The 141,965-nt window shown below is 37.1% G+C and overlaps 2 protein-coding genes across 2 annotated transcripts; one reads left to right on the forward strand and one right to left on the reverse strand.

Annotated features, from left to right (window-relative positions):
* Positions 1-5,282: 5,282 nt before the first annotated feature.
* On the reverse strand, positions 5,283-111,866 carry Cdc73 (cell division cycle 73). Its single transcript, XM_021165244.3, has 17 exons — positions 111,546-111,866; positions 108,295-108,400; positions 104,262-104,331; positions 97,925-97,987; positions 97,786-97,838; positions 92,650-92,738; positions 86,400-86,616; positions 80,135-80,233; positions 78,821-78,899; positions 76,522-76,586; positions 43,469-43,526; positions 34,420-34,455; positions 34,076-34,163; positions 23,859-24,020; positions 21,856-21,956; positions 15,918-16,059; positions 5,283-15,089 (listed from the first exon to the last, which is right to left on the reverse strand). Exons 1-17 carry the CDS (start codon positions 111,674-111,676, stop codon positions 15,053-15,055), a joined length of 1,596 nt encoding a protein of 531 aa, XP_021020903.1. The 5' UTR covers positions 111,677-111,866; the 3' UTR covers positions 5,283-15,052.
* Positions 49,184-59,475, forward strand: B3galt2 (beta-1,3-galactosyltransferase 2). The gene is made up of 2 exons (XM_021165248.3): positions 49,184-49,817; positions 54,346-59,475. Exon 2 carries the CDS (start codon positions 54,469-54,471, stop codon positions 55,735-55,737), a length of 1,269 nt encoding a protein of 422 aa, XP_021020907.1. The 5' UTR covers positions 49,184-49,817; positions 54,346-54,468; the 3' UTR covers positions 55,738-59,475.
* Positions 111,867-141,965: the final 30,099 nt, after the last annotated feature.

Genomic DNA, 141,965 nt, shown 5'->3' on the forward strand with positions numbered 1-141,965 from the left:
AGATTAGAGTCTGTACTCCTGCCAACTATAAGAGAAATTAAGTGGAACATCATGCCAGATTGTATTTTCATTAATCTTTCTATTTGGTTTCAGCTAACATAGTGAGTTAGAAGCAAGTCCAACTATTATAGGGAAGCTTATATCCTTATACCGACAACATGGTTTAAAAGCACTCTTAAACACAAACAACTTTTCCTAGTTGTGAGATGTAGAACTCACCTAAACAAAAACCAGCATAGTGTAGGAACAAATCAATAGATGGTCTTCAACTCATTCAAAAGGCCAGTTAGCTCATTAGCTTGAGCATAGCTTTTGCAGTTTTATTATTCAGGAAATATGTTAGATATTTTACCAAACACAGTCTATATATTAAAACTTGTATATGAAACAAAGTCAGCTGTAAATATCTACCTTTGAGAGCTTAAGCTAATTTTAATTTCATTCCCAAGACATGGCTTAATCATAGACTTTCATGTAAGTATTTGGGTAGATTCACAGCTTTTTTTTTTCCTTTAAGAGAAATAGGTAACTCAGTGGTTCCTTTACTGACACTAAAATGCAAGGTGATGTGGAACAAGTTACTTGTCGAGTTAAGTGCTCATGTTTTTCAAGATAGAATGGCCATCCCTGTCAAACAATAGCACCTATTAGTGAAATGTAATTATTACCAGCATAACTCTCAGATATGATACTGTACATAATGTATAGGAAAACTGGCAGTTCTTAGCTATGCAAAAAGGTTCAGTGCCATATTTTCCTTATCTCCTTTCCTTTCTCTTAAGGCTACATTAATATAATTAATAAGGATGCATACATTAAGTACTTGCTGCTATGTACAAGGCATTTTGCCAAGTAGGGAGGAAAAAAAAAAAAGCACAATGATGTCTAACCTTAAGATGACCTTGTACATTTGCAGTAAAATCATTACACAAATGATTCAAATAAATGAGATGTAAAGGACCTAAATTAATTTTCAAGGCTTTTAGACTTGTGAGTTTTCTGTGAGTGCAAATCCATGAAAAGACCAGATATAAATGACTATGACCAATTAAATTCTGCCTTAAAATACATTTTGGTGGCACAGGTCTATAATCCTAGCACTTAGAAGAGTTGGAGGGTCACAAGTTCAAGTTGCAAGCCAACCTTACAATATAGAGAACTCTTGTTTCTAAAACAAAAGTATTTTTATTAACCAATGAACAATATTTTAAAATCATTTATATTTGGTCTCATTTAGTAGGTGCATATTGTAAGTATACTATATATACATATATATATATATATATATATATACCTGTTTTAGTTAACTTTAAAAGATTACTTATGATTTGTGTGTATCTTTGCATGTATATGCTACATGTGTGTGGTTGCCATTGGAAATCAGAGAAGGGGGGCCAGATATTCTGCAGGTGAAATTGTAGGTAGTTGTGAACTCCTGAAGTAGGTGTTGGAGATCAAACCTGGGTCCTATGAAAGAGCATTATGTCCTCTTAACCACAGAATTTTCTCATGTTATGATGGCCTCCATCCACAAAATTATTTCATTGCTACTTCATAACTGTAATGTTTCTACTGCTATGACTCATAATTTAAATATCCGCATCTTAGGCAATCTCTGTGAAAGGATCATTAAAGCTCCAAAAAGACTGAGAACCACTGGCTTAAGGTGTCTTCTTTCTTATACAGTCTAGCTTCTATGGACACACACACTCACACATGCACAGAGAAAAAGAAGGGGGGGAGGGAGGGAGGGAGGGAGGAGAGAGAGGAGAGAGAGAGAGCTCTAAACAGAATACAGTTTATGAAGTAGCAATGAAATAATTTTATGATGCGAGGGGTAGACAGCACCATAACATGAGGCGCTCTATTAAAGGGCCACAGCATTAAGAAGGTTGAGAATCACCGCCATAAGATAACAAAGGCATATATAGAATCAATCAATATACCTGCTTGCCTATATATTCTCTATATCTATCTATCTATCTATCTATCTATCTATCTATCTATCTATCTATCTATCTAATCATCTATGCATGCACCTACCTACCCATCCATCCTTCCATCCATCACGGAAGCAGAGAAGGAACTACTTGGGAGGAAGGAGAGAACCTGATTATTAGAAGAGTGAGAGTGAGCAAAGTACGATGACATCCATGAATGAAAATGCCACAAGTGAATCCCATTGTTTCACCTGGAGACATTAAAATAACTTAAAAATAGCAGCAATACAAAGAGACAAGCCGTGTAGCATTGGTGACAAAAGATGCCCGTGTAGAAAACGTTAGCAATCCTTGATCCTCACAGCAGTTAAGGGACCATAAAATAAACATGCAAGATCAAACCACACAAAGAAACCTAAGGGACAATGGAAACTTTTATAGTTGTTGACCTAAATCATCTTTGTAAAAGCTTCCTGTTATATTTACTATACTATACTTTAAAATATTAGAAATTTTGAGCACAATGCCTTATGAGGACATAATTTACAATACAGAGATCGTGTTTTTCCCAAATGGTCACACTGAGTGTTCATACTGGTTGTCTAAGCTGGTCAGCACCTAACATTTTATGTTGCATCTTAATACTGTGAGATGTCCATAGGTTCCCGTAGTGAAGACTTTTACCACTTTTTGTGGAATATGCTGTCAAGTTTACCACCACCAAATTCTACTGGCTGCATAGCTACTCTCCTAAATGCACTGCTCTTAACATTTTTATCAACTATTTACTACAGAATCCTATTTTGAGAGGTCCAAACCACTGGGAATACAATTTTCACATCCCCAGGAAGCAAACTGAGCTCACTCACGGCAGAAGAGCCACTGACGATGGATCTTTCATCAGTGATGGCCCTAACTTAGGGAGGATGAGTCTAGAGCTGAGTCAATTCCTGGGACACCTAGCTGGAGGAAATGACAAGGCCAGAATGGACCTGGTTTCCAAAATTCTTCAAGATCTCACCAAATATAATAGAACTAATATAGCAGCCAAGCAAAATTATGTTGTTACTGCTTTGCCCCTACCAATCATATTAGAAGTTATTAGAGGATACCTAATCCTTCTGGAAAATTCCCCTAGCCCTGCATAAAAGGAGGCCTGGGAGTGCCTCAGGTTACCACCATTTTGATGAATGGTTGACCCTGCGTGTTGGTAATTTCTGCAGAATAATCGCTCTCTGCCTTTGCATACCATTTGAGTCTGGGGTCTTCATTCAGCAGTTCTTTGTGCCTCATTAGAATTTTATTTCCTCTTATAAATTGTATTGCTTCATTTTCATCTTTGTTAGACAATTCCATTTTAAGTGATTTGTTTGTATAAAGTGGCATGGGAATTTATCACCAAGAGACTATGAGGCCACAAAAACAGGCACTCTGATTTCTACCTGAATAGATCTGTAATGTTTACCAAAGGTTTTGAAAGAAGCAACTACTCAATGACCATGACACCCAGCTGTTGCTTATGTTAAAGTCTATGAACTGGAGAGCTAGCAACAAGATCTGTACTTTATGCAACCACAACTAATATGCCACACTGACTGAAATTTGAGCTACGTGGATTACCTAAACCATGATGGGGGAGCGAAAGGCATGCAAAGCCAGGATCATTTATACAAAGAATTCTCTGAACTCTTTGGCTGAAAAAAAAAAAAAATCTAAGTAAAAATGGAAAGACTTGAGCAGACATGTTGACAAAAGGAATGTACAGACAGAAAATTTGTTCCTAAAGATATGTTTCACAACAGTCATTTGTAGCTATTAAAACATCCAAATATTTGTATTCAAGACCATACCAAAGGCTGGCAAGAACTGGAAATACTTCACCTCTCAAGAAGAAAGAACATTTAGAGGTACAGTCACTTTGCAAATAGTTTCACAGTTTTAAAAATACTTATACACAGCAACTGTATCATCCAACCACCACACGCTAGGGCCTGCCTACCAGAGCAAAGATTATAACCACACATTCATATGCAGATGATTGCTCTATGAGCTCTACTGCTCCCAGAAACAAACAACCCATATTTGTTATACTCAACTCAGTAGGTATTTGAACAGACTGTGGCACATTCATAACATGAAAAACTACTCAAAAATTAAAGAAAAACATTGATATGAAATTGTTGAGTTTCCAGATTATAAATAGAAAAGAACCATCTAACAGACATAGAATCTAACTGATGCAGGCTGTCATATAAGTTTCAAAATGAGAAAACTATAAAGAAGTCAAACAGATCAGCTGAGTGCCAGAGTTGGGATGGAGGTATTAGTAGTAGAAACACCACCAAGAACTTCTGTGCTGACGTAATGTTTCTATGTCCCAACTGTGATGAAACTTACAGAAATCTACTCATGATGAAATGATAAAACCCCAAGGAACTCCACACACTCAAAATGAGGGCCCACACCAAAAAAATAAGCAAAAAGGTGTGGGGAACATTTGTAATCTCTGTACTCAAAGGGAGGATGTGTGGCACCAAAAATTAGATCTGAAAGTACATGGATATTTACCTACACATAAATTGCCCTTTTTCCTCTTTTAAGACAGTGTCATATCCCATAGCCAAAGCAAACCATAATTTCCTGGTGATCCTTCAACCTCAGCCTCCTGAGTTCTGAGATTATAGGTTTTAGCCAACACAGCTGTCTTTCAAAGTAAATCATTTTTTAAAAATTGCCTCTGGCCCAGTGGTGTATCTTTCAGGCATTTCTCCATGATATACTCGTACATACAGCTGTGCATATTTCATACACAGATATGTGTGGATATAGGGATGTCATTGTAGCAGTGACATGTAACAGCAAACAGTTGTACCCATCTAAACTGTTTTATATGGTATTCACATAGCTACAGTGGAAAAAGAGTAGTCAGTTAAAAATTTAGGACAAAACCCCAAGAATATGAATGTTAACTACCAAACAGCCACCCTATCACTACAAGTTAATGTTTCCAACAAAGTTTTGGTTTTTTGTTTTTGTTTTTTTATCTAGTGGGTGATAGGTACTCTTCATTACCAACTTTACTAAGAATCGTCAACTAAGAATTAAAGAGCAATTCCAGGAAGGTCTACTGAAAAGGAAGAGCCACCCTGAATGTGGGTGGCACCAAGCCCACTGGCTGGGAGCATGGAGTACAAGATAACAGGACGAAAGGGGAGAGCCATTCCAGTGTCAATGGCCTCTGCTGTGCATCTTGCTCCCCAGACATGAAGAACGGGTTCCACTAATTGCTCCTTCAGTCACATGAGACAAGCATCATGGAATGAGCCCTCTGCAACAGTGAACTCAAATAATTCCTTTTTTATTTCATGTCATATTTTGTCACATTGACAAGGAAGGAAATAACCAATACAGTGTTACAGGTCTCCAAATCTAAGCAACATACTTTAGGGAGCATGCAAGATGATTCACTGAAGAGCTGGGGGAAAAGGACAATAAGATGAATATTTGTATTTAAATTAGGCTTTATTAATAGATAACAGATATATTGATACAGACGCTGTTACTTGATCTGGATACAAGGTGAATTAAGAACAAGCCTGACAGTGGTGCCCTGACTCCCTCATTCACCAACAATTTACATACTTCTCACAAAACAGTAAAATAGCACAAAAGGCTCTGTAGGGGAAATGACAGTCAGCCATAATAATTCAAAACTATGACACAACTGAGCTTTCTCCTAAAGTTGCTCTTTGCTAAATTACAAGGTTAAAAGTTATGGAAACATAACCAAAAAGTCCAAGGTTATTTTTCTAGGGAAAAAAAAAGTGCTACTAGGAGAATATTTTGAAAAAGCTTACTTAAAATACTTTGGTTTGTGCTTTTGTGGCTGAAAACCTAGCTTACTACCTAGCAAAGATTTCAAGCTTTGCAATTTAATAACTTGGAAATAACATCTAGACCTATTTTTAAAATCTCCAAAATATCAGTAAAAAAAAAATTTAAGTAGTCCAAAGTGCTTCTGTAAACATTAGAAAGCCTTTTTCTAAAGAACCAGTGGTTCTTGGACTCGGTGCTAAAACAAATGTTCTTAATCGTCCAAGAAGCCACACCTTTGTTCTCAGGGGCTACAAAACCTCAGAATATTTACTCTTCATTCATGCTTCTGGGTTTTGCTAAAAAAACAGCTCAGTACTGACAGAGTGCCATTTCCCATAGAAAGGGGCTGACTGACTTGAGATGTCACATTTCTACTACAAATACTCAGTTACTCTACCACAGGATATTCATTTTGATTATTTTAAAAGTTTTAGGGGAATGTTCCTCAGATAGCTATAGGCATTGCCTATGCATCCACAAATAACCTTGACAAAAAAGCGCTTTTCTTTTTCTCTGAACATTGCTCTTTAGCCTAAAACCCAAAGACCTACACCTCTTCTTGCACAGTTAATGGGCATTTCAAATATTTCAGAAGTAAACTGATCCTCTCAGCTACCATTCCCAAATATCATACTTTCATAATCATGACCACTTTACTTAGGAGGAATATTTTTTCAGCCCCCAAACAAAAATGTTGGGAATGTTGCTGATCGTACTAGCTTATACACTACATCTCGGTACTTTCAAAACCTAACAGCTTCTGTATTAAAGCCACAGCCAACAGCTCCTCCTCGACCCATTAAGCCAGCCCAGAACCTTGTTCCCTGTTGCATCTGCTCTCCCATTTCCATTCCTGCTGCCTCACTAAGCCCAGTGGCCTCCTTGTCAGTCCTTAAAATAGTAAGTATGATCCTAGCAGAAGGCTTCAGACTCTTCACCGTCCGGAGTGCTTTCTTCTCATATATTCACAAGGATAATTTCTTCACCTATTGAACAAGTATCAACTTATTTGCCTCTGGCTACCCATATAAAATGGTTAACTTTGGGTCAAGGATGTAGCTCCATGGCAAACCCCTTGCCTTGAGTGTACAAGGCCCTGGATCCTTAGTGCTGTAAAATGGTTATCTCTGCTATTTTATCCCAAAATAATATTTTGTCTGCTTCATTTTTTTAATGCATCATTTGTGTCAATAGAGAACAGTTGTTTAATGTCTACCTTGTCCCTCCTTAGTGGGCGTGTGGCTAGTTTTTATTCATTGGCACAGCACTTGTCATTGGCACAAATTAAACAAGAAATGTTCAAATGAAGCACTTGCCTAGACCTATTATCTTTTCCTTCAATGTTTTCTGGAAAAAGTTTTTCAACTATTAGAAATTTCCTCTAATAGTTACATGTTGTGTCCAATACATCTGCTCACATTTACCAGTAGGTTCTTCTTAGCCTCACTCAACATTGTCTCCTAGAGGTTGTGACTTCTATGTATCTTTCAAGTTTTGCCTTCTTAGTAAGTTATTAATCTGGTACCAACTTTGGTCAACATTTTAGTACTTTTGTTTTGCTCTATCGAAAGCGTAACCTATAAATTTCTGAGATAACATATGAAAATTCAAACTGTCCTCCATCTCAACCAACAAGTCCTTCTTGTTTCTCCCTTTTGGTATACTTTCCTTTGTCTACTGGTTCCAACTTTGGCACAAATCATACCATGAAATATTCTAATCAGTAATAATCATGAACAAGGAGCGAGTTACCTCCATTATGTGAGCTGATTGACTGTTAAGCAGCAGGCTGCCAATTAAAACACAGCACAATCTCCAGTTTTCCCACTATTTAAAGATTTGCCTTCTCCAAGCATAATGAAACTGAGCTCCCCATGAGACCCTGGAAGGTGGTGTACTTCCAGGACACCTTGGCAGCACAGTGTGGACACCAGCAGCTTTCCTCTAAGTCCACGATCTTGGAAAGACTCAAGAGTTTAGAGGCCCAGCTCCATATAGACCAAACAGACTATAAACTTTTTCTTAGTGCCACCGCGACTTCTCTATCGATTAAGAAAGATCACTGGCAGAAAGAGAAAAGTGGGTGAAAGTGAGTAAGCCTTTTCCCAGAACACCACTGGTGTTTATACAAAAGACCCAAACAAATGTGTGCTACAGGGTGTAACTACAGGGTAACAAAATGAACATACAAGAGACAAAAGTGTAACTACAGGGTGACAAAATGAATATACAAGAAACAAAAGATGGCAAATCCTGCAAACATGAATAAGTTGTAGAGAAATACAAGTCCCTAATGAGTTGGACACTAGGCCAACAGGAAGAAAAGATGCTCGCAGGTGTATTCAAGGCTTAAGCAATACAGTATCGAGAAGTCCATGGCTTGTTTCCTCTATCAAGAAAAGGTAAGGTCACTTCTGGGAAGAAAATGGAATATTGCTGGGTAGCAGCTGCATAATCAAGGAATTGGTAGGAAAGTGAGGAAGGATTAGATGGGAAAAAAACCTAGCCACCAAAAACATAAGGCAGACCAACCACTTCATGCTAACAATGAAAGAGAAACAGGAAGATTTAGATAAGAATCAGAATAGCAGTTAACTAACCTCACAGTCAGAAGACGGTTGGTGTCATCTTAAGTTCTCTTTCCAAGTCTAAAACAAACTCAGTAAACAAGCAGCTCAGAGCAGTCAAAGAAAAGTTCTCCAGAATATCAAATCTTTTCCTAACATCAGTATATTCAAGGATGCCTTTTTTCTAGCACCCAGCAGTCAACTCTCAGTTCTTCAAGTTAGTCATTGTAAAAGAGATGCATTTTAAAAAATGATTTTGGTACTGGCCTCCCACTCAATCTCCCCTTCTCTTCTCTCAAGGTCAACTTTATAGAAGCTTTCAGTGTACAGAAGTGCCATCTTCTCCCTTCCACTGCCTCTTCTCCAGGATTTATTTTTTGTACAAGTTGGATTCTACCTGTTGTCAACTCATATCATCCTAGCAAAGGAATCCAACTCCCTGGCCTGCATCTAATTCCACCAAAAACATCTAAATCAATCAATCAATCAATCCATTAATGAAAGAAGCAATCTAACTTTGATTCTCTACACATTTGCAATTAGCAGCTAAATGTTGGAGAAAAATCACATCAGAGGTTTGCCTAGCTCCCAAATTCATTCTACTATATTTCTCTTTTAAGTAAAAATTCTTAAATAACTTCTCAAAGCCCAACATCAACTTCCTTTATCTTTAAACTACTTTAAAGCTCAATTTATTTTATCTTTGATTCTACGTTTGTTTCTGTAATGGGTTATTCATTATAAAATAAAAATACAGTACCTAAAAACATTTCAAACTGTTTTACTGTCAAAACTACCAGAAATATGATGATGCTGAAAACAACGAGTTCAGTGATCAGTCCTGAGTAAACTTTCAAACTGCTCCATTTCAAGAACATGTATATTATCCGACAACTTAAATAAAAACAGATATTAAAGAAGGCAGTTCTCTAAGAACACATAACCGTGTTTTACCACAGTGAATGAACTACTGTGTTCTCTCCTAGGAATTCACTGGCAAAGGAAACAGAGTCCAACAAAATATCAAGACATAGGAACATCATCTCTCAGATGTTTTCAGCTTCTGTGTGTAACCTCAGCTCTATTTACATTAGTTCAGTATTCTTTAAACAAGGATGAGATACAAATTATAAATTCTGGGACAAGGGTTGTACAGGTAACTATTAGACTGACTTCAGAGGTTGTATGGTCATTTAAAAAAATGCGTTCAGCTTTCCAATTTACCCTAAAGGCTGACCATTATACGCTTCAGTAAAAAAACAAAACAAAACAAAACAAAACAAAAAAAAACCAAACTTATTCTGAAAAATGTTAAAGAAAAAAAGCTTACCTAGCAATATGGTATTTATTATTAATATGCATACCTCTGAGCCTTTAAAAAAAAAATAACCCAACAGTACATTCACTTTCTGTTTCAGTTACAAAGGCATGGATCTAAGAGCAGATGACCAAAGGAATCAGAAGTTCATATTTATTGAGCATTTATGAAAAACACAAAAATTAAATTTAAATATGGCCCAGTAAGTCCTTCACTAGAAAACTGTCACATCAGATTCACATATTATGTCTGGCATTGCCAATATGACAATGTTAATTATTTCATTATATGGGAATGTGATTTTGAAATTTATGTTAAAATCAGGATATTTATATGTAAAATACTGGGATATAGTTTTAATACTATTATAATAACAAGAAATTTGACATACTTCAATTATAAGTTCAGTAGGCCATAAAACCTGCTGCCTTTATGAAGACTTCTAGAAATTAACTTATTAACTGAAAAAAGGATTTAACTCATTGGTTCCAAAAAGTAAACATCTTTATTTCCTGAACAGAAATACGATGCCTGACAAATCCCATTGAATCACTTTACAGAAAGACAACAACATCCCAAACTCACAGTACTTCTGCCTTCTTGGTAGGTATACATAAGGTATGTGTACACACACACACACACACACACACACACACACACACACACACTGTAGTTGTTTTGTTTGGAGTCTTTTAGGGGGAATTAAGGGGCGGTAGGTATATTCCCAAGATTTTTAACTGCAAACTGTTGTATGTAAAATAAAGCCCACAATTTCAAAAGCTCCCAAAATGAAATGAGTATGGGAACATTTCATCAGAAAACAGAGACTTCAAAGTAAGCTCTATTCAGGAACTGCTCTGCTTCACAAACATCACTCATTAATGATTAAGCAAGCAGTTACAGTGGATACTACCACGGAAGGAAATAAGGTTACCTATTCAGAAGTCTGACCCAAGTTGGAGGCTAAGTAGCTTTACTTACATTTAAAATAGAAACAAAATGTAACAGAATACAAAATACTTGGAAAGTTTCCTTAATTTTGACATATTATAATCCCATCTTTTTAATTTTGGCACAAAACTAGTCCACAAACTTTACTGCATTTCAGTATATGGCAATTTGTAACTTCCAAGATGCTCTTATGAACAGTTCCTAACACACAATCCCCAAAACATCAATGATCTGAAATCATAATTAACCTACTGTACTTATTAAAAAGAATTATCTATACAACTGTTGTACATTTTCAATCTTTCTTTAGTTTTTCTGCCAACATGTTAGTGCAAAACCTATGTTAGGGCCAACACACACTTCGAGACATGGCATGAATACACCAGAAAATGCAGGACCTAATTTAAATACCCAATCCAATTCTCTAAGTCGGGGTTAGTCAATTCTCCATTTTACTATACAATTAAAGAGAATCATCATATGAAAATAAAACATAAGTGGATAATGAACGCAGTTCAGTAATTTCAAGGGGAATAATTTAAATTTCATTCATTTGAAAACCACCACCAGCTTTTCAGTTACAAACAAATTTCTATAGATTTTATCTTTTTTTTTTTCTCTCAACATTCTACATGAATTTGAACTCAACAGAATGGCAATTCTTTTGACTTGTATGTGTGTACGTATACGATCACTCACACTCATTCTTTAAGAACTTTCCCTGGGGTAGGGGACTAAAATCAAAAATAAACTGCTCTAGTTTCACTATGATTCTGTACTTTAATAATTTCACAACTCATGGTTCAGAGTCTAAGTCAGTGGCCCAAGTGCTTGCCCTAGGATGCAGGTGGCTCTGGGTTTATTTTCAAGCCAACAAATAACAGTAAGACAAACAAAATCCAACGTAATTTAAAGCCACGTTCTATATGACTAATTTTGACCAGCTTCAGTAACTGTAAAATGTCAAAAAATCTTGCATAGCTCATCAGTGTAATGAATAATCCCTGCCCACTTTCCAAAAAAAGAGCACTGTCATCACTTTGGGTTAAGAGTCACAGAAATTTTTATTTAGGTAAAAGTCTCTTCAATACTTATTAGTGAATCTTCCTTAGGTGAAAACTTTTTTGTGTAAACTAATTCATACTATGCTTTTCTTTTAATAATTAAATTGTATCCTACTCTGCACAGCAAAGAAAATAATAGTTCCTTGAACTTAAAAGACTTGAGGTTTTTGTCACCATGAATTACTTATTCCTGTATAAGCTGCCATTCTGCCTCTGCTAAAAAATACTTAGTAAAGCAATAAGCAAACAGGAAACAAACCGTAAGCTATAATACTAATAATGAAATATATTAAATGTTGTTTAAATATTAAACAGCAAAAAACTCCTTAAATAAATAAGATTTGATTTTGTCATTTGGGGATATAGGCCAATATCACCAATGTAAGAGATGGTCTAGTGCAAAGAGTGGCCTCAAAAAATACATACATACACACAGAAAACATACATAGATGAAAAGAGGAGAAAACCAGATCTTTAATGCTGGTACTACTTCCAGTAACAATGTAAATAGGTGGATCTTACCCCTTTCTCAAAAAACTTTTTTTCTGAAATACTTTTGAAAATTATTAATATTTTCAAATGTCTCCAAATGGTGAGCTTCTGTTTAAAAACTATATAATTTTTCTTACCGTAACTTAGGAGATTATAAATAACAGAGAAGCCTCCTTTAAGTAAAGCCGGCAGGAGTACCTCCACTAATAACTTATAGGAAGCTGAACTTAGTAACATGTACTTCATTTTCATTAAATTATCTATTTCTTCACATGCCCTGTAATCCTGTACTCTCAGTTTGTAAGATCAAATAAAGTTAAAACTGTGTTAATGGACTTAAGCTGAAAACATATCATCCATTCACACAAATAAGTAGCTACTGAATGCCTGGATGTGCAGAGCACTGGGTTAGGTGCTGCTGTAGAGCTGAGTCACAAAAGAATAATGACTGACTGGTAGAGCAGAGTGGATGGTTTGGTTTTTTTTTTAATCATTTCCTTTTTTGTTATTTTCATAATTATTCATTAAAAATTTCATAAACCTACTTAAGGGCTCACAATGTTGAGATTAAATTTTTTTAAATTTATGTCCATGTCTATGTATAGGTAATGAAACAAAGACTATGATACAGAAGGGAGAAGAGCTACTAAGAAGAGTTGAGGTAGAAAAAGAGAAAGAAATAGATACATGTGAAAGCAAAGAAGAAGAAAACCGTATGCGAGAGAGCCAGGGCTAGGAAAAGAACAATGAAAGATGACATGGATCCTCAAAATGCTACCATGAAACTCATTACCTTGCTACCTTGAAAAAACTGTTTTTAAATCTTAAAACTAAAACAAGAAATCCTAGTACACACAAAGGGTCTGACTTCAAGACCCACATAAAGCACAGCCCTGGCTTTACTGGAGTTAAAGCCTGTGTCATCCAGAAGCCTCTGAAGATACACAACGCAAATTTAAAATACAAAATAAACCATGCACAAAGTAGATACTAATTTTAACCAAACTCTGCTATAAATTAAACTTCAGTTATTAAGAACAAACACCAAACATCTTTATGGAAAGGTGGTAGGTAGTTCATGTCCTTTGCAGTAGTCCTAACAAGTAATTTTACATTAAAATATTACAGGTCTGAGTTGTTGACTAACTTCACTATGGAGGAAGTTTATTCAATACATAATTTAAGGATAATTTGTATGCTGAGAAACTCTGTAAACAAAGTTGAGTTTTCTTTTATCATCAAGAAAAGAATGCAAGAATGGGGAACTGTGGACAGAACCTACTAAAACTACAAAAGTACTGAAGCCTTTGAAAACATTAGCTGCTTTTCTTCTGGAGAGCCCCCTGGATTCCATCTAAATAAATAACTTCCCATTTTTACTGATAATGGACTTTTGTTGGAAGTTAAGAAAATAAATAATAATTATTTCTCATCTTTATGATAGCATTAAGTTCTAAAGAGGCTAAGTAAATAAATTTACTTATTTACTAAGTAAAAAAATTACTGAGTAAATAAATTCACCTGAATAAAAGCAAGAGCTAAATGTTTTACTGTGCTCCCCCAATTTGATAGCCTAAGAGATAGTCACTGAGGAAAACAACATACAAGGTGGATAGTCAAAAACAGCTCTAATGATAAAATCAGTTTCAAGGAATGAACATTCCTTAAGTAGTAAAAGACAACACCAGGACTCAAGGAATATGGTCATTCATTGCAGCTTGGATGCAACACTCTGTAAAGTAGAGGAATAGTAAAATATCTTACTACGTTAAAATATAGGTTTTATATTTTATACCACATTGAACACACACACATAAAAATACCAGTGTTTTTATCTTGTTTCATTTTCAGACACGTAAGCAAATGTGTTCTTTGGTGCCTGGGAATTTATCATTATTTAGGAATAATGGAAGATAAGAAGTCCCAAGTTGCCATGTGTACAAATAGAAGACTCAAAATCTTATCGCATATAAAATAAGAATCATAGTCAGACTTAGAGGAGGTTCCAGTTACACTGTAACTATGTTGACACACACTCATTCCCCCAAATCATACTTTAGCTTCCCAAGTAAAAATCACTACAGTCTATGTCACTTTAATCTTTGTTTTTTTTTAAGATTTCTTTTCAAGTGGAAACATATTCCAGATAGAAATATATCACTTTAAGTTTAAAATCATCAAAGTCAACAAAGAGAATGTACATTCATTAAATGTATTCATTTACAAAAGAAATCTTGAAAAGGCTGAACAGTTCAACTGAAACTGAAGACTTGTTCTTGATTTTTCATTATTCCTTTTTAAACATGAATTAGTATAGACATCGGATACACACAGGCTGACTTTCAACTGATTTCATAGTTACTTCCCTTTGATAGGGTTTTGAAGTTCTATAGTCTAAAATTTAATACCATCATGACAGTAAGTATTTTCCAGTAAAAGGAACCACAGAGCAATGAAAAATCAGAAGCAAGATGGCTTGAAGAGCCTAATAACTCCTAAATATACACACATTTATAACCTGTATTTATTTCTAAAGAACAAATTTTAAGTAATGCTAATTTAACCAATAGAGAAAAAACTTCTATCAAAATATACAATTTCCATTACAGACTAGAAGGCTAATATTAAAAAAATAGTTGTAAGCCAAAAAAGTTTGCTTGTATGGATGGGAAGCATTGCCCCTTTGAAGCACACAGCATCAAACAAGGTCTTATAAAAGACTACTCTGTGTCCTTCTTCATTTGCAAGTTCTTGATGAATTCATAAAGCTTGCTTTCAGTCTGTAGATCAAGCTATATCCATGCTTCTTAATCCAAGGTTTCAGAAAAGGAGGAATTAAATGATTCAGAATCTCAAGTGGGATTTATGCTTTACCATGTATCTGGGGAAAAAAATACAATAATGGGTTATAATGACAACACAAATTTTAAATTTTTTTAAAAATATTACATGTAAATGAGGGTGACTTCTGTAACTTAAAATCACTAAAAGGAAAAATACTGTTTTTATTAAACTGGAAACTTGAGTCTGTAACTTCAGAAAATTAGTAAGCAAAAGAAACATATTTCTATTAATTCTATTAATTCTATAAACTACCAGCTTCCTGGAAGTGCATTTGTCTTTACAAACTATCAGTTACAGCTATAAAGTTGCCTTGTGACTTTTAGAAAACTGATACAATCCAATATCATACAAGCTAAAGTTTCAGGAAACAAAACAAACAGCAGTTGACTCCATAATATTAATTATGATAATTTACTGTTCTTATTTGTAAATTACAGAACAGTTGTTAGAAAGAAACTATACTCAAGAGCTCTATACTAGTAATTCACATAAATGATAGTAATTCAAATAAATGTAAAAGTTAAATTCCTTTCACGAGCTTTCAGTCTGCAAAGCTCAAAGGTTACCTGACTCCAGGCTCTCTGAGCAGACAGAAAATGAAGTTCAGAAGAGAAAACAGTTCATGAGAGCAATATTACACAATCTTTGTCCTCTCACGCTGAGTTTCTTGTGCCTTCTAACAGGCTCTAAACTTATATACATTTACATATAAAGTCAATGAATCAAAGTTATCATGTTAGCATCAAATCAGACAATGTTCAAAGCAAGGAATTACAGAATATAGCTCATACCTTTAAAATTTTTAAATTGTTTTTAAAAATCACCATATAAAGCATATGTTAGTATATTTTAGGATCATAATTACCTATCCAATGTTTCCCAGAAACGTAAGAAAACTGGTCTATCCAAGTGACGTTTATGATAGCTGAGTTCTAATACTGTTACATCCCATTTTTGAACATTTGGATCTAGACGAACTTCATCATACTTGAGATGGAAGGCTTTAACTATATGGAGAACAGGTAGAAAAAGAACCAGCATTCTTATTAAAACTATACTCAAAATTATGGAAATACTTTACTGAAAGAAAATACATATAAACACAAATACTAAAACAAACAAAAATCCCAATCTCTCTACTACCAACTGAAGCTACACTAGCATTGTAATTAGTGACCTCTGAAACAGCCAAAACGGTATGTATCCTTGTGAAATTACTAGGGGAGTAAAACTAACAGAACTCAGATGCTAGGAAGATTTTTGTCATCATGACACAGGTTCAGGTAATTCAGAAAGAAACCTCAATTGAAAAATCCATTAGACTGGCCCAAAGATAAGTATGTAGGAGCATTCTCTTGATTAATGACTGAGGTGAGGGAACCCAGGCTAGTGCTGGTAGTACTATCCCTAGGAAGGCTGAGCAAGCCACAGAAAGCAAGCCAAGAAGCAGCTTTCCTCCACAGTTCCTACATCTACTCCAGCTTGGTTTCCACCTCTCCATAATGAAATGCCATCAGGACATAGAAGTCTGTAATTGTCAGGCTCTGGCAGGATGCTTGCAGCCAACCACTGGACTGAGCACTGGGTCCCCAATGGAGGAGTTAGAGAAAGGACTGAAGAAGCTGAAGGGGTTTGCAACCCATAGGAAGAACAACAATATCAATCAACCAGTACCCCCAAAGCTCCCAGGGAATAAACCACCAACCAAAGAGTACACATGGAGGGAACCATGGCTCCAGCTGCAGAGGACGGCCTTGTTGGTATCAATGGGAGGAGAGGCCCTTGGTCCTGAGAAGGCACGATGTCCCAATGTAGGGGAATGCCAGGATAGGGAAGCGGGAGTGGGTGGGCTGGTGAGCAGGGGAGGGGAGGATGGGATTGGGGGTTTCTGCAGGTGAAACTGGGAAAGGGGATAACATATGAAATAAGTAAAATATCCAATAAAAAAAACCATAGAAGTCAAATAAACCCTTTCCTTCCTCCATAATCTTTGGCAATGGTGTTTTGTCATAGCAATAAAAAGCAAACTAATACAATTTCGCTTATAAAAATAGAGAAAAAGAAAAATTTGTGATAAAAATAGCTAAAATCTAGTTAAGTAAATACAGTACTTACATATAAGGTGAACTATTCTATGTGCTAAGAGCATAACAGTGACCAACATAAACTCTCCATCTTCACAGAATATATATTCTAGTAGCCACTAAATAGGCAATATCCAAACAGTGTAAGTGAGCATATTGGTGTTTTTGTTTTTCTTGACATAACATCTCATTTATGTAACCCAATCTTACCCCAAGTTCACAGCAATCTTCCTACCTCAGTTTCTCAAATGCCAAGATAACAGGCATGAGGCACATCATGCCTAGCTCACACACTGGCTTGTGACATTAGTAATTAGTAAAGGTTCACTTTTTCAAAGGAAGTGGAAATGAATAGATGGAAGGGACAAAAAATATTATTTTACAGCTATTTCCTTCAAAAAAATAAAATTTACTTTATGCAAATTTAATTAAAAGAATTCATTAAGGAATTCTGTGTTATAGATTTGAAAAATCCATTTTCAAGTGTGTCATAAGTGAAAAATTTTTGAGCATTTTTTAAATTATGAAATTATTATATAAATTAACATTTTAAGATACTTTTCAATCTGCTTATTACATTCTTTGTTTTTTTAATCTGTCAACTGTTTTGCTCTAAATTGCTGCTTAAACTACATATAAAGGGGATGCTGGGATGGCTCAGTCAGTACAGTGCTTGCCACAAGAGCCCACAACTCAGATAAAAATTCAGGCCTAGTACTTTGTGTCTCTATCCCCAAAGCTGGAGGGCAAAGAAAGTCAGATCCCTGAAGCTCACTGGCCAGCCGGTCTAACCACAATGATGAACTAAAGGTTGGTTCGATGGCAAACCTTGTCTCAGAAAATGAAATGGGAATGGCATGAAGGCTCAGCAGTTAGAGGTACTTCCTTCACAGGCCTAACAACTGAATTTGATCGCCAGAACCATCAGTGGAAGCAGAGAACCTCTTCTCTACTCTCTAGGAGAAACTGTGGGCCCTCATAAGTCAAAGACTGCGGAAACATACATACATAAATACCAATTCTTTTTGTCTTTCAATACCACATACATACAAAATATACACCCAACACACATACACACAATTTATAATAAAACCCAAACAACAATACACCCCCAACACACATACACACAATTTAAAATAAAACAACCACCAAAATGAAAGAAGTAAAATACCTGCTACAAAATATCTGGCCTCTACCTATAATCTCATTTCCATGTATATGTGTATACCCACCTGAACACATACATACATTTCCACTAAATACATAAGTGATATTTAAATAAAGTGATTCACCCAAATTTACCTAAATCTCATTAATAATTAGTAATTTTTCTGTTATTTACTTTTGACTTTTGAAATTAAAGTTAGTAACACAGTGAAAAAACAAACTAAGGCTTTCTTCACCAGACAGAATAATTTTTATTGTAGGTACCAGTAATACAAAGCAAATATGCCAGCATATTACCATAAAATATATTTGTGACTCAGAAAAGCCAAAGTTTCCTAGGCTTCTTCAAGTAAAAACAAAGGAAGTTATATCGTGACATAAAGATTGAAAAAAGCTCCATATACATCAAAATAACACATCTTCAGGGAAATTTTTAAGTTCTGCTAACATTTTCAGCATGGAGCGAAATGTTCTTCCTTTTGAAGAACAGATACTATAACGACCAGATGATGACAGAGAGATATTGTAGAAATTTTAAAAATATAATATACCTAGCAAGAATTTGGAAAAACTATCCTAACAATATCTTGAGAAATGGAGCTGGAGATCTGGCACAGAGGTCAAGAACCCCAGCTGCTTCATCTAGTGGATCTGGGCTCTATTGCCAGTACCAAAGTGGCAACTCATAAAGATCTGTAAATTCTACCTCCAGGGAATCCACTGCCCTCTTCTGGCTGCCAAGGGCAGAAAACACACATTGGTGCACATACATAAATGAAGGCAAAATACCAATATACATTAAAAAAATTAAAACTTTTTAAAACCTTGAGAACTGAATATACAATGTTTGTCTTAGAATGCAAAAAGTCAAGAATTCAATCCCAGCATTCCAAAGGGGGGGGGAATAATTTTAATTAAAAACTGTGTAACTACTCAGCTACTCAAAATGTAAAATATTTCAAGCTACAAATTAAAATTCATTGTACTTTTGAAACATTTTATTTAGAAACTATATAACTCTATAACTCAATTTATATTTAAAAGTCTAGTTATCTTGCTGAATTTTGATTGTGTCATAATTGTGCAATATTATGTTACTCTTTACTACAGCCCATGAAAATGCTCCCCAAACTCTTAGGTTTCTCTTATGTTATACAAGTAATTAAATTGTCTACTTTGCGCATTTTGATGTGGAAAAAGTAGAGTTCATAAAACCTGAGAAAAACAGTGTGATACATAATTTATCAACTTGAAGCAAACTACAATCACCTCAGAAAAGTCTTAATGAGGGATTTTCTACACTGTGTTGGCGTAAGCATGTCTATGGCAGACTTCATTATTAAGTTAAATGGTATGGAAAGAGCCAGCCCACTAGGGGCAGTACCACTCCCTAGGCAATAGGTCCTAAGTTGTCTAAGAGTAGAAAATCTGTGGTAAACACAAGTAAGCAAGCATGTTGAGCATGGATACATTCATTTCTTTCTGCTTTTTAATGTGGTATGATATGACTAGTTAAATGAAGGCTCTGCCATGACCTCTCCCTCTCCACAATGATGAACTGTGTCCTGAAATTGTAAGGTGAAATAAACACATTTTCCTCCTAAGCTGCTTTTTGTAAATTTATTTTATTTCTGCAACACAAATGACACTAGGAGAAGCACTTAGAGCTAAAGGACAATATAGTCTAAGTTTCTAGCTTAGGTAGATCACTGAAAAAACTATGCTAGGGATAAAAAGTTCAGGCTAAAGAAAGTGAGATAATTTATTGATGTTACTTGTAACAAACTGTCATATTCCATCAGAATATTAACAAGTATTTATCAGTCAGTAAGTCAGATAATCCCATAATCTTGAGTTAAGAGACACAATTTTATAAAGTGGGGGGAAATAAAAACATGTGAGCCTAGAGTGACTTACAGGACAACCGAGGATACACAAAGAATCTCATCTTGAAAAACCAAAAATAAAGAAATGAATGAATAAATAATAAACAGAAAAATGAAAATCTAAGATTTCCTTTAAAAGGTATTCAGAATTTAAAGAGAAATGATAATTTTAAATGTATAGTTAATAGCCAGAAACAAACTACAAAAAAACTAAAAAAGAATTTAAAAAACAAAAACAAAATAAAGCAAACAAAGCCCCTTGAGATCAAATGAAGCCCAGTACTTGACAGCAGGCATTTTAAAAGGTAAGGAATGAGTCAACAGTGTAGACTTCTGATAGGAGGTCAAGACTATCCAATACTGGGAGATGAGGAAAAACAACTTTAGTGAAGTATCCGCGCTATAGTGGTTGAAGGCCTGAACACAGCACTTATGGAGATAACTGTTTCAAAGACTAGTTGCAACAAAGAAGGTGTGAGCTCAAGTCCATGGCTTAGTTTTGTGATTCCTTTAAATATGGAAAAATATTTCTAACCACTGCCAGAAAGGAGACACGATGAAGGCAGCAATGAGGAGAAAGAATAAGATGGGGAAGAAAATCACTCAACAGTGCTAAGTTCTCTACATTCTTACCTACCTTGGAAGAATACTAATCTTAACAATTAAAATACATGCATTAAGTTGATAAGAAAATTTAGTCTTTACGTCTTGAAATTAACCTAATCATTTTTGCATTCATTAATACTTTCATTAAATTTCCATCCTCTCTATATATTTTCACTGTGATATTTCTATAACTCTATATCATGTAGTAACTAAATTTTATATAGGTTGATTTTTGCTAAATTAAAGTCTAGGACCATTTACCAGCTAACCCATCTGGGATGGTTGCTGAGATTGGCCTTTCCTCTTCATTCAGTTCTATCAGCTCAAGTGTTTTGTCTTTTGAGAATCCTTAATAGTTCTTGTTTCTTGGGAACTTCTAGTTTTTAGGTCTTTATTAGATAATCTGTCTGACAACAATGCAATTACCACAGTAGGAGCAGCCCTTTATTCATTCACTCAATTCCGTGTTCTCAGCATATAAGAACGCCTGACACACAGAGGCTTTCAATAAATATCCTATGAATGAATCATTTTATATACATTACATCTATTGTTGAACATACATGTTGTGTAAATTGATCAAAATAGATTATGTAGTCTACTAGAAAGAAGGGATATTCCAACTATTATTTAAGTTGGGGGGCTATATGATATATTGCTAAGTATTTTAGGTTATTTACCTCATTAATATTTCAATATGCCTGTACTTTTTCTTTCTAATTGTAACCATATTTATATAATGTACATTGTATAAATTAATTATTTTCACTGTGGTATTTCTACAACTGCATATGTCACATAGTAACCAAATATTACACAGATTGGCTTTTGTATGAAGATCATCCACATTGGCAACATGTCACTCATTTTTATAGACAATCACAAAGTAAATATGAATGTGCAAAAGGCTTTAACAATACAAGTGGTTAAAGGTTAGCATAGAATGCTACTTAATGGCAATCCTTTAATACAGTCATATGCAGTGTGACTTACATGTGGCTTTTCCTCTTAAAAACCAATTCTATATTGAATAAACAAAAAAATATATGGAGAATCTTACTTTTCGCAAATATGTCAACTGGTGATCCATCAGGGAGAAGCCATGGCCAACCTTTGAACTGCCAAGCAGGACCTTGTACAAAAACAGCCACAACTCGATCCCTACCAGCAGAAAGGAGGAAGTGGGGGAGAGAAAGGAGAATACTTCAAACTCGAGCTTTAACCAGTGCAAATCCTTAAAAAAAAAAAAAAGGGTCGCATAATTATTCATATAACAGTGTTGCTAACAGTCCTCTTGGTGGGACAAACATAATTAAGTTGACTTTTTGATATGTTTTATGATATAAACCTTAATGACTCCTATGCTGCACACACACTTAGGCAGCCCTACTCCTACCTAAGTCTTCTGGAAATAGTTTCACGTCATCTTTGTAATCTTTTTTCTTCCCTTGAGTAAACAATGTACTTACAGATTAGAATAATAGGGATCAGTAGATTAATTGAACAAAATAGTTTTAAATGGAAGTTACTGAAAACTTAAATACATATTAAGTGTTTAAATTTAATTAAAACACTAAATTATTGGAACTCTCTACCCATTTTATGAAAATCCAAGACTTATTTTCTTATCTTCTGGCTCCTTAGGAAAAAATCTGAAGATAAAAAACTCTCTACTTTTCTAATTTTTCCAAGCTGTAAATAACTATTATTTACCCTAAATGTTAGTTTGGTTTTAAAGTAACTCATTTTTTCAGCTATACAAACTAGTTTTCCAAGAAGGAATAAATCTCTTTTTAGCTCATCTTTCATTATTTTTGCACAATACTTCATTAAAAATTATATTAAGTAATACCTTAAGCAGTTTAAGCATATAAGAGTCTAGAACAAAACAATGGTGGCTATTCACCACTAGTAACATTTACTGAAGTATTTACTATGTGAGAATGCTGTTTCAAGCACATTAAAAATACTCATAATAACACATTTCATTTTCAAAACACTCTGGTGAGGTAAATACTACTTCAACCCATGTTCAGATGAAGAGACAGAATACATGAGTATGTTAGAGAATATTCTATTAAAGAGAAGGCAAAGGAAGAGATGGAAAAAAAAGAAAGAGGGGAGGAATGAAAATAATGATTACTCTTGGTGATTAGCAAGTAATGTACCATCTAAGGACTGATACACAAAGAGAATAATCACCTCAGTATTACTATGGAAATAGGCTACCCTTTTTAAAAGGCCTTCAGAATGTTCAAAAATCTTCATACCACAGGTTAACAATCCATCTTAGACAAAAATTCTATCAACAAATCAACAAATTGAGCCAGTTGTTCAAGGCAAGTGTGGAATTAATACCAATAATCAGTTTTCAGGAAACTGAAGCAAAAGGACTGCTGTGGGTTCAAGCCTAAATCAGAGTGAGATCACACAAACACACACACACAAAATCACAAACATAAGAAGCATGCAAGAACGCATACATGTACACAAGTACCCAAAGTCACTGAGAAAGACAGCAAATTAAAATTCTTATTCTACCTGAAGTTTCTGAGTTTAAAATTAAATAATAAACAAAAAATTCCTTCTGTGTAATATATACCTGAACTTTCAAAGACATCTTCAATAGTACAATACACTACTAAATAAATTAAATGTAATTTAAGCCCTGTAATAGTTGTGAGAGAAAGATGTAACTAGAATGTCGGCATTACTGGTACACAAATTAGATCTTCATATATAGATTAATGAGTTTTCCAAGATATTCTCTTTTTAAAACCCATTATAAAGTCTTATATTTGTTTAAATCATTAAAAAATAAAATGGGCAGGAAAGATGGCTGACCACAAAAAGTGCTTGCTACCAAACCTGACAACCTGAGTTTGATCCAAGACCCATGATTGGAGAAAAGCTACTCCTCCAAGTTGTTCTTTGATCCTTGCAATACCATATCACCTGCATACATGCAACATAAATATTCAAAACAATTTAGAAACAAAACATGAATGCAGAGAGAATGAGGGAGGGAAGAAAGACAAGAGCATGAGGAAGGGAGTATCTTACCAGTCTTGAGGCATAAGTTTCAGGGGCTGGTCTACTACTCTGTAAGGTACTGTGACACTAATTGCTGTGCCCCCTGGTTGCATCTGGTCTTTTCTTCTCTGTATTAGTGTTTCATTTTCTCGTTGACAACCCTGTTTCTTCTTCTCATCTGATGGGACAAATCTTTGAAAAAGCAGAGGAAAAAGTACATGATATAATGAACTAGGAAAATCTATTTTCAAATAATTTTTGAAATTTTAATTATTTTAAGCTAAAATGTTTGCTTTTATGTATAGATCTTAGTCATTGGAGTATGGATCTTTATTTTGTATATTAAAATTAACCAATATTTCATGTGTACCCTATCAGTGAGCACTCAGAAGCTGTTAGCACTAACTTGATTTCTCAAATGCTATTAAATAGAGAACATAATGACAAATGAAAACATCATTTGAAAGGAAGACGATTGTGTGGTGGGGTAAGGCTGTTTACTGGTGATTCAACTTATCTGAAATTTCATTTGACAACTGAAAATTTTTTACACTTTTTTGTTTCAGAAAAATTAGAAAAATGACATCAAACTTCTATGTTATCTTTTAAGACGTTCAAAGTTGAAAAATCAGCATATACCAAATCTGTTCTAAAGAATACCACATCCACATAATCATATATCAACTCTATGTAGTTCCATTTTTCTACTCTATCTTCCCAGCAGAGGATATACCTGAAGAGATGCTACCATTCTAGAACCTGATAGCGTTTTACAAGCTGTAATGGTCAGCACATTAACTGTCGACTAAATTTAGAAACTCCTTTGGATGTGTCTATGAGAGGAATCCAGAAAGGCTGACTGAAGGAAGACCGACACCACTGTCCCCGATGTTGAAGTGCAAGACTGGATAGATGGGGGAAGTAAGCAGAGCCCCAGCGTTTATTTACTCTCCCTGCATCCTGACTTCAGATACAATGTCACTCTGCTGCCATGGCCTTCCACCATGACAGACTACACCCTCTACCGAGAGTCAAAAAGCCCAAGTTGTCTTTGTCAAGTATTCTGTCAGAGCACTGCCAAAACTATGTAAGCGTTTACAAAAACTCTCATTTTTAAAATAAAAACAATTCAAACTATTTTTAAAATAAAAAGTTTGACTTATTTTTTGTGGCTTAAGCCCTCCAATTAAATAAGGAAATACAATCAGTGGGCTCACTGAATGTGTGCTTTTTTCCCCCCTCAAGTTTCGATATTGTTTATTTATCCATCAATGAACCAGTGGCATAAAATAGAGAAAGTCAATGCCAGTAATTTGACAGAGCTTAAAAGAAAAAAAAGGTGTCAATTTCCCTTTAACTGTATTTGTGGCCCATTTAGGTGCACACTTACCCACTATTCATTATTTACTATTTGATTTCAATAAATAATTTGTTTGGGTGTGTGGGTGTGTGTGTGTGTGTGTGTGTACATAGGGTGCATATTCTATTTACAATGATGATGTAATATTTCTAAAAAATGCTGCTTTGGCTTAAATGTGGCCATTGCTCTGAGAAGCTAAGACAGCCTATTAAGGGAGGGCCATAAAGTGGTTCAGCAGAAAGCACTTGCTACCAAACCTGGTCCACACAGTAGAAGGAGTATATGCTTCTAAAGGGTAGAAAAAGGTAAAAGGATAAAGGGCTAAAAAGGAATATGGAAGTCTATAGTGGATAGGGCTCCTTGAAATTTTTCATAAAATAATGCTCATTTTGAGGTCATGAAGGTTCTTATTGTTTGGTACCAGCAATGGAACAAAACTGTCTATGCTGACTGGATTTCATATTCATTTAACATTTGCTAATCACTTGCTACTGTACATTTTTGTTTATGTCTAGGTAATCACACATATATGGAAAATGCCAAATTAATAGTAACACTTTGGATAAAATATTATTTTAAAATGTATTTATATAATATTGTGCATATATATATATATATATATATATATTTGTCTTTATATAATGTTGGAAACAATTCTAAACCAAAAGGAACTGATGAAGGTATCTAGCATATCTGCATGTGCAAGTATTATCTTAAATGTTAGGACACACACACACACACACACACACACAGCTGAGTCTCTGTGCTCTTGAACTCTCATTTCAGATTCACAAAACAGAGTTCTTTTCACCAAGACACTTCACACGTTTACCATTGCTTAGTTATAAGCCTGTTTTCATTCAAAAATAAATAAATAAATAAAAATTACTGCCCACGTACAAGCAGTTTTTTTACAGGTATGTGTGAAAGAAAATCTAGTGACTGCAAGTTCTACTCTCTACATTTATGTATCTTTGGAGTGTTTCTTTGTGCAAGACTTCCTCTTAGAACTCTAACTTCAGGGAATCCCAAGGCCAGAACACTTTCCACTCTAAATAACCGTGTAGTCCCACCATCCTTCTCTCAAACATGTTAAGGTTTGTGACACTTCTACAATATTAGCTTCATTTTGTTAGGGGTGTTAAAAGTTAGGATATTAAGCTGAGTCCTAGTTTCTGTTTCACTTATCACTGTAGGGCTAACAAGAGAGAAGAATCCTTAGTTTTATATAAAACCAAACAGAATTTATGCCAATTTGAACTATGGGCTACAGCCAGTACTATAATTGTGTCAAGGAGGTTTCAATTATGCACTAATTGCATGGTGAAGCCTCCAGCTGATTCAGTCGGTAGGGGAGACGTCAGCTGCAATGAGTCATTAAAACAATGAGGAAAATGTTTTGAATTTGGGAGGAAAAAAAAATGGGCACAATCTATCCTAAAAGTGTGGTCCATTTAATTGTGTGGCTTCTCTGTAGTAAGGCTAATAAGAAAAGGAAAGTTAATATTTTGTTATCTCTTCAAACTATGAATATTAGACCACATCAAGATGAATATACATTAAAAATTAATTAAAAGGAATTTTAAAAATAACTTATTCAAAATTACAAAGAGTTAAAAAATAATCCCAAGATTAAGTAAAAGGCAGCCTCACAAGAACTACAATCTATCCCTTAAACAAGGAAATCAAAAGTTAAGATAAATACAGGTTACTCTTGGACTCATAAACACACAACACACCACACACACACACACACACACACACACACACACACACACACCTCACTTTCAAATGCTAAATTTGAGGTAGAGTCCCTATTTTACCTATTTTTCCCATTACGTTCCATTCTCCCCCTTTTTCTTCATTGACTTAATACTACAGTTTAAATTTAAACAGTATATCTATAGTACTAGCTACAGAATATAACATGGCCAAGTCACTGAGGAATCCAAAATTTAGTTGAAAAATCTAGAAATACAAGAACAAAACTAAAGAAAACAGAAGAAGGTACTATTTTTACAGACTATCAAAGATTGAAAGACTATATTTGCATATTAGAGGGTAGACAAACGATACATTCCCCCGCCCCCATGGTCCTCATCCCAGGATTTCTCCTGATTGGGTCAAATATCAAAGGATATTCTATTTTTTCTAGGTTACAAAATTACAGACAACAATAAATTTCAACTATTACTCATTTAAAAAACATTAAGAACAACTCCATCCTCACTTATAGCACATAATATACATTAGAAGTGGTAGGCAAGGTGTTGAGCGGCTGATAACTAATGGATTTAAATTGATTGTGATTCAATCAAGATGTCACTCATGTTTGTATTTTTCACTGTATTAACAATATAGTATAACAAGAAGAAACTGAAAATGACTTTTTACATTAATTTATCACTTTGTGCAAATAATGACTCCTGACAAATTACTATCGCTATCTTGTAAGCTTCCACAGAAGGATGGACTTTCGATTTATATAGTGTGTTAGTTGATTCTTGGATAAATAAACTCAATATACACAACAATCTATCCAAATAGGTTGTAATTAAATGTTAACCTCTTAATTTAGGCACCAAACAGTATTAGTTAAATAAAGGTTAATACTGTCTGTCTATTAATACTCCAAAACAAGGAGTCTATTTATGGCTAAAGTGGAAAGTATTTAATGACATATTCTGCACATTTTTCCTCAAGGAGAGTTCAAATAAGAAATATGCACATTCCTTAACTGATTAATGTACATCTGTAAGACTAATCACGGTATGTATGAAACACATTAAATATAAAATATATGCTTACAAACTTCCAGTTCCAACAACACAGGTATCTTACAGGGTACATACAGTCCTCTTACTGTCAGCAGCTAGAAAAGCTAGATCAAATATAAGCAAAAAAGTGACAACCAATTAAGTGCACGGATGTTGCCAGAAAAAGACACATATTTCTGTGGGTTAGATTTTACCTACACAAAGGAGTACAACCAGAATCTCAGAATAAACAATGACAAGATTAACTAGGCAAAAAACTTTCATTCAAATGGCAAGGAAATTTATCTATGTAGGCCTGACTCTCCAGTTGAGGTAGGGATAGCTTACAGATACACTGTCAGCGAAGGTCAGCCCTAGCATCACTATGAAATTAAATTTACATTTACCCTAATAAACCAAAAATCCTTAAATGCTTTAGATAGTATCAGAATATCTAAAAAGCAAATACAGACTGTTAGAGAGAGAGAGACAGACAGACAGACAGACAGACACACACACACACAGCCCAACACACTATAGAAGAACATGCCTTCAGTCCAGAATTTCTTAAAGCCATGTTCAGATTCATGAGGTGTTTGTCTTGAAGACTGGTACTTCTGGGTAAGACATCAAAATCTTTGTCTCCATGTGACTCCTTATAAACAGTCAGTACAAAAAAAAAAAAAAAGAACATATTTAGTCCAGCTTCAAAGTGCCTTAAAAAAATGAGCGGTGAGCTGAAAGAAGCTGAGCCAAATAGTTCCACCAGAAAAGGGGCAAACTAAAACCCCATCTAAAAGGGAAGTGGAGTAGAGGTAGTGAAAATACCTTAGCAGTCCTAACCTAAGAAGTCCAAGCCCTCAGAGCTTCATATCTGGTTGTGAGACAGTGAGTCCTCTTCAGGGCATGCCAGCATAGGGGAGGAATGCTACTCTGCATCATTCAGAGTAATATAATAGCTAGCACCAACTTAAAAGAAACTCTATTATTTAAAACTGAGCCAACATTGCACGTAAGCAACATGGACAGGGAACCAGGAGTCAGGGAACCTAAATATAACATGCTACAAGACTCAGAGCCAGACCTAGGAAGCAACTGTAAGAAGGGAAGAATAGAATCTCACAAGCTAAAAAGTGGGGAAAAAAGGCAGTTAAGGGCCTAATTTTGACCTTGGAGGCTGGAAACCAACCTTATCAACTAAGAATGGTCCTATGCCCCAGGCCCTGACCTACCTTGAAAGCAGCAGGCAGATCAACCTCTGGTATCACCTACCTACCCTTCATTGCTACATAGCCCAGGATCTCTGAAGTACACCAAGCCCAACTGGGTTAATACTTAAGAATTATAAAGTGAGGACTCAGAATCTCTGCCTATACAGATAGAGCTCAGTGCCGTGGTTGCTTTCCACTATTCCAACCCATTTAGGAGACATTCTCCATATAGAGTACTAGCAACAACAAAAAGAGTATGCTCTGGGGAATCTCTGGAGGGTGAAACAACTGGCCCAGCACATAGACCACAAACCTAAGTATTGGCTAACATGTTATACAAAGAAGACAAATTACTCAAGTAAAGAGAGATTTAGCAGACATCAGACACATAAGCAATACAAGTTTTACAACAGCATAAACCAAAGGAAAGTGGTTTTTCCTTTAATTCCTATACTTTTAAAACTCATGCTTGGGCTGGAGAGATGGCTTAGCAGTTAAGAGCAGTGACTGCTCTTCCAGAAGTCCTGAGTTAATTCCCAGCAACCACATGATGGCACACAACCATCTGTAACAGGATCCGATGCCCTCTTCTGGTGTGTCTGAAGACAGCTACAGTGTACTCATCATATATATAAAATAAATAAGATCTTAAAAAAAAAAAAACTCATGGTTTTATTTGGTATTCCCCTTTCTACATTTATCTAATTTTGCCTGTGCATTCTCATTTGGGGAAATCTTTTGGGTTTTGTTTTTAATTTTTAAATCTGTTTTTAAAGAAAAAATTTAAAGATTTGTATGTATATGTGGTGGTTTAATAATTAACCACACTTGGTCAAAACAGAATGACATATACATATGAAAATGTCATATTAAAATCTTTATGTACTAAATTACTCTCTCTCTTTCATACACACACATACACACACACACGTGTGTGTGTATATATACACATATATATATGTATATGCATATGTAGATTTAAGGAATTAAAGACTAGAAAAGAATGGTCTAAGCCTATGGCAACCATTAAGATTAAATTACCAGGTACCCAATGAAATTATGTTGTGTAATTTCCATTTAATAAAAAACAGAACAGAACCACCATGAACATATTACAGTGCCACTGGTTTCCTGCCAGTGATTACAGCACTCCTCTTAATCATCTCAAACACAGTATTTTGAGTCCTTCCACTTTCTTTCTCTTATATATGAAATGCTGTGTGAGAAAAGTGTCCTAAAGTTTCATATCTCTTAGCCATGTTTTGTGGAATGTGCCAAGGTCCAGCCTCAATATGAGGAGGTCATAAGAAATGGGTAACGAGAGCCGCACTGATTCAATAATAACTCAGAGTCAGTAGTGGATGCACGCTGTCACTTCAAGTGCCCCCTCTTTGCCCGAGGAGTGTCATCATTCTTCTTTCTTTTTCCTTCTTCCTTATTCTTATTCATTTTCCTTTGTCTCATTCTTTTTTCCTTCTTCTTTCTTCTCATTTTTCCTTCTTTCTTCTTCTGACCAGAGAGCCTGAATAGTCTTTTATTTACTAAAGCTACACCAGCAAGGCTTTAACCTTTGTTCATAATTTCTTAGAAATTCTTAAATTTATATAAATTCTAAGAATCCTGGATCATTAGTCCCTACCCTGCTTCCTTAAAACAAAAACTAAACACAAAGCAAAAGCTCATTTCCTTATAGTTTTTACACATCCTGTTCTTCTGGGCACAGCTCTTGTGGTTTCCTAGTACAGCAGACAGCAGTCTCTAGCAACTATTTTCATGTAAGAATAGAAAGGTGGCACTATTAAGGTTAAAATGAGTTCTTACAAAGTTTTAAAACGTATCCAAGTAAAGCAGGTAGCTCTCTTTTACATCTCTCTAGGCACTGTCATCGCCAATGCTTCCAGTAGCTAGGAAAATGAAGTACTAATTTTTTATATACTTATACATCATCTTTTAATTCTCTAGTCTTTGTTTCCTATCCTAGCAATTCCATAGATATTTATGTATGCTCCCTCTAATACTATTTGCTTCTAGATCATATACAAACCTTGCTCCTATGAGATAAACCCATCTAGCATTTCTTGGTGTTTTGTTTTGTTTTTATAGATTCTTCTTTCTGTTCCTACCCATGCCTTTCTTCTTGAGAACACTTTAACTCTCTATCCTTGATGTCCCAAAGTTTACCCTGGCTAATAAATGCAGCAGTTGTTGAACTGGAGCGCTGGATTGTACATGCATCTCTTCGTATAATTCCAAATTCAAAGCTAAGTCTCACAATAAGCAATTTCTACAAAGGACCATCTAGGCTTTTATGGCCTCTATGGTTATGTTGTCTAGATTCTTTCCCATGACACAAAGGCCAAGCAGATCTGTTCCTCCTCCTCCACAGCTTCATGCCCACCTCCATTCCTCATTCCTGGGAACCACATCTGTTTCATTTATTATGGAGTGATCAGCTCTGAGTAATGAGGGAAGTCTATTCACCAGAAAGCAAGATTGAAAGTAAAACGGACTACACAGCAGAACAGCTTCAAGGCCACAGCAGCTATCGGCACACATGGGAATCTCGGGGATCAACAGCCTGGTGATGCTCCAGGAGCAGGAACTGTGTCACACCACAGCTTACTCAGCCATGCTGGACCCAGCAGGAATGTATAAACTATATACCCATTTTAACAATAACGCAGGGGAAAAAGAAAAAAAAAAAAAAAAACTCAGAAAAACCTATCTTTTTTCCATGTTGATTCTCATTAACTTATTAGCATTCTGAAATCACGTAGTCGGGAATCATTTTAAACCTTGTCAATGAGGATTATCATAAAAACAATTTAAATCAATTACTTTTTTCCTTCTGTAATCCTAGCAGTTGGAAATAAGAATTCCAGGTCAGCCCTGCTTACACAGAAGGTCAAGGTTAGTCTGTACTTTTCAAAACCTAAAATAAGCGACTCACGTTAACTAAGTAGAACACTTATTCACATTCACTAATATAAAGAAAAATACTAAAAAGGATATATCACCAAATACTTAAAGTATAAGATTGAAGTGGGTTAGAAAGGATGAGATTTATTTATTTTATGTACATTAACATGATGTATGTGTTCATTAGAACAAATGTAGCATAAATGTGTGTGTAGTCATTCTAAGAAGAAAATGGGAAGCAGCTAGTCAACTTTTCAAAAGGCTAAACACCTGTGAATTAAAATAGGACATACATTTCATTTGTACTTTTTTAAGGTTTTACTTCTACGTACATCAAATGTCTGTGTCCCAGTCTCTAATAGGGCTGCATCCTCCTGCTAGAGAGGTCCATATAAAGGACCAGATTTGTTTTAGAAGCTCCTTAAGGTCTCCAGATAAAATCAAAATATATCAATTGCTTTTAAAAAACTGAGAGTATCCTTCACATAAGAGCTTCATCTAAAAGTTTCTGTAACTGTCTCTAAAGCAATTGTTCTCAACCTCTGTAATGCTGCAACCCTTTAGTACAATTCTCTTGCTGTGACCTCACGCTTAAAATCATTTTCATTGCTACTTCATAACTGCAATTTTGCTACTGTTCTGAATCACAATGTAAATATCTGTGTTCCCAGTGCTCTGAGAGAGCTCTTGGGAAAGGACTGTTCGACCCCAAAGGGGTTAGGACCTACAGAATTCATATAATAGACTATAATTTTGTAAACTTTTACTTAGTTTTTCTTAAATTGTTTTCTCCCAATTAACAAATGTGCAATGAGCCTTTCCTTCTAATCTATTGCTATTCCTTTGTGTCACCATCCACCAAGACCCAGAAATATTTTCTACCTGGAACCTCCAGTGGCCACACCTGGCTGTGACAGGGATAGGTGGTTTTCACTATCCTTCCTGGTCTCCATTACAATCGCTGCAGTCTCACTGGTGGTGGCAGAACAGCTTGTTTGCAAGAGCATCCACCCAGCTCACCTTCATTCCATGGGGATTCTTCATGGTGCAGCCTCAGCTCACTCAGCTCTGTTCCCCCTACCCTCTCCATTCTAGCTATAAGTCACAAATGGGATGTCTCCATCATACCTGTTACCTTAGAGCTCAGGGATGTATGTGGGAAAGGACATTGAAAAATTAAGCTTGAGGTGATAGATGACTCCAAGAAACTTGTCTTCCACATACAACATTTCTAGTACACATATAAAATCAAAGAAACCATAGAAGCAAACACAGGGTTTGCAAAGGTTAGAGCCAGTGCTGCTCTAGAGGGAAAAGTGGATATAGGCTCCCATGGTTAAACAAGAAGCTATAGGCAAATGATACCTACTGGTGAAGGAAAAATTAATTTTCTCTGATGGAGTCTCGCTGAGTATATTAACCACCCATCAGGGTAAGTCCCTTAGCCAGGAGTAAGAAGGTATTTTGCACGCTTCCTAGTTCATTTTGCTTTATTTAGGCATTTCTGTCTCATTGGTATTTTGCTTGTATATTCTGGTTTCCATTTTTGTATAGATGTTTGTTTGTTTGTTTGTAACCCAGAAAGGAGGGAGAGGGAAAAGAAATCATGAAATTGAGAGAGAAGGTAGTCAGGACCCGGTAGGAGTTTGGAGAGAAAAAAGCATGATCAGAATATAGTGTTTAAAGCATTTTTTTTCCTGAAGAAACTGTAGTACCATAGAGGCTTTAGAGGAAAGAAAGGAAAGGGGGAAATGATATAATTGTACTGTAATAGCAAAAAAAAAAATTTAAAAACTTCATAGTGACGATTATCTTATAAGAGAACAAATTTAATATAAAAAACTACAAATGAGCAGGGGCGAGGCCAGCCTGATCTACAGAGCAAGTTCTAAGACAGCCAAGGCTACACAGTGAAACACTGTCTTGGGAAAAGGAAGAAAGGGAGAGAGGGACAGAGGGGGGAAGAGGAAGGAAGGACAAACTGAACTATAAATTACTTACTTCAGATCCTGTAGAAGGTCTTTTGCATTAAGCATAGTTATTAAAGAAGTGGTAGCCGCAGGAATAATAATAATGGGTGTCCGTGACCCTGTAAATAAAAAGATTTTAAGGTTAAAAACAAAATCATCATGATTACTGATAGTACTTTCTTATTAAAGTAATTTTAAATATTACCTTAATTCTTTTATACTAAATCATTTAAAAATAGTAATAATGGCAAAAATATTTAATAACCTATATGGCTTATTTTCTGCCAAGCAAAAATAGCAAGCATATTACCACTAATTTTATAACCTAATTCATCCACATTTACCACTTAAAGTAAATCAAAGACACAATCATACCTTTCTTCTGATTTGGGGGGGGTCTGGCTTGAGACACTAGAAAGAAAGAAAACAAAATTATAATTGTCACAAAAAAAAAAAACAAAAAACTATTTCCAACTTACAAAAAAAGCCTAAACATTGCTGATAAGTCATATATCTAGTGGTGAAACAAAAACATCTCACATTTTATGCCTCTGCTTTTTACAAATATTAAAATGCTTTAGCATTACTCAACAACTTGATATTACAAGAAACAAATATTATAACAATGCTATATACTATGCTCACGCATGTCTGGATCTGGTAAACAAAATAGTTTTATATTACATCAATTAACTGTTATAAATGTAAAAGCAGGGTACTGAAAGAACATCTACCACAGTAGATTCAGGACAGAGAAACTGAGGAAAGAAAAACAAGTTATTGGGGATTAAGATCTGAAATAGTTTTAAAACTTTTCTCTGTTTAAAATTCTTAGGCAGTACATTGAGCTCCATAGAGACAGCACCGGGGCAAGTGCAAGCCGGACGGGCACTGGGCGACTCTGTGCCTTGCGGAGGAAAATCAACTAAACATGGGCAAAGGAGATCCTAAGAAGCTGAGAGGCAAAATGTCCTCATATGCATTCTTTGTGCAAACCTGCTGGGAGGAGCACAAGAAGAAGCACCCGGATGATTCTGTCAACTTCTCAGAGTTCTCCAAGAAGTGCTCAGAGAGGTGGAAGACCATGTCTGCTAAAGAAAAGGGGAAATTTGAAGATATGGCAAAGGCTGGCAAGGCTCGTTATGAAAGAGAAATGAAAACCTACATCCCCCCCAAAGGGGAGACCAAAGAGAAGTTCAAGGACCCCAATGCACCCAAGAGGCCTCCTTCGGCCTTCTTCTTGTTCTGAGTACCGCCCCAAAATCAAAGGCGAGCATACTGGCTTATCCATTGGTGATGTTGCAAAGAAACTAGGAGAGATGTGGAACAACACTGCAGCAGATGACAAGCAGCCCTATGAGAAGAAAGCTGCCAAGCTGAAGGAGAAGTACGAGAAGGATATTGCTGCCTACAGAGCTAAAGGAAAACCTGATGCAGCGAAAAAGGGGGTGGTCAAGGCTGAAAAGAGCAAGAAAAAGAAGGAAGAGGAAGATGAGGAGGAGGATGAAGATGAGGAAGAAGAGGAAGAAGATGAAGATGAAGATGATGATGATGAATAAGTTGGTTCTAGCGCAGTTTTTTTTTCTTGTCTATAAAGCATTTAACCCCCCTATACACAACTCACTCCTTTTAAAGAAAAAAATTGAAATGTAAGGCTGTGTAAAAATAAATAAATAAATAAAATAAAATTCTTAAATGAGGTCTGGTCAGAAAAAGACCCTTAAGAGCAGTGAGTCAACTATATCTGAGTCTCTCATCTATACAGTGTGGAAATGACCTCAGTAGTAGTAATTATGGTTGCACTATGAAACACAAATATTTCTGGTTGTATTATTGTTAGTGTATGTCTTTAAGAGAATAGTGATGAATCTTCAGTTTTACTATTTATATAATGTTAAAATTCATTCTGCATAATATGATGAAGAACACAAAAATGAACACTTTATCAGGACCATGGGACTTCAAAAACAACAGTTAAGAAACAAATCAATAGCTGGGTGGTGGTCACGTAAACCTTTAATCCCAGCACTCTTGAGGAAGAGGTAGGTGGATCTCTTTGAGTTCCAGGCCAGCCAGGTGGACTAGAGATAGTTCTAGGACAGTTAAAGCTATAGGGAAACCCTGTCTCAAACTATCCACCGCTCCCTTCAGGGGAGGGAAATGAAACAATCAAACAAACAAAGCATTTAGGAGAAAAGAAAGACCTCAGAATAGACTGACGAGTGTGGTAATAGGACCGAAACAGAATCCAATTCCATGAGAGCCTGGGGAGAAGAGAGGCACCCAAATAAGATGCTGACACAAGTAAACTATAAGTGAGTGGGGCCTCTAAAACTAGGTGTAAAAGAAAATATCTACATGATAACAGTTGTTCTGCCTGGAAATGTGGTTTAGCAATTCTAAAACCACTACTTTTGTGTAAAGAAATTAAACTAGTGAACAGAAGATAGTAAGGGAAAATTCAAATTCAATGTCAGTTCTCATAAACCTTTGTCAGTTGCATACTAGACAAGGGATTAATTTCTTGAATCTATAAAGAACTTGAGAAATTAAACACACATACAAATTATCTAATCAATAAATGGGTATATGAAATAAAGAAGAAACTTCTCAAAGGTCTTAGTACAAATAACAAATAATTAACAAACAAAAAAGTTCAATACCCTTAGCCATTAGAGAAATGAAAATAAAAACATTGCAATTCTCTATTAGCTATGTGAAAATTAACATTAAGAAAAAAATAGAGCCAGGGAAATCACTCAGTAGGTAAAGGCATTTGCTTGACATTTGAGTTCAGTCCCCAAGGCACATATGGTAGAAAGAGATCATACGCCTACAAATTGCATTCTGATTTCCATAATGTGCCATGGCACACTTGGGCTCTCTCTTCCTCCTTCTGTTTCCCCTGCCCTTCAGTATAAATCTTTTAGGGAAGGAAGGAAGGAAGGAAGGAAGGAAGGAAGGAAGGAAGGAAGGAAGGAAGGAAGGAAGGAAGGAAGGAAGGAAGGAAGGAAGGAGAGAGAAAACGAAAACTAACAAATATTGGCAAGGATCTGAGGGGGAAAAAGGAACACTTACACGGTGATGTCAAAATGTAATTTAAGACAGCCATCATAAAGATTAGAAACAGAAATACCACAAGATCCTATTCATCATTGCTAGATGTTGATTAAAAGATAAATTCATATCAAAATGTCGTTCATATACGTAAGAAGAGTTAGATTAAACTGTACACACAAACAAGCACGGGTTGGAAGAAGGTTCAATGAGTAAAGTGTCTGTTGTATAAACACAAAAACCTGTATTTGAATACTAAGAACCTACATAAATTATCAGGTACAGTGACACGTGCCTATAATAACACCTGCTGTTTGAGGGGGAGGGGTTTAAAAAGACAGGTAGGTAACTGGAGCTCACCAGCCAGCCAATCTAGCCTAATCTATGCATTCCAGCTTTGATGAAAGAAGGTCTTAAAACGTGTAGAGAAAGACATTAAGAAACACATGGCTAATTTCTGATCTCCAAACATATAATGCACACATATATAATATATATACAAAAGAAAATAAGCTAGATTCAGAAAAACAAACAGGATGTTTTCTCTCATATATGGAGCCTAGATTTTTTTTTTATAAACACAAATGTAAATACATGCCTATATACATCCTAAGAAATGTGCTAACGGGAAGCAGGAAGCAAAAGAAAGTAATAGGTAGGAAATATATGGTCAATGGATTTGATAGGCTCAAATGATCAAGGCACTTGATATACTGGAACAAAAATGTCAGTATGAAACTGTTCTGCAACAAATACACCTTTTTTAAAATAAATAAATAAATAGTGGAGTGGTCAATAGTAAAGGTCTGACCTCATGATTTATCTCATAACACACATTTGCTACTTCCTAAACTAGAAAGGTGAGACTCACTGTGCCTAGTCTGTTTCCTCAATTGCAGAATAATTCTACAAAATATTTAAAAATAGTGATGTATTTCAAGTCGTTAGACAGACCTGGCATAACAACAACAACAACTACAACAACTACTACTACTAAAGCAAATACAATCATTATCAATATGTGAGCCAATAAAAAACAAAAGAAACATTATTACTGTTCGTTTACTTGGTTACAAATGTTTGGACTCCTTTATTTTAAAAGTATTACTCGGTATGTCATTTTACATAGTCATTAAACAGCAGTGATATCTGTCCTCAGAGCTTTCAACCTCATGGGTTGAATCCCACTAGAATTTAACTTCTGGCTTCACCTCATCTTCCCATTTTTCACTAACAAGGACTATAGACTTGTGCTACCATCTATTTGAATAACATATTAATCTGACATAGGTGACATGTTTTGATTTGCAAGGGATGTTGAATTTTTTTTTCTTTTTTCCCAAGTAAAAGCCCAATTACTTTTAAGTCAAATATGGCAAGATCTGATTTTCACCTTTTAAAAAAGAAAAATAGGAAGTAAAAGAACTTCTTAAGGGAATGTCCTTTAATCCCAGCCTTTAATCCCAGCAGTGAGTAGGGGCTGAGGCAGGCATAACTGGTTTTGCAGTCTGCCTGGCATATGTGGTGAGCTTCAGAACAGGAGGAGCTAAAAAAACCTCAGATTATGTGTGATTTAAATGAGGGCCTTTTTTATTATTATTATTATTTTACTTAGTAAAGTTAGGTGGGAAATGCTTTTGACAATTACTATTAGTTATTAATTAAATTTCATATATATACATATATATTTGTTTTAAGATACCCATAACTTATTTTCATGTAGATGTCAGAGCTACTATTTTTAGTATCGAGTGACAAAGTTAGACAAAGATGTCCAACTGAAGATAAAAATTTGGAAATAATCAGCATACACATTTCTTGGGGAGGGGAGGGTTTCAAGACAGGGGTTTTCTGTGTAGCCCTGGCTGTCCTGGAACACATACAGATCTGTTGACCTATGTCTACCAAGTGCTGGGATTAAAGGCATATGTCACCACTGCCCAGCTCAGCATATACATGTTAAGCAAGAGGATAGTTATAAAGTCCTCCATCCAGCACATCACTTACAAGCTGAGTAACTATTACCATGAAAAATTTGAATGAAATAGACAAAAGTAACCTTCTCAATCTCACAGGAATATATAAGACACACTAGAGCTATAGGCCATTTACTTAAAAATTCTAAATTATGAGTAATTTAAAGCTAGAAAGCTAAGCACAGTGGCATACATCTTTAATCCCAAATCAGAAAATAGAGGAAGTCTCTGTGAGGTCAAGGACACCCTGGTCTGCCAGGTGAGTTTTACAGCTGCACAGTTAAGACTCTATCTCAAAATAAAATATAATAAATAATAAATTGTTTCAAAATAATAAAGTAATAAAACAAATTTTAATCTAGAAAAGCTTAATACGGACAGTATACATTTAAAGAGCAAAGGAAACGTAAGTGATTTACTCAGGCTATAAAAATGAGTTGACAGTGGGATTGTGACTTACTCAAGACTTGTATTTCTAGATGAGCTAGAAAACACGTAATCACTGTTAGCTAGCTACTTTCCAAATTTTCTTAAAGACATGAAATCTTTTTAGTTAAATGCTTTATATCTAGGGATTTGCCTGGTACAATATTACTCATATTTGACAAAGTTAAGTTAAAAAAATAAATTTAACTGTTCATAAACGAAATTCCATCCTTTAGGTGGCTAGTCTAAGTGGAGGCTAAGTGGTTTATTCCAAACTCTATTTAAAGAATAAATACAATTCTATAATGCCCCCATGTTATTACATATTGCATTGTCAGGTATATTTTTGTATTCCCAGGTCGTCCTTCCCCACCCCCGTCCCCGTCCCCCAACTCCAGGCTTAAAAAACTGTCAAAGGTCAGCTCTGGCAGTGTGCTCAGCATTCAAAGAGGAGATGTGGGGCTAGCCGTGCAAGAGAAAGAGTAAACAGCTTTGGAACTCACGGAAGTCGGACCAGCAGTTAGTCAGTACAACCGTGACAAATGTGCACTCCTGAGAGGCAAAAAGCACTTCATGTTGTTATGGAGTTTCACTCTGCTTGTTGCCCTCAAGGTCACCACTTCCGTCATAATCTGAGTTGTATGACAACTCTAAGGGGGCAGTATCACTGGCATTTACAATAATAATTGTGATTGATCTTTTTCAATTATTGCTGCTGGAGCAGGTTAATGAATTAACCACCACCCTTAGAAAGAATTTAGAAATGTAGATTGTTAGTAAAGTTAGGTTGTTTCTGTGGCTTTGATGTAGAGAATCTTGGGGAACTACTTAAAAGTTCAGAAAGACATACTCTTGAGAGTTGAGTGAGAAATCTTTGAGGTTAGGAAACAAGAAGAGTGGCAGCCTGACTAGTACTAGCTGGCATGTCTCTCTTGCTAAAGCTGGGATGGTGACCAAAGCCATGATTAATATCTTTTACCCATTTTTGCCCTCAACTTCCCAATATGATTTAATAAAAATTACCATATGTTGGTATACAGCCTGAAGATTTAAAGCAGAAATGACTGATTGTATCTTATATGTATAAAAGTTTAGATTTCTGAGTCTTTTAGAATTTTTTTTAAGATTGCCTTTTAAGATAAATAATAAAATGATTGATCCTTTCTTTGTAACTGCAAATTGCAGCCTGCCAGTAAGAGAACTGCCTGAGAAAAATACCTTGCTTGCTTACGCTTTGCTTAGACACAAATGTAGTGGGTTCTTAGGATTAATTTGATTTTCGCTTATAAAATGTAAAACATTTAATCACATAAGGGTGTTGGGGAACATGCTGTTTTTTTTTAACTTATACTCATTATAATCATTCACTTAAAGAAAAATAGAATGTAACTACATTGTAATTTTTATACTGAGTGAAAGATTTTGCTGCAAGATATAAGCTGTGGGAGAAAAAAAAAAAAATCAAGTTGCTGGAGCCCTGTTTCATCCACCAAGTGTGTGCCTGCTTTATATAGTCGCCAAACCTAGTCTCCTCCTTGGATTGCTGAACACACTGCCGGAGCTACCCTCCAACAAAAAACAGCAAATAAACATGTCCAATATTAAACAATACCCCTTCAAATTGAGAGATACCATGTAACAAACATTTCCATAGAACAAAAGTGCTTACAAAAATAATTACCCTAACTTTGGGAGGGAGGGAGGGAGGGAGGGAGGGAGGGAGGGAGGGAGGGAGGGAGGGAGGGAGGGAAAGCAGGGGTACATCTGAGATATAAGATACTTAGTTTAGACTAAATTTCTTCTATCAGTTCAAACTTCAGTGTACTTGTGTAGAGCACAGGAAAAAGCAGCATAAGATACTAGGAGTTGAAGAGTTCAGAACCTGATTCTTCACATTTGATTGTGAAAACCCTCTTCTTTCATAATTAACCTGTTGTTCTGACAAAATACCCTGAACAAGGACTGACAAGACGACTCAGCAAAAAAGGTGCCTGCTGTTAAAACTAACAACCTAAGTATAATGCTCAGAACTCACACAGTAAAAAGAGAAACAACTCCCCAAAAATGTTCTCTAAGTTACATATGTGCTCTGTGGAATACAGTGTACACACATAGAAGCTCACAAATAGACTTAAAAACTGACAAAGACAGCGTACCAGAGAAAGGGTCTATTTTGGCTTACAGTTCCAAAGAGATACAACCCATTATTGCAGGAAAGCCAATGACAGCAGGAAAGGGAGGCATGGAGGAGGAAACAGGAGACAAACACAAAGTATGGCCAGGATAGAAAGCCTCCAGGTCCATCCCCAGTGCCTTTCCTCCACTTGTGAAACTTCCACAACTTTTCCAAATAGCATCACTGGGTTGGGAAACAAGTATTCAGACACATGAAACTACTGGGACATTTAACATTCAAATGCCAATACCCCTTAACTTCCATTTCTACACACACACACACACTCTTGAGCAAAGTGATTTACTACATATCAATAACTTCCTTCTACTCCTTTGTTTTGTATACTGATTTTGAGAAACTACAAATTGAGTTCATATTAATTCACAGAATATAAAATGGGAGAATCCTCAAGGTGATTTTTTTTTTTGTTTTACCTTGTCATTTCTGAATCTCTTATGTAATCTTCATTAGACTGGCAAACCACAACTGCATATCCTTCCATTCTAAAAAATGTATATAACTGCTTCTCTAATGTCGCTATACTTCATGGACATTATTCTCTGAATCCATTGTCATCTGTTACTCTTTTTCCTTTTCTTTTTTTCTTCTTCCTGAAAGTGCTCTTTAGCTTATCTTAAGTCTGGCAAAGATTACAGAGAAACTGTAGGAATATACTATTAGTGGTTACATGGATCAGCAAAAACCGTTTTTTTAGGTACCAAGAATAAAAGATAAACTCTAAAGCATTTCAATAGTAACCTTGCCTAGCAACTGTTTTAAAAAGTGATTATAGAACTTAGTGCTCAGCAGCACATGCTGAACTTCTATAGGAAAAGAATCCTCATTTGCATAGAATATCATGAACACAGAACAAAGAATTGTTAAATAAGGAGATACATATAGCCTTTGAAACAAATCTTAAGCAAAAATAAAAATATCATCATAAAATTGTCCTTTAACTCTTCAACTACATCAAATTTCTCAATTACTCAAAATGTCCTCTATAATGTAAGTTTATATATAATTGTTACAGTGTCACATAACTTATTTTGTTTATGATTTCTATGATTCTTGACAGGATCTAGAATCACCTAAGAAGCAAGCCTCCAGTCCTGTCTGAGACTGTCTAGATTATGTTAGCCTCTGGAAATGCCTGTGACAGATTATCTACATCACATTAATCAAGGTGAGAAAAGTCATCTTGAATGCAGGTGGCATTACTTCAGGTGCTAGGATCCCATACTACAATGAACAGGAGAAAGTGAGCGGAGCTAACTCTCCATTTCCCTCTGCTTCCTGACTATGGATGCAATGTCAGCAGCTTCCTCAAGCTCCTGCCTCAGTAATTTCCCTTGATAATGAACTGTACCTTTAAATTTCGAATTAAAATAAACCCTTCCCTCTATACATTGCTTTTGACAGATATTTTGTGATATAAACAAATAAGTAATCAAATCTTTAACTCAAATTGAGGAAAAGATAATCCAGTAAATAATATTAAAAATACAGATTTTAAAGATTCTGTAAAACTAAACATTTTAACTTCTTTATATTTTCCTGCCATGAATAAAAAGATTAAGGATGCTGGCCAAACCTTAATAAGCATTTTGTGTATATAACCACAATTTAAGACTTGCTTTCGGAATGCTGATGACTAAAATCAGCACTCAAGAGAAATGGCCTTTTGGTGTATTTTAGGCAAAACCATTATTTTCTTCAGATTACTACATCAAAAACAAGACCATTTAGGAAAAAAAAAATCAAAATTACATATATAATTTTTTTTTACCTGGTCTAGGTACAGGCTGGGCTGCAGGAGTTTGAGTCTTACGAGCAGATGCACCTTCCTTTAAAAGATAAAAATTGATGTATGACATCACATCAAAGTTCACTTAAATAACAATTAAACACTTTAAAGAGATCTCATAAAGCTCTCCATTCAGTTAGTTTCCCATTTGGCCAAGGCCTATAAGTTTGAAAATAAAATTAAATAAATAAAATATTTAATAGGAGGCTAAGACAGGCAGACTACTGTGTGTCTAAGAGCAGTTGGTGCTATATAGTGAGTTGTAGGCCATTCTGAGCAAGATATGAGATCCCGTCTCAAAAAGTTCCACCCCTAAAAAATTTACCAGTGACACAGGCAGAGCTGCTGGTGATGGCAGTCCATCTTAACAAAATAGACCCTAAAACCATGAGGCAAAACAAACAAGCAAACAAAAGCCCTCCTTGTCTTTTATATTATTTTAAAAGAAGGTATAGTAATGAAAATGAACAGCAGTAGTAACAGTAGCTGTTACCAATGAACTACTAAAGGAAAGTAAAATTTTTAATAATTTGTTTAGTTGCTAAATAAAATAGTATTTTCAAAAATGGTACTACTTTTATAACTTTTGAAGTCAATTTTCAATGAAGGGCTGAGGATCAAGCTTAAGGCCATGTATTCATTAGATACAACCTAGTCTACTTTAAAGTCAATCCTAACCTTTTCCCCACAGAAATGCCAAAGTGGATAAATGACACATAAGCTCAAGTTAAAAAGATGTAATAACCCTGTGGTGGTTGTTTGAATATGCTTGGCCCAGGGAGTGACACTATTAGGAAGCATGTCTTCTAGCTGCCTTTGGAACAAGAAGCAGAGCTCTCAGCTCCTCCAGTGCCATACCTGCCTGCCACGATAATGAACTGAACCTCTGAACCTGTAAGCCAGCCCCAATTAAATGTTGTCCTTTTTTAAGAGTTACTGTGGTCACAGTGTTTCTTCACAGCAATGAAATCCTAACAAAGTTGGAAGTTGTTACCAGGAGTGGGGTACTGCTGTGATAGGTCTGGCCATGCTATTCTTTGGAAGAATGTGTATTTGGGGACACTGGATTTGGAAAGCAGTGGAAATCTTTAAGTGGGGCTTAAAGAGCTATCCTAGCAGGAATATAGAAGAATTTGTTGCTGATGGTGATTTGAATTGTGGAAGCCTGGCTACAAATGTTTCAGAGGAAAACCATTTTATATGTGGCTGAGAGACTGTTTTTATGATATTTTGGTGAAGAATGTGGATTTTTGCCATTGTCCAGAGAGTCTGCCTGAGGCTAAGGTGGAAAGATTTAGACTAATTGCTTTGACAAGGGAAGTCTCAAAAAAGCCTGGTATGAATTCTGTTACGTGGTTACTAAAGTTCACGTTTATGAAGAGCCTCTTGGTGAAAATGAGCAAGCTTCAAAAATAAAAGTACAAAATGTATGGTTCATAGAATAAAGGAGCACTGTGCCATGAAGTAGAATGGAGCTGAATCCTATGTTCAAGGAGATAAACAGATTTAAGAGTGTGTTTGGTGACTTTTGGATAAGTGGTCACCCAGATAAACTGGGTGTTTATGCATTTGCCATTGAACAAGGAATAATTATATCTAGGCGTTTTTTTATTATCTGGTTATTGCTTTTATTTGGACTTTCAATCTGGAATGAGCTACAATCCAGAAATGGAGGACACAGGTTTTTGACCCGGATCTTGAGAAATAGTAGCTATGAAAAGCTTAGGTCCAGGCAAGGTATTACAAGCCTTTAATCCCAGGAGATAGAGACCAGCAAATCTCTGTCTTCAAGGCCAGCCTGGTACAAACCAAGTTCTAATTAGAGAAAAGCTTAGGTCCAGGTAATAGTACACAAAATTAATCCCAGCATTCAAATGACAAAGACATACAGATCTGTGACTTCAAGGTCAATCTACAGAGTAAATTCCAGGACAGCCAAACCTAGACCGTGAAGAATTTGGAAAACAAAAGGCTGGTGATAATGTACTAGAACAAGGCAGGCCATGTTCTAGCTCCAACAAGCAGCAGAACTCTGGCAGTGTTGGCCAGGTAGCACTGGGTTTGGAGTCCAAAATAGAAGGGACTACTGGGACAATTGATGTTGGTTAGCTGGAGCTAAGAAATTAGTGGTAATTTCCAGTCCCTTAATAACTATGTAAAATAGTAATTTTATAATAAACATGAAAATCAGACCTGTTTCAAAATCTAGTACTGAAATGAAAAAGTATTTAGTTCTTGTCTTGAGCTGAAATAAAATACAGGAGCATCAAACATAGGAGCCACACTAAAACACAAACAGAATGGAGACCAAAGTAGGCAGGACTGGACTGGACTGGTTCCCTTCTTGTGTTATTCAACTCCAATAGCTCAGTGTTTGAAGTGTTCTAACCCCATTTCTTGTCAATCTTTTTAAAATCAAGGATACATGATGGAACTTACACATAACAATAAACAGATGATTCCCAAAGTTACTGCTATTTTATATCATGCAAACCACTCAGAACCAGAAACTCTGTGAACAAAGGAATATTTTTTGTGTATTTAGTAGAAATAAGAAATTAGGTAGCTTTCCAAACCTCTTCTATAAATTTCAATTCCTTAAGAGTTAATTATAGACGTGTCTAGGAAAACTTTAAAACAAAAAATTAAACAAATAAACAACAACAACAACCAGTTGGATGGCTTGGATCAAAATGTCCAAAATAATGGATACCTTTTCTCCCCCTTAGGCCTGTGTTATAAAAAATAAAAACAGACCTATATAAGCAATACTTAATACACCACTAACAAGTCAGAAAACCTAGCAAAGCAAAATTTGCAAAATTAAACAAAGAAACCTGCCACATTTATGGAGTTAGTTTAACCACAGAATTCAGATTTAAAAGAAACTAGACTAAAGAAAGAAGGTTTGACAAAGTTGAAACAGAACACATTTTTACCATTTCTCTTGCCTGGAAACCTGAAGTTCTTAGAAAAGATCACTAAAGAAAAGTTTGTATCAGCCGGGCAGTGGTGGTGCACACCTTTAATCCCAGCACTTGGGAGGCAGAGGCAAGCAGATTTCTGAGTTCAAGGCCACCCTGGTCTACAGAGTGAGTTCCAGGATAGCCAGGGCTACACAGAGAAACCCTGTCTTGAAAAAAAAAAAAGAAAAAAAGAAAAAAAAAGTTTATATCATTGCTACTATTTTTCTATACTGTAAGCTCTTACTCAACTTAAATTTTAAGAAAAAAAAAGTAGATATTATTTAAATTCTTGCTTACTGTATACATGAGTACTATGCTTGATACACACTATGCCTGGTTACCAATCTTAGGGATCTTCTTGTCATATAAACACTTGCTCCAAAGAAAGCAGTAAAATAAAAATTCTCACTAGTGGGTAATTCAGGCTTGAACCCAACATAGACAGGAATCATTATTGAGTTATCCATAAAGCCCTTAGTAACTGAGATCCATAATAAATCCAATTCAGGACCAAAAATAGGATATCTCAGAGGCGATGTATATGCCAGTTGTTCTGGGATGATCAGTACACATTGTATAAAATGTCTCACGGGCACCTCACCAATATGTATAACTACCGTAAATTAAAAATAAAAACACCTTTTAATAAAATTAAAGAAAGCCATTGTAGGGGATACAGATCCGAAGTAGAGAACTTATCTAGCACTGTCCTGCTCTAAGTATCATCAAAGGATGGATTTAAAATATACTAAAAATAATTAGCAGAATAGTTATTTTCTCCTTCCCTAGAAAAAGGATGGAAAATGTATTCAGTCATCCTCATATTACCAATAATTAATAAGCTGTGCCTTAATGTGCATGTTAGCATAAAGCAGTGTAATGTCAACATTTAATGAAAAAAGTCAAAATGCATTCAGTAGTCTATTAATGATTCCTGGGATACTATGTCAATAATTGGGTGGGAACATTCACAATTTCTTCAGCAACCATGTAGTATAATGTTTAAGAGTAGATTACAGGAATTCAGATTTTAAAATTTTAAATAATCCTGTTTCAAAATTTTAAACCATCTTTCCTATCAGTAATTAGCTGGTATTTAGGTTACAGAACTCTGGGTACCAGTACCTCATCTGTAAAGTAGATATTAGAAAATTAAACTATCATAAGCGAATATCATTTACAACCAGCTCAGGTACTTATAGCTCAATCTAATTTGGAATAGACAATAATTGTACAGACCTCTAGCCTCAGTTAAGCCCTAATATTAGAAATCACTGATATTAAAAAGGCCACTTCTACTTTGGAGGAATAATTTAAGCAGAATCAATAATTTGTCTATGAAGACAAGAAAAAAAAGACAGTGAAGAATATAGTATAGAGCTTTAAGAGCCCAATACTAAGAAACACGGGTTTTATTCCTCTTCTAACTTAGGAAAGCCAAAGTTCTAAGCTTTAAGTTTCTCCTTATAGTTTTCTTTTTCCTTCTTTTTTACCATTCTATCATTTCTAGGGGGTGTAAGACACAAACTAGGACAGTCATAGGGTATACCTAAACCAAGAAAGCACACTGGAATTAACACATGAAGATAAGTAATTGAATACTATTAGAGGAAATGTAGTTTTTATTCACCTGGAATAATATATCATGGTCTGTGAAAATGGATGAAGTCTGTATCCCTAAAATATATAGCATAAGCTCTAAAACTATATAGTTACTATCTTTAGAATATCAGAGGGGAAATGTTAGTTATGGCCATAAAAACAAGTAACAAAAGTGCCTGCTCTCCTGAAAAAAAAAAAAAAAAAAAAGATGCCCAAATGTCCAGGCACTTAGTTAAGTATACCAGAGAAGGATTTCAGAGTCTCTAATACATAAGAAAAAACAAAAACAAAAAACAAAAAACTGTTTGATGGCACTTTACTAAACCATTTTCTAAAGTATTAAACATTATTAGAAGCAACAGACTCTAGCTCATCACTATACTTATTTAAACACACATCTGCAATCTATATAAGCATACTATTTTCTATATAAGAAGAAAAGTTCCAAGGTTGTCTCTACCTAAGGTTTTTAGTCAAAATGCAACCAATCCTGCAGAACTACTCACCAATCTTCAAGAAAAATCTATTCATGTGTGTTCTATGTACTATATCATTTTTAATTCTGTGATGCACGTTATTTTACATGAAAAAAATTAATGATAACAAGAAAGTGATTTAAAATTAAATTTACTACTTTCAAGAACACTAAAAACTGCACAGAGCAAAAAAGTAGGCAGTATCACAACATGAAGTAAGTCAAGGCAACTGACCTAGAAAGCTGGAGAAAACGGGGGAGGAAATCTAAGTTATGGACAATAGATGAAGGAGTTTTAACTAGACTAGCAAATCAGAACAATTAGACAAAAACTTCAAGAGCAGGAATGCACTGAAAGAGTTAACTTACACCAACTTACATGTAAAAGCTTCTATTACTTCTGCTCTACAAAAGTCTCTAAGAAACATGAAAGCCACCATCCAATACAGAAATATTTAGAAAGCCTGTGCATAAGTTCAAATAAAGATTAAAAAAACAAAACCTCCATTTCATCATAATACTTGTATTTGTTCTGAATAAATATGTACCACATAGAAGGAAGATTTCTAAGCTTTCCCCTACCTTGGGTTTTTAGTCAAAATGAACGCAAACAATCACGTGGGACTCAGCCAAGCAGTGACGTTAAATTCTGCTCTGTCAGAGACAGCATCTGTCAAGCCCACATTTAAACTGCTGCCTGCCTGTGCAGCACAGAAGAACCGTGCATTTCACATTACAGACTAAAACCCCAGGAAAACAGCTCAAAAAATCCTTCCTGCAGCTGCCAGGCAATCACGACGGAGAAAGGCAAAGCCTTTTTTTTTCCCCCAATGCAACTGAAACACTAAACCACAGCTCTGCTGCTTAACATTGCAGCTCAGCGCTATTACTAGAAATATGGATACTGAGAAGAGAATACAGCACTGCATTGTCCAGCCGGGAATACAGCAGATGTAAAGAGCTTCAATGCATCAACTGTCGGAAAGAGTCAACTGTGCACCAAATACAACAGACAGCTACAGCTCTTTTGTTTAGTGAAAGAGAGAAAATGAAAGAAAGGAAAAATCTCTGAAGACTATAGGATATAGACATATGAACAAGAAGGGTAACTTGAAGACACCCCGACAGATGGACACTTTGGATACTGTGAAAAGCAATCACAGGAGGCAGACTGTTGGGGGATGTGCGCATGTTCGATAGCATCGTTTTTTGCTGAAGTGATGGCGTGCCAAAAGTATTTTCAGTAGACATAATCCTCTCCATCTAATGCTCTGACCAAGAAAGAAAGGTATGTTGCTGTCTTGTGTATGATGTTCATTAAATGTGTTTTAATTTCCTAACCATACAGGCACTGATACACTTGATAAACAAGTTCATACAGTCCACTGTCCTTCAAACTATGAAAGGCTTTCTAAATACACGATTTTAAATTTGCCTTTTCTACTAGACAAGCTGTCGTTGCTTTATTCAATTAAATAACTGGGAGTAATTCTGCAGGATTGTAACATTACGAGGAAAATCAAATAGTAACTAGATTTACTGAAAAGGTTGTCTGAGAAATTAAACTAAAAAGAAAAAAAAAGAGCTCTCTAGCCTTTTTTTAAAAAACAGCAATTCTCTAGCAAATTAGGTCAAATTGATTTCTTATCTAATAAATTAAAGCAACTTCTTTAAAATGGTTATCAAGAGACAGTGGGGTAAAATTATATTAAATAGCATGAATATGATCTTATTATCTTGAGGTATTTTTGGAAAATCTCTTCAAAACAAAATCTTAACAGTTCATAGTAATATATTCTCTCTAATATCTATCTCTTCAGATAGAGATAGAAACAATTCAGGAGTACATCAGCAAATTTTAAGTGTTACTGAGCTACAAGAAGATACTACAAGTTACAACATTAGCCATCAGATTAAAATGGTAGTGAGTTTATGCAAAGCATAACACCACCACAGTAGTCAGTCACATGTTATTACAGTATCAATGAATACAACTTTAAACAAAGAGAGATCAATAGTTGTTCTAAATAGATTGGTGAAACAGGGAGTTTTTAAGTAACAGAGTGATTCTAAATAACCAAGTGTAAGACTGTTCCTGGAGTTAATTATAAAAGTGAAATTAAAAGTCTAGCATAAAATAGTTTAATATACAGCACCCATTAATAATGGTCAAATACAAGGTCAAATAATATCCACAGTAGGTTCCTAAGCTTTATTTACATGTGATAATGACCTGCCTGCTGCCTCTACATGTGTCTGCAGGACAGAATAAACTATCCTGGGGACAATGAACGGTAGAGTGCTCAGGGTCAGGGACTCAAAGATATTCCTAAAATCTTACAAACCTTTTTACGTATTCTGATTCTTCCTCTCACTTTCATAAAACTTACTACCCTAACAATCACAAAAAGCAAAAAGAAATAAATCTGTGGAAGCACTGTGTTGTAGAATTAAGATTGAATGAGTGTATTAGACTTTGTCATATATCAATAGATTCCTAGTCATAATTAAGTATCTTCATTCTGATAAAAATTACAACTAGAAACTAATCAAAAATAATTTTTAAAAAAATCTAGCCTCTGTTGGTATCTTTATTAAAAATTAAGCTTTATAAACTAAATATATCAAAGCTTTAAAAGTATACAAGTTTTTCTTATCAAAGCATCATTTAAATCTGGGACTGTCTTTAGAAACTAATATATTTATATCAACTTTTAAAAGTCAAAGGACAGGAACTCTACAGGAGGATACATTAAATAGTAATATCCTTACAAATTTCGGTCTATAAGATGTAAACACACACTTAAATCATAATAATTAAAACAGAAAACATCTATTTTTTAAAATCTATTAAAAGACATGGCAAAATTTTAACTCTTAGTTTTCTTATTTCCAAGAACTAATATTCAACAGGCATTAACCTGTGAATAATTTTATCATCTAACAAAAAGAGGAATAGTTACAGCAATTTTACTTTCTTAACAGCATGCACACACATACACACAGACACGGAGACAGAGAAAGACAGATCTCTAATCTCTATCCTGAGAAACTTTAGAAAAAAATGAATTTAAGGCTAGATGCATGCGTTTCATTTATCAGTGGGAAGTTATCAAATAGGTGTATTTGTACAGGGATTCCAAGCTCTCCTAGATTAATACTTACAAACATACAATTCTTATAAAATTTAAATTAAAGCATACCTCCATCTTATAAAATCATAATAGAACCACATAAGAATATATATAAAATTGCAATAAAATTGTTGAATATTAGTTCCTGAATAACAACAAAACTAAGTATTAAAAATTTTGCCATGTCTTTGAATAGATTTTTTTTTAAAAAATACATCTTTTTTGTTTTAATTATAATAATTTAAGGGTGTGTATATATTTTATAGGTTGGAATCTGTAATATTCCTATAATATTCAAACACTTTAGAATTTCACTTCAGGGACATTGTTTTCTTGTAAACAATGTATCTTACTGCAAAACTTCATCCCTTTAAGGTCTTCTATCCGTTCATTGAAATATCCTACCTGGAATTTAATTCATTTTGAACTGTCTTTCTTTAACAAAGTTTGCACTTTTAAAGTATCTGAATGACTAGATCTCAGTCATGTTCTAAGCATTGTTAAATCAACACAAAGCTAATACGTTTATATTTATAATACTTGAAACAGATCAAATGAACTTTCCAAAGTAACTTCACTTTTAAATTTATATACATAACCCTTTAATACCCAATACTCTCATTATGAAGTGGGGGAGGGGGGTGTCATTATCTACTACATAAAGTAATTTTCATATGTACTCTTTAAAATAGTTTTCTGCTTTAAGTAGGATTACATCTAGTTATAAGTACAGTCATGAAAAATTGTTTCTAAATCAGGCCATGAAGCTCCGTAATTTCAAACTCATATCATGCAGAAACCATGTTGCAAAGAATGTAATAGCTTTGGTCTTTATATAGAATGGTAAGATTTAAATTCACGTAAATAAAACTAAGACTAAATTAGATTTTTTAGAAACTACCGTGTGTGTGTGTGTGTGTGTGTGTGTGTGCTTTTGTGTGTGTGTGTGTGTATGTGTGTGTGTGTGTATGTGTGTGTGCTTTTGTGTGTGTGATTAAATACTTTTTTTAGGTTTGAGGTATAGCCTAGTAACTAAACGCACCATTCATTTTCAGAAACAAGATCAAACCTTAGTGCCTGTTACACATTAGAAATCTGTTCAAATTCCCACCTACTTGCTCCTCCTAGTGGTTGTTAATAGAATAGTACTTCATTGATAGCCAGCTAACACTTTCAAGCAGTAACTGAAAGGTGTGTGTGTAAATTTTATGCTACAATCACTCAATTTTTTGAGAACTTCCTTGTAAATTCTATTACTCTTCAAATGCATTTGTGTCGAGGTTAAGCTAAACTGCTATCAATCATAAGTAGATCGTTATCGTGAGATAAATAAGCACAAGCATTTACACATACAATTAGAAATAAGTGGCTATGTTAAAATTTTTATTTCCTTTGTTTAAAGAAATTATTTCAGTGAATAATAGAAAAATCACATATTGATCAAAAGAATTTAATAATACCATTCTCAAAATTAATGATTATATAAATGACTTCTACTTTGGGGTTTGTTTGTTTTTTTAAAAAAAACTAAAAGAAAAAAAAAAGCCAAAACTAGATATGTCTCTCTATTTCCTAAAACAGCATTTATTGGAATTCAAACTACTGCTATGACCCCCACTTCTTCATCTAGAAAATCTTTATCTATGAATAGGTAAAAACAAGGAAAAAATTAGCAAATACAAATAAGTTTATGCTATGCTGAAAAGCCTCTTGCAAAACAGCCAGTTTTCACTAAGAGGCATCACTAATTTCTTGTGAACTTCTGAACAATCTAGAATTATAAGTGTAATGCTACTATAAAGTCTTTAAAGTTAAACTAACTTCTGGCATTGCAGATCATGCAAAAAAGTGTAATTCAAGAATGTTTTAAAATGTATTTTGTGGAAAGTGTAATTTAAAGCAGTTCACAATAGTAGGAGCTATTGTCTATATTTTTCAAGAAGTCCAGAAAAACTGCAAAATACACACCCTTTGCCAAAACCATTGATACATTAAGACTGATATCCTGGATATATACTATTTAAGGGGGATGGGTAAAACTAGCAAAGTACTGTAAATTGTTAATTATTTATTGCTGTCTAAAATCTCACACTGAACTCACTAAACCCTAAAAATGAATTTTGACAGGTGTATCTTCTCACTGGCTTTTTTGACACGGGGGTCAGGGGGAGAGACTGGAAACATGCCAAGCAGTGTACTGTGACTAACTGAACCCTGCCACAATTAAACCTGCACGTTCTGTTCCAAAACCAATACATGTCCATTCTCCAAAACAGGCCACTGACTGTGCACCATATCGCCATGGTATGTCAAATCAATTTTAATTAATGTCAATAAATTTGCCATCTGTTCTAAAGGCCCTCTTACAGAGCCTTTGTCAGAAATCGAAAAGCATTTTTCCTGTCTACATGGACACAACATTAAAACCCTTTAGGTCAAAGGGACAGATGAGCAGAGCTATCGAAATCATCAAGTGAGTAAAATAAAATTAATCTATCACTTATCTTCTGAGTGTTCATTACACACAAGAATATCTTTTAAGGACACAAATCTTGTTGTCAGTAATTTTACGTTGCCTTATCCAGTTTTTTCTCAGCTTAAAAAGGTCCTTTTATTAGCTGACTTTTTAAGGCAGTTTGCACAATTTTGCATTTTGTAAACCATTATGCTTCATCTTTATAGAATGACATCGAGGGACGTGTATCTGAACCAGAAAACGATGAGTCAAGAACAGTATTGATTCAGGGACAGAACAACAGTGTTTTTGGCCACAGACATCTGTTACTATTACTGGATATTTACAACATGCTTCAGTGGAGAAGACGACACTGTTGCTTTGCAAAAATGACCTGGAATACTAAGAGGTCTCTGTTCCGGACTCACCTTATGGGTATACTTTCTCTAGTGTTTCTTTTTGCTATGTTTTTGTTTTTCAATCATCATGACTGGTTACCAGGTAGACCAGGATTTAAAGAAAATCCTGTGACATACACTTTCCGAGGATTTCGTTCTACAAAAAGTGAGACAAACCATAGCTCCCTTCGGAACATCTGGAAAGAAGTAGCTCCTCAGACTTTGAGGCCTCAAACAGCAAGTAACTCCAATAACACAGAGCTATCACCACAAGGAGTTACAGGACTAGAGAACACTCTCAGTGCCAATGGAAGCATTTATAATGAAAAAGGTACTGGACATCCAAACTCTTACCATTTCAAATATATTATCAATGAGCCTGGAAAATGTCAAGAGAAAAGTCCATTTTTAATACTATTAATAGCTGCAGAACCTGGACAAATCGAAGCAAGAAGAGCTATACGGCAAACTTGGGGCAATGAAACTTTAGCACCTGGCATCCAAATTACACGGGTTTTTTTGTTGGGCATAAGTATTAAGCTAAATGGCTATCTTCAACATGCAATTCAAGAAGAAAGCAGACAGTATCATGATATAATTCAGCAGGAATACTTAGATACATACTATAATCTGACCATTAAAACACTAATGGGTATGAACTGGGTTGCAACATACTGTCCACATACTCCCTATGTTATGAAAACGGACAGTGACATGTTTGTCAACACAGAATATTTAATACACAAGTTACTAAAGCCAGACCTGCCTCCTAGACATAACTATTTTACTGGCTATCTAATGAGAGGATATGCACCGAACAGAAACAAAGACAGTAAGTGGTACATGCCACCAGACCTTTACCCAAGTGAGCGCTATCCTGTCTTCTGCTCAGGAACTGGTTATGTGTTTTCTGGGGATCTGGCAGAGAAGATATTTAAGGTTTCTTTAGGTATCCGTCGTTTGCACTTGGAAGATGTATATGTAGGGATCTGTCTTGCCAAGTTGAGAGTTGATCCTGTGCCCCCTCCCAATGAGTTCGTGTTCAATCACTGGCGAGTTTCTTATTCAAGCTGTAAATACAGCCACCTAATTACCTCTCATCAGTTCCAGCCTAGTGAACTGATAAAATACTGGAACCATTTACAACAAAATAAGCACAATGCCTGTGCCAATGCAGCAAAGGAAAAGGCAGGCAGGTATCGACACCGCAAACTACACTAGAAGACTATTTTTGTTCAAATGTGGAGTCTGTAAATATTGCTTAAAGCATGTATAGTTAAAAACTTGATTATATACATAGGACAAGTTTTAGTTCAACTCATCACATAAAGGAATTCAAAGCTATTTTTTAAATTTCTGGATAAGATAATTCATACAATTGCAAATTATGACAAAAAGGTATCCCAAAAGAGTCTATTTAAATAACTGTATGAGGAGATTCTCTATATTAACATGCAATAATAAGCATGCATACATAAATGGTTCAAGTCTTACATTAGGGACCAATACAATGTATCTGCATACATTTTCTATATAAATCTTAATAAATGAAGACAGTAAAAAGATTCCTAGATTTACTTTTGATTTCACCATATAACTAAATGTAAATAAGACAGTACTATTGATTTTAAAGGAACTTTGTAATTGTGCAAAGAACAAATTTTCTGACCTGACTCAGTTGCAATAAGATTTAGTTAAGTTATTCCATAAACTCATTCATAGCATTCAGGTGTTTGAGCAATGCAATTCTCATTCAAGAATATACTTTTAAAAATAATTTATAATTATTTTAATTTCTTTTATTAATACTTATCTATACTGGGAAAATTATTTTGACATGATGTGATAAATGTGAAAAATTAATGTGTCTCAGGCTCAAGTTTTTATAAAATGAATTATTAAAGGTATCAAAATAGATGATAAATTTTGTTTCCTCATTGGTATTAAGGGTCAAGCCCATATTTCAATGGATTTTGCCTTTAAAATATGACACTCTTGGGGAGTGCTTTTATCTTCAACTATACCTGACTTAAAGTATGTCTGTAAAATAGAATCATATTCCTCTAGCTGAAATACAAGTAGTAACATAACAGCACAGGGGGGATGTGCGGTTTTAAATATGGAAGAAAAAAATGAATAGAGGTAGTAGTTTCATTCAATGTATTTTAAAGTTGTATATCTGCCAAACAGCGAGATATAGGAAAAGTTTATATTCTGAGAGCAGTGTACGTAAGACAACATTTAATCATTTTATGGCACTTATTTCTTTCTCTCAGTGTCAAGTTTGTAAACCTTCGGTTTTTAATTTGGTAGATGACAAATATTTGCATCACCAATTCAAACCATTTAGGGAATGGTGGGGAGAAAGCTACGTATGTTTGATAACCATTTGCTTTTAGAATGGACAATATACTTAATGCACTTTAATCAAGGTACTATTGGTTTTTAAAAGGTAAACAACAAAGCCCTGAACTAAATGCTATACAAATGTTCTCATATTTCATTTGGCCCTATCATGAACTGTAACATCAATAAACACAAGCCCAGTAACTTTGAAACTTAGTGTATCCTATGAATATTTATGAATTTTAATTAAGTCAGAATATCTCCTATCAGAATTCTAATAATCGTTTTTATCACTAAATCTAGTATGAAAGGATAAATTGACAGATGCACAAAAAGCTTTATTTGTTAGTAATACAGAGTTCTACTTATATTAAATGTATAGCTCATTTTTTAAATAAGAAGCCTAAGTATTCTATTCCACACCAAATGGTTATGAATAATCAGCTATAAAACAGATCCAGCTCTTAGCTAATGTTTATTTTTTACTTAATTTAGTCTATGTAATTGTAGTGAACAGAATTTCCTCACAAAAAGACATACACAGAGGACAACACCAAACCACACCAGTGATCAAAGACAGAGAGAGACCCTGTCAGTGTACTTGAGTCTCTCTGATATCACAAAGGTTTAAAATGAAAATGGGAAGTATGTATGTTTGTGAGCGTTCCTGCACAAGTATGTAAACAAAAAGAGAACTCATAAGTGATATTTTAAAACTATTAATAGTATAGGATTACTGGGATTAAAATACTGACTTAAAAAACACAGAGTTCTTAAAAATACTTAGGTGCTTACTAAAATTATTTCTATTAATTTGAAAAGATAATTTAATCATGGTCTGAGTCCTCAGAGAGCATTAAACCAGTCAAGTTATTAATGTCTAAAGTCTGTACTTTTGACTTTGGGAGAACACACAGTAGCATAGCTTCAGCACTGGAAAATAAGGCAGGAGGAAAGAGAGTTCAAGGCAATTTTAGGTTAAACAATAAAATCCTAAGAAAACCATCAAACCTTACTTTAAAATAAAAATTCTATTATTAATTTATTTTTACATTTAATTTTCAATAATATAAATGCTAACTTTATAAGCTGCTATATAATGTCTCACCAGTTGTTAATTATATCTTGTTTACCTTAGTACTATGAAATTTTTATATATAAGAAATGTTTGAAAATGACTATTATTATATTGATTTGACCAAAAGAAAGTTTACAGAATCAACTGTGTAACACTAAACTCAAAATGTTAATAGACATTTCAGAAGGAAAATGCAAATTTCAGTATTTACAACATTAGTTTGTTTGAAATAAAATTAGAAGTAATTAAATTCTTCAACAATAAATAATTTGCATTTCCTTAATGTCTTTCATGCATAAATACATAAGCACATACACCTAATTGGAACTTTTTAAATACCTGATTCCCCCCCCCCAAAAAAATAATAATAAAATACCAATAACAATACCGCACGCACACTATTTACTGACTGTGGAAGCAATGTATCTGGAACTGTTAAAAGTACCCTTATTGCTTTATACAATACATTTAGCACTAAAAGATAAAAGACTCATACAAGAGGTTAAATACATTAAATCACAAGGCTAGTAATGAAAGGCTTCCACCTCAGAGGTCATGCTCTTATCCACTATTATGATGTTCTACTATGAATTTCATTTATGGCAGAAGCTAATAGTTCTACAAAACCAAGCACAATTGGCTCATCCCACTATGCCTCATTCTCTACTTATTCTCTTTGGCCAGGCCCACAGATCTCACAGCCACTGTTCACTCACTGGCACATGGCATCAGGTGTTAGGGATACATAAGAAAAGGTAAAGGAAAAGACATTTGGTCCCTTGGTTGTTTGCTCTTCTCCTCTGCAAATATTTGTAAATGGTAACTTTAATTTTGAAAAATTGTGCACACTGCTGTTTTAGGCCCTGGGTTACATCTGCTAATAGTAGGCAAGTGACACTTAGAAATTTCACAACTGTAATTGTAGCAGACAAATACAGCAGTGCATAGATTTACCCATTGGACCAGTTCTCAGCTACTGATCTGTGGTAGGGCCAATGCCAACTCACCTGATTAAATCTAGCCAGGAGTGGTGGCACATACCTTTAATCCCAGGCAGAAGCATGGTGGATCTCAGTGTGTTCAAGGCCAAGCCTGGTCTGCATAGCAAATTCAAAGATAGTTGGCGCTGCATAATAAAGAGATCATATCTCAAGAACAAACAAACCAAAGATACTACCATGCCTTTTCCTAGGTACCCAAATAGTGGAAAAGAGAACTGACTCACACAAATTGTCCTCTGACCATTATAAGTGTGCACCAAGACACCTGTGCACGCACGCACACACACGCACACACACACAACATAAGTAAATGAAATAAAAATATTTAAAGAAAAAAAACAGATGCCAGATGATATAAAATTCAATATTAATTACTCAAGCACCTACTCTCAAGATTTTTAATGACTACTTTATTAATTCATTGTAGTCAGAAAGAGAATCCAAAGTGAAGATGAACATAAAGGTTATTCATAACTAAGCAAAACTAATTTCTACCAATATTAAAGGCAAGCAGGGTATGGAGAAGCCTACTTATACTATACTTTTGGCTACTTGGTAAGATGAGGCACAGGTTAATTATTTGAGCCCTGCAATTCCAGATCTGCCAAAGCAACATAGTAATACTTCAAAAATAAGACAAAATAGATAAAAGGCAAACTTTAGAAATGAGTGAAACACAGCCTTATTAAACTCCCCTGCCAATTAATCAGGATACAAAAATATATTTTAAATGGTTACAGTTCATATTCTACAACTATACTGAAAAATCATGATCTTAAAATTAGCTGACTTTTATTCATGTTTTTATCTATTTTGAGTCAATGAGTACCATTTAAACTTATACTGTATCTTTCCCTAAAGATTTACTTATTTTACTTTATGTGTGTAAGTATTTTGCCTGCATGCACATATATGTGCACCATGTGCATGCCTGGTGCCATGGATCTGCTGGAACTGGAGTTTCAGAGTTGTGAGCTTCCATGTGGGTGCTGGGTGTTGAACGTTTGTCCTCTAGAGGAGCAGTCGTGCTCTTAATGGAATAAATGTACTCGTAAGAAGAAAACATATGAGATATGAGCTTAGGTGCACAGTCCCTCCTTTTTAACAACAGAGGAACTCTTTCTTCTATGATACAAGGAATTTAAGTGAAAATTTCAATTTCTGGATTATATTAGAAATAGTAATATAAAAAAATATTATCCAACATTTCAAAAGAACTTTCTGTTTATTGAAAGACAATGGAGCCTCAATAGTGTAAAATACTTTTTAATTACTTTTAACTAAGACATTTGAGAGACAAAGGTGGGCAGATCTCTAGGTGTTTGAGGACAGGCTGGTCTACATAGGATGTTCAAGGATAGTCACAGCTGTGTAACAGACAAAACTCTGTCTCAAAAAAATTTTTTAATTATTTATTCTATCTGTGTTTACATGTGTTTAAGCACATGCCACAGCAAGTAGAGGAGAGCTTGTAGGAGTTGGGTTTTTCCTACAACTATGTGATTTCCAAAATAGAACTTGGGCCATCAGACTTGTCCCTAGTTCAGTGAATACTTCCAATGCTCAGGTTAAAGTTTCTAGATACCACTGCCTTAAAAAACAACCACTTATCATTGCAAAAATGGAAAATTCTTCCAGATCTGGAGTAGAAAATACATCAGAATGCCAGAAATCAGGGGATGGAGAAATTAATGAAGTCAAAATATTTAAGGTCTCAACTTCAGAGGTGCCCCTACTGACCTAAGATATCTGGGTAACTACTTGCAATGATTGATGTGTAAGTTTATCTCACTACAGTAACAGACATACTATAAATGTGTCATAATATTGTGTTTAATAGACAATAAAAATAAAATTTATTTTATAAAAAAATGGGTTTCAGCAACAAATTAATAAAACTCAGAAACTGTATATCTCTGAGATTACAGTGATTATTAAAGAGAATTCTGTTCATAGGATACAAAAAATAAACTCTGGATTCAAAAACTAACATAGAAAAACAAGAATGAAACAGTTACTACTTTGGCTAAAACAGTAACTGAGCCAAAAATTAAAAACATAAAATATGTACACAAATATGTACATGTGTTTATACACATTTATGCATGTAAGTATGTATTCAGTTCCTGCAAACAAATCCTTAGACTGTTATTTTTTTATTATAAGTTTCTGTATTTTTAGCCACAGTATTCTTTAATTTTATCAATTTCTCCAAGTTTTTGGTTTGTTTGCTTACTTCTTGATGGTAATCAAAAGCTAACTGATAAAACACACAGTATGAGCAGACTCTGCACTAATAAAACCATTTTTAATATCTCTGGGATTTTGTAAAATGTTAAGACTGTGCCCACAGCTGCTCTACTACATGAACAAGTTGGAGCAAAGAAAGAATCCAAGAACAATTAATCTGTTAAAGAACAGACTGAAGATAGGCATAGGGGCTCGTGACTTTAACCCAACATCAGGAGGCAGAAGAACTATGAAATCAAAGCTAGCCTGAGGTGATAGCAAGGCACTGGCCGGTAAAATAAATAAGTAGATAAATAAATAAAAATAAAATGCAAAGCTGACCATTGTCTAGCATTTTCATCTTTAGCCAAGCCTCAAAATAACTTAAGTTTTGTTACTTTTTGCAATTTAAAAGAGCTAAGATGTTGCAATAAAGATATCTTTTTGAGTCTGAGCCAACCTAATTCTAGTGATACAATGTAAAACCTGTGAGGTTAGAAATTAATGAACAAAGAGGAATGATCTAGCATTTTACTCCTTTTTATCTTAAGTTTGGTCTTTTTTTGTTTAAAACACCTTTCCATTATCAGAGATCTGTTCATACCTATACAACATTTTTCAAAAAGGAAAGGAAAACTAAAGAGCACACACACTTGCATCTAGCAGTGCAAACAACACACTGAAGGGGACCAGTAAACTTACTTTCTACAAAAATAAAATTCTTGAAGTTCAAAGTAAAACCTTAAACAGTTAATCCAGGGTCTATAACTATATGAACACTTAGTATAGATTTAAACCCTTTTTCTAGTCTCTTATCCTCAAAATTGCCATGCAGCTCAGGTTGTCTCTTGAGTGCTGGAGTTAAAGTCGTGTACCACTAAAACCATGAGTGCTTTCTCAACACTCTCAATACACAGCTACTGACCATGTGGAAATAGCAGAAATTACCCTTACTAGTAAATTCTATTGTGATGGTCACATGCTAACAACCTGGATCACTAATTTAAACCATACACTTTTCTGCATCTGACCCATCTAGTACACACATCACTAAAAACAAGTCCGCGATGAAAGAAAGAACAGCTAAGACAGTAAGTGGTTTAGGAAAAATTACTTTTCCTACAGTCTTCATAACTGTTTCTTAGTAAAATAAACTAAAGTGACAGAGACAAAAGCCTATGTGTAAAATTCATACTATACAGAAGATGACTTGCATATTTCCGTGGATAAGAACAATACAATGTAAACAAGAGGCCAATAGAAATAGTAGTGTGATCAAGGGTTTAGAAGAGAAACCCCAGCTAAAGTAGCAACAACAAGCTACACTTAGTTCTCTATTCTAATAAACTTAATGAGTACTGGGAATACTAACAAAGAAAGAAGCCCAGCCCAAATTTTAGTCTCAGAGTTCTGATACACCTGTATATTTAAATAAAGGAAGACTTAGGGAGGCTTGAGAGAGATAGATACATCTCATCATGCAGTTTCATCAAGGTGTGGTCCCACTAAGGGTTTTATCAACTCCTACCTCACAAGAAGCTGCTAATCTATTAGTAGTCACTGTCATTCCCAATGGGACTAATCTGGCTCCTAGAAGACATTCTGGCCCACGGTATAGTCTTCCATCACAGATCCTGCTCTCAGCTTGACAAGTCTGTTTCACCTTTCCATCTTGTTCAAAGGGACTGAAGGTTTATGAAACAATCCATCCTTGTACCCGAGGTATCACCTGCTTATAAACAGACACTTCCTGAATGATTAATGTGCTTACTGTCCAGTAAACAGGTGACACAAAATAAAGGAAACAAATGAAAAATGAATACAGAAATGCCAGGCTTTCATCTTGTTTGTTACCATGATGGACTAAGGAAGGAGTCAAGCCTTTTCAGCAACTCCAGCTACCTGGTGCCTGTTACAGTACACATTTCTTGTACAGCAAATACATGTTAGTATATTGGGTTGAAGTATGAGGCAACATCTACCACACTTATATCATCATTATTTTTTATGTATGTGGGAAAGAAGGAAGAAGAGAGCTAAGAGGAAGAGAAGACACATTACATTACTAAAAATAGTTCATTAAGTGATTTTTATTTGTGGAATGCCATCAGCTCAGTAAAATGTGAACAAAATTTATCTAATCCAATTATTCTTAGGAATAAATCTTCCATACACTACCACTATTCTATAGTAAAGCTTCACATCTTTCAAATAAATATTTCAAGTTTAAATATTTTTAATGCTGCTATCATGAAGCTGTGCAGTAGGTATGTGCTGTGCCAACACAATATAACCACATGTCTTTACTCATTGTTTTCTACAGTGATACTTTTAGTAATATTCAATTTATTATTTATGTATGGCTTTTGTATTCATTCTGAGTACATTATGAATATTTTATACCATGATATAAAAAACAAATTGCAGTGTTTTCTAACACTGAAGTTGAGTTAAAGAAAAAGGCAGTACTTAAGCTAACCCGTTCATCTATCAAGCTGGTATGTATGAAGGATGAAAAATGGAATCCAGAAAGATCCTTGCCTCTCTCTTACCATAGAAATTAACACAATTTAATGTGGTTAGCACCAAGATTAAAGCAAACACATTCTACAACTTCTATCCTCTTTTGCAGTTAAGTCAGACCTTTGGGATATCTACATCATAAATTTTAGTTACCTAAGGAACAGTTCTTGAACAGATCAAGCAGAATATGAAAACATATTAGTGCTTAAGCTAAATTATCTATGTATCTAAAGAAGAAATATATTCTATCTGGAGAGAGATCAGTCAGAACAGGGAAAAGCAACAATGGTAAATGCTGAGGAAGCCATTCAAATAGTGATCAAAGGAAATGCCACCACAAAATATACTGGTAACTAAATAAGCCTGAATAATTTTATGACTATAGGTGTCTCCAAATTTGACACTATTATTTGAAGATCATCTTTTTTACAGTGTAATACAGCTAAAGAAAGGGTATTTCTAGTTTAGCTTTCTGAGGAATTTTTGTCTACATGGTGCTTGGGTTTGAACCCAGGGCCTCATTTGCTAGGCAAGCACTTTATAAAGCTATAATTCTCCTTTTATCTTTGAAAGAGATAAATAAGATCTCATTACGTGGCTCAAACTGGCCTTAAACGCATGGCCCTCCGTCAGTTTCCTACGTGTTGAGATTACAAACAGTAACCACGACACTCAGTCTAAAGTTAAATTCATAAAGTTCCTTCTGTTAATGCTAGGGTAACTTTTATATTATATCATAGTTTATGATACATTATAATGTATTCACTATTAACGATTCATTATAATGTATAAGTTATCTCGGGGTCACTATAATATAAGCTCAACTGCAAAACTTATCCAGTTCTATAATAATACTTTTTCCAACTAAAGCAGAAGTGGAATCTTAAATAGTTTCCATTTACAAACATTTCAAATAAATTTCTTCAATTTGTTCACACACATACACACACAAAACAGTAATTTCCAAGAATTTAGCATCTAATTGTAAGATCTGTCCAGAACAGAAGCAGTAAGAATTTTAAACCAGATACTTAAACATGAGAGCAGTCACTCACAGAGGAAATGAGAAGCAGGAAAGACAAGAAGAACAACACTAAAAGAAACATCCATCAAGAAAAAGACCTGGAAAAGAAACCAAAACTTAGAATTAAAGATCAAATGAAGTTGATGATGGGGAAGGGGAGAGGGAAAAGATGAATTAAGCACACAACCCAATGAATACTAAGACAAAATAGTAATGAGAAAATAATTTGAATGCAAGACTTATACCAAAGACAAAATTGATTGAAGATTTAAATTAAGCTACAAACACTAGAAAACTGATATAGCATACTAAAACTCAGCCAGCAGCTATCAGAGTATTAAAAACTATCTAATACCCTTATAAAAGCACGTCATTAAATATACTAAATTTTGTCACATGAACAAAATGGTTCAGATTTTCAATTATAAAATAACAGAAATACTAAACATTAATATCTATTCTTCTAATAGTAAAGAAGTTCCATGTCATTTAAAATAAAGTAGTAGCCTAAATATAGGCTTATTGATGAAAATTTAACAGAGAAATATATTTAGTAATGGTATTAAATTTATTCAAAGTAAATAATTAAAGCTATGCCAATGCCAAGAAATAGAAAACAAAATTAAAAGTTTGGTGATAATATGATAAAGAGAATATTAAATTAAAAGAAAACTAAAAACTACTTTTGTACATTTTCCAGAATCAGATGTAGCTATAGCATGTATGAATGTTTGATTGAATGTATATGTGCCCCGTATACATACCTGGTAGCTGCAGAGGCCAAAAGCAGACATTGGATACCCTGGAACTAGAGTTATAGATGATTGCAAGCCATCATTTGGATGGTCAGAATGTACTGAGGTCCTCTGTAAGAGCTTCTTAAGTGCTCTTAAATGCTGAACCATCTCTCTAGCCCCTAGACTAATTCTAAAGGATATGCTGTACATGTTAGTGACATCTCTAAAATTTAGAGGTGGTTTGGAGTAAAGAATAATTGACAAACCCAGACACTACTGCACAATGCCAGAAAGATTTTGCTGAAGGGACCCTGTTATAGCTGTCTCATATGAGGCTATGCCAGTGCCTGGCAAATACAGAAGTGGATGCTCACAGTTATCTATAAGATGGAACACAGGGCCTCCAATGGAGGAGCTCGAGAAAGTACCCAGGGAGCTGAAGGGGTCTGCAACCCTATAGGTGGAACAACAATATGAGCTAACCAGTACCCCCAGAGCTCGTATCTCTAGCTGCATATGTAGCAGAAGATGGCCTAGTCGGCCATCACTGGGAAGAGAGGCCCCTTGGTATTGCAAACTTTATATGCCCCAATACAGGGGAATGCAAGGGCCAAGAAGAGGGAGGGGGTGGGTAGGGCCACAGGGCAGAGGGAAGGTATAGGGAACTTTCGGGATAGCATTTGAAATGTATATAAAGAAAATATCTAATAAATAAATAAATAAATAAATAAATAAATAAGGGGGGAGGGTATGGAGGACTTTTGGGATAACATTGGAAATGTAAATGAAAAAAATGTCTAATTAAGCCGGGCGTGGTGGCGCACGCCTTTAATCCCAGCACTCGGGAGGCAGAGGTAGGCGGATTTCTGAGTTCGAGGCCAGCCTGGTCTACAGTGTGAGTTCCAGGACAGCCAAGGCTACACAGAGAAACCCTGCCTCGAAAAACCAAAAAAAAAAAATTTAAAAAAAAAAAGTCTAATTAAAATATAAATAAATAAATAAATAAATAAATAGAATAATTGACTATTAAATTTGATTAGGTAACCTTATTAGCAAAAGAAAAGTGGATTTTAGATAAAACCCAGGAAGATGCATAATCTAAAAAATATTATAAAACTTTTATATGCACTGAAATTCCCTGATACCTGTTACTATACTATACTCTAGTCCATTTCCTTCAAGTAAATTACCACCTAAGTGCTGATTATGTTGAAAAAAATATGTAATCATACATCTGATCTTAAAGCCTCTACGATAAAGAAGTTATTTATGAAATGAAATTAGTACACATTTACCATTTATGTGTTCACTCTAAATAACAGCCGAACAGAAAAAGGGCAAGCTATGCACTAGAAGAGAAAATTTACAGTATTATGCATGCATGATAAAACAAATTTTGCAATAAGTAAAATTAAATTCTTCCCTACAATCTAACAATTCTGAGGATAGTACAATTCAATGTATTCATGTACACCTTTGAACCTCAAAACAAAAACCTGAAGGAAGTAAGAGCCTTTTTCACATTAATAAAAAACAAGCGGGCTGGTGAGGTGGCTCAGTGGATAAGAGCACCCGACTGCTCTTCCGAAGGTCCAGAGTTCTAATCCCAGCAACCACATGGTGGCTCACAACCATCCGTAACGAGATCTGGCGCCCTCTTCTGGAGTGTCTGAAGACAGCTACAGTGTACTTACGTATAATAAATAAATAAATCTATAAAAAAAAAATATATATATATATATAAATAAATAAATAAATAAAAAACAAGCAAATAAAACAAAACAAAAAACCTAATGCTTAATAGGTTTTTTAAAACAAACAGACCAGTAAATCATAATAGGAAGTTCTTTATCAAGATATGGGCCGCCGGGCATGGTGGCTCACGCCTTTAATCCCAGCGCTTTGGAGGCAGAGGCAAGTGAATTTCTGAGTTCGAGGCCAGCCTGGACTACAGAGTAAGTTCCAGGACAGCCAGAGCTATACAGAGAAACCCTGTCTTGAAAAATCAAAAAAAAAAAAAAAAAAAAAAAAAAGATACCGGCCAAATCTATAGTCAGTGCCACAATATTTAAAAAAAAAAAAAAAAGGCAAAATAAAGCAAGGGTAAAACAAAACAAAACAAAAAACAAAAAACACAAGTTTAAGGGGATGGAGGGAGACCTATAAAGCTGTTGCTACTATAGAAAATGCTATGCAGAAACATGTTTGAATACAAAAAAAAAAAAACTGCATCAATTTTAGTAATGGCTTCTTAGAGCAATCTGTGAAAATACAAGTCTAATTTTAAAATCCATGTATAAAATATTAATATGTATATTTAATATTAAATATTACTAGGTTAATATTCATGTAATTGCCGGGAAATTTATGAAGTTATATTTCAAAAGCTTAAGAAATATGGGGATTAGAGGATAGCTTAGCAGTTGAGAGCCTATACTGCTCTTAGAGAAAGCCTGGGTTCATTCCCTAACACCCACATGGTAGTTCACAACCATCTTGAAATATAGTTCAAGTGTAGTACTAACAAGCAATATAATACAGATCAGGCTAAAAGTACAGCACATGATATCTTATTATGTGGAAGTAATATTTCTATAGCATATTAAAGTCCTAAATACTATAATTTTCTCAAAAGAAAAAAATATATATAAATAAATGACATTTCTTCTTATACATCTAGGTCCTAAACAGGTGAATAGTAAAATGTACCCTAAGTTATCAATTTATATGGAAACCTCTTTGTAATTTACCTTCTCTGCTATAGTATAAACATCCACAACTATAACAAAAATACTTCATGGATTTGGGGGGGAAATACATTCTCTTAATTTGTAAATAAACTACTCTTGGTAACGCTGAATAAAAACTGTATCATTGAACAAGTAATAGTAAATACATCAACAAGGCTATAACCAATATTGTAAGTAAGTCAAACTGGGAATGCTCAGCATTATGCTCCTTAGCATAAATACGCCTCAACAGCTTCTTAAATCCTAAACAGAACTGTGATATAAATTCTATTACCTTTACTGAAATAAAAACAAAATTCTGTAGCTCAATGGCAGGACTGACTGTAAAGCCTTACATTTCTAGTGTCCCCAAAGTACTTGGCTTCTCTTTAGCCACCTGGCACATGCTTTATTTAAATCAGGGATTTAAAAGCAACTAGGGCTACCATGGTTGACACAATGATTGACAGAAGACAGCTCAGTCCTCTGACAATCTAAAAGAAACAAAGTAGCCATAGGTCAGGCCATTGTGGCTATTCTCTCATGATATTTTATAACTAGTACCATAGAAGAAACATAACATATAGATTGCTTATGATGAGAATTATAAATTGAAGTTACAACAGATTACTATTAACATATATTTGGGACAAATTTTAGACAAAAACAAAAAAAAAAATGCTTGGGCATACGGTTAACAGGATGTATAGCAATGTGCTGGCATTTCAGAACATCAGGCCACTCTAATTCTGAGAAGAAACTCTACTACAGGCAAATAACAAAACAATTGACTCAGTCTTTTATACCTTCCCCTTTTCTATGTTCTTCCTTTCATCCCAGAGCTTTTAATCTTAATTTTTCTTTACTATACCCAATTTATGTTTTCATGCTTTCCTAACACTTTCCTAAGATTCATCTTCAAGTACTACCTCTTCAATGTACCTCTACACATTTGTTCGTTATAATTATATTTTCAAGTCACTCACTCACTCTTTTCCAAAAGATCTAGTTTATCTCTTTTTGTCTCATTATCCATCAGAGTACATGATATATAGGAGGTATCCAAAAGGTTAAGAAAAGGAAGAAAGTCAGCCTGCCTAGTTCAGATAACACAAAAGGAAGATTTCTCTACGTTGGCTGGCCTAAGAACTAGACTCAAATCAAGAACATTACTGCTACTACAGTACTACCAAAACACTGTAAGCAGAAAATAACTAATTAGTCAACAAAGAATAATAAAGGGGATGTTTATAAAAACATAGAAGGTGGGGCAGGAGAGATGGCTCAGCGTTTAAAGGCACTGACTGCTCTTCCGAAGGTTCTGAGTTCAAATCCCAGCAACCACATGGTAGCTCACAACCATCCGTAACAAGATCTGGCGCCCTCTTCTGGAGTGTCTGAAGACAGCTACAGTGTACTTACATATAATAATTAAGTTTAAAAAAAAAAAATAGAAGCTATGTATGTCTATCCACTTTTAAGAATTACAATCTGGATGAGATACTAAATTTTGTATTGCCCTGAAAAATAATGGTATTATTATTCTACCTCCATTTTATATGCTCTGAAAATAGTTCACGATAAAATATTTATTTTAAGAACTTACTATACCCTATATCTACTGGAGTAATCTAAATAAAGAAAAGTAAAACGTTCCCTCAAATATGCACAGTGTCTGCCACCATGCTAGGACATGCCATTAATCCTAACACTAGGGAGACAGAGGCAGGGTCTCTATGAATTTGAAGATAACCTGATATACATTATCAAATTCCAGGACATCCAGGGCTATGTAGAGAGATCCTGTCTCAAACAAACAAAAAAGGAACAAATAGTGGCTAAATAGAACCTTTCTACATACCCTTAAGTAGGTTAGACCAGAGGCAGAGAAATGACTCAAAATCAAATTACCAAATCCCTATGAACAAGAATAAACTCTAAGTACATCTTATTTAAAAAAAGAGAGAAATGAACCTCATTATCTTTTTGTTGTTGTTATTTCTGTTTTTATTTTTTGTTTGTTTTTCTTTTTGTTGATCCTTACTATCTTAATTACCTTAATTACATATAATAGAGAACATTCACAGGTAGCTTTGCCCTTGTTTGGGATGATAGTGACACTGGGGCAGCCGTTTCACTACAGAGCTCCAGCTGGCCTGGAAATTGCTAGATAGACCAGGCTGATCTCCTTGCTTCTGCATCCCAAGCATAAGGAATATACATAGCACTATACGCTCAAATGACTTTTTTCCTAATCGATGAGGGTCCATTCACAAATTACATATACTATAAAAATGTAGGAAGCATAGTAAACTAAAGAGGTTTCAAATTTAAACTTCATAGATGCTACTACTAAAGCAAAACACTAGTGTGTGAAATATAGGAAGACTTTTCTTCAATACGTTTCTACTTCGAACCCTTAACTTTATATAAGTAAATTCTGTGTAATATCAGTTCTTTTTAAGATTATTTCCATAAAAACTACCAGTGAACACTGTTTTCGCCAAATAACCCCACATTTAAAAACATTTATGAGTAAAGCTTCTATAAACATGGTTAAGCATGGGATAGTGTAACAACTTTTGGGTATTTGCCCAGGAGTGGTATAGTTGGGTCCTGGGGTAGAACTATTCTAAATTTTCTGAGAAGCCTCCAGATTGATTTCCAGCATGGCTGTACAAGATTTCAGTCCCACCAGCAATGGAGGAGTGTTTCCCATGCTCCATATCCTCGCCAACATGTGCTGTTGCTTGAGTTTTTATCTTAGCCATTCTGATGGATATAAGATGGAATCGCAGGGTCAGTCTGATTTGCATTTCCCTGATGACTTCTATGGAGGTGACTTTATTTGACACTAGCAGTGGGGAAATGGAACCTGAAGTAGCCACGTGCTGCAGCCAGGCAAGAACTCCCACTGGAGGGAAAAGGATACCAGCCCACTTGAAAAGCTTTCAATCCAAAATGTTCTTATAGATAACAAGAAATACAGGGTCAAAGATGGACCAGAGACTGAGGGAATAGCCAACCAATAACTGGCCCAACTTGATACCCATCCCAAGGGCAAGCGCTAATTCCTGACACCATCAATGATACTCTGTTATGCTTGCAGACAAGAGCCTAGCATAACTTGTCTTTTGAGAGGCTCCACCCAGTAGCTGACAGAAACAGATGCAGAGGCCCACAGCCCAACACTGGACAGAGCTCGGGGAATCTTATAGAAGAGTTGGGGAAGGATCCAGGGTCCTGGAAAGGATAGGAACTCCACAGAAGACCAATAGAGTCAACTAACCTGGACCCTTAGGGGCTCTCAGAGACTGAATCATCAACCAAAGAGCATACACAGGCTGGACCAACCCTCCCCTAACCCTGTACATATGTGAGTCGTCCAACAACTGGAGCAAGGGTTGCCCTTAAAACTGTTGTGTCTGTGGATTCAGTTCCCCAACTGGGCTGCCTCATCGGGAGAGAATGAGTCTAGCTCTGCAGAGACTGGGATGTTCAAGCTTGGGGGCTCCACCCTAACAGGAGAATGAGAGGGGAGATGGGGAAAGGACTGTGTGCGGTAGGGACCAGGAGAAGCAGGGGACATCAACTGAGATGTAAACTAAATAACTAATTGAAAAAATTTTACATTTCTCTACCACAAAAAAACTATTTGATCTAATGTTTCTTAAAACATTAAAGGCCGGGCAGTGGTGGCCCACTCCTTTAATCCAAGCACTTGGGAGGCAATGGCAGGCGGATTTCTGAGTTTGAGGCCATCCCAGTCTACAGAGTGAGTTCCAGGACAGTCACGACTACACAGAGAAACCCTGTCTCGAAAAACCAAAATAAGCAAACAAACAAACAATTCTAGAAACCGATTTGGGGTGGGGGGCTCCATCTAAGTAAGAACTCTGAGGACATTTGTGTACCTTGGGCCTCTGGAACCATTTTAATGTCAAACTAAAAGTACACCTTGACATATCTAAGTCAAAGGTTAACCAGAAGCTAGGTGATGCAACATGTACCTGAACACCAGCTATGTAGACAGCTGAGACAAGAGATCCCTGACCAAGAAACACAAGACTAGTGTGACCTACAAAGAGAGTTTTCCTTTATAAAGTAGTGGCCCATGCCTTTAATCTTAGTCAATAGGCTAATACAGGTGAAAAACTTAAGAGTTTGAGGCTATCCTGGTCCATATAGCAAATTTGAGCCAACCAAGGCTACATACATAGTGAAACCCTGTCTTAAAAAAGCAATACCAAAATACAATTTTTTCAAAAAATGTGATTTCCCACCTCCGGGAAAGAAAAAGTTAACCAGATTTTATCACACAAATTTGTACCTTAAGGGTGTATGCACATGTGCACCTGAGTGCATGTGTACACAGAGACCTCAGATCTCCTGAAGCCGTAGGTGCAAGCTGGTGTGAGCTGCCAAACCTGGGTGATAGAACCAAACCGGGGTCCTCAGGAAAAGCAACAAGTGCCCTTAACCACTGAACCAGCTCTCTATTCCTCAATACCTTACAGTTTATCAAGACATTTGCCATGACTTTTATTTACATGTTTTAGTAACTTAGAGCTAGGACTACTAAAGCACAAGCCTATCTAACACATACAGAAAAAAGACACTATAAAAATTATTAATGTACTAAGTTAGCTGTGTGTCAAGAGAACTCTGTTCAAAGTTACAAAGATCAGTCCTAATCTCAGGAATTACATGAACTAAGCATATCAAACTTTTAAGAATAATATCAGCAAATATGAATCATATACATAGCAGAAAGGAAGTCATATGTGGGCAATGATTCCTTTTACATTTAATATATATATTTGTCTGTCATTATAATATAAAAGAAATTTTCTAAATGCAATAAGGTAAGAAGTTGTTGAAGCTCACAAATAATTTCAAAACAGAAAAAAGAAGGAAAAAATACTAAACTGGAAGAATGAGTTTGAGAAATAACTAAAAATAAACACTTATCTAAACATTACTTGCCTATGTATTTCCTTTCTAGTAAATACTCAATCATCGCATAAAAGTCGAAGATTCAAAGCCAGGCATGGTGGTGAACACCTTTAAGCCCAGAACTTGGGAGGCAGAGGCAGGCAGGTCTCTCTGAGTTCATGGCTAGCCTGGTCTACAAAGCAAGTTCCAGGACAGATGGAGCTACATATTTAGACCATGTCTTGAAAGAACCAACACAGAGAAATCCTGTCTCAAAAACAACAACAACAACAAAAAAAAAAATTAGCAGATTCAAAATATTTACAAAAGCAATAAAACTATTGAACACTTTTAGTCTTTTTGTTACATTCCAAAGCAATCCCTTTTTATTAGTCTCAGTCTCTCTCTCTCTCTCTCTCTCTCTCTCTCTCAAAGCAATCCCTTTTTATTAGTCTCAGTCTCTCTCTCTCTCTCTCTCTCTCTCTCTCTCTCTCTCTCTCTCTCTCTCCCTCTCCCTCCCTCCCTCCCTCTCTCTCTCCCTCTGTAATTATTTTTCAAACTCATATAGCATAAATTTACGTAAAATCACTGTGGGGCAATGAGCTATGCACAGACAGCCTGGTCTCCAGACGAGCTGAGGTCTTGAACCCCAATGGGACCCAGTGGGTGGTAATTTCCACCTACATGGGACAGTAAGCATTCGATCAGGTCTCCTGGACCCCTGGCTCCTGTCGAAGTTACCATCCCCCACAGCCCCCACAGGAGAGGCCTGTGGTTTCCAGTCACATAGACAATGTCCCAAGCTTCTGGCATTCTGGCTAGACGCCGCCCCACAGTTACCTAGCAACAGCAAGATAGCCAAGCCCACTATAAGAGGGGCAGCTTGGCCCCACCTCACTCTCTCTAAGCTTTTACCTCTCTTACTCTCTAGTCTTCCTTCTTCTCTCTCTCCCTTCTCCCATCTCTTCATGTGGCCATGGCCAGTCTCCCTCTCTCTATCTTCTTTCTTTCCCCGTTCTTTTTCTACAATAAAGCTCTAAAACCATAGACTGTCTCTGACCATCAAAGCCCGCGTGCTTGAAAGATGGGATAGGCTTTCTCCTAATGAGAGCAGCGTCTAACCTCCCAACAGAAGGCCTTCCTGCCCTCCAGCTACAGACCTGACCAAGGACTCTTGCCCAAGTAGGAACCATCCAGTCCCCCCTCTCCCCTTATCTCTGAGGCTGAGTGCCGCCCCAGGGCCCCTATTCTGTTCTCTGCTCCTCCACCGTATCCAGCATGGTACGTAACCAGGCTGAGACCCTGGTACCTGGGCTGCCCCTGTCCACCACCTGCCTTGTGGGGTCAGTAGCTTAACACAGCCAGATGCCCAGCTGGGGCCACCCAGCACTGCGTGGAAAGCATCCAGCAGTCCTTCCGCAACCACCCGCCCAGAGCACTGGAACTCTGGCGGAATGTGGACTCTCTCGCACCCCACTCTTTCCCACACACCCATGGCCCCACAATTTATCCTTTAAATTTAGATGCTCTTATAATAAAACAAATACCATGGCACAGAGAGCTATGAAACAATAAGAAGAGAAGAGAAGAGAAGAGAAGAGAAGAGAAGAGAAGAGAAGAGAGAAAAAAAGAAAAGAAACCTTAACTTCTAATGGTTGGTTACATAAGAATAACTTCAGTTCCCTGGCAATTCACTTTGGGAATCATCAACAGACAAATTCTGTCTCCACAAAAGCAATTAACTAAATCACATAAGAATTTTACTCAAGCCAGGGACAATGGCAATTGCCTTTAGAATCAGCGCTTGGGAGGCAGTGGATCTCTGTGAGTTCAAGGCCAGCCTGGTCTACACAGTGAGTTCCAGACCAGCCAAAACCACATAGTGAGACCTCTTTTAAAAATACAAACAAACAAATAAGCAAACAGAGAATTTAAATTAGACCCTACTACTATGAATTATATTCTGACATCACAAAAGGCCAACGGCATCAGATGACTATATGAAATTTTTACTACTTTTGTCCTTGCTTCACAGTCTGCAAACACTGGCATTAGTATTGTCTACTAAGTTGGGTTTTAATCCTGATGCTCCTTCAGGGAATGATCTATCTCCTGGCAGGAATTGCTCAACTGACCTCAGAAAGCAGGCTTTTTGAAGCAGCTTCACCTGTAGCATTCAGAATTGAACACCTGACACTAGTACTCAATAAACTGTTGAATGAACTTGTAAGCCTATACGCAATTTCAATAATACAATATGAAAACAAATCTGGTACCTTAAAAACAAGTATATTAGCAAAATACTAATTTTTATAGAATCCCAATTTGAAATTTTAAAAAATTGAAACTTTTCCATAAACTTTTATGGCAAATTCTAAGTAAAAAGATTAATCTTAACTATTATTTCCTGTCATGTGAGGTCTGTAAGTCTCTGATGACTCACAAGCAAGAACAAAAATTAGTAACACTCTTAGTTCTGAAGTACAGACACAATGCAGATGCATAGATTTTTAAAGTATAAGGGGTATGCATCAGAATATAAAAATGCAAAATAAAGTTAAAAGTATACCTGACTCAAATCATCCAATACTACCATTTACTAAAAATTAGAAGTGTTAAACACAAGTTGGCCAAGCTATTTCTGAGTAGCTAAAAAAAAAAGAAAAAATTAAAGAGAGCCTATTGTTCCAGCTACTCAGCAAGTTGAGAAAGGAAGTTGGAGCCCAAACCTTCTAAGTCCAAGATAAAAACAATATAGAATGAGTGATAGACCCGGGGGGGGGGGGGGGGGCGAGTTAGGATACAAGAGCAAGAAAGGAAAGGAAAAGAGAGAAGAAAAGAGAAAGGACTGAGAAGAAAAAAGGAAAGGGGAAGTGAAAGAAAACAAATGAGTTAGCTAAAAAAAGTCTTTGAATCAAAGACTGACTATGTTCATGACTATATAAATACTGGTTCCTTCAAGAGTCTTGATAAGCACTCCATCAAGTACTACAATCTATTTACTTATTTAGCTGATCTGGAGACTGATCCCATGTCATTGAGCAGTCTAAAGGTCTAGTCCCATTCTAATTTTTCCAATGAGAATTAAAGAATACGAATTTAGATTTTTAAAAGATGGCCAGTATAATCTTCAACTCCTCAGTGAATCTAAACATCCCAATGACACAGCATAATCACAGTTGTATATTAGTCAAAACATGTATAAAGTCTGCTCAGATTAGAAAGGGAAAAAAAAAGGCAGAATACTAATGAATGAAATAATATCACACAGAACTACTAGCACTTCAATGGTCATTAAAAATAAATGTTTCAACAACAACAACAACAAAAAGTTAGAGAATAAAAATTTACCATCTGCTACTCACATAAAACACCTAGAACAAACAAAATCTGAATAACTTACCGTTACAGATTTCAGTGTCATGCCATGGTAGGTGCCCATAGTATCGATCTTAAAGCCTTCCGTTTCTACAAAGACAAAGAGTCTACTATGACTTATGTATTTCAAGACAGATTAAAAATTTTTATCACAATTTACATTACACATAACAAAACTGTGAATATACTATACACTTTATCAAATGTTTCTAAAGATTAAAAACTTTAAGGCACTTGCAAAAAGATATTCAATAAATGCCAAGGCATTTACTGCATACAATCTGGTTAAGATTATCTTTCAAATTTTGTTTTAAAACACACACACACCAAGAGACTCAGAATTTAGAGGCAGTAGCTGTGCTTGAAAAAAACAAACAAAAACCAAAAACAAACAAAAACCAGGTAAAATTCCCAGCCCCTACAATCAGCCCATAATGACTGCCTTTAAGTTCAGTTTCAAGGGCTCTGATCCCCTCTTCAGACTCCATGAACACCATGCATATATGTGGTGCACAGATTCACATAAGCAAAACACCCATATACATAAAAATGAAATAAAATAAAAATTGTAAATGCTAAATAAAAAAGCATATAATGCCCTTATTTTTACTACTAGCTACTAAACGGCTGTACCTTTAAAAGCATGTAAAATAGGAAGTTCCTAATTACAAAAACTTTTGCTCCAAAGTTTATTCTATGGGATCCACTGTTATACAATGAGTAGAAACTGCTGCTCTAACACTGAGTTTTTCAAGACACAGTGCAACATTCTCTTCTCTTCTCTTTTCCTCTCTTCTCTGTCTCTGTCTGTCTGTCTGTCTCTTCTAAAAGTAAACGTTTAATTCTATACATACAGAGCAATTTATTTTTCATTCCTGTTTTGGCTCTTGTTATGGTCGATCAACTAATGACACTCAATTTGAGTGTTTGACAATATTTTACCAGTGAAAGAATGATATGTCATTGAAATAAAACATACACTGCTTAAATTTCATCAATGTTATGTGACCATCAGTGAAAAAAATTTAATTGAAAAAATGGTTTCATAGAGAATATATTCTAAACTTCTTATAAAAGATCATATAGCAAGTATTTTTGCAAACTATAGACTACATGCCTTTGTGTCATATATAAGATTTTGCAGTTGTGGTACAGAAACAAGAATCTATGTGTATACTTGGAAGAAGCTGGAGTTGGTCCTTATAGGACTAGATATGCTATGAATATTTTATGTAACTCATTCCTTCCAAAACACCAAAGTGAATAAAAGAATGGATCACTGTCTTTCTGTGGTACCCATTTACCTTTATCTGGTAAGTGAAGTCAACATAAACATTTACTGCATCAAAACAATACCACCTTTTTTAACAGTTGCCCAGAGACTTCAGATGATACAGAAAAAGATAGCAAATGTTCAGTTGTTCCTATCTCAGATCTTCCCAAGGGCAGACAAAATGAGTGAAGATCTCAAGAGAAACTAGTGAAAGCCTCCCGTCACTAACATTCTGCTAATAAAGAAATAGCTCAAAATTGCATTAGCTACGCTGTCAATCAGGCTGTCACAAAGTAATCTCTCACACATTGCTGCTTGGAGCATAACTATGAATGTACACATTCATATTTAACATATGACATTTTCCATCCCAAATTCTTTATTTTCAAAACTAATATCAATAATAGCAAACATTTGTGAGTGGTTTATTATATTATCAAACTTTACACAAGGAACTTCATCTATAGCACAAGGTTTATCCCCAAAGTAACTCTATGAAATAAGTTAACAATACTACTAATAAATATTTAGTTAGAGATGAAATAACAGAATACAGTCGAAATAACAATAAAACCTATGCAAAAATTAACTAAGACACACATAAATCACCTGGCTCCAGAATCAAAGATAGCAACGAGTGGCTAACCAATTCTGTTCTGTAAAGTCCAAGTACTATTTTTAGGTGTTGCAGAACGACCTCTGTCAAAACTATTCATCAGAGCTGTCAGCTACAGATAACACATAAATGAATAAATATGACTAGGTTAAAGCAACAACAACCTTTTATTACAAAAACAGATGACTGAACTAGATTTATACTAAGAAGTTAATTGACAAGCCTTATTCTTTTTGTCTTTATTTTTAAATGTACACTTGAGACACACCAGAAGACAGTATCTGATCCCATTACAGATTGTTGAGCAGTGAGTCAGTGCTCTTAACCGCTGAGCCATCTTCCCAGCCCTGACAAGCCTTATTCTTAAATCTCAGGCTATACTACCACTAAAGTTCAGCATGACCATGATTAGAAGATAGAGGATCAGTAACTTACCTTCTTTGCCTTTGAATCTTTCTTGGTCATATCTGTTGTAAGCAGCTGGAATAGGCTGTTTTGTACGCAATGTAGGATCCTAGAAAAAAAGTTGCCAGTTAATATTTTTACGTATTACTCATTTAACACTCATAATCAAAACCTGATAGGGAACACTTATAAAATAAGTATAATTATCAATATGGCACAGAAGACAGAATATAGTAAGTAGACTACTTGGCCTTTGATGACTAGGAATCAATATTCAATATTATATTTGCTGGCTAAAAATGACCATCCTTCCAGGCAATCCCAGCACTCAGAAGGCAGAGGCAGGTGAATCTCTGTGAGTTCAAGGCCAGTCTGGTCTACAAAACAAGTCTAGGATAGCCAGGACTATGTAGTACACTTGAGTATCTATAAACCCTGTCTCTGAAAATAAAAATGACCATCCTTATACCAAGAATTAAAAAAAAAAAAAAATCAAGTATGCTTCTATAAAAACTGCAGAAATATTATGGTAAGCAGATGCATGTTAATTGCTTAAATGACTGTGAAATAATACTCTCTCACTAACGGTAATCTGAACAAAATTACTTCAGGACAGCCAGGGCTCAGAGTAACCCTGTCTCAGAGGGGAAACAAAGAAAGGGGGCAGGGGGAATTTGTAGTAAGCCAACTAAATTATATCTAAGTATTACCATTAATTCATTATCATTCAACGTTAACCACGAATGACCTCATGAATAAAATTACTAATAACTTTCAAGGCTATGGTTTAGTACTCTCAATTTTTTTCTAAATTCTACATGAAATTGAATCAATATGAATTGTACTTTTTGCCTTTCCTAAGTCTTGAGAAGAGGTAGCAGGACAGCAAACTGGAGGGTATTTCTGAATTTGAATGGAGATTGTATGCCATGAATTTATGGTTTGAAGGGTTCTAAGTGACACCTCACATAGAAAGCCTGCCAGCTATCAGATGAACTAAAGCTGAGGTATAATCAAGGGACCATACAGCAGACATCAAGGAAAATCACACACCAAGATAAATGGTCAACAAAGACATCAAACAAAAAGTCCAATGGTCAACCTAAAATAATTACTTAGAACGCTTTTCCTAATTAACTCCTTTTCGGACTCTCACCCAATATTTCTCAAGAAACCCAAATTACTGCTGAAATAACTTTTAAAAGTGTAGAGGGTCTTTACATCTTTCAAGTATGTTGAAACTTTACAACAGACTGATGTAAAATGTTTAAAATGTAAACATTACAAACTAAAATTTAAACACAAAGGCACTTTTTAAAAACAACAATATAAGCAGATTCTTACCACGGGGGCTGCATTTGGAGCAGGCCGTTGTTCAGGGGCACGCCCTTCTTCTCTGGCTTTTACAGATTGAAGAATTGCAAAAATATTCTTTGAAAAATTCTAAAACATGAAAAGATTCTAATTAAACCCAGCATACATGTGCAAAGGTTTATCCATTTAGTAATTTATATGGAAACTTTCTTCCTACTAAATTTTCCTAATTCATAAAGTACTAGAATTGCTATGGTTTGGAAATTGTATGTCTCCCAAACATCCCAATGCTAGATAGCTGTTCCTAAGCATGGGGATGTGAGGTAGAGGAGCCTTTAAAAAGTGGGGCCCAATGAGGAACAATTGTGTTATTTGGTAGCTGCTATCAGAGAAGATTGATGTACGACTTGATGCTGTAACCAAGAGGTAGAGCTGTCCAATCTTCCAGTTTCAGTCTCCAAAACTTGAACTAAATCAGTATCTTTCCTCCTCACTGCTGATGCTGGGCCCTCACAGAGTCAAGCAGGTGTTCTCCATTACCCCATATCCCCAGCCCCAACCTTTTATGAAGCTCCTACCTTTGAGTATTTGAGTCAAAAGAAAACAAGGTAATACAATGACACATAAAAATAAAGCCAACTACTTTGAGTGTGACTATTAGAAATCATACTTAGAACAATTAAATACAATTTGTATTATTCTGCATCTATTCAAATATGTAACCAAGAAAAAAGCATTTAAATGTAACAGATCTGTTTCAAAGGGAGCTACTAAATACTCAAAGCATTCCTGTGCTATATTCAGATTGCCACAGACTTCCTAAAATGCTAAAAGTTACAGATATCTGTAGGAGCCACTATACATTTTTGAAATCTGAAAAGGTGGGAAACAATCCCAACTAAGCTTGCCCATGAATATCTAACACTGCTGAGTGGGTGACTATTCCTCCTTCCTTCAAGAAATAACCTTCTTTTGGCCCCTGATCCATTGTTCTGCCCTGAGTTTTTACCTTAGATTAACAGTATCTCCCAATGACTAAGAATACTTTGGGACTCTTGCCCCTACCACTGGTTTAAGGAATATGTGAGTATCTACTGTAAACTACCTTAACTGACATGAAAATCCAATGATAACCAAGAACACAGGGTCTTCTCTAGAAATGAAGCATTCTAGGCCAGCAAAGTATAATTCAACGGGGAAAGCACTTGAAGCACAGCCTTTCTCCCTGAGTTCAATCATTAGAACCTATGTAAAGCTATGAGAAAATCAACTCCACAGCATTACCCTTTGACCGCCCCATTTGTACCATTGTAAGACTGTGTGCATGCATGCATGCATGTGGTGTGTGGTTATATGGGTGTGTGTGGGTGTGCGTGTGCACACACGCACGCGCGCGTGCACGCACACACACACAGACATATAAAGATTATTTTAAAAGAAAGAAATCTGGGGGCTGGAGAGAGTACTTTTTGTTCTCCCAGTCACCCCAGGTTCAGTTGCCTCCACCCACATGAAAGCTTACAACCATCCAAAACACCAGTTCCAGGAAATGTGACCTCTTCTGACCGTCATGGACACCAGGCATAGGCATAATATACTAACATACATGAAAAAAAACACCCATACACATAAAGTAAAAATAAGTCTTTGTAAAGAAAGCAACAAATTTGACTCTTTGTTGCACTTTATCATTCCATCTACCTTACTGGTTTTGACTACATCAACCTCATGGCCTGCAGGTACTCTACTACGCTGAAATACACTTTTTCCCCTTTACTTTGGATAAGTTACCGCCACTTGCTAAATACCTACCTTATTCTGCATGTCATTCATCACTCCCTGTACTAAAGTATCATCTCTGTGAGGCTAAGGACCAAAGCATCATCAATCACTGCCTGGTTTATGCATATTAAATATTATGCAAATATTATGTACAGCAAATAAGAAGTTTAAACATAACTCTATACCATTAGTATAATTACTGTATACTAACTAGTTCCTGTTTCTTTACAGCAGCAAATACAGATCTCAGAGCTACTTTGCCATATTGGAAACTACAGAAGACTCTAAAGGTCTTTAAACTGAAGTTCAAATTTATCACACTAAAGATTAAAACTGACAATTTTTTCAATTAGGAATTCCTTTAAAAAAAAAACAAGAAAGAAGCAAGATTCTATGTAAACATAATATGTTTTATAAAAATTATTTCTAAAATGTATCCAGAAAGTAGTAAGACTAAAAAACCTGAAATTTTATTAAGTGTGCTTAATATCTGATTTACTAAATGATATTTCTGATATTTACTTCTACATATCTACTGTGTTATCATGTTTGTTCAAAGATATCAAGAAAATCTTGCCTCAAACAGTACTGGTGGAAGCACTAAGGTAACTTTTCAGACAGCTGATATTCCCTTTTACTATCATACCAAAATAAATGGTTTCCTAAAAGATACTGCAAGTAGAAACTACATCCATAAATACTGTGCATTAATATGTTAAATTTTATCAGTCTATCTGTACTTTAAATGAAATTTTTCATTAACCCATTGATCCTCAGGAAAATACCCATCTCTGGGTTATGCAGTTATATATACGCTCCAGACTAACACATTGTATTATTCAACATTTAAAAATGTCATTTGCTAATGCCTTTTTAAAAAAGATTTATTTATTTATTTTATGTATATGAGCACACTATAGCTGTACAGATGATTGTGAGCGTTCACGTGGTCGTTAGGAATTAAATTTAGGACCTCTGCTTACTCGGGTCGGCCCAGCCACCTCCAGAGGAGGGTGTCAGATCTCATTATGGTGGTTGTGAGCCACCATGTGTCTGCTGGGATCTGAACTCAGAACCTTCAGGAAAGCAGTTAGTGCTCTTACCCACTGAGCCATCTCTCCAGCCCCCGCTAATGCTTTTTACATATTAAATCGGTTAATATTATTTACAAAAGTTTCATCAAAACAGTCTATGATTTAGAAAACTGGAAAAATCATAGCAGAAACTTCCCAAAATTTTAATTTTCTCAGGAAAGTTATATTGGTCAGTTGCATTTCCTGACACTATTTCAAAGAATATCTATAAAATACCTAAGTCTGAAAAACAGACATTTAAATAAAACACAATGGTTTCCTTTTTTTAAATTTTTTAAGTTAATAACCCAAACCACAATACAAATGCTGTTCATAAAAGCAACTACAGATTTTCTTTTTTAGTGTGCAGGACTACTGTTCCATTTAAATTTCATTAGGTATATTCAAAGGTCACTCTTTAATTAAGGTTAAACCTGGTGAACAAAGAACACCATGATTTGCTAGTAATGTTGGGTGACCCTGCCTTGACTCAAGGCAAGTACCAGCAGTATTAGAAGCCATGGTTTCTGCACCATTTTACTGCAAACATCAGCAAATCAGTGCCAAATGCAAATGAAATCTCAGTGCAACTGCTCAAACAAGAAAATCAGATCACTTTTAAGGTGGTTAAACTGAATGAGAGATGTAAACTCTAAAAGAATCGATCCAAATAGCATCATCAAGTCTTGTGTGCAAGAATTACATGTGATTATCTCCTTTGTACAGATCTCTTTATACCAATGATTCAATAATAAATTACTTTGGTCTAAAAATATCCCCCCAAAGCTATATGTTACAAAATGTACTCTTAATACACTATTACTGAAAGGTGGGATTTTTAAGAAGTGACTTTAAAAAATGGATTAAGTGGCGACTAAATGAGGGGCTTAGTGATTTTAAGAGTCATTTTCTGATAAAATAATAATTCAGCCCTCCTTTTCATTCCCTCTCTCTCACCCATGTGATACCTTCCGCCATTTTTGATGCAGTAACAAAGCCCTCATCAGATGCAGTTCCTTGATCTTGGACTTTCCAGCCTCTAGAATGGTGAACCACAGAAATGTCTATTCATTATAAATTATTCAGTCTGTGATACTCTATCATAGCAGCTCAAAACAGAATAAGACCTCTTATTTTAGTGGCACAGAAATTTCTGTTGGTTACAAGTTAGTCTGTGATATTCTGTTTTAGCAGCACAAAACAGAGTAAAACATTTAATATAATGATTGATACTATAAAACAGGTTGCCTTGACTAGGGTATATTAACTGTATAAGAATAATAAAAACTTGAACTTTCTTGCTGCTTAAAATTCAGAAAATAGGCCGGGCGTGGTGGCACACGCCTTTAATCCCAGCACTCGGGAGGCAGAGGCAGGCGGATTTCTGAGTTCGAGGCCAGCCTGGTCTACAAAGTGAGTGCCAGGACAGCCAGGGCTACACAGAGAAACCCTGTCTCGAAAAAAACCAAAAAAAAAAAAAAAAAAAAAAAAAAAAAATTCAGAAAATAAAATTCTGATACTAGGTAATAATTAAAGTAAGTCTCAAGTCTACATTAGGCCAGAGCTGCCAGGCCTAACAACCTGAGCTCAATCCCAGGAATCCACATGGGGAAAGGAAAGAAGTGACTCTCACAAGCTGTCTTCTGACCTCCAAATGTACACATGCACACACATAAATCCCACACTCCACGTTCCATACCCCTTTTAAGTATCTATAGATATTTATAGAGTTTAGCAGATGAAAACTATATATACCTAGAGATAAGCAGTCAAAATGTTTAATTTTGACCTTTAAAAATGTTAACTTTATTTTAAAATGCTAATATTTATAATAGCAAAACTCACTTCTAAACAATAGTTAAATGACTGTTTTTTATAAGATACAGTGGTACCAACATTAAATTATAACACTTAAACTGGTACAATCCTGCCACCTAGAGTTGACAGAAAAAAAGCTTCTATCAGCAATTTAAAATTTTAATATTTTAGATTTAAAAAACCCTGTAAGTTTCAAACTAAGTTAAAATGAATTTAAAAAAAAAAAAAAAAAAAGCCAAGCATAATGACACATGCCTTCCATCCCAGCACTCAAGGGGCAGAAGACGAGGCCAAGGCTGAGGCTGAGGCAGGTGGATTTTTTCTGAGATGGAGGCCAGCCTAGTCTACACAGCAGGTTACAGGACAGCCAGGACTACACAGTACAACCTTGTCTCAAAAAACAACACAAAATCAAAAAAGAAACTAGTAACTCACAGTGTTAATCAAGTATTAGCCAATTACACAATGAAAATAATAACACCATTTAACTATTGGTAACAAAAAATTGAAAAGTGAAAGTTTTAGTTATAGCCTCACATTTCTTTGTAGTTTTAAGCTCTGGAAAATGGTTGTTTTTTACTTTTCTGGATGTGTATGAGGACACGTGCAGCACAGTGCAAGCATAGAACTAAGAGAACAACAATGTGGAGTCAGTTCTCTCCATACACAGGTTCCAGGAATCAAATGCACGGTACAAGTTCGCATGGATCCGTAAAACAGTTCCTTTCTGTCTAGAGTAAACTTACGTTATTTCTACTCTTGTATGCACACACGTGCATGGTATGTATGTGGAGACACACATGCCACGCCGGGTGTGGAGAGCAGAGGGCAACTTTGTGGAATTTGTTTTTTCATCTTTGCATGGCTCTGGAGTCTTAACTCAGGTTGCCGGACTTACAGAACAAGGGCCTTTACCAGCCGAGTCATCTCTGTGGCCAACGGAGAATGCTTAAGATGTACGACAAATCAAAATATGAAATGAATAGAAATAACTATTTTCCTTACATCCCTTTTCTACTAATTTTATTCCTAGCAAAATGATACAGTAAGTTAGAAGGTAAAATCCCAATATTATTCTACAATCAAAACCACTGTACATAGCAGGCGAAGGCAGGTCCAAGCCACTAAAAAAAAGACTCTACCTCAAAAAAACCCAGAGGGTCTTTAAACAAAGTCTTTCCAAAATTAGGGTGAGTTTCACAGTAATTTTACACAAATGTCTCTATCAAACCACCATTTTAGCAACTATGCATCAATGGAGAATTAATGTCCAAGAATACTTAAGAGGAAAGCCCACCAACAGAGAGAAGAAATATGTTCACACAACAGAACTGATGCTGTTGACATATTAAAGCATCTAGCACATGGCGTGTGCACACTCGCAGTACACACATGGAGATTAGAGGAGAACTGTGGTGAATGAATGTTCTCCTTCCACCTTCACAGTTTGAATAAGCCTCAAATTGACAGACTCCCCATTTAAATTCTTAATTTGCTCGGAACAAAAGTTTCAAAGAATTAGTCCTTAGGTGTTCAAACATAAATAAATAAAACTTAAAACAAAACCTATAAGTTTCAAACAATCCTATAGCACTCCAAAGTGAGTAAAATATTTTAATTACCTTTCCTGTGCTCTGTAAAATAGTTGTTCTTGTCCTCCACACTCTCTCTCTGCTGACAATATCTCTGGTCACATCTACCTCAGCATCCACAAAACTCCTCTGTTTAAGGGCAGTTATATCATCATCTAGATCAGTCTTGATAGTAGATCTTTTCTTAGCCATAATTTTGGCTTTGATTGCAGCAATTTTTTCCACTGACATGGCTTCAGACAAAGACCTAAAAATAATTTATTTTTTAAATTTCACAGCAAAGATGCTTTCAGTACAACATATACATTGTGGCACTTAAATTGACTGGGAGGAAAAACAAAACCACTGCACATGGCAATAAGCTTTTCTATAAAATTGTATATTTGTTATTTGTTATTTTATGGTGACATGGGACTTTTACATGTAACAACTCATACAGATAATACTCTAAAAACAAGTTAATAGTTTCCTTACTTACGTTGAGTATGAGTGCTTTACCCACATGTGTGTCATTTGTATGTCTGGTGCTCAAGAAAGTCAAAAGAAGGCATCAAATTCCCTGAAACTAAACCTACAGGCAGTTGTAGGCCACAATGTTTCAGCTAACAATCAAACCAGAATCCTCTGGAAGAATGGCCAGTACTCTTAACCACTGAACCATCTCTCTGGCCTTGAATTAGTCATTTCCTTAAAATTAAAAACAATTATAGGAACAACAATTATAAAATACCTTGCTTTTTTAAAAAAATCTCCCCAGTAGAGCAGAACTAAATAAATAGTAAGGGGTCTTCTGCTTCTGTGCCCTGAGTCTTTACCACTGTATCTACAGCTATAACTCTCTGTATATGAAAATTATACACACGCACATAGGCCACCCTGGAGTGGGATTAAAACATCATTCTGCTAAAAGAAAAAAACCTCAAAGCTTGGGTTTTTCCATGAAATATATTTCAAGGTTTTAAAATCATAAGCCACATATACAACAGACTACAGAATCAAAAGAAACTTTATATGGCACAATCATTCTTTTAATTTCTAGAAGACAAAGCCGTGCTTAATTAAAACTTCATTATAAGAAATTGCAAGTAAAAAAAAATCACATACTGAAATAAATGTATTTGAACAGCTTTTATGTCTTCAATTTACTTGATTCTCAAATAGGCAAAAAGCATAGAGAAATATGCTTTCACAATAAAAGACTTTAAATATTAAAAGTAGACTTCATAAAATGATCATCATATGTACAGCCCTATTTTAAAAATACCTTTATCAACAATGACACAAATAATAATTGTAGTACACAATAATGAAAAGCACACTTCTTACTGCTGTCAATTTCCTGGTGTGCTAAGAGATTTAGAGACAATAAATCAGCATCCCAGGGCTGGAGGGGATGGTTCAGAGATTAAGAGAATTTGCTGCTTTTACAAGGTCCCTGGGTCAGTTCCCAGCACCAACTTGGTAGCTCACAACCATCCATAAATCAATTTCCAGAGATCATGATGCCTTCTTCTGATCTCTGTGAACACCAGGCACATGGTACACAGAAATACATGTAGGCAAAATAATCATACACATAAAAAGTAAAATAAAGCAATCTAAAACTTAAAAAAAAAAGTAGCCCAGGAATCGTCAGTCTTCAAAATTATATTATTTTAAATATATCCATATCAATCTTAATAACAACTCTCTAACAGGAGCAGCAAAAACATCTTGTCTAAAGAATAAAATGTATTAGGTTTAATAGAAGGAAGGAAGGAAGGAAGGAAGGAAGGAAGGAAGAAGGAAGGGGAAGGGAGGGAAGGGAAGGAGGGAGAAAGGAAGGAAAAGAGAAAGAGAAAGAGGGGAGAGGAAGAGAGGGAAAGAAAAAATAAATTCAATGAAAAATATAATTTAAAATTCTGGTCTCACCGTAAAGAACAGCCTTTTATGGAATCACATGAGGAAACCACCCAATTAAGCACTTAATCTGCATTGAAGTGTGTGTGTTTTAATAACATGGAATAAAAAAAAAAATTTAACAGTAGTTGAGTACTGACACCGCAGGTCAGTAGTTCTGTCTTTGCCTAGCACATAGAAGATCATATGTTTAACTGAGACCCATAAAAATGTAGAACCCAGGCCAGCAATCCTGGGTCATGGGAACTCTGCCAGCACAGGTAAGGGTCAAGACCTTGCAGCAGCAGCTAACTACACAATAGAAGAATCACTAACAGAGGGTGACAAGAGGCAAGACGATGGAAGAATATATGCTAGTCTGCCACCTGAAATGTCAGTAGAGTGAGCAAACAAGGACAGTACAAAGTTAGGCACTTGCTCATCAATTTTGAGGCTCCAGTAGCATTGTAACAGCACAAATATTTCCCAAGAAATTCTAAATACTGTCACTCCTACATCTTGTTCTTCTACTCAGATCTTAATTAGTATACCATAGATGCAAATTAAATGTTGTAATTAAAAGAAAAACTGATTAGACATGCAAGCTGTCCGGTGAACTTTTTTCAGTCTGCCTGTGTTAAACACAGGTTAACACAGAATACCGAAGTCCTGTCTTCTTACTTGCATTTTAAAAATACTTTTTATATAACAAAATTCTTACTTGATTTGTGATGTTACCGGATATTATAAATGAATTACCTAAGGTAAAATATTTGCTATCTTTTTCTCCTACTTTGCATTGATCTCTGGCTGTGAAATTACTAAGTGGATCCTTACTTCTATCTCACTGGGTTTTTTTTTACTATTTGTTTTCCTGACTTTATTTGAATGTCCAAGAATTGCTTTTATTAAGAAAAATGTTCACAATATTTAAAAATAAACTATTCTAATTTGGATGCTACATGAATATGTTGATTAAATTCTCATTTGCTTTAATCAAATCTGTAACTACAAATACTTCATAGCCGCTGAATCTTGTTTTACCTGCATGTAATCTTAGTACTGCAGTGCATTAATTTGTGTTTTCAAGAACTTGTAATTATAATTAGTGACATATCTGCACAGCTCTTTAATAGCCAGTAGAATCCATACACATTTATTGCTACCATGTAAATTACTTGCTTTATTAATGTATTTTAACAATTAAACATTTTGTTCCTTCTTTAGGAAAGTGAGAGTGCCTTAAAACCTGTAGACAAAAGTATTATTTCAGTTACAAAATGAAAACCTTGAAACTCTCTTACAGAATCCCTGGAGGTTTAAAAACAGTATGCAAATTTTTATCTGATAAGCATAAAACCATTTTATAGCAGATATTCAATATGTAGCTGACACCCACCTCTCCTGAACATACCCTGCAACAATCCCCTAAAATCTAAAGCATGTAAGCATGTTTTTAGACAAATTCAAATTGGTTTTATAACATTTATTTTGCGTGAACACATGCACGCAGGAAAACGCAGCACAACACATGCCCTGTGTAGAAATAAGAGGACAAGTTGCAGGAGCCGGTTCTCTCTCTCTGCCATGTGGGTATGGATAGCAAACTCATGTCACTGCTTGAGCCTGGCAGCATGGCCTTTACCCAGTGAGCAATCTGGCTGGCTCTCAAGCTGGCACTGGACTTTCAATTAGTAGACTTCTACTTCCAGCCAACATGAAGTGATAGTGACTAGATTAGCTCATCTACCAGAAAATGATTTGCTAAAATACACAAAATAATGGTTTGCCAGATATTAGGTATAAAACATTGAACAACAGTGATTCTCTGACAAATTAACCAACAAAGTAATTCCTATAACTTCCCTGTTTACCGCCTTCACAATTTCCAAATAAGTCATAAAATGAACCCAGGCAGAACTTAGTAAGACCAAAGTCTTTACATGATTCAGAATACTGAGCAAGCTGCATAAAGATACTATCATAGAATGATAACAGACAGGCTTAATGAAGGACTATCTAAACCTGGAAATAGCCATGACCCAAGTAGTTTAAGCTGGTAATACAAAGTTGGTGTTCCCAGCAGACAAAACAGAAAATATCCATGAGAAGTTCAAATAATTACGATAATTAATCGTTGACCAATGTAAAGTTCCCAAAGAAAGTCATTCCTAAAGATTTTACTAGGATGGCTGGCTGAGTAATTTGAAATTCCTGGAAAGTTAGAATGTTACAAATCCATAGTCAAATTATGGGACAGCCCAGGTGGTGGTGCTACATGCCTTTAATCCCACTCAGAAGGCAGAAGCAGTCAGATCTCTGTGAGCTCAATGACAGGCTGACCTTCAAAGTAATTTTCAGGACAGCCAGAACTGTCTTTACAGAGAAACCCAGTCTCAAAAAACCAAAAAGGAAAAAGAAAAAAAGAAATTGTGGAACAGGAAAGAGGAGACTCTAAAGGGCCAAGAGAAAGAAAAACAGCTGTGTGGGCTGGTCAGCACTCACAAGTATAATGTCACAAGGTAAGTCCCACTGTTCCTTCCTCACCAGATGTTACAGACACATAAGCCCAGAAGCAACATCAACTACAACCTCTGACACTCTGAGACAAAATAAATCTTTTATATTTCTCAAGTACTCATCACTACAGTCTAACCGAGAAAATTAGTGGGAAGTGTACAGACACTAGTGCAATTACTTACTATTCCATTTATGAGCTTCAGGAACTAGTTTGTGAAGTTTGGAGAGATGGAGTGGATAAATCCTAAATACTATATAGGCAGAGCTTAATTCTTGTGGAAACTCAGAAGGCCAAAATGCTCTAAGACTGAAGCTAACTAATTATGAGGCTTAATATGAGAGTGAGGACTCTATTAGCACTTACATAGACATAGCACTTACATAGACATCACTGTTGTGAAGTATTTTCATATTTTTGTCCATGCTCCCAGACTTTAAGTGGAGCTAAATTTAAAAGTAATAGTTAAGGCAGAGGAAACATCAAGGCAGCTCAGAATGGATACTACTAGCTGATTTAGCCAAATTTATTGTAATAAATGTAAGCAAAAAAAAAAAAATCAGGGAAGGTCTGGAAAATGCAATACTAGAAAATAAATTCACATTATGACAGAGTAAAGTATAGCTGTTGATGCAATTAGGGCCATGATTTTGTTTTCGTTAAAGCCCAGTACTTTGCATCAAAACAGGAAAGATACTGTTAGAGTTATCTCAGGAATGAGCTAGACTCTACTGCAAACTAAGGGGACAAAGATTTTACTTAACTCAGTTGAAAGACTGAGATGTCAAGAGAGCATAGAACAAAAGCCACAGCAAGTTAAAGGCAAAAACATAGAGCTGGTCTAAGGGAGAAGTCATGTGGCCTGTAATAAGCCAGGCCACGAGGATGGGACTGCTCAAGCCCACTGAAGCACACATAACATATCATCACATGAACGTCACTATTGGTGGACATGAATTTATAGGATTTAACATTTGCCCTCTTGTTTCTTTGTTCCCATTCTTTCCTATTCTTCCTCTCTTCATTTTGTAATAAGAATGCTTACTCTGCATTATTGTATGTTACAAGTATGCAGCATTACTAAAATTTACAGGAACTCATAGCTAAGAGATTTCCACTTCAGAAGAAACCTTAAGCATAACCTTCTGAATAATGTGGGAACTGTTATTCAGGGAAACTTCAGGGTCTTAGAGACTATAAAAAAATAAAGTAAATACAGTTTGCATTATGAGGCAAGCATAAGTCCTTAGGAGCCACAGATATAATGTAGCATTTGGGTAGATGGTATATTAAAGGCCTGGTCCCCAACTGATGATGCTACTTTAGAAGTTTCTGAAAACTTTAGGAGGTTGCACGTAGCAAACAAGTGGTTTACTTGGGTTAAGTCCTTGAAGTTATCGATTCCCTGGTCCTTCTAGTTTGCATAAGCACAGCCCACCCCCTGCCCCCAGCCACCAACCTGTTTGCTACATACCATTTGAGGTTATGACAATGGTCCCTCTACATATTCTGCCTTACCACACATGAGTCTGAGAGTAGAACCATGTACCTCTAAACTAAAAATAAGTCAAAATAAATATCCACGTCTAACTTAGTCTCATACTTGACAAAAACAGTAAGTAGTCTAGAATAGATTCTTATACTATAGGTTATAAGCAAATACCATGCCATTTTACTCAAGGGTCTTGAGTACTTCTGGGTATTAATATCTGTGGAGAGAACTAATCCCAATAAATTCCAAGGGACAACTGCATTCTTCTATACTTAGTGACAGGAGCATACAATGAATAAAGATGCAAATGTAAATTGTGAGTAGTGTCTAAACACCCCATTTTCTACATACCTTTACATAAAATCTATACTACCTATTTAAGAAACTTTTACCTAATCTGTTCAGTCTGCACGATCCCTTCTTTATGGCCTTCCAAACGAGCTGCCAATCTCTCTTTATCAAGGCGCACACACTCTTCATCCTAAAAATAATCAATGATTAGTAACATTTTTAAGTTTAGTTACCTTATACATGGAAAAATCACTATACAAAACTTCCTATCAGCCGGGCAGTGGTGGTGCATGCCTTTGATCCCAGCACTTGGGAGGCAGAGGCAGGCAGATTATTTCTGAGTTTGAGGCCAGCCTGGTCTACAAAGTAAGTTCCAGGACAGCCTGGCTGTCCTGGAAACCCTGTCTTGAAAAACCCAAAAAACAAAACAAAACAACAACAACAAAAAAACTTCCTAGCAAAACTACCACAGGCCAGTTCCATGTAATATTGTACTTAAGTCACCTTTTACTTAGAGACAAGTGTATATTGGATCATTTAAGTCCGGAAGGGATTTCTGAGGTTCCTTGACTTACAATGGAGCTAAGTTCTAATAAACCACATGTGCTGGTGACTTATATGCCAACCTGACACTGGCTTGAGTCACTTGAGAAGAAAGAACCCTAGATGAGAAAATGCCTCCATATAAGACTGGCCTATATGCAAGCCTATAGGACATTTTCTTAATTAGTGATTGATGAAAGAAGGCCCAGCCTATTTTAGGTGATACCATCCCTGAGCTGGTGGTCCTGGGTTCTATGATAAAGCAAGCTGAATAAGCCATGGGGAGCCAGAAAGTAAACAGCACCCCTCCGTAACCTCTGCTTCAGATCCTGACTCCAGGTTACTGTCCTGATTGAGTTCCTGCCCTGACTTCCCTCAGTGATGGACTGTGGATGTGGAAGTATAAGCCAAATAAACCCTCTCTTCCCCAGTTGCTTTTGGTTATGGTGTTTCATCACAGCAACAGGAACTTAAATTAAAATATCACAGCAAATTTAAAACATTAAGCCAAAAATGTATTTTACACATCTACCTACTAAATATCATGGCTTGTTTACTTGAACATATACACTAGCCTCCATATAATACAAAGTGTGTATAAAGTGTTGGGCATCTCATATTTTTTGACTACTGTGATAAAAATAAAGTAATTCTTCTAAACATATGTATTGTTTTTACATCACCAAAAAGCTTAGAAAAAAAAAAATTACTGAAAAATCATCTTTAAGTTTACAATGTGGTGCCCAGACACCTATTTCTGTGCTCTCCCAACTACTACTATTTTCATTAAAAAAAATATATGTGCTTCTGTATATGTATATGTGTGTATATGTATATAATTCATACTTCTAAAAAATGTTTTTAGTTTTATTTATGTGTACTGAGAATGTTACCTACAGTATGTAAGCGCGCCACATGCATACCTGGTGCTTACATAGGAGCTAGAGTCATGGGTAGTTGTAAGCTACTACTGAGAATGAACCTAAGTTTTCTGCTAGAACAAATATTAACAGCTGAGCCATCTTGCCAGCCCCTTTAGATCCATTCCTGATGAAAAAATATCTAACTTTTAAAGGAAGTCTTCAAAGTTAATTTTTTTTCATTTTGGATATCGATTTTCTTTTTCAATCTGATGCCACATGTCCTCAAATCTGCCAAATAAGAAGTCAAAACACTAGAAACAAAAAGTTAATAGCTGTTGAAGTTCCTTGGAACACAAAAATCTTCCTACAAAATTCCCAATAGTCTATTTCAAAATCTTATCTGACAAGGATGTGTGGCTCATGCCTATAATCCCAGCAGACAAGCATCAAGAGTTTAAAAACAATTTGCAGCTTGAGGTCAACCTGAGAAATATTATTTATAACTTAGAAAGCCATGTGAAATTTAGTTTGAATAGCATACGGCTAATTAAGAAAAAATCCAATTCAGTGGCACCTATTGAGGTCAATGTCTATATTCAACAAATAAATAAGGAGTAAAGTCAGGGTTAATGAATAATAGTATATGAAACTAAATACTTAAGACTTCAAAAGAGAAAAAATACTATTGCCCTATTAGTTTTCTACTATATAAAAATGTTAAAACAAACAAATTAGCTGAAATAAATGCAAAGATATTTTAGCAAACACATTTTCATTTTTACCATTTGGAAGGAAGTTATAATCCTCAATGGTCAAGGTCCTCAAGAAACTAGTAATTTTAAAAATACAACCTAGTCATAAATACTGACCTCATGTTTCCTTTTTCCTTCTTCCTGCAGTTCAAGTTACTGGTAGCTTTGGTATTTAACTTTTCTTGGGTGCTGAATTTTTTTAAATGATCACATTGTGATATTTTCATATTTCCAAGTAAATTATGTTTTAACCGTGGCCAGAGTCTTCTTTCATATGAGGAAATGGGGAAACTTTGTTTTGCTGCCACAAAATTCATACTCAGTAGGGCAGAATGGCTCAGCAGCCGAAGTGTCTTGGTTCTAATTCTGGCTGTCACTTCATTCTCAGCAAGTCACTTTTCTGTGGCGTCTACTTACTCACTATAGAGAAATCTTAATTCAGAACATGGCTGCTCTGGTGAAAGATCACATCCAAAGACCTTCTAGGTCTGTGTGAACGGGCTGGAATACAGACACAACTTTAATCCCAGGAGACAGAGGCAAGTGGATCTCTAAATTCAAGGATAGCCTGGTATAAAGCAAGTTTCAGGTAAAGAAACGCTTAGGTCTAGGCGTGATGGTACACACCTTTAATTCCAGCACTCAGGAGACAGAGGCATGCAGATATCTGTCTGAGTTCTAGTCAGTTCGGTTCAGTCAGTTCATGGAATTCAGAGGCAGTTTTACCAGGAGAGTTTTACAGAGACAGGTTGAAGAGAGAACAAGCTAGACACAAGTAAAGACAGAATGAGCCAGAGAATGAGGAGACAGAAATTTAGAACATACTGCCAAAGTTAGTATGAAGCCAGGCAGAGCAATTCAGTCAGAAACTTAAGAGAAGCCAGACTGAATCAGTCAGTCAGCTTGGAGAGGAGTTTGCACCAGAACAGCTGAGGTAAACCAGCCAGCAGACTTCAGAAAGAAGTAGAAATGGTGATCTTACTCAGCAGTATGTCTTAGAGGCAGAAAAGGCTCTAGGCCTAGACTAGATTGTATGGCATCTAGAAGCTTCCAGGACTAGGCCTAGGTTAGCAGTAAGCCTCCGAGATGACAATTACTACAGGAGAATAAATTACATCTTATTTAAAATCTCACAAAGTCAAAGGGTGGTAGTAAAGAGTACACTACTTAATACACGTAATTCATTTAAAATAGTATTTTCTATAGACCTAAAACAATGAGTTAGCTATCATGACTTAAAAAATTAACTAAAATTACATTGTTTTACGATCACGTTATTACTAACTCCACTGCATATACCTGCCAACCAACATTACCCCTAGTTACCTCCCCATCCTTACTTGTAGAAGCTTTGTTGCTTACATGGCAAAAAAAGACGTAGTTACATTAGTCTAACCTTCAAAGTAGATATGTATATTCTAAAATAATATATATGGCTTCTAGTATTGTTAATACTTGATATTTCTTACTATAAACTGATGCAGATTCATAAAACTGCAAGATTTTAAATTCCTAGCAAATTATTCTCTACACCTAGAAGTTTCCTTTGCATATAAATAATATGGAGCTTTTTAATATGTTATTTATATGTATTTCTATATGTAACTAAAACTCCAAAGGATATCTTACTCATAATAATAACTAGTCAGTTAATGGTAACAATTTTTTAATTGTTCAAAAGTACACATTATGAATAATACTATCTTCTAATACACATAGTATATGTTATAGCTCAATCTAGTTAATTAACATTGTTATTACTTTACATATTGCTACTTTTTTGTGCTGAAAACACTTCTTCCTTAATGTTCTTCAAAATACAATATATTACTTATTAGTTACCACCACTATACAACAGCTACTCTAAAGGTAATTACATTTCTTACCTGTTCTGTATTTCAAGTAAATGTTTTAGTTAGAACCTAAAAATAACTTCAAAATGCTCAGATATTAAAAAGATGGTTGCTATCTAGTGGGCTTTTGGGAGGCAGTTGGATGCTAAGGGTTCCTCTACCTTACAGCTCTAATGGGCTGATGAACTCCACAGACCGTTAGGAATGGAGCCCGTCTGAAAGGAGTTCAGGCTATGCTCTGAAATGGTTATCTTGTTCCAAATATTCCTTCTGTTTCTCTCCGCAGTAAGGTGGGCAATTTCCATCCACTATACCTTTATGCCATATTCTTTCTTGCACAGGCCCGAAAACAGTGTGGCCAGGCAACTGCGGGCTAAAACCATGAGCCACAGCAGGCCTTTCTTTACGCTGTCCTCCTCGGGTATTTTATCACAGTGACAAGGAGTTCCCAGCACACTATCCTCCCCAGCTGTGCTCACTAAAGCACGAGCCTGTGTCAGCAACACTTTTAATCAGATTCACAGGCTGGAAAGGCAAAGCACGGATTCACACTACCTTATTCTCCAAGTCATCAAAACAGAGCCCGAGACCAGTCCTGGCCTTCAGCATCAGGTACTTCTGTCAGAGTATCTAACCTTTGATGTGTGATTTATGAAGGTTTCCCCATAACAGTAATACAATAACAAGATGGGAGTGAAGCAATCAAGACTACAGGACCCTAAAAAACTAGAAAACTTAGCACATGACCTTTAACATGATCAGGTAATAGTTTCTCACCCTGGATGTAAGGCACGGTATTCATCAACAAGGCAAAGAATAGCAAAGCAAATGAAATGGCATACTCATCACAGAGCTTAGATCTGAGAACTAACACAGGAACACAAGCAAGCTACCTATTAATCTATACTTCTTTTCAGAAAAAGTAAAGCTGTTAGAATTACGATAAAGCTTTTTTGTTTGTATGTTTTTGTCTTTTGGGTTTTGGGGGTTTTTGTTTGTTTGTTTGTTTTTCAACTTTTACTTTTCTGTGTGTAGTCCTGGTTTTCCTGGAACTCGCTCTGTAGACCAGGCTGGCCCTGAACTCAAAACATCTACCTGCCTCTGCCTACCCCAGTGCTGGGATTAAAGGCATGTGCCACCACTGCCCAGCCATAAAGAATTCTTATTTCTACACAATTCTACTTTTAATAACAAAATAAATTATTTTAAAAATAGAGTTCTATTACCTCAATTCGTGGTTTCTTTGCTTCTGCTAAAACTTCATCTGCAGCTCTTTTGACTACAACAAAAATAAATATAAGTAAGTGTGTACTTTATAAAAGGGGTTTTTATTTAGTGTTCAAGATAACGATGTATCAGGTGTACCTTGAGTAGACCGCTGAAGACCTATTTCCAAGGGGGCACTCCTGTCTATGCTTGCTGATGTTGCTGAAAATGGAAAAGAAAAATCATAAGCAAACCAGTATTTGAAAATATATATATGGTATTATTCTAAGGGAAACACTCAAGCTTTGTTTTATTTCTTATATCCATAGGATTTCCCCAGGTAAAATGGTTTCAAAAGCAGCTCTATAACAGTACTTTATTAACAAGATGACTCAATTAGAATTAGAAAGTCTGTGAAAGAACAACTATTTTTAAAAATTTAGCTTACAAACTACTGAGATGCTAATTACTGAAGTTAACTGGTCACTTCAGATTATACTCTGGTATAGCAAACACATTTAAAAAGAATGCTTCCCCCAAATACTTAAATACGCACACACTGTAGAACATACAAACTGTACTTATTCACAATTGGTAGGAACTTCCAACTAACCTTCAAATTATTTTATTTTTGAATGCCTCAAAATAAAACTATTAAAAACAGAGAGAGAGAGAGAGAGAGAGAGAGAAAGTAAATACCTGGTCCCTTCCACCAAGTTAAATACTCCCCTATATAAATACCTATTGTCTTGTATATCCTTCTACAGCTATGAGAAATACAGTTATACTTTATTTGTACTATTTCCACCAAAGCAGCATAATATGCAGAATATTCTGAAACTTGTTTCCCATTACAAAAGAGTATTAGCTCAGACAACCCTTTCACTCTAGTAGCTATTCCTACTGTATGGAATAACTATAATTCATTTGACTGCTTGCCTATGAGTAGGCAGTTCTAAGTCTTTTGTCACTTTTTATATTTTCAAGGATAGCTCTAGGCCACTTCCAAATGTAGGGTGTCTTGTTTGTAATGCGCTGTCCACATGCTCAGGAAGGGTAAAGTGACACAGCCAACAATGCCGAATGCTTCCTAACAGCCTCACCAGAGCTCAATGACAAACAGCAACACAGAAGACCTGATTTTTGTATCCTTTAAATTTGTAATTTTATACAATATTATGCATACAAGTGATTTATTACCTTTTCTGTTAATTCTATAACTATTCAAGTTGTTGGTCTTTTGTTCATCTATCTATATCCAAGGTCCCACTTCATATATTAACTAGTACTATTGACCCTTTTTCTCTAACACAGGAGTTAAAACATTTTCCACTTTATCAGGACTTTTTGTTATGATACAGAACTTGCTTTATTTTTATCAAAACATAACTGAAAAAAAAATCACACCTTTTCCCATTGATAAGACATATGTCTTCATTTCAATATTAAATTGGTATGTGTATTTCTAGTCATATACACTGCCATCATACGATAAGGCTAGCCACCCTCACATCTGTATTTCTCATCCAACACATGGAAGTTGTTTTATTAACATATCTACTGACTCACTTCCTCAGTTATAAGTCTTTAAGTTCTCCACTCCACAATGATAATAGTCTTTGCTCATTATTTTCCTCACATTGGTACAAGACTAAATTTCACCAAATAAAATTTAAAATTATTCTGTAGTTCTACTGTTTGGGGGGGGGGGCTTTTTTCGAGACAGGGTTTCTCTGTGTAGCCCTGGCTGTCCTGGAACTCACTCTGTAGACCACGCTAGCCTCGGACTGAGAAATCCACCTGCCTCTGCCTCCCAAGTGCTGGGATTAAAGGCGAGCGCCACCACCGCCCGGCTTATCTAGACTTTTTGAGATCACACTTTTAACTCATATTAACAGTTACTAACTTTGTGTTAGTAACTATAACATGCCTACATGATATTAACAGCTGTTCAACTTTTTCACTGACCGAGTAACATGTTTTACAAATTAACAAAACAATACATCTGAGAACTAAGTTTGTCCTAGGGAAAACATAAGGAATGATGTGGATAAATAACTCCCTGAGTCGTTTCCAAAGTGAGCCTAAAAAAAAAAAAAACAAAAAAAAAAAACAAAAAAAAAAGCCGGGCGTGGTAGCACACGCCTTTAATCCCAGCACTTGGGAGGCAGAGGCAGGCGAATTTCTGAGTTCGAGGCCAGCCTGGTCTACAGAGTGAGCTCCAGGTATTTACCAGATGCATCTGAGACACTCAGTAAAACTGAAGAATCCCAGGCTCCCTTCAACACACTTTTTAATGAAAAGAAAATTAAGAGTGAGCCTAAAAAGGGAAAAAAAAAAAAAAAAATATATATATATACACATATATGTGTGTATGTGTGTATGCACACACACACACTTTTTTTTACACAGATATACTATAAATCTCATGTTCCAAATAATTAAATTTCCCTTGAATCAAAACAGACAAAAATAAATTAGAAGCCTTTTTTCAATCTTTCCATCACAATTGCATTTGTTTACCTCCCATAAAAGTAACAAGATTTTGCATTCTGTACAGTGTCCAAATGTAATTTTAGGAATACGCATGGAAGGCCAGTAGTAAAGCACCTGCCACTCGAACGTAGCAATCTGAGCTTGATTCCTGGAAGCTACATAAAGGTAGACAAGAACTGACTCCACCAAGTTCTTCTCTGACCTCAACATTCAAGCTGTGGTACATGCAACCACATACACAGAGACATACAATTTGGGGGTGGGGAGTGTAAAGAGTTAGGCATTTGCTAAACGAAAATAGCAAAAGCAAACAGTCTTGGAGGTCTTCCTATTATCCACAAGATTCTCTGCACACCAACATTATAGCTTAAAAACAAGGAGCAGAGCTGGGCGTGGTGGCGCACGCCTTTAATCCCAGCACTCGGGAGGCAGAGGCAGGCGGATTTCTGAGTTCGAGGCCAGCCTGGTCTACAAAGTGAGTGCCAGGACAGCCAGGGCTACACAGAGAAACCTTGTCTCGAAAAAAAAAAACCAAAAAAAAAAAAAAAAAAAACAAGGAGCAGAAGTGTAACATGACTGCTATCACTGGCTTACTGGTAATAAATTCCACCCAAGGGAAGATGAGCTTTATTTCTGTAATATCAACTTATGTATATTTATAAGAAAATAATCATTCATTCCGTTAAGTATCTACTACACACTACTGTTCTAAACGTCACTGAGTAGTAATAAGTAAGACAACTGAAACAACTGTTTCTATAATGTTCGTTGCCAAAAAGACACTACAGACATATCCAAGTAAGCAATAAATGTAATTTCAGGTAAAAATATGATTTTTTTAAATAAACAGGATTTTATTACATAAAGAAAGGTATGAGGTTGGATGTCATTTTGTATTTTATAATGGTCAGGGACAGAAGAATATTTGAGCACTGATGGAAGATGAGAGCCTAATAACAATACAGACAATTGAAGACAGAATTGCAAAGGCAGAACCTCTGAGATTCAGTAGACCAACGCAAGATCAATAACCAGCTGCCGGGATAAAAGAAGACTGATGGAAGATAAAGTCATAGAGATTTAGGCAGATACAAAATCATGGAGTCCACACGGCAAGACATATAAGCTTTATCCTCACAAAAAGTGTGATTGAAACCACAAAGGGCCTTGAATAGGTAAATGGCAAAATTAAATTTAAATACTTTTCAAAAATAAATCTTGTTAGATACAGAATACGCTACAGCAAATAGAAAGTAGGGACCTGTGAGAAGGTTTCAGAGCAAAGGAAGAAAGACATGGGTTGCAGTAGAGCAAACACTGTTGTGGTTTTCAAGGCAGAGAAAGAACTTACAAATGTTACAGATAGGTCAGAAATGATTTCCCACCAGAGTTTAAGGTCTAAATCACTGCACAGTTATGTAAGGTACCACCACTCCTAAGATGAGAACAGGCTCAGTTTTGTTTATGTGGGTGGAGATGGAAAGAAGTAAATTAGGCTCTCTATTTTAGACATGTTAAATTTCAGATGCCTGTACAACAGTTAAAGGAAGATGACAAGAGTAAATTTATAAATATGAAGAAAAGTCAGTAGGAGAAAAAAATGCAGCTAACACTTGAATATGAGGGTTGGGGCACTGATGTTCTCATTACATTGAAAACTCATGCATAAATTTGACTTCTCAAAAAAACTGTTCAAGAAAAAAATACACTGCTGTTTACCAGAATGTACTTAACAATAACATAGTCAATAACCCATATTTTAGAATATTTTACACATGATATACAGTGAAAAAGTATCTAAGGACTGCCAGAAATCACTTCGTTCAATACTATGTAATAGCCTAAAAAGGTAATGGCGTTACAAGATTACATCACATGACAGAGAGCTATGCTGACTCAGCTTACAACTGTAATAAATGACTAGAAAACTAACAACTACCCTTGATTTTATAGTTATGACTTAATACTACATCTTATGCTTTTTTATACTTCTCACAACAGTGAATGGTATCATATAGTAGAAATATATCTCTGTGCCTAAGTTCTAATAAGTTTTAACTGTGTCTAATAAACTTCTGTATTATAAATGAATAAAAATCAGGGCTGGAGAGATGGCTCAGAAGTTAAGAGCACTGACTGCTCTTCCAGTAGTCCTGAATTCAATTTCTACCAACCATCTATAATAGGATCCAACAGCCCCTTTTGGTGTGTCAGACACACCTGCATCAGTGTACTCATATAAATAAAATAAATCTTAAAAAATAAATAAATAAGCTGGGGCGTGGTGGCACACGCCTTTAATCCCAGCACTTGGGAGGCAGAGACAGGTGAACTTCTGGGTTCAAAGCCAGCCTGGTCTACAGAGTGAGTTCCAGGACAGCTACACAGAGAAACCCTGTCTCAAAAAAAAACCAAAATAAATAAATAAATAAATAAAATCATGTACACATTTATGAAAAACCTTTTTGTCCTTGTTCTTCTGTTTAAACTATTATACAACATAACACACCTTTTTTCATAATTTCTTTGTGATGGCTAATTTTTTCAAGACTGGCACAAATCTAAAAACCAAAACCAAAATCCTCATCACATTCAATCCTTATTAAATCCAAACTGTTCAGAGGCCTTCAGCAATATGAATAGAGCAGGATATTTACACCGTAAAACTTGGAAGATGTCACCTAGAGATTTTAGAGTTTCAAGAGAAAAAGAAAACTCAAGCCATAAGAAATGTCCTGGCTAATTTTATGTCAACTTGGCACAAGTTATTAGGGAAGAGAAAGCCTCAGTTGAGAAAAGTTTCAATATAATTATCTGTAGGCAAAGTGTATAGTGCATTTTCTATACTGGTGACTGATGTGGGAGGGCCCAGGTCACTGTAGGTGGTAACAACCCTGGGCACCACGGTGGTCCAGGAGGCCATAAGAAAGAAGGCCAAAGCCAGGCGCGCACGCCTTTAACCCAAGCACTCGGGAGGCAGAGGCAGGTGGATTTCGGAGTTCGAAGCCAGCCTGGTCTATAAAGTGAGTTCCAGGGCAGCCAGGGCTACACAGAGAAACCCTGTCTCGAAAAACGAAAGAAAGAAAGAAAGAAAGAAAGAAAGAAAGAAAGAAAGAAAGAAAGAAAGAAAGAAAGAAAGAAAGAAAGAAAGAAAAGCAAGTAGTGAGGAACAAGCCAATAAGCAGCACTCCTCCAAAGCCTCTGCATCAATTCCCGCCTCAAGTTCCAGCTCTGACTTCCTTAGATGATGGACTATGAGCTGTAGGGTGAAATTCATTCCCAGATTGATTTTGGTCATGGTTGGTGTCTCATCACAGCAATAGAAACCCTAAGGTAACAAGGCATAGACATGTCAAAAAATATATTGAAAGATGAACGAATGGAAAGAAAACCCAAGGTCTAGTGTCCCAAATGTCAAGTGAAAGACTTCAAAGAAGCGAGTGTCCAACACTATCAAATGTTCATAGGTAAAGGGGGTAAAAAGAAACACACAAACAAACATAAAAGTGGCAATCCTAAAGTCTGTCTGGCTTCAGTGAGACAGGGAGGGTGAGAGCTAGGCAGAAGGCACTTCAAGAAAGGTAACAAAGGAGCAGAGTCAGTCTGTCAACCTCTTCCTTTTCAACAGTGTACTCATATAAATGAGTAATAATTTATAGTAATAAAGAGTGTGGAATCAACAGTCTATAAAGCATAGATCTCTTCTACATCTCTTCTGAAAAGTAATGATTGAGAAGGAGAAAACAGTAAAGCAAGACGGGAATAATAATGTACAGAGGGAAGGTCTCTGACAGTATAAAAAGAACACTCACACCACGGGGGAGTGACAACCTAAAAAGATACAGTTTGTGCAACTTCAGGGAGAAGCACACAGACACAGCTTCTGGTAGGGTATTGAGTGGAATACAAAATTCCCCACTACATCTACTTTGATAGGAAATAATAATAATAATAATAATAATAATAATATTTCAAGCGTGAGAGCAAATTTAGTACTCACATGCTTCCCCATTGAGATATCCAAGTAGATCTTTTCGGTCAGGTCTTCTAACCACAGGAATATTTTCAGTCTGAAGCCAAAATTTTAAATTAGATATTGAATAGAAGCAACTATGAAACTTGATAAATACCATGTAATCTCTGAATTTATAATCTAACATACCTTGGTAACATGTAAAGTCACATTTATTTTTAAAAGTGCTAAAAAGCTAGAAATTTTGAAGATTTCTCAAATGTTATTTTCAGTAATTTACTTTTGAAATTTCATAAAGGTATATTCAAGATAGTTATTTGAAAGTAAGTAATAACTTTATCTTTTTGCAAAGTACAAATCCCAGGCTCTCAGCCCTTGGCTTTACTGTTCTTTTTTAATTGCACTATAGGATGTTATAAGGCCACACTTATAAGGCTTAGCATTTATAAGGCCATACCTTTTCAGTCCCAATATTGTCTCACTTTATACAGTATGTGTAGTGCTTTTCCCCACACACAGACCAAACCTCTTCATTAACTATTCAACTGAAATTCTTCCCAATGAGCTATATAAACACTAAATATTTATTTTGATAAGAATAAGAAAAGCCAGGTGTGGTGGCACACGCCTTTAATCCCAGCACCCAGGAGGCAGAGGCAGGCAGATTTCTGAGTTTGAGGTCAGCCTGGTCTACAAAGTGAGTTCCAGGACAGCCAGGGCTACAGAGAAACCCTGTCTCGAAAAAAAATAAATAAATAAGAATGAGAAAAATAAGCTATTAAAAATATTAACTATAGTATTTAACCTTCTACATCTCTTTTTCCCTTGAGTATATATAAATTCAAATAACAGAGAGGGAAAAAAGATTTGAAAAAATCTTGTGTGAGAACATGAATTTAGAAAAATGAGTAGTTTTTCTTTAATACACCTACAATCATCACTTATAAAAATATGATTATAATTGGGGCTGTGGAGATGGCTCATCAATTAGAGCACTTGCTGCTCTTACAGAAGATCAAAGTTTGATTTCCAGCATTCCCAGTTACAGGTGGCTCACAACCACCTATAACTCTAGTTCATGGAACGGGTTAAACGCCTCTGGCCTTCTCTGGTACCTGCAGTCAGTCATATGTACTTAGAGACACACAAAGACATCTAAGTAAAAAAAATAGCAAATCGTTTTAAAGATGATTAAAATAAACAAAATGTATACTGCAGGCATCGAGTCATCTTTGGGCCAATGATTTTTGCCATTACCACAATTTTCCTTATCACTTTTCTTATGTAAAAACAACGCAGTGCAAGAAAAACTGGTTGCCAAGAGATTACATAGATAAAAACCTTTGTCTACTATTATAAACAACAATGACGTGATGAGAACCCTTAGTATCACTAGCCAATTACATCACAATGACCACCGAGTCACTACAGCCATTATTTGCACATACTTCTTTCTGACTTAGCTGAACAAATAAATCACTTATTTTTTCTTCAGTTTATATATATATATATCATATATACATGTAACATATATATTCCTTATATAAATTTGCATATGTGTATATAAGTTGAAAATCTACAAGTATTTCTTTCCCTGTTATTTTTTAACCAGCATACCTGGAATAGTACACATACCTGAATTAATATTCTTTTTGGTTTTGTTTTGTTGTTTTTCAAGACAAGGTTTCTCTATGTAGACCTAGGTATCCTGAAACTCATTCTGGAGACAGGACAGGCTTTGATCTCGCAGAGATCCACCCGCATCTGCCTCCCAAGTACTGAGATTAAAGGTAAGCACTACCAGCACCCCAGCTCAAATTGATGCTCTTTCAATTACTGTCTGAAAGCCTGATTGTGTATTTCAGACCCATCTGAAGTATGGTTTATGCCCACAGCACGAGCCACCTGAGAAGCAGCAGGTCTACTGATACTAAAAGGCCCCAGGGATCACAGCACATCTCCAGGAAGTCACCACACAACACAGAGCAAGGAACGTGGCAACTTAAAAGGCAACCTCTAATCTGTAAAGCTACACAATTTTAGATCTCTGCCTCAGATCATTTAAAATGTTTTTAAGTAAAACAAGGGTTATATCTTACATGACTATAAGTCCTAGAGTCCACAATAACAATGGTAACTACTAGTTATGAAGTATAACCACTCATAAGAATAGTCTTGCTGGGTGGTGGTGGCACGAATCTTTAATCCCAGCACTCAGGAGGAGGCAGAGGTAGATGGATCTGAGTTCGAGGCAGCTTGGTCTACAGATTGAATTCCAGGACAGCCGAGGTTTCACAGAGAAACTATGTCTCGAAAAACAAAATTATATATGAATGTGTGTGTGTGTGTGTGTGTGTGTCTGTGTAAAATATTTAAATCTCTAAGTACTTAAATTATTTAATAAACAGTTCTAGTTATTGCTTAATTAGGCTTTTAAATATCTAATAAATAATATAATGATCAATTATTAATTTTCCTTACTACTTACCAACTTTCAGATTTTTAAAAGTGCATTTAACACTGAACATATATGTTTGATATTCAGAAAAAGAGTCCTACTGAAGCAAAATAAGTGATGAGTTACTCTCTCAACTGGTCCAAATAACAAGTTATTATTCAAAAGCATCAACTATCTCTACTTTGAAGGGAAGGTTGTAAGAGTAAATTTCACACAGTATAATGCAGTCCACAGTGTTAGGCAGCCATAAAGTAGCTCTAGTGATGGAAGCCACAATGATGATTTTATGAGGAGTTTAAGAATATTCAGACATGAAAGTCCTACATTCCTTTTCTTTTTTTTTTTTAAGATTTATTTCTTTATTATATGTAAGTACACTGTAGCTGTCTCCAGAAGAGGGCATCAGATCTCGTTATGGATGGTTGTGAGCCACCATATGGTTGCTGGGATTTGAACTCAGGACCTTTGGAAGAACAGTCTGTGCTCTTACCTGCTGAGCCATCTCTCCAGCCCCAAAGTCCTACTTTCAAATTAATACAATGCAGTAAAGTTAAAACAACTTTTAGAGTAGGTATCTGATTCCATCAATTATCTCCAAAATAATTCTATATCTGATCCTATCAAGGAATTTGATAAGAACCACTTTTAATAAAAGCTAAAGGGCTGCAGTAAGAGTACTTCCTGCCTAGCAAGCAGGAAGCCCTGGGTTCAGAGCCCAAAACCTTATTAACAGGACAGGACTGCAGACACATCTGATCCCAGCACTTGAGGGTAGACAAGAGAACCACAAGTTCAAGGCCAGCCTCAACTACACAGGTGTTAGAGGCCAGCCTAGGCTACAAGAGACCTGTGCCCTCCCAACACCCAAAGAAAGTATCTGGGGAACCATCTTATTTGCACATCTATGGCAATTTGCAGTATCAAGCTCAAATAACTCAAAATCCTACTTATCAGTTTTTAAAGTCCCTTGCCAGTGCAAGAACCTCATCCTAGCAATCTCTGTGAAATGAGATATTTTTTTTTTTTTTTTTTTTTTTTGGTTTTTCAAGACAGGGTTTCTCTGTATAGCTCTGGCTGTCCTGGAACTCACTTTGTAGACCAGGCTGGCCTCGAACTCAGAAATGTTCCTAATAACTTCTTCTCAACAATGAATTTTCAAACACTGAGAAAGCAGATAAAACTGAAAAGCAATACATTTGTCAATAAAGTAAAAAAAGAACTGTTTTGTTTAAAATTCTAAAGAAGTTATTTGTCTACATTGGGTTTATTTATTGAGATTTTCATACTTTAGTACTAAATTTATATCATTTTTATGCCTTCTTCCCCTGTAATATGTTTATACTAATGTGTTAAACTATAGTTCTGAATTATCAGAGTTCTTCCACTTATATATTTTGAAATATCTATATAAATGCTTTTAAAAGTTGTTATAAACATTACCTATAATTTTACATGAATAATGAATTGCCGACTAAAAGATCAGAATAAATCACATAACAGCTTAATTTTCACTCTCCATGACAACTTCAGACATCTGAAACCCATGGGTGAAGTTATCTATAACTGTTTGATCAATGGAGTTTTAAAATGATTTCTACTTACAGCTGCACGCCGGACATAAACAGGATGCGAAAGGTGCACATTATTAAGGAGAAATAAAATAGAATCCAATGTGTAGTACTCTCTGGGTTGGCCTTCCTTTCCGGTCCTAAAATGATTAAGGCATGACTTTTATTAAGATTCTTAAGTTAAATATTCGGCCTTAGTTACATGCATTCATTTATCTATATCTAGTTGATTATCTGACATAGTTATTACTTAACATAGCAAAAATATACATGCAATATAAACTTTCATAGTAAGTGAGTTGCCATTGGAGAAGACAAATAAAAAATGTAAAAAACAAAACAGGGAGAGTGCATAAATTCATACATTTAAAATTATATATATATATATATATATGTGCATATATATGTGCATATATATATATATAATTTTTCTTTTCTTTTCTTTTTTTTTTTAAGACAGGCATGGTCTCATGTATTCCAACTGACTTCCAAGCAGCTACCCAGCAGAGGGCAACATGTACTCTCCACCATATCTCACTGTATGTGGTGCTGGAGATCAACTGCAGAGACTCAGATATACTAGGCAAGCACTCTACCAACTGAGCTATATCCTCAACCCCCACTATATACATATTTTAAAATGAGTTCTGAACTCTGTCAACAGAGAAAAAAAATGAAATCCAACCAGCTGCACAATGGAAAGGATTATCCATAGAAGACAAACTACTCCGATGAAGGTTTTACTAGGGATGCACTTACAAGATGCACATTGTATAACTCTTTCTAAACAAGACACTGCTGTACAACATCCTCAACAACAGTCTGTAAGTTAAAAGGATGTACTTCAAAGAGATGATCCTTATAACATCTCTCAAACTAGGCCACTAAGACAAAACCAAGCTGTAACTCTGTGATCAAGCAATGGAGTCTTGAGGATACAAGCTCTCTATGATAACACACATGCTGCTCTGCAAGCCGTTCCTTTCTCCTCCCACTTCTCATGACGGTTCAACTGTATGAATCCATTTAAATACAGCGCACGGAAATTTGTCCTACATCTCCTTTACTAGCCTCCATTATCACTTTTCCTCTAAACAAGTGGTCCTCAGCCCTCCCGATGCTACAAACCTTTAATACAATTCCTCCTGTTGTGACCTCCAACTAAAAAATAATTTTCATTGCTACTTTATAACTGTAACTTTGCTGCTGTTATAAAAGTAACTATGGGCATGGTGGCGCACGCCTTTAAGCCCAGCACTCGGGATGCGGGCAGGCAGATTTCTGAGTTCGAGGCCAGCCTGGTCTGCAGAGTGAGTTCCAGGACAGCCAGGGCTACACAGAGAAACCCTGTCTCAAAAACTAAAAAAAAAAAAAGTAACTATGTTTTCTGATGGTCTCAGGTGATCAATCCCTGGAAAGGGTCTTTCCACGCCCTCCAGAAGGGTCTCAACTCACAGGTTAAGAACCACTGCTCAAAACTGATATTAGTCCAATCACTCAGTAGTAGTTACTATACAAATTATCATAAAAATAGAAAGCACTAAATACATTAAGGGTACAGACCAATCTTTTATCGATCGATATACATTTAGACGTGCATACATGTAGAGTTAATAACTTCTGCTGAAAATTTAATGTTGAAAGTTTTAAATTTCTTCTAAGTTTTACTTTTTCACTCCTTTGTACACGCTTGTCAAGCCATGTCCTTTCCAGGCCTCAAGTATTAAGTCTAGTCTGTCCCGTCCCCCGCCCCCCCCTCCCCCCAAGGCTATCCCACTACTTCACTCAACTTCTTGGCTGTTCTTTCAACTTTACTCATCTGTTCATTCATTCATTTCCAGGCTTTGGAGAATACACCTCACCTTCAAGGAAACAACTGTTCTCTTCCTATCAGCTACAAAACAGTTCAGATCAACTTAATCTGTTTCACCTTTTCTAGCCAAAATAGTTTAAGGAAGGAACCAGAGTTTTAGCCTTTTTTTTTCCAAGTTAAATTTCCTTTATCCCTTAGGTTTGTTAAAGAAAAAATATTCATTAAAACCCAATAAAATAAGCCGGGCGTGGTGCTTTTAATCCCAGCACTTGGGAGGTAGAGGCAGGTGAATTTCTGAGTTTGAGGCCAGCCTGGTCTACAGAGTGAGTTCCAGGACAGCCAGGGCTACACAGAGAAACCCTGTCTCGGAAAAACAAAAAAACAAAAAAACAAAACCCAATAAAATAATTCTGTGTTATTTATTTGAAAGAGTAAAACATGGGAAACTCAAAATATCACTTAATCAACATTTCAAAAAGGAAATCAGTAAGTCCAAAGAAATCTTAACATTTTCTCGTGTTAAATTGATCGTTCAAAGTTATTCAAACAAAATGGGTACCAAAATTCTGACTCATTCTAATAATCAAAGAGAAGCATCAATAGTAGTAACATCATTACAGAGGGCCCAAAGGATTCTTCAACTTGACCCTCTGTGATTTCCTGAACGACTTAAATCCACGGCATCCATGGAACAATAATCACAAATGGGTTTTTTTTTTTTCCTGTGAAGGCTCTTCGTGAAGAGCACTCAGGATCAATTTCTCAGACCCGTATGTAAAGCTCACTGCATTTCCCCGGTAACTTTCTCCCCAACAAAGTCCTGCTTTCAGCTCCAATACTCGTTTCTGCAGACTTCCAAACTCTCCCAATCTTCCCTTAACTATAAGTGATAGTTGTCTATTCCTTTTTTTTTCTCCCCCAACCCCTCTTGAAGAATAATAACATCAACCTACCCCTATTATAAAAAAAAGAAAAAAAGAAAACTACCGAGGCGCTCGAGGAGCCAAAGGAGACAGTTGCAACACATGGCAGCCTCTGGGAGATTACAAAAAAAAAAAAAAAGAAAACCTAAGAACAAAAAGCGACTGGGTGGCCGGCAGATGCTGCGATCGATCGCTGTCCTTCTACACCTCCGTCCAGGTAGCCGTGCACCAGCCCCACACGGCGCGGACAACCTGTACACACTCCACGCCAACTGGCAAGTCGGAAACTCCCATGGTACCTTTCCCTTCGGCTTCTCCAACACAGAGAAGACTTGACCGCGCTAGAATCCGCTCCACTTCTTCCCTCCTCGCCCTAAAAGTACAACTTCTTCTCCAGAGAATAACTTTTTCCCCAGAGCACCCATTTTCCCCCCTCTCATCCCTGAGGCACTCCGAGGAGGACAGGGAGGAGGGCTTTAGGGAAAGAGGTCGCCCGGGGGCGCCCGATGCTGCCCCGCCACCACTAGGCCACAGCCACGCCGCACTCACCCCCAAACTACATAGTTGGTCTTCACATTCTTGGGCCAGGAGAACTCCCCGAAGATCACTTCATCCCCCTTGACCACGATCTCCTTCTTCTGGATGTTGTACTGTCGCAGGACGCTGAGCACGTCCGCCATCTTCGCCCCCCTCGCTGCTGCTGCCGCCGCCGCCGCGGGCCCCGGGCCCCGCCGTCGCCGCCGCGCCTGCCGCCTCCTTCCCCCGTCGCCTCGCCCTCTTCCCCCCGCCGCCGACGCCGCCGCCGCTGCCGCGAACCAACAGCCGCCACACTCAACAGCCGGCCGCGTCTACGACAGCAGCACGGGCAGAAGCCACCCAGGCCGCCGAGGACCCCGCGCTATATAAGGCAAGGCCCCGCCGCGGGCTGCCCGCGGAGAACGCCTGACTGACCCACGCTCCGCCGGGGCCGCGGGCCGCCGCCAGGGGGCGCCGTGGCCGCCCGAGCACACGCGCCACCCAGACGCCCGCGGGGCGCGCCGCCGACTTCGGGAAACCGGGAGCTGGCCCCGGCGCTCCGCGTGTGCGGCGCCCTAGCGGAACCGGGCCCCGGTGCGGTCTCCAAGGCTCGTACGGGGCGAGCGACAGGTGCGCGCGCACCTGCTGGGCGCTTCCGCACTTTTCAATCCCAGAGCGCGCGCCGCCGCGGGGTGATTTAAACTTTCCCTGCGCCAGGCTCCGCTTCCCTCCCTTGAACCCCAGGACTACCTTTCTGTCTGCCTCGGAGCCCCACCGCACTCTGCGACATAGGTCCCCGTGGTCAGGAACAGCTCCTAGGGAAAGCTGGAGCTTTGAAATGTGGACGTTTTCAAGTTTAGGCTGGGTTTTAATTAGGGATGGGTTTGCAAAGAGGAAAAGAAGAGTTAGCTGGAGGACAATTCTTGCCCCGTTTGTTAGTCTCTGGTCTCCTAACATCGTTTGATTGGTAGACAAAATAAAATTAATCCGAGAAGAAGCTGAAAGCATCCCAACGCGTCGACTAAGGACCATTCATTGTTGACTCGTCCCCCTCCTTTCCTTGGAAACAACTTTTTCCATCCCCGCAGCTTCTCCCGGGCAATCACAAAAAAGCCTCAAGTGATTTCAGGATATGATTGGAAGAAATACTCCTTCAGAAACCTCAAGCTGTGAATTAGAACACTTTTTCAGACGACCAGACTTTTAAGTGGTACTCCAAAGGCTTACCGATGCCTTTATGATTATGGGAACCTAGAAATCAATTCTACATACTATGCATGGCCTGTGTACTTTAAACATATACTTCAAGTCTAATATTTCTTTTTCACTCTTTGTGAGAAGGAGGCACACTTTGTTACTTATAAAAACAAATACTTTGACCTGTTTTTTTTGGGGGGGGGACTTTTGTTATGTGTGACAAAGTGTAATTTGGGTATAGAAAGAAGTATGAGGTTTAAAAATGTCTGCTCCACAAATGTCTTTCTCCCTTCAATGTGTCTCAGAACCTCACTGCAAATGCAGGTTATAAAGAACTGACTGTGCTTGTCTGTCCCTTTCACATCTCTGAATTTATGCCTATATCACAGCATCCAGTATTTCCTTGTCCCCTTTGTTTGCTTCTCTACCTCCTAGGAGATGAACTGACTGTATGACATGTGGTATATATTGGTCATATGTATTATACTTGGTACAGTAACAGCTCCTAGAACAATGTTGTAGTAAGTGGAAAGATAAAGGCTCCGAGTAAAGTCTGAGGTAATAAATGCATAGGTAGGTTTCATGGAGTTAAGAGGGTCAACAATAGTTTTATGAATTTTATTTCATATACAAATCATTTCCAAACAATTTCTCTTTTTTGATTAATTTATGTTTTTAAGGTTAATGATCCTTAAACTCAACGTTGTAAGATACGTGGTTAGTAATTTATAGTTTATAGCAGTTAAAGCACGGAAGTTCTTTCTTTGTTTTTGTTATATAAATTCCCTTAAATTGTCCCTCTCATGTTAAGTCAAGAAGGTCAAAATCTAATAAAAGATAATAGTAGTTATAGAACTAAAAATTTGGGAAATAACTAAAAATTATATTCAAAATAGTTTTATTGCTGGGTGGCACACGCCTTTAATCCCAGCACTTGGGAGGAAGAGGCAGGCAGATTTCTGAGTTCGAGACCAGCCTGGTCTACAAAGTGAGTTCCAGGAGAGCCAGGGCTACACAGAGAAACCCTGTCTTGAAAAACAAAAACAAACAAAAAAAATTGTTTTATCGTGGGCAAAGCTGTGTACTTAATAGGGACACATGAACATTGGTAGGAACCAAGAGCTCTCCAATTGGACTTAAGACCTACTCAACAAGAGGGACACCATGCCTGGTCCAGAAGACCTAGCTAACTTTCCGGAAGTGCTAGGAAAGTAATGGATCTTGAAGGAGAACCTACAACCTCCATTTTACTAAATCAGCATACTCCCTGACTACATTCTAAATATTTATCCTTTGACCACAAAAGTTCTTCAGAAGTTTTTCTCTTTGCAACAACTGATCAAATGCAGAGTTGTGGAGCTGAGCCCTAACAGACACATCTACAACACAACCCCTGCACATAAGGCTCAGGGATCATTTCCAAAGAGGGGGGTGGAAAGATTGAAGGAGTCAAAAGAACAGGAACATTGCTAGGAGACCATGTCTCCTAGAAACATCAGAGAAGCTACACCCATGAAGTCTCACTAACATGGCTGCCTAAATATGACCTGAACAAGAAAAGAGATCAGTGCACATCCTAAAGTGAGAGGGAGAATGCTCATGGGACCTCAACCCTAGACAAAGAACTCAGGCAGCAAGGAATGCTGGAAGAGGGTGATATAGTCTTCCCCATGGAGAAGAACAACTGGTTATCCAAGGCAAATGGTCAGTCCTGAAAGCATACAGATACATATATGTGTGTGTGTGTGTGTGTGTGTGTGTGTGTGTGTGCCTGAGCAGATTGCGTGTATATATTTAGAATTGTGCATATGTAACAACAATTGGAGAAAAAGAGATCATGAATTTGGAAGAGCAGAGGAGGGGTTCTTGGAAGCATCTAGGAAAGGGAAGGGGAAATCATATATACTTACATTATAATCTCAAAAAATTAAAAAATAACCTGTGCATATCTGTAATCATGAACACCAGAATTCCCAACAATTCTTAGTTTAAGATTTATTGAGGGGGCTGGTGAGATGGCTCAGTGGGTAAGAGCACCCGACTGCTCTTCCGAAGGTCCAGAGTTCAAATCCCAGCAACCACATGGTGGCTCACAACCATCCGCAACGAGATCTGGCGCCCTCTTCTGGAGTGTCTGAAGACAGCTACAGTGTACTTACATATAATAAATAAATAAATCTTTAAAAAAAAAAAAAAAGATTTATTGATAGAATAGCTAACCAGCCACCAGAAAGTATCCCATTTTCTTCTTAACCTGGAAATTATGGATATACTAAATATAGATAGATAGATTGATTGATTGATTGATTGATAGATCTTTGTATAGTCATTGAATCCTGGTAAATCTTTTTGCTTGCTGTATCCCTATTGTCTCTCTTTCCAAATGCTGTGGAGCTTGGACCTCACAATGTCTCACACTTTACCTCTTTTGCTTGTTAGTAACCACAGAAACATCTTCTGTGTTTCTCATGGCTAACAGCTCACTTATTTTTAACACAAAAGAATATTCCATTCTCTAGATGTGCTATGAGTCAATCATTACAAACCAGAGGATGTCTTGGTGTCTTCCAAGCTTTGTCAACTTTGAGGCTGAGTCAAAGTCATATCGTTATCTTGGTTCAGGTTTTAGTTCGGGTTCAAGTTTTAAACTCCTTATGTAAATACCAAGATGTCAGATTGCAAGGTAAAACGATAAAAGAATGCTTAATTTTCTAAAAATTGTCAAATTATTTCCCAATGTGAGAGTATCGTTATTTTTATTGATATCAACAGTGGGTGAAAGTTCCTGTTGAGCATATCTATACCAGTGCTGAATAGCGTCAACAACTATGGTCAGTCTAGTAGGTATGTATTTCTCTCTCTCTCTCTCTCTCTCTCTCTCTCTCTCTTTCCCTTGCCATCCCCCACCCCCCACCTGGGTATCCTGGAACTCACCCTGAAGACCAGACTGGCCTCAAACTCAGAAAGATCTGATAGGCTTTGCCTGTGTCTCTGCCTCCACCTGAGTACTAGGATTAAAGGTGTGCAGCCCAGCCATCCCCGAAGCCGCCACCACCAGCAGTACCACCACCAGCATCACCAGCAGCAGCAGCACCACCACCACCACCTCAGCAAGGGGAAAGGAAATATTATCAAAGAAACACTACCAACAAAACACAGTAACAGGCCAGTTACTACACAGAACAGCCATGTCTCAACAAACAAACAAACCCTGCTGCCTTCTTTGTCCATTAGAGCGCTGAGCACAGGAATTATTGTCTTCATTCCTACTCTGATAGTTCCAACGCCCCTGCCAAATCTATCTGATATTCTGTTCTGACTTTACTGTGTTTTAGTTGTGTTCGATAAACCTCATAAGTCTTTTCTTGATAGCTGGACACAATGTACCAGTGAAAGAGAATGGCTGTAAGGCCTTGAAACGTGCCAATAAGTTGCAGGGAAGGGAATCCATTGTACAGTCAGATCACTAGCAGTCAGTCTCCAAAGTGGGCTTGTGGCGCTAAGTGAGGACGATGGCCTCTCCTCCGTCTCAGTCTCAGGGAGGCATTCTCAGTGAGAATGGCATGGACTTACTTGTGTGGATCTCCACATAGAAGGAAGGATACAAATGACTGCAATTCGCTATTGTCTCATAGGTCGGGTAGCATCTGGCAAAATTCCAGCAGTCCAGAGCTAAATCGTTAGGTTTTCTGTTCTTTGTTTCTTTTTTTTTTTTTTTTTTTTTCCAGAAGAAGCCTTGTCAAGAACAGAGTTCTCTGTTATATTTCAAAATTATCTTTTCTCTGCCCCTTCCAGGGTGGCCAGGGCTACATACACAGAGAAACCCAGTCTTGAACAAAAAAAAAAAAAAACTACAAAACATATCTATTTTACCATTTCATTTACCAACTATGGTTATATATTTTATTTATATATATTAAATGTTATTAGCACATGTATTCATATTCATATATGGAGTTTTTTGTTTTGTTTTGTTCTTTGAGGCAAAATTTCTCTGTATGGCCCTGAATGTATTTGAATTTACTCTGTAGACCAGGTGACTCTGTCTCCTGAGGGCTGAGATTAAAGGCATGTGCTAGTATTCCAGTCTGGAATTTAAAAATAACACAGAAATTACAGAAATAAATAATAATGACTTAGAAAACCAACTGAGGAGATTTAGAAACTTTAAATCGAAATAAATTTAACATTGACCCTATTTAAAACACAACTTTCTGTTGGCATTATTTTTTACATGTTATAAAATTTAAAGAATAAATCATACCGGAAGTTTCTTTTTCACCTTGAAATTAAGGCCATGTTTTCTTGTAACAATGGTAACAAAGGCTATTCAATAAATAAACTTTACAAGGTTTGCAAAGTAAACACAAAAAGTTTACCACCATTTTTTATCCACTAGGTATTCTGTCTTACTTGGACTGCATATTCCTAAATGAGGACACAACAACTGGATGTGTTTGCTTGCTCATCAGTTAATCTTTATAAGTTTCCCAGAAAAATAAACCAGAGAAACAGAGCAAAAGGAAAGAGCTTCAAGCAAATAAAAAATGGCCAGTGTGTAAGGTTAATTGTGATTTCCACTCAAGGGGGGAAAGAAAGTTTGATGGAAAAATACCTGTTATAAAATGCACACATGAGAGTGTAATTGTGTTTATTTCGTTACTGTTCTTTCAATTCTTGGAGATAAGTTCTCACTGTGAAGCTCTCACTGTCCTGGAACTTACTATGCAGTCCAGGCTGCCTCTGGAGTGTTACTGTAGCTAATTTAAAGAATAGATTCTTGGGCGCTACCAACTTTGTCTAGCTATGCCATGGGGGGGGGGGGGGAGCAGTGTTTCAGTAACCTTTAAAAATAGGAATATAAAAGAGGGTGTCTCACACCTCAATAAGATGTTCTTTCTCTTTGCTTTTGTTGTTCCTGCTTCTTTGAGACAAGGTTGTAATGTAACTCGGGCCTGCCTATGCACTAGTTCTGTGGCTGAGACTGACCTCATACACCCAAGTTTCCCAACTTCCTGAGAGCTGAGTGGGATTTCAGGCATGTGACAGTTTACCTAGTTTGATGACCCCTGAAGATTGAACCTGAGACTCCAGGCATGCATGGCCAGCACTTAACCCCCAGAGCTCCACCTCCAACCCCAGTGTTCTCTAGTTCTTTCTTTTAGACAACTTTCAGACCAAACTGTGCAATTTCTACATGAAAGGGGTTTTCCCCTTTTTGTTCTAAAGCATTTCTTTTTGTTTGTTTGTTTTTCGAGACAGGATTTCTCTTTATAGCCCTGGCTGTTCTGGAACTCACTCTATAGACCAGGCTGGCCTCAAACTCAGAAATCTGCCTGTCTCTGCCTCCAGACTCCCAAGTGCTGGAATTAAAGGCATGTGCCACCACTGCCCGGCCTAAAGCATTTCTTGAAGGGACAATCTTGTTGAAAGTATGTCAATGACTATTGTCGTTCACACTGAGTCTTGGTAAAACTGGTACATACACAGCTAAGCAGATGAATGAACATTATAATGTGAACATTGGGGGCAAGTGGGTTTGACAAAGAAGAGGCAGTTTTCAATTGAAACAAAACTTGAGAACACACTTCCTAAAGATAGTCCTTGTGTAGCATAGATCCCTGAAATATGCCAAAGTATACCTGTCACCAAACCCAAGTTGGACAAACCCAGTTCTGAGCAGATGAGATTAAACACAGCACAGACAAAAGACAAAACTAGTGAGGATGTCTTTGAATAATTCTTTTTTTTTTTTTTTAAAGCTTTTTGAGACAGTGTGAGGGCTTTGTGTAACCTTGGAACTGTCGGAGAACTAGCCCTGTAGACCAGTTTGGCCTCAAACTCACAGAGATCTGCTAGTCTCTGATTGCTGGGATTAAAGGTGTGCATTTGAATAATTCTTAAGAGAGACTCAAGGCATATTTGATCCAAAGAAGATCTTCTGACCCTCTTAGATCCGGCTCAAAGATAAATACCTCTGCCTGACCTTTCCCTACACATTCTTCATGTCATAGGTAACCCGACAGGCAAACAAACCACTGAAAAGCTACTCAGTTGCAAAAACAGTGGAATTTGGATTAGCTAACAGCGAGATCCTAAAACTTTACTCCCAGAAATATGAAATGAACCCTTTCTATGCACAGCCTTGACAGAATACTGGAGTTTCATTTGCAACTTAACTCTCTGTAAACTTACTTCTCGGCTTTGAGTCAGAAGGCCTCAGTCAAGAGAACACACAGACTTCAGGTGCCTGAACTAGCCAATTGAGTTTCCTTATCAGCTGCAAGGGTCTCTAACGAATCTGCCCAATAGCTTCTTCTTCTTCTTCTTCTTCTTCTTCTTCTTCTTCTTCTTCTTCTTCTTCTTCTTCTTCTTCTTCTTCTTCTTCTTCTTCTTCTTCTTCTTCTTCTTCTTCTTCTTCTTCTTCTTTTGCCAATGGCTTAAAAACCAATCAAGAACATCAAGAACATACAGTGGAAGAAGCAATCTAGCATAGGCCTTGAACCTCTCCACTGTGATGAGGGGGCCAGGCTGCAAAGTTACTCATCTGCTGATCAGAATGGCTGTTTAACCAGCCACACGACTCTATGGTTTAAATATATGTGATAGCAAGGACCCTCTGAGTGAACGTGTGGTGTCAAAGACTCCTGTGCCTCAGGCCCGTAGGAAAATAGTAACACCATACTCAACCTCTCCCTCTCCCCAGGTGAGGCTCAAAGGGCTAGCAAAGACTTCCTGGTCCAGGCAGGAGCAGATGTTGATGTGTATGTGGAAATTGTCCACTGCTTTCTCCCCGCCCCCACACTATGATTATGGCCTGAAGGCTGCTCCTCTACAGAGTGTGCCTCAGTGTTCAGCTGTATGTAATTACCCCTCCTCCTTGTTTGTCTGTATGCAATAGCACCGCCTCCTTGTTCAGCTGCATGCAATAGCCAGCTTCCCCTTTTGACTGTCTATAATAAACATGCTGCACTTTCTGGACACTTTGTTTTCGAGATTGGATGGCCCATCCTAGCTTTTCTGCACATCTCTATGTCTGTCTTTTCTTCATTGCCTTGCTGTCTCAGTCAGATCCATCCCAGGAACCTGGCTAGATGTTAGAAACATGGTTGTTCCCGTCTGAAAGCATGCTAAAATTTGGCCCATGGTGTAACAGTGCAGGCAGTTTGTTCCTTACAAGGAATTACTGCTGACCCTCTGGAAAGAGATTCCAGTTGTGAAGTGCTTTATCTCTTATCTGGGAATGCTGTTTTTGTTATCACCCAGGAAACCAGTAGACTAACGTGTTAGCTTGCAAACACAATGAAAAGTGCAGACCTCTCAGAGTTCTGAACTAAGAACATGTATTTGTAGAAGGTTAACTGACAAATGTTAGAAGATTTTTGGTCTACAGATGATCTCTGCCATTTTCTCTTGCTGTCTTAACTCTTTCTTTCCTTCCTTCCTTTCTTCCTTTCTTCCTTCCTTCTTTCATTCTTTCATTTGTTTGGAAACAATCCCCTAAAAATGGGGTGAGGGGAGTATTCTTAACCTTCAGACCATACAAAATATACCACAAATGGTATTTGACCAATTTGGGGTTTTGACTCTTGGTTTTGGTGTATACTTACTAAATAGGGCATGTTGGGTCCACTTACTGTGTGCTATCCAGCATAGGCCATGAACCTATCATGTGCCTATGTCAACAGGAAGACCTATTGTATATACCTACTACTATCTCCATAAGAGGATGTTACCTTGGACTTGCTCAGTTTGGATTTATGAGCTAAGAATATAACTCAGTTAGCAGAGCCCTCCCCTGGCTAGCAGAGTCCTCCCATGGCTAGCAGAGCCCTCCCCTGGCTAGCAGAGTCCTCCCATGGCTAGCAGAGTCCTCCCATGGCTAGCAGAGTCCTCCCCTAGTGTGATCACATCTCAGGGTTGCATCCTCAGTCCCGCACAAGCAGGGACGAGTAGCACATGTGTAACTCCAGCACTCAGGAAGCAGAGGTACAAGATCACAAGTTCAAGGGCATCACTGAGGCCACCATGGGACCCTGTCTTTATTGATCAATCAATTAATACATTTTGAGATATGTGTTACATTATTTGGGGAAACATTATATTTCAGCTTTGTTCTGAGTATGTTCCCTAAAAGTTCATTTGTTGGTGATATGGTCTCAGTGAGGTGACGTGTAGAAGTAATAGAACATATAGGAAGACTTGTAGCCTCCATATGCTCATTCACAGCTTCTTGTTTGATTTTTAAAATTATTTTAAAGTGTCAAAGCTATTCTTTTCCTAAATATTGTACAAAAAAAAGAGGAGCTGGTTAGCATACTTAAGTGTTAGAACATATATGTAACAATTATTCAATTGTCAGCACTAAAAATAGATTTTGTAAAAGGAAAAAAAAAAGGATAGATTTGGCCCCCAGAGTTATTGTTTTCTGTCTCTAGAAGGTATGAATGAATAAAGAAATAAATGAAGGTGAAACTGTAATTGGAAATGAAGTACGAGCTCCAGTGGCTATATTTAGCTGTGTTTGAACTGCCTTGTTTTATCTTGTTCCATAAAGTCAAAGTGTGTTTTGAGCTGACTGTTGATGGTGACAAATTATTTAACAGGAAAACATTATGGTCAGGTTACTTTTGCCAGTTCAGATGCTCACAGAAGAGGAGGTAGAGGGCCTCAGATGCCCTATTCAATTTACCCTTGACAGAAAATAGCTGGACAGGTTTTTGGCTCAGATATGACCCTTTTAAGATAGTGATGAGTTGATAACGTTGGGATCAAAGGGACTTATAATCAACTGTTTCATTATTCTTTTTTTTTTTTAAGAGTGTTTTGGTGTGTGTGTGTGTGTGTTTGTACATATATCTGTGCATGCATGTGTGACTGGTCCCCGTACAGGCCAGAGTGTTTTGGGGTGTGTGTGTGTGTGTTTGTACATATATCTGTGCATGCATGTGTGACTGGTCCCCGTACAGGCCAGAGGAGAGCACTGAGTTCTCAGTTCCATTCTTCTCAAAAGACAAATTGTCCATCATTAATTAGAGACACATTTCCTTTGGAAAACCAGAGTAGTGTGGCTATTGCATCTGTGGCCTTAGGAATCACTTGAATTAAAGACACAGTTCAGCAAGTGATTAGCCTTAGCAAGTTTTTAGCCCTTTGGTACATTCTCTTCTTTGTACATAAAATGAGGATAAAAACACACTTGCTTCCTAGGAGTGCTAGGGAAGTTGAGTGAAAAAATTACTTGAGCCAGGCAGTGATGGTGCATGACTTTAATCCCAGCATTGGTAAGGCAGAAACAGTGGGGATCTCTGTGAGTTTGAAGCCAGTCTGGTCTACAGAGTGAGTTCCAGAATAGTCATGACCATACAGAGAAATCATGTCTCAAAAAAAAAATGTATGTGAATGTGTTCTCAAAAGTCTACATGTTAGGAGTTAATTCTCAATATGTCCACATCCTCATTGCCCCACACATCCGTTCTTGTTTCTTGCCTTCTGCTGCAGACAATACAGCAAGGAGCTCCTTGCCAAATACCAGTGCCTCAACACTGAACATAGCCTATAAAAAGGTGAGAAATGAACTTTTTTTTCCATAACTGACCCTGATATAAACAGACCTTGGTAACTCAAAATACTCTAAAATATCATATTGTCTACTAAACAAGTTTTTATATGATTACCACTCAAATGTAGCATCTAATACATTTATAAATATAAATGCTTTTTCTCTTTCAGTACCAGCAAGTGCCTTTGTCTTCAAAGAAATGCTTTTCTTTCCATCGTTTAATCTATGTTCTCCTATGAGGAATCCCAAGAGTAGGGTAAAAGGTACAATTTAAATAAACAGAGAACGTTTAAAGTTCCTATTTATTATTAGTGTGTGTATTGTACATGTGCATGGTGTGTATGTTGGGGGAGCATGTGTATGCCATGGCACTCATGTGCAAATCAGAGGAAAATTGTCAGGAGTTGGTTTCTCTCCTTCTATGTCAGGTTCTAGAGGCCAAACTCTGCTCGTCAGGTTTACATAGGAAGCGCCTCTACCTGCTGAGTCACTTCACTTGCCCAAGAAATGTTTTACTTTAGTTAAAAATTCCACTCAAGCCAATGTCGTAACTCAAAAAGGGTAGGGATGGAAAGACGGAGAGAGAAGAGAGAGGAACGGATAGTAGCAGGGGTGGGTAGGTGGGGGATTGCATTCCAAATGAAGAGAGCAGGGTATTCTGTCGGTGTATAATGTATGCTCTTTATATGCCTTTGTGAGTATGCCCTTGTGTGTGCCCATGTGTGTGCCTGTGTGTGTATGTGCCCATATGTGTGAGTGTGCACCAGTGAGGGTGTGGGTATGGGTGTGTATGTGTGTAGGCCAGAGATAAATGTGGATGTTTTCCGTTTTTACCCTTTCCGTTTTTGAAAGCCTCTAACTCAGTCTGGAACTCACTGATTCAACAAGACCACCCAGCAGTGAGCTCTGGAGAGCTCCTGTCTCTGCTTTCCCAGTGTAGGATTACAGGTGTGTTTCTCCAAGCCTAGCCTTGAACACGTCAGCCACACACACACCCCACACCCTTGTGCTGTCTCTGATTATCATAAAGTCATCAACGCTAACCAGGAGAACATTCCTTGAAGGAGAAACCTGAAAAATATGTACATTATTATACAAACAGGCCTTTAAGCCTACAGCAGCCATCGACACTCATGGAGGGCCACACCCTGTTGGCCCTGTTCTAGGGGCAAAAGCCATGTCATCCCATCCATACCAAGGTCAGGCCATACCAAATGGGCATCTCTCCAAACCAGTGCAGATCAGCGTCTCCGGGTTGCATTCACCAGTCTCATTTATTAGGATGAAAGTATTAAGTCTCTTGCACACTAGATTGTGATTTTGTTCATTAACTTCTCTAGAGGTTTGGAATGTTTTTGTTTTGTTTTGTTTGTTTTGTTTTTTGGGTTTTTTGAGACAGGGTTTCTCTATGTAGCCCTGGCTATCCTGGAACTCACTCTGTAGACCAGGCTGGCTTCGAACTCAGAAATCCACCTGCCTCTGCCTCCCAAGTGCTGGGATTAAAGGCATGAGCCACCATTGCCTGGCTGAGGTTTGGAATGTTAGGACAAACTTGTAGTGAAAAGTAACTACAGACTTAGTATGTAAATACTTTGGAAGAAAGCAATATAAAAAAAATGTTCTAGTTCTACATGTATCTGCTTTAAACGGAGTCCATGAGTTTGTATATTTGTGGAATTTGGAGATAAAGGTCTTGAGAGTCCTAAGATCTTCAGAGTAAGTCATGTTGTACCCCTATCACCTACCGTCCCACCCCAGTAGAACTGGTAGCTTTGTAAGAGCAGAAAGTAAAACTTGGCCTGGCCCAAGGATGCTCAGGATGTTTGATATGCTTGTGTTGGAGTTCATCAAAAGACCCTCACTCACAAAGACCACAGAGATCACCATCACTGAAAACCACATGAAGATTTGTATTGATACAACATGTTGGGGATCCTCCTCTTAGCATGCAGGCCAGAGGAGAGACCCAGAACGAAGAAAAAACATACTTTTTATACCTTGTAAGGGGCAGATTTGGGCAACAGGGTAGCTGGCTTATTCTCATTGGTATAGCAAGTAACCTTTCCAGGCATTGGTTGGTTGCATAGTGACTACCTCTGGCCTAGTGACTCACTTTGCTTGCCCCCATGGTGGGTTATTTTAATTTGGTCAGCAAAGCAGTAGTACCTTTTGAACTTATGGGTCAGCTATTAACATCACAGCTATTAATGTCACAGCTATCAACAAGGTCAGGGGGGCTTGTGGTTTAATTCTCAGAATTCAGTGTGGGGAGGGGTAGGGGGATTTCTCTGGGAGCTGCTATCTTGTTATAGTTATTTTTCTGAGAACAGCACATTTTGTTTTGGCAACTTTAGCCTTAGTCATTTTGACTGCCATGTTTCTGAAAGTCCCTTCAGAGGGGAAGGGGCTAGGTGATCTTGAACTTATTTTGGATTCTACACTTGAGTATGTTAAAACACTTAAGGAGGTCCTCTCCAGATGTTGGCCAGCACCATCCTTGTAAGACAAACAAATTTCTATTTACTATGAAGTTCCTATCCTCGGATATTTTGTTTTAGCAACAGAATATGGGCTAGGAAGGGAAACTGAAATTTTTTCATTTCTTTGAGAAATTACAGTTGATACTTTATTGGTCGGTGCCCTTCGAAGAAAGGACTCTGTGTACTTGTTTCTGTGTCTGTTAGCTTGCTGTTTTGCTTATTTCACTTAACTTTTTGTTTTCTTTTGTTGTTTTTTTATTTTTTAAACTGAATTGTTGAGTAGCTCAGCATGGCTTGCCTAGCACTAATTGTGCTTCTATGGATTACTGTTCTAACATGTTGCAAGAAATATCAGGTATGTGAAAGGGTTGAACACAGATGGCTTGAGTTCTCCTGGAATGACTAGTAGTTGAAGTCAAGGCAAATCAATTAAAGTCATAAAGATTCCTGAACAGTACTTACCTACCCAAGAAATGAGAGGAGAAAAAAGTAAGGTGCATAGCAGAACCCAGTTTATTGGCTTATTTGTTCTTCAAAATATATTTTTAAATAAGAAAGCATAGACAATTCATGTTTGTTCTCAAAACCCAGTTTATTAAAAGGAAGTATAGGGATGAGTTTTATTTCAAACCAGATTAAATCAATATTATTCCATATGAATAACTTGGAGTGCACTTCTCTGCCCACTGTCTTCTGTTCCTACCTTATCTGGCTAATACTATTCTTAAAGCTCTGGCTAGAAGTTCCTTCCTCTAACCAGGCACGGTGGCAAACAGCACTCAGGAGGCAGAAGCAGGCAGGTGGCTGAGTCTGAGGCCAGCCTGTTTTACAGGGCCAATTCCAGGACATGAAGACCTACACAGAGAAACCCTGTTGCAAAGAAACCAAATTAATTAATTAAAAATAATCTGAAGAAGTTACTTCCATAATAATACTTCAAATAATATCAAGAAAATATACTAGAGTATAGCTCCTGAAGTTCTCAAAATCAGTCTAAACTATGCACTTTCCCACTTATGTCATCTTCATTTTTTTCCATTTTCATCACAGAGCTTTGACATACTATGCACATAAAACTTGCTCTATGCAGGAACAAGCATTTTGACCTATACGGAATTTCACTGTTTAGTGGTGAGGAACAGAATATTCAAGCAGCTAATACCCAGACTGTATATTACTCTAGAACTTGGTTGTGCAGCCACAACCACTGAAACAGACACCTGGGATGGCAAAGGACTTGGTTAGGATTTCTAGGTCCCAAACATGATCCTTCAGTCAGTCAGTGGCTGGTCTACCCTCCACCTTCATGCATACAACTTATAATCACAAACACCCAAGGCCTTTCTTTTTCTTCTTCATGAAAGGCCTGTCCTTTTCCCTGGTCTGCCTTGAAGTCTGCTTCAAAATACAAGTTATAGTAGCTGATTTCCTTGCTGTACATAGCATTAAATAGCTGTCTTGTTTGATCTCGTTTGGATAGTCTTCATTTGATTTCACAGTTGTTAATGCAGGTTTTGAGAGATGTAGGCTTTCCCTTGGTCCAATTGCTTGACCGAGGGTTCTAACATGCCAGACTCTCATAGCCATCAAAAAGGTCAAGCTGGGTCAGTGGCTCTGAGTTCAAGTTGGCTATCTTAGCATAGTGAGAATTAAACCCTTGAACTCACACGGGAGTATGCGAAGCAGAATCAGGCTCTGTTGAGAATTATTACAGAAGAGTGAGATATTTGGGGAAAGTGACAAATGAAGGAAAAGCATGAGAAACTCCTGAGAGTTAGGAGGAGGTTCTAAGAAAGAAAAGAAAAGAAAAAAAAAAAAAAGAAAGAAAGAAAAAGAAGACATCGAATTTCTTTGTCTGGGGTTTCTAAAGGGTAATGGCAGAAACTCAAAGTAATCTTTGCTGACATTAGTTTATTGTCTGGGCTATCAGAAGCTGAAGCAGGTGTTAGCAGCCTTATTTATAATAGCCAGAAGCTGGAAAGAACCCAGATGTCCCTCAACAAAAGAATGGATACAGAAAATGTGATACATTTACACAATGGAGTACTACTCAGCTATTAAAAACAATGGATTTATGAGATTCTTGGAGGATATCATCCTTAGTGAGGTAACCCAATCACAAAAGAAGTATTAGATACGTACTCACTGATAAGTGGATATTTGCCCAGAAACATAGAACAACCAAGATACAATTTGCAAAACACAAGAAAATCAAGAAGAAGGAAGACCAATGGGTGGATACTTTATTCCTCTTTAGAATAGGGAACAAAATACCCATGAAAGGAGTTACAGAGGCAAAGTTTGGAGCTAAGACGAAAGGATGGACTATTCAGAGACTACCCCACCCAGGGATCCATCCCATAATCAGTCACCAAACCCAGACACTATTGCACAATGCCAGAAAGATTTTGCTGAAGGGACCCTGTTATAGCTGTCTCATATGAGGCTATTCCAGTGCCTGACAAATACAGAAGTGGATGCTCACAGTTATCTATAAGATGGAACACAGGGTCGCCAATGGAGAAGCTAGAGAAAGCACCCAAGGAGCTGAAGGGGTCTGCAACCCTATAGGTGGAACAACAATATGAACTAACCAGTACCCCCAGAGCTCGTATCTCTAGATGCATATGTAGCAGAAGATGGCCTAGCCGGCCATCAGTGGAAAGAGAGGCCTCTTGGTATTGCAAACTTTATATGCCCCAATACAGGGGAATGCCAGGGCCAAGAAGCGGGAGGGGGTGGATAGGGGAGCAGGGCAGAGGGAGGGTATAGGGAACTTTCGGGATAGCATTTGAAATGTATATAAAGAAAATATCTAATAAAAAATAAATGAAAATAAAAGAAGCTGAAGCAAAGGAGGGTCCACTTGTTCTCTCTGCATGACTCCTGGCCCAACCAGGGAGATGACTCTGAGCTGTCCACAAGCTGCCCATTCCTCTGTCCAGTCATTCCTAATGAGTTTTGTAACTGACCTTGCCTGTCAGCAAATGTTGCTACCTCTGACCTTGCAAGTATCTCTCTGGCTAGTAAGGACTCTGTTCGGTTTGTTCTCACACTCACATGACCAGCTTGTAGCTTTGTTATATCAGAGAGTTAACTCTTATCTCAGCCCCAGAGTACATGCAGTCTCTTTTTGTTACCTCTTATTTAGCTCCTTGTCTTTAGAATGCTCTTGGTGGTCTCCTAGCCTGCAGTGTCTTATTAGCAGCATTATTTATTTACAGTTTAGTTTATTGTGGTTAATTACTTCAGAAGCAAGGCCGCTGTGCCCTGTTTAGCCTTAATTGTCGACACAGAGTCATCTGAGAGGAGATGACACCGCTGGGGATTGCCTAGATCAGGTTGATTTTTGACAATTCTGTGTGGGCTTATCATGCTGTAGAAGGGCCCAGCCTTCCCTTGAAGACTATGATCTTGAAATCAACCCTTTCCACCTCTGTGTTCCTTTTTGGTAGCAGTGTTTTATCCCTTCAGGAGAGTCAACTTAGAACAATATAAAAGGGTAGCAGTGGTGACTTACATATATTCCTCAAGGACTTGGAAGGATTTGTAAGGAAACAAGGAACTGTGGTCACTGGCCCAGAGTCCTGTCCTTCCTCATATCTGTCTACCTTGGTTATCCATACTCTACTATAAGCCCTGATCTTATTCATCTTTCTCACTTTGCTGTATTAACTAGTTGTTGTTGTTGTCGTCATTGTTTTTTTGTTGTTGTTTGTTGTTTTGTTCTGTTTTTTTTTTTGTTGTTGTTTTTTAGACCATGTTTCTCTCTATAATTCTGGCCAGGAACTCTCTCTGTAGACCTGACTGGCCTCAAACTCACAGAGATCTGCCAGTCTTTGCCTCCCAAATACTGGGTTTAAAGCTGTGGGCCACCATACCTGGCTTCTTATAATCTTCCTTTTAACCGTAGCCAAACTGAGTGTACTCTCTGAGTCCCATGCTCACTGAGCAGCATTTTCATCATAGTTAAACATGTTTACAGGAACAGACAGTTCTGAAAAAAAATATTTTCAGTTAGTAATGAAAAACATTCCTTTCTTAGCAAACAGGATCTGGAGCAGGCAGTGTGACCTTCAGCCAGACAGTTGTGGCAATCATTTCTCGAGGCAGCATCTTGCAAGTGTTTGCTTTCCAAAGATAAGAGGCAGGGGCTTTAAACAAGCCCCCAACACAATAGAGTAAATCTTTAACATTCTACTTTTTACTTAATCCCACAGTTTTAAAGCAAAGATGCCTACTAGACTACCACAACCAGAGCAGTAATTAGATTTTGTTAGGTGCATCTGTAACATATATACTTCCTTCTTCAGTATGAAGCAAGGGAGCACAGTGCAGGTTAGCTTAAGGTGATGAATCCTTGGGATACTTTGGGACCAAAGGGAAGAATCCCACGGTGAAGGGGGAGGAAGGGAGGCAGATCTGGCAGAAGTGAGCCTCAAGTCTGACCTTTAACTTAGACAAAAGGCCAATCCATGACTCACCGTGAAGATAGGAATCTTGATAACATGCTGGAAGCTAGAATAAACAGGAAGAACTGGGCATTTAAACTGCATGAATAGGGGGGAAAGGCTTTTTAAAAAAAAATACTATTGTCGGGCAGTGGTGGCGCACACCTTTAATCCCAACACTTGGGAGGCAGAGGTAGGCAGATTTCTGAGTTCGAGGCCAGACTGGTCTACAGAGTGAATTCCAGGACAGCTAGGGCTACACAGAAAAACCCTGTCTCAGGGAAAAAATACTATTACATTTATCATGTAGTGTGTATACCACACATGAACAGGTCAGCAGACAGCTTGTATGAGCCAGCTCTTTCTACCATTTGCATCTTGGGGGATGGAAATCAGGTTACCAGGACTGGGACCAAGTACCTTTACTCGCTGAATCATCTTGCTAGCTCTGGGGGATAAGTTTCTAACAGGGACTATAGGAGGTCAGGGGGATCAGTCTGAGTGCTGTAAAATGGAGAAATTAAGTCATCCATCCTAGAGGCAGAGGCTCTGGATAAGAGTTTAGTAAGTTATCTTCCTGTTGCTTTGCTCTCTTCCTGCCCATATATTTGGTTACTGTGCATTGGTATTTTGCCTGCATGTATGTGCATGGGAGTGTGCCAGATCCCTTAGAACGGGAGTTGTACACAGCTCTGAAGTGCCATGTGGGTACTAGGAACTGAACCCACTGTTCTGGAAGAACACTCAACACTCTTGACTGCTGAGACATCACTCCAGCCCACTTCTCCCATATTTGTATGGTAGAAATCATTACATTTTGAGTAAACTAGTGTAATCTTAATGTTGCCACAGGTTTTTTTTTTTCTACCTAAAAATCATCAGCCAACTATTTCAATATTTTTATTAAAATTAGAACACAAATTTTTGTATGCTGCAATTATAGCTGTTAGTTTTCAAATGCACAGATTTCTGCTTGCTCTTACTTCAGCTGTAATTGCTTTTAAGTTTATATTTTAATCGAAGAATGTATTGTTTGTTTGATTGTTTGTTTTTCAAGGCAGGGTTTCTCGCCATGGTGCTGGCTGTACTAGAATTCCTTTTGTAGACAAGGTTGGCCTCAAACTCAGATATCCAAAAGGTGTTCCACCATAGCCCGCCAGAATGTATTATAATAGTTATTTAAAATAGCATTTAAAGGGGGCTGGAGAGATGGCTCACAGGTTAAGAGCACTGACTGCTCTTCCAGAAGTTCTGAGTTCAAATCCCAGCAACCACATGGTGGCTCACAACCATCTGTAATGAGATCTGATGCCCTTTCTGGGGTGTCTGAAGACAGCTACAGTGTACTTAAAATAAATAAATAAATAAATAAATAAATAAATAAATAAATCTTTTAAAAAAAAAACTGTGACTACTTTATATAAATTGGGCAGGAAGGACTAAGTTTAAGGGATTTTGCTTAGATATAGTTTTACTGCACTTTTCTCTCACAGTTTATATCAAGAATTATATTATAGAGATTTCAGTGGAATAAGACCAAAATTTCTCACTGAAATTTCTCTCTTCAATGGTAATCAAATAATGTTATTAAATTACTAGCAATTTTATTTGTTTTGTTTAATTTTTAGGTTTATTTATTTTATGGGGATGAATGTTTTGCCTACATGGATGTATGTGTACTGCATATATGCCTGTGTGCCCACAGAAGTCAGAAGGAGGCTTTCAATCTCCTGGAACTGGAGTTCTGTGGACAGTTCTGTGTCACGGTGTGGGTACTGTGGAGTCAATCTGGGCATGCTGCAAGAGGAATACCTGCTCCCTTCTGATGAACTTGCTCTACAGTTCTCTGTTTTGTGTTCTTAGAACAGGATCTATAGGGGCTGGAGAGATGGCTCAGAGGTTAAGAGCACTGGCTGCTCTTCCAGGGGTTCTGAGTTCCAAGCAACCACATGGTGACTCAGAACCGTCTATAATGAGATCTGGTGCCCTCTTCTGGTGTGTGTGTGTGTGTGTGTAGTGTTCAGCACATATATATATATATGTATATATATATATATATATATATATATATATATAGTGCTGAACAGTGTATATATGTATATATATATATATATATATATATATATATATATATGCCAAACAAACAAATCTAAAAGAACAAAAACACAACAACAAAAACATACAGGATCTACATTTTCCAACCTGGATTTGGCCTATCTCTTGTCTGCTGGGAGGTGGCACAGCCAAAGGAGAAAAGGAGAGATGCCCTCCTCCCAACATTCACCCCTTACCACTCAAGGCAGGTGGGAGAGCTGGCCCTGGGGTCATGAGAGTGAGAGAACTGGTCATGCCTCTCATGGGCTGCAACACTCAGGAGAGCAGGCCCTGTGCTTCTCCTGGGCAGCAGGGTAGAGCTGGCTGTGGATGCATAGATTGTTGTTGAGTTGGCCCTGAGTGCGTGAGAGATGGAGAGCCATTGGGCAGATCAGCTCAGATACCTCTCAGGTTCAGATCCAGGACTTTGAATTGATCCACCCCAACATCTACTCTGTTTATGAACTGCTGGAGTGCCTGAAAGGGCCAGTCTGACAGATCCAAAACTACAGGATCTTCATGATTCAGGGCAACAAGAGGATATCTAAGAGGAGCTCCAATAATGAGGTCTCATTATTGATAGAATACCAGAGACAAGAGGTTTTGTTCCAGACCAAGGAGTCATTGCAATGAACAGTTGCAAGCAAAAAACCAAAAGGGTATACTGTGGGACATACCATGACACTGTGACACACTGCAGCTTCCACAAAGAGATTTGTTTTTGTCTCTGTTGGGAGGTGGTTGCAAGGGTTAAAGGTAGGTGTTAGGTGAAGGGGTGATGTCTTAGTTTCGGTTTCATTGCTGTGAAGATACACTATGGCAATTCTTATAAAGAAAAATGATTAACTGAGGCTCTTGAGGTTCACTCCATTATCATCAAGGCAGGAATTATGGCAGCATGCAGGCCGACATGGCACTGAAGGAGCAGAGAGTTGTTGCTCCAAAGGCAGCCAGAAGGAAACTCTTTTCTGTAGGAAGCTCTGAGGAGGCTCTCTTCCACATTGGATGGAGCCTGAGTACTAGTAACCCTCAAAGCCTGCCTACACAGTGACACACTTCCTCCAACAAGGCCATACCTTTTCCAGTAAGGCCACACCTTCTAATAGTGTCGCTTCTCACGGGCCAAGCATATTCAAACCACCACATATGGGATTGGGGAGCATGACGTGAAATGCACAAAGAACCAATAAACAGTTTTTACAAATTGACAATTCTTGGATACCTTCCACTATTAGTGTAGTTTAGAACTTAACATTCCCAAATACCTCTATGAAAAAGACTTAGCATTCAAGTTGGCAGTACTGGGATGTAGTGAAACTTGAAAGCACCAGGAGGTACAGGAAAGTTTTAGCTGTGCCCTTAAAAGGACACTGTGGGATCTTCTTCCTTTGCTGTCTTTCTTTCCCATTCAAGCTGGGACATTAACAAGTTTGTGATACACTGCCACCTTGTGCTGCCTGATCACTGGCCTAAAAGCAAGAGAGTCAACCAATCATCCACCGAGATCTCCAAAACTCAAGGCAGAATGTCTTTTGTGTTTATAAACTGACTGCCTCAGTTCTTTGCTCCAGAAATGGAAAGGTACCTTTCCATAAGTACTCTGTCATAGTCACCAGTACCATGAAAACCATCACTCATTTTTGGTCCCCGTCCCCCCCCCCCCCCTTTAAACTACAGCTAAGAGAAGTAAGAATCAAGAACAAAAGTTTTTCACTCTCATGACAAAGAGAAGGATGAGGTCAAGTTTCACTGGCCCACATGGAGATAGGAAGACAAAATGGTGTAAGGAGCAAATCTAAAACAGTCTGATGTTTAATTGAAATGAAACTCTGAGCTAACAGTTTAGTAGTGTAAGGGGAATATGTCACCTGAGATCCTTTTTTTTTTCCTTCTCGTTCCAGCCCAAAGATTTATTTATTTATTTATTCTATGTAAGTACACTGTAGCTGTCTTCAGCCACACCAGAAGAGAGCGTCAGATCTCATTATGGATGGTTGTGAGCCACCATGTGGTTGCTGGGATTTCAATTAAGTGCTCTTAACTGCTGAGCCATCTCGCCAGCCCACCTGAGATCTTCTTTTGAAATTTTGATCAAAAAGGAAACATTTCCTGGTCTTATCATTCCAAGTCTAATGATACCGAGACATGAGAAATATATTTGAAGTTGTAGACATGGCTTAGCAGATAAAAGAACTTTGTTGCACTTGCAGAGGATATTAGTTTAGTTTCCAGCCCCAATGTCAGGCAGCTCACAGCGTCCATGGGATCTTATGCCCTCTTGTGGCTTCTAAAAGCACTGAACTTATGAACACAAACATACTTGCATGGACATATATGCACACACCAACCCCCCAGGCACACAAATGCACACACACAGAAAGGCACACACACACACATGCACACCAACCCCACAGTGTTATACAAAAGGAGGTTGTGTAGTGCTTGGAAAAACAATGCCTTTTTTTTTTTTTTTTTTTTTTTTGCTTTTTCGAGACAGGGTTTCTCTGTGTAGCCCTGGCTGTCCTGGCACTCACTTTGTAGACCGGGCTGGCCTCGAACTCAGAAATCCGCCTGCCTCTGCCTCCCAAGTGCTGGGATTAAAGGCGTGTGCCACCACGCCCCGCTAAAACAATGCCTTTTGAATAAATCTTTTTTCATAGCATACTAGATGGTAATGATAATTCTTCAGAAAATTAAATTTGTAAACTTATCACCATCTTTAGCATCAGTTGCCTTAAATATATCGTTTTTAAAATTTTAAGAATAGGGCTGGTGAGATGGCTCAGCGGGTAAGAGCACTGACTGTTCTTCTGTAGGTCCTGAGTTCAAATCCCAGCAACTGCATGGTGGCTCACAACCACCCGTAATGAGATCAGACTCCCACTTTTGGTGCAGTAGTTGAAGACAGCTACAGTGTACTTATTTATAATAATAAATAAATCTTTGGGGTGCAGTAGTTGAAGACAGCTACAGTGTACTTATTTATAATAATAAATAAATCTTTGGGTGGGGCTGAATGGAGGAAGCAGAGGTCCTAAATTCAATTCCCAACAACCACGTGAAGGCTCACAACCATCTGTACAGCTACAGTGTACTCATATATATGCATTAAATAAATAAACAAATCTTAAAAAAAAATTTTTAAAAGAATACCTTGTGTCTTGTTGTGCCCTTCCCTCAGTCTTGAGTAGGCTAAAACAATCTCCCATCCCCAAGGTTTACAACCTAGCTGGAGCCACCTGACCTCAGCTCATTTGCACATTTGCACATTTGCAATTCCCTACCAGAGCTTTTAGGAGTTGACCGCCTGCTGAGCTTGCTTTGCAACTCAATCCAGCTGAAACAATGCAGAGCTGAAAATGAAACTTTGAGCCTAGATCAGAAACTTTGTTATGGCTTCATCCTTCTCTTGACCACCTGTCCTTTTTCATTTCCAGCCTCCCTTTCAGGTACCCAGTTCGACCAAAGTCGCTAGATAGATGGCTGCATTTTGTGCTCAATTCTAACATAAAGTTATAAAATAACCAGTCTCTGGTTCCATTTCCCTTAGTCTCAGAACTCAAGGAAGACATTTAAATGAAGTTTAGGCTTCACACATTAAAAACGTTCAGAATGTAGTAGGACGAGGTGGCACACACCTTTAATCCCAGCACTTGTGGGGCAGAGGCAGATCTCTGTGAGTTTGAGGTCAGTCTGGTCTACAAAGCAAGCTCCAGAACACCTAGGACTACATAGTGAGTGAGACCCTGTCTTAAAAAGAAAATACGTGATTGTATCTTTGCCTATTTCCTTACCTAAAGAGTCATCTACTAATAATTCATTTTACTTTTTTTTTTTTTTTTTTTTTTTGAGACAGGGTTTCTCTGTATAGTCCTGGCTGTCCTGGAACTCACTTTGTAGACCAGGCTGGCCTCGAACTCAGAAATCCGCCTGCCTCTGCCTCCCGAGTGCGGGGATTAAAGGCGTGCGCCACCACGCCCGGCTCATTTTACTTTTGAGTGAGGACTTGTAATATACACCTTCTCAAATAAAAGAACGTCAAACAATCTCAAACTTCAAACTCTAGTGACTGTGATTTTACTCCTGGATTTCTAAAACCTTCAGATAAATTTGGCCTTTGCCTTTTTTTTTTTTTTTAAAGATTTATTTATTTTATGTATATGGGTACACTGTAGCTAAACAGATGGTTTATGTGGTTGTTGGGAATTGAATTTTTAAGACCTCTGCTCGCTCCAGTCAACCTCCGCTCACTCTGGCCCAAAGATTTATTTATTATTTTACATAAGTACACTGTAGGGATCTGGTGAGATGGCTCAGTGGTTAAGAGCGCCGACTGCTCTTCTGAAGGTCCCGAGTTCAAATCCCAGCAACCACATAGTGGCTCACAACCATCCATAACGAAATCTGATGCCCTCTTCTGGTGTGTCTGAAGACAGCTACAGTGTACTTACATACAATAAATAAATAAATCTTTAAAAAAAAAAAAACAACAACACTGTAGCTGTCTTCAGACTCGCCAGAAGAGGGCATCAGATCTCCTTATTTGGGGGGGGGGGCGCGCTGAGATTTGAACTCAGGACCTACGGAAGAGCAGTCTCTGCTCTTACCAGCTGAGCTGTCTCACCAGCCCGGCCTTTGCCTTGAGTTTTGACCCAGGCACAGCGTTCCTAGCACACATAGAATTTCTTGAGTGGCAGGAGTGACTTCTGGTATTTTTGATGAGCTCTTTCCATTACACCTGAATTATGGTAACAGTGTGATCAAGGCTAGTCCTTAGAGATGTCGCTTAGAGAGCATCTAGGAAGAAGCTGGCCTTCTTGGAAGGAATTTAGTGAGTTAGAAGTTTCAACTCTGAGATGGGTGTGTACTACTGGAGATTGGATTTAAATACTAATGACTCTTGATAAATCATTTGTGCCTGTGTTATGAAACTTTGATGAACACTTTTGAATGACAAGTTTCCTCAGTGGAGAAACTCTTCCACCTCACGGGCTTGAGATAGTTGTATCTTTCATAATACAACTTTAATGGAAAATATAGAACATTCTAGCACTTTATGACTTGTTCTAGAAAATGAGCTTGGGATTGCTTGAGTTTGTAGTTGGAGTTCTGCTAGTCTCATGTTTTATTTATCACCCTACTTGTGATGAGGAGAAAAACCTACACATGATAGCTTGCCATATAGAATATGGTCCAGGGTCCCAGTGTGTCAAAGAGAAAAACCTCCCTAGAGCTATGTATGCCTTGGCCAGAGGTATCAAAGTCCAAGCAGGGTTAGAGGACATTTACACATAGGGTTGGTTGTCTGTGCAGTATTTAAATCTGTGCAGGAGTGATGCTGGTAACCAGGTAGAAGAAGCTTGGGTGAGCTGCCAACATGAGATGATGTTCATAGATCGAAGAGTATCCAGTGGTGATAAGACATGGAGAAAGTAACCTTGTAAAGAACAAATAAGATCAACTTAGGAATTGGAGCCTGCTTTCCAACTCAGAGAATGGACTCATGCTTTCATGGGGAGGAGAAAGAAAGGCAGTTGCTGGATTGTAGTGGGAGGAGTCAAGGAATGCAAAGGTTCAATTACTGAGAAGGACACACCAATTATAGAGATTTTCTGTGATGAGAGCACCAACAGACACAGCTGCACACTTATTTTTCATAGGGTGGCTGGGGACATTAAGCCTACAGATGCTTGTAGTATATTTGCTATCATAATGGAAGGGGTTCTCTGGGGCTGAAATTAAACAAACATGTGTGGGTTAATTGACAAATAATTTTGCTTTGTTTTTGAAACAGGGTCTCCCTACCTAACCCAGATGTCCTGGAACTGTGTAGACCAGGCTGGCCTTGAACTCCTATAGATCTGCCGGCCTCTGCTTCTGGAGTGCTGGGATAAAAGGCAAGTTCAACCACACTTGGGTTATTGACAACTTATTTAAATGGCACTTGTCTGGGGAGATAGGAATGCTTTTGTAATGTAAAGACCAGAACTCACTTAAAAGCCGAATGGGTGTGTAATCCTTTCAGGCTGGAAGTGGAGAAATTCTCAAGAGTAAACTGGTCAGCCAGACTAACCTGCGAGTTCCAGGTTCAGCAAGGCCACTTGTCCTAAAGTAGGGAGCAGTTGAAAAAGACACATGAAGCCGGGCATGGTGGCGCACGCCTTTAATCCCAGCACTTGGGAGGCAGAGGCAGGTGGATTTCTGAGTTAGAGGCCAGCCTGGTCTACAAAGTGAGTGCCAGGACAGCCAGGGCTACACAGAGAAACCCTGTCTCGAAAAACCAAAAAAAAAAAAGAAAAAGACACATGAGGTCATACTTCTATCTCTAAAAGCACAGGTGTACCCACATACTTAAACACCCACACATACCACATAACATATGTGTGTCCCAAATAAAATGGTCTAAATTAAAAAAAAATTTTTTTTTTTAAATTTATAGAAACAAGTTTGAAAGAAATAGTGTTGGGAGGCAGAGGCAGACGGATTTCTGAATTCAAGGCCAGCCTGGTCTACAGAGTGCGTTCCAGGACAGCCAGGGCTACACAGAGAAACGATGTTTCGAAACCCCCCCCCCCCCCAAAAAAAATAGTGAAGATATGTTAAGTTCCTTTATATTGATCCTGCTGATTAGTACTCAAAACTACTGAGACTGAGGGCTCTCTGAAATAAGAGTTGATTGAGCTGTTACAGACGCTAACAATGAAAGGAAAGGTCCTGGGACACGTTTCAGCAGCTCCCAGTAGTAAGATTAGATATAGAGTAGTAAATTCGTCCTTCAGCCAAGACCACTTTTCTGAAGAAAATTTGGGGATGGTAAGTATAAGTTGGTTACACTCAGCCTATGTATTAGCTAGGTGTAAAGGGTGTGGGATAAGGGAACAAACGCAGCGTTTAAGGGAGGAAAGCTCGCAGTGAAAGACCCACAACGTGAGGACTCCCCCACGTTCTGACTCAGGAGAGGCGACACCCCAAAATCACCCACAAGAAACGGTCTTGTTACAAATTGCAAGAGGATTTTTATTCAAGAGCGCTCTCGGGCCCATGGCCATACACCACGCAGGGGTAGAGGACCATGGCGCCCCGAGTAGCTGAGTAAGGGGGTATTTAAAGGAAGAAACCACAACTCAAGGAGGTGGGGAGGGCATTGTTGGAAAATACCAAAAATACCAGTTAAGAGTCACAAGGAGCCGGGCGTGGTGGCGCACGCCTTTAATCCCAGCACTCGGGAGGCAGAGGCAGGAGGATTTCTGAATTCGAGGCCAGCCTGGTCTACAGAGTGAGTTCCAGGACAGCCAAGGCTACACAGAGAAACCCTGTCTCGAAAAAACCAAAAAAAAAAAAAAAAGAGTCACAGGGAAGTATAAAGTCACAAGTGTCAGGTTATCTCTTAAGACAGTTTCTAAGAGCCCCTAACAATCTAAGAGCCCCTAAAGATAGCACATTTGCATTGCAGGTTCCAGTAATGGTCAGGGTGGCATTCTTTGAATGAACACTCTTTGAACCCAGGAAGCCGGTGGGTGGAGGAAGGAATGTCGCTATCTGTTTTATGACCAGCACCTGGAGCACTAAGCCACAAAAGCCACACTCCCAAGCCTGGGCCCAAAAGCCTCGAATTTTGTTACTTCTTCAGCAGTTCACAAGAAGCAGCACATCCTGCTACTAGACTAGTTTGATTGTAAGCAGAGAGGGATGGAACCTCGTGAGCTAGTCTTTGCAGATCTGAATTAATATTTCAAAATTCATCCAGGATGTAGTTGGTCATACTGTATCCAAAGTCAGGAGGCAGAGAGGGAACGAATGCTTGTGCTCAGCCTACTGTTTTTTTCTTTTTGTAAGATCTATCATTCCAACCTAGAGATTGCTGCTACCCAGAGAGAATGAGTATACGAGGATTCTATCCTGTGGACCTAAGCAAGTCAATTCTCCAACACGGTCTCCATCAAATCACTTTTCTCAAACTCAGGGAATCCTGTGAAGAGAAGGCAGAAAAAATAGTAAGAATCAGAGGGGAGGGGCTGGTGAGATGGCTCAGCAGCTAAGAGCACCAACTGCTCTTCTGAAGGTCCTGAGTTCAAATCCCAACAACCACATGGTGGCTCACAACCACCTGTACAACTACACTGTACTCATACACATAAAATGAATAAATAAATCTTAAAAAAAAATCAGAGGGGGAATGGAGGACATGAGGAATCAAGGCCTTCTCAATCAACAGAGCAAAGCTCATATGAACTGACAGAGACTGTAAGCATGCACAGAACACACCCACTTCTGGGCCACATAGAGTTCCAGTGCCAAGAGGGGAAGTAGACACAAGCCCCATCCCTAACCTAGAAGCTATCTCCAGCTGATAACTGTTCATAAATGAGAAAGTGGTTTTCTCTGAATTTCACCAGGCCAAGTAGATATCCAAGACAAAACAACAGCATTTTGAAGGTTCTTTGTCTTATAATGCTTTGTCGGGTTTTTGTTTTTGTTTGTTTGTTTGTTTACCTTAGAAGCCCTTTGCTTATATAGTTTATGGGATTTCTGTGTGTGCAAATGTATGTATCTCTGTTTCTATATGTGTTTCTTGTGCTTTTTTTTGGCTCTGTTTCTTTTGTTTGTTTTGTGTTACTTTTGTTTGTTTTGTCCCATTCTAGTTTATCTTTATTGTATCATTTTATTAATTATTTTTTAAAGTGACTGCATTCTAATGAGGAAGAAAGGGTGTAGGTGGGTAGGGAAATAGGGGTTTGGGAGGAGTTGGAGGAGGGAGAAGTTGTAATTAAAATCTGTCATAAGAGGAAAAATATATTTCTAATAATATACACATTCTCAGAGGCCTCTCGGGTGATTCTAGATTTCATAAAATTAAAAGTTGAGATGAACCATCACAAACTCATTTGGCTGTATTTACCAATATACTCTTGGTCTTGAATAGACCTCCCTCATTACACTCACACTATGTAGTCAAAGAGCCAGCACATCTATCAATCATCTATTTATCATTTATCAATCTATGTATCTATGTATCTATATTTTTACGTATCTACATATCTATCTATCTATCTATCTATCTATCTATCTATCTATCTATCTATCTATCATCTATCTATCATCTATCTATCTATCTATCTATCTATCTATCTATCTATCTATCACCTATCTCCATTTACTTCTCTTCAGTTTTACTAAGGTAAATAAGACAAAAGGTTCTTTACGGTGTACAGCCTATTGATATCAGAATCCATTCCAAACTCAGTGACATCACACCTAGGCGACATCTACCAGCACACCTGTTGCCAAGGCAACGGCCATCATATTCCCAGAATCCATTTGACTCACCTCCCACCTTTACCTGCAACTACCTCACTATCCAAATAAAAGGAAAACCCCTCTGATCATCTCTCTCGCACCCCACCCGCTTCTTCTTCGCCACCACCTTCTCTCCTACAATAAACCTCACGTGGCCTCATTTGGCCTGGTGTGTTCTGTCTGGAGCCGTGCTTCTAGCACAACACAACCTGATTTTTTCCCCCATGAGACAGGGTTTCTTCTGTGTATCAGCCCTGGCTGGGCTGGTACTCACTCTGTAGACCAGTCTGACCTGGAACTCAGAAATCCGCCTGCCTCTGCCTCCCTAGTGCTGGGATTAAAGGCGTGTGCCACCACGCCCTGCCAACTTGATCATTTTAAAAACACTGTGTGTATGTGTGTACCTATGTTCAGGTTAGAGTACAACTGAAGGGGTTGGCAGTTGAGCCATCTCTCCGGCCCACAAATTGATGTTTTAATGTACAGTAACTATAGCAACCAAGCTAATTAACATATCCATCACTCCTAAGAGCTTCATTTATTTTCTGCTAGAAAATTTAAGAGCAATATTTTTAGCAAGTTTCAAGAAATACAGTATTGTTAACTCTCTTTACAGTGCTGTACGTTAGAACCATATGTTAAATATCTAGAACTTTTTTTTTTCTTGTATAAGTAACACGTTACACTGTCAGTAAAATCTCCATATAATTCTCCTCCCGAGGGCAGTAACTATAATGATCTTCTCTGCCAAAATCCTCCTTTTCCTCCTCCTCCTCCTTTTGTTTTTGTTTGTTTGTTTGTTTGTTTGAGACAGGGATTTGAGACAGAGAACTGTTTAGCCCAGGAAGTAGCTCTGTAGATTAGGCTGGGCTCACCCTTGGACATAGGATGTCCTTTGCTTCTCCAGTCTGGGAGTAGAGACATGCTCCACAACCTCCTGGCCCCCAAATCCTCACGTTGTTGAAGTCATCACTGTTGGTCCAAAGCAACTTCTCAAAACAATAGTGCTGCTGACCATGTCCTAAACAGGACTTTGACCCGGCGGGTAAACGGAAACCTAACTTCTGCTCCTGTTTACCAGGGACCTCCCTTAATCTGCTCCCAAAGGTCAGTTACCTTACAGACAGACAGACAGACAGACAGACAGACACACACACACACACACACACACACACAGCCTTAACAGTTTGATTCCCCCCAAATTTTCCTTTTAGCCATGGAGTGGTTAAGTTGGTGATTTTTCTGCTCCCTCTTGCTTACAATCCCAAGTGTGGACAAAAAGTATTTTTATAGTTATCCCAGGAAACAGCGGAAGTCGGAAAGTATCAGTCTAGCTCACTGCATCATGCTTATCTCAGGCATAATGTCGTTA

This window comes from Mus caroli, unplaced genomic scaffold, assembly GCF_978045245.1.
Source record: "Mus caroli unplaced genomic scaffold, Mus_caroli_1 scaffold_1, whole genome shotgun sequence".
NCBI classification, from domain to species: domain Eukaryota; kingdom Metazoa; phylum Chordata; class Mammalia; order Rodentia; family Muridae; genus Mus; species Mus caroli.

Excerpts from the sequence above, each read along its gene's own strand:
- Cdc73 (XM_021165244.3), bottom strand. The coding sequence starts at position 111,676 with ATGGCGGACGTGCTCAGCGTCCTGCGACAGTACAACATCCAGAAGAAG. Across the intron at positions 78,900-80,134 it reads CTCCAAATGCAGCCCCCGTG|GATCCTACATTGCGTACAAA; the intron begins GTAAGAATCTGC and ends CTTTTTTTCTAG. Across the intron at positions 76,587-78,820 it reads AAGATTCAAAGGCAAAGAAG|AAACGGAAGGCTTTAAGATC; the intron begins GTAAGTTACTGA and ends TTGTCTTTGTAG.
- B3galt2 (XM_021165248.3), top strand. The coding sequence starts at position 54,469 with ATGCTTCAGTGGAGAAGACGACACTGTTGCTTTGCAAAAATGACCTGG.